The sequence below is a fragment of the Dreissena polymorpha genome, chromosome 6 (assembly GCF_020536995.1).
Source record: "Dreissena polymorpha isolate Duluth1 chromosome 6, UMN_Dpol_1.0, whole genome shotgun sequence".
Lineage (NCBI taxonomy): Eukaryota > Metazoa > Mollusca > Bivalvia > Myida > Dreissenidae > Dreissena > Dreissena polymorpha.
The window spans coordinates 57,190,889-57,335,067 of NC_068360.1; the positions used below are offsets into that span (position 1 = coordinate 57,190,889).

Here is a 144,179-nt window from a genome sequence, read left to right on the forward strand (position 1 = left end):
TATTCGAACTGAACAACAATAGGACCATTTGAAGTACTTGGGCGACATAGAAAACCATAACAATTCAATCATAAACACTTAAGTGATTTTCTTGTGTTTGTTGGTTAAGGCATTCTTTATGATTGAATCATGTTAATTTGAAAGAATATGTGGTTAATTCTCATCCGTAAGCATCTGCCTGTAGGTATACTCGTGTTAGCCATAAGAGCGAATTACGTTCGTCTCAATGGCTAGTCGAGTTGCACCACATATTTTACTATGAAATCTATAAAAGCAAACGAACGACTAAAATAGCACTCCATTATTAAAGATAAAGGTAATATTTGCAATATAAAGTCATCGGTGAATGCTATGAAGTGGATCATGTTATATGCTGATCAAACAATCTAAATTTAACGTCGCCGGAAGCTGTAAATACTAATAGATATACAATAGCATCATTAAACAATATTTGATAATAATTGATTGAGACAGAATATTAATTTTGAGCACCATGGGTTAAATGTCTGTTACAAAGTTTCAAATCATGTTAAACAACACTCATCTTTACTTTAATCATTTCATGTCTGGTATTGATTGCAAATCAAGAATATTTCAGACTTAATATCAGTTAAAAAGTGCGGCTATGTCACAGGTGGGTCTTGAGGAGGCTTACGATTCATTTGTACAGATTATACATAATGAGATGTTGGGCAAATTACCTCAAAAGCTAGTTGATATAAGATCTAGTAAAATAACAAGTAGGAAACATAAAGTACATAAGCCTTGGTGGTCTGATCATTTAACTGTTTTAAGGAAAAGTATGTGTTTAGCTGAAAAGCAATTGTTAAACTGTTAAAATGAAAATAGGCGGTTGTTGAAACATGTTTATGTCACAAAGCGTAAATAATTTTACCGTAGCGTCCATAGAGCTAAGAGGCGGTTTGTTTACCAGGCACAAGCAGAGCTAGAAGCTGCTGTCTCCAGGGATTCTAGAAATTTTTGGAAAAGTATTAGTAAGATTGGGATTGGTAATGAAAGATTGAAAAAGATTCCATTTGAAGTTAAAATGTGAGATGGTTTGTATGTTTTGTCCTTCAAAAATGGGGTTCCGATTTTGAACATTCTTAGCCCTCAGGTCGCTATGAGTGATTCAGACTATGTACTGATGTACTATGTATTGATGGTGCTGGTGGTGGTGCTTTTGATGGGTTAGACTTTAACAACTCATTCACCATAGAGGAAGTCCGAAAATGCATAATACAGGCAACATCTGGAAAGGCACCAGGCAATGACGACATACCGAATGAGTTGTTGAAGAATGACCTAGCATTGGCGATGCTGCAAAGCCTCTTTAACAGATGCTACGTTAGTGGAACTGTACCATCAGAATGATCTAAAGGCATAATAACACCTATTCCAAAGTCGCCAACGTCTGATGTTAGAGCTCCACTCTCTTATAGGGGTATTACATTAGCTCCTTGTATGTATAAGATTTATTGAAGTCTTTTGAATACTAGATAAACAAACTGGAGTACACAAGAAACTATTATATGTGATGAGCAAAATGGCTTTGTTAAAGGGAAAAGCACTATTGATCAAGTACAGTCATTAACAACAATTATAGAAAATCGATAACTAAAAAGGCTCCCCACCTTTGCCGCCTGTATCGACTTTAAGAAAGCGTATGATATGTTAGATAGAAGTAAGCTATGGAAAAAGTTGCAGCATTTGGGATTGCGGGGCAGACTGTTTCAAGCCATATTTTCAATTGTGTAAAGATGTTAAATGTTGCGTCCGTCTGAATGGCCTCGACACACATTGGTTCGATATAAAGTGCGGCTTGAAACAGGGCAGTCCCCTCTCCCCAATGCTGTTTAATTTGTATATATATATGTATGATTTGGCTTCTACAATAAATAGTTCAGATAAAGGAATCAAAATAGGAGATACAAGAATAAGCATTTCATTATATGCTGACGATGTCGTATTATTAGCTGAAAATCTTAAAGGGATCTTTTCACGGTTCGGTAAATTGAAAAAATAAAAAAAAGTTGTTACAGATTCGCAAATTTTCGGTTTAGTTATGATATTTGTGAGGAAACAGTATTACTGAACATTTGCCGTGGTCTAATATAGCCATTATATGCATCTTTTGACGATTTAAAAACCTAAAAATTATAAAGCGTTGCAACGCGAAACGATTGAATAATTTGGAGAGTTCTGTTGTTGTCGTTTAAATTTGTGAAACTACAAAGATTGCTTATATAACGTATAAAATACGCAACTGATGTATGCTTGGCAGGATAGCTCAGTTGGTTAATGCGTTTTTACTTCAGGATTCTGGGGGTCACTGGTTCGAGCCCTGCTGCGGACTACTTTTTTTTCCTTTTTTAAATTTTATTTTTGATTTTTTACTGGAGCTTTTAAAATTTAATGCTTACATAAATCTATATAAAGCATTTAATGACAAACTTCAAAACATGCCAAAATCTGTGAAAAGGCCCCTTTAAGGATTTGCAATCCATGTTGAATCAGCTATCAGTCTGGTGTACTCAAAATAGAATGACAGTAAACTGTTATAAGTCAAATATTATTCATTTTCGTACTAATGGGACACCTATGTCAGATCATGTTTTTAAACTTGGAACAGATGTATTAGAATATGCATATACATGTAGCTATAAGTACTTGGGTGTTGTGTTTAATTAATTTCTCGAATAGAGATTGACTTGAGATAGCTAAAACTGTTGCTATGTCAGCATCCAGTGCTCTTGGTCTGATTACTTTAAAGAGAAGAGCATTTGGTGGTTTCCATTACTCGACTTTAACAAAAGCTGTATGATAGTATGGTATGGCCAACCATTAGCTACAGCGCTCCCTTGTGGGGGGACAGGTCTTTGTCGTGTATAAATGCAGTCCACAACTGGTCTATGCGGTACTATCTTTGGGTAGGGAAATATACTCCAAATGCAGCTTTGATTGGGGAGATGGGTTGAAAACCGCTTAAAGTTAGGCTCTGGGGTACAGTTTTCAGGCAGTATTTTATAGTAATGAATATGCCAAATACAGAAGAGAATAAAGTGGTATTTTTTTGTGGTCAAAACATGCTAATGTTAGAAATTGTTATTTAAGATTGAAAAAGTGTCTTCAAAATATTAATTGTATTGCATTGTTGAATCATGCTAGTGGTCACTCTAAACTTGTAATTAACTACATTGAAGATAAATTGTTTGATGTTGAAAAGTTGAAATGGAAAGCATTGTTAGATAGAAATACCTCTATTAGAGGAAGTGGTGGTAACAAGGTATGAACTTGCAGAATGTTTAAGTCTGAGTAGTGTACAGAGAATTATTTGAAAACTAATAAACCTTTTAATTACCGATCGGCTTTTACAAACTTCAGATGCGGTATTGCATCGTTATGAGTTGAGACTGGAAGATGTGAGAATTTAGCACTAGAAAATAGATGTTGATTTTATTTCCAGAATGTTGTAGAAGATGAAAAGCACGCACTATATCATTGCCCATTGCACAATGAGTGTAGAACAGAACTTATTTATGAAATAAATAATATACCAAGTGTCAGTTATGAAAATTTTTCAGATGATGAAAAATTACTTGCGACTTTTAAAAATGATAATAACGCATATGTTGCTGCCAAAACCTGCTTTAAGATTGTATATGTTGTGTAAAACAAAAAACAAAACAAGAACACACGGAAATCAAGGGTCTACTGTTTCGGGTGATAAAACTATGAGTGGCTTTTTGCGCGCATTTATCCCTCTTATATTTAAATATCCCCTAACAATCTGTAAGCTTGTCATCTTTTAAATATGAATAACCGTATTAACGTACGAGCAATTTAAACGTTGATGAATAACACTACTTTTTTCAGAAGAAACGGTGACTGACCATTAACGCAAACATAGTTTTATACAAACGCGTATAATGTTCGTAAATTAGAAAAACCATTTATGTAAAATCATTATGCACTCTGTAAGGTATTTTCCCACTTTTATGTGCAGATGTGTATATGTTCATACGACACATAGCAAAACACATTTCTGCCTTTTGCGAATATTAAGCAACTTCATATATTGGATATATTTGCGAGCAAAACATGAATACCAAGATATAAATATAAAGTAATTATGTTTAGTGCGGCATAAAATTTACGTATCATTAACAGTTTGCGATAAAATTCATACCTTTTTAATCATGAACCATTCCAGATTTATGTTTATTATTTATTTCATAACACACGTACTTTCCCTATATTTGCTATTTAAGGATCATGTAAAGTCCCAAAATAAACCCACATCGTATTTCAAAATGAACATGTCAATGCCATGAATCGCTATTTATAGATTTTGGAAAAATACTAGCTTTCCACGCGCATAGTATGCGATCAATAAGAGTTATGATCTTATAAAATAAAATTAATGAAAATATATCATTTTCATAATATCTCCATAACAATGACACTTACTTGAAACGCGCTATTTGAAAAGAATTTTGATATAATTGACTCTCCTCCCGATTTAATTTCATCGGTCGTCCATCTTGGTCAGAAATGTGTATTGATTCGTATTTGCGAATTTGTTAAATATTGCTTATATTAAATATTCACTTTATAACATAACTTGAAATTACCTCATAAACAAATTATACAAATTTTAGAACAAACGGATCGTGAGTAATTTATAAATGATCGATTTTGAAACGAAATATTTTTCGAATATACTTCCGGCAAATAATGGCTACCTGAACAAGTAAACATGACAAGACAATAACAAATGCATTTTTTGATCGATGACAAGATTTTTATAGAAATGTAAGTGATCAGTTGGTTTAATATGTACATGTGCCCAACATTTGTATAATTCATTTTTCCGATCCCACAAATATTATGCCTAGATCGTTAATTGAAATATTGTTATGTCGACTTCCTTGAAACCGGATGTTTCATGCCCCACATGTTTAACTAACGTGTATGGAGTTCGAGATGTGACATAAACATGTTGTAATTTGTTTTAAGGTAGCCAATTAGTCGTCGTTTCGAGTCCTATACATTTCAAATGAACAATCAAAGTGTTTGCCTTTTGGTAATAAAGTTTATTTTTTTGTAATTGTGTCATTTTGTGACTATAATGAGTACTGTATTGCGAGTAAATAAGTAATTTTGAAAATGAAGGTTCATTGGTAAGCCCACCATACTTAAAGTTGTTCCCAATTATTGTGTTACCTTTTGACATTTGTTTATGTTTTTCTTTTGCATATTTTAGGATTGTTGGTGTGTGTTGTGTGGACTTTTCATTTGTACTACCTAACATTAAGTGTATACAATATTTTGACCAAAGGAATTTGTTCAATTTAACTCCGTTTGTTATTTTGAGAATTTCATGCATGCGCTGTATATTTCTTCAAAAGCAACATTTTGCATCATATTTTTTTTAATTAGCATTTTCTTATATGTTCTACAAGTGTTTACGAGGCTATTGACATATAAATTGAATTTATTGCCATAATATTTATTGAAGTATTCCTATGTGAAGAATACGCCTTTTTACACTTTACATGAACCTTAAATCAACACACATTTAGGTCAGACAAGTCACTCGCTGTGAACTACAGTACATTAATCGATAGTCACAGTTATGTATTTTGTAAAAAAAGATGCCCGGCGGGGAATGATATGTGGGTTAAACTCGTACACCGAAACATTCCTTTGCTTATTAAATAATGGTTTATAGTGCTAGCCGCTAGCTAGTTGTTTTATTACTGAAATATCTAAATTGCGTATAAAACTAAAAGTTAGTCGACCGTTGCTATAGAAATTCATCTCATGAATGTATGTTAGATCAACTTTATGATATATTTAGGATACGGTTTAATAACACGCAAACATTATTTTTTGTGAACTAATGTCGATCTCTGTAACACGATTTCCACATATATCTATACACATACGAATTACATCATCAAAGCGATACTATTTTCGTTCCGAAACCGATGTACTGTCTGAGAAGCACGTGCAATTAAAGGTATGTGCTGACTATTTCTTAACAAAACAACACACATACACAAGATAACATCCATTTAGTAAGACAAGTTTCTAATTAGAGTCTGCAACAATACATTACAACACGCTGCATGTATTTATTATTGTAATGTGTTTTTTTTTTATAAATATAAGCTATTAAAACGTCAATCATACAGAAATGACAAGTCGCTAATTTACCAATTAGAAGCAAAACGTCAAATATCGTTACGTTTTTTGGCAAAGAAATTTTATGCGCGTTCTATTCTGCCCGCAACACGCCTGGGCAAAACAATATTTAGCCGTGCTCTGTGAAAAGGGGTTTTAATGCATGTGCGTAAAGTGTCGTTCCAGATTAGCCTGTGCAGTCCGCACAGGCTAATCAGGGACGACACTTTCCGCCTCAACTAGATTTTGCTAAGAAGAGACTTTCTTTCAACGAAAAATATACAAGCGAAAAATGTCGTCCGTGATTAGCCTGTGCGAACTGCACAGGCTAATCTGGGATGACACTTTACGCATATACATTAAACCCCCTTTTCACAGAGCGAGGCTCAATATTGTTTTGTCGTATATAAAAGTCATGCCTTTAAGTACATAATGTGATGCGAACATAAATAAACCACAAAGAATCACAATTAAATAAGGCACACAACAAAACACTACTATGATTTGTTACTTTTACAAACCGTGCGGAGAATCAGAACTTAGCAAGGCAAGTTAAACTATAAAAACTATAAATATAAACTTCACAGTTATAAAGTTAAACTCTATTATCCACCATAAGATGTATAAAATATTTAATCTGTGTAAGAATTTATTTTACAATAAATATTAAATACAAATACAGATATTTTAACATATCTTAAAATCTGTCAAATAAATTGCAACTCTACAATATAACTTGTGAGTGTACAATACTCTTGCACAATGAAGTTATAAATTAACATAATTTATTATTTATGTTACAAAGTGGTATAATTATTATTGTATTTATATAAGATTAATTAAACTAATTAATTAAACAAAGTGAATTAATACATCGCTGGAAATATTGTTAAATTAAGTGATGAATGGATACCAAATTAAATGAAAGAAAATGTCGACTTAAATCGTATTTAATTGCCAACATATTTTTTTTGTATTAATAAAATCCATCGGGACCGAACATTTAACAGAAGTCATGGAAGTTTAAGAATGGTAAAACGTTAATGTTGTTAAAATTTGACATGTTGAGATATTTTTGCACGAACGTAATACCGAATCGAACTTGGCCTAGATATCATCCAGATAAACAGTCTGAACAAGTTTGATCAAGATCAGTTGAGAACAGACGTTGACGAATCACGACTGAAGACAGATTGAGACTTATTCCACACAAACTCTGACTACAATATCACACAATATTTGCATTTATTTAAATTTTAGAATGATGATGGGTCGCCTAGAGGTATCGATTCAAACGTGTTGGTAAACTTAAAAAAGGGAAAACGATTGTATGTAAGTCAACATATATTAAACTCTACGGAAAGTAGCATGAATAACGAACTAACACAACGCTAGTACGACGTGGAATGGCAAATATCGACTTGTTAGGTGATAATTAATAGTGATGGTTTAAATTAGAAAGACACTAAACAACAACAACACCAGATGTATAGACTTACTCTTTGAGTACCCGCTTAAACAGTCGTATGCTGCACATCGATCGTACCCATCCGCTTTGTATTTAACTCCATTTCGGAATGATACACATGTTTGAACCCATCCGCATCACATTGTGATCGCGTAATCTGAATAATTTATGTTGCTTTGCAACAGGTAGTTTTTTAATTCAACGCATTCGCTTATCGATCGCTCTGCCATTTGAATATGCGAAATCAATATAGACTATTCGTACGATGAATAGGCGCATTCGGCATAAGAGATTGGATATACTATTGTATGATTTAGAAAAAAAAATGTTTTCCGTTTTAATCACAAACTATTTAATTGTGTTTGATTTAATATATTTGCTATACTGTATTGATAGACGTAACGTATAACGACGATTTTAACACCGCCTTTAAGTTTTAATTTCGTGTTCGAATACGTTTCCCCGTGAATACACGAACGGTTGCAGTATAATTTAGTAAACATCTCTATATATATATATATATATATATAATAAAAGTAAAAATTATTACATTTTACTTATATAACTATATAACTATATAACTATATATATATATATATATATATATATATATATATATATATATATATATATATATATATATATATATATATATATATATATATATATATATATATATTACCAAAAAACTTAACGGTAAAGTACAAACAAGATGTACTATTTGTTATGAATATAACACGGCTTTTTAGCCTGTTCCACTCTATATGTAAAGCTGTTTATGTCAATTACAAAAAATGAAAACTAGTGATAAACGTTACATTTATTGTCGCTATCAAATACGTTTCTTGCTTAATAAGGCGTGACCGTTGTTTTCTCCAGTTTCTTAAATACGTGACCTGTTTCGTTATATAAGTGGTTTGATGGGCGTCGGGAATTTTGATGTATGGTATGAAACTTTTATACATAGGAAAGAGCTGTTTGTCATTTGGAAGTAAGGTTCCTAAGTGTGCTTTAAATGAATTTAGTTCCAAAAAGGGGAATTAAACCATTTGTTTGGCAATAAATTATTTATCAGAGATGAAACGGCGTCGGGATAATTAAATTATCGCGATTTTAGTTATATTTCATTGTACACGTGCGTAATACATTGTATTATAAGAGAAAATGATATTTGTACATCCAATATCTCGTACGTAACGTAAGTAGACAACGGATTTGTGGACGACTTTCCTTCAATACATTTTTTATCGCGACGTTTTAGATCTTGAAACAAACAAAAACCAGGGATCCACAGATTCCGCAGAGCCGAAATTCATTTTAAAGAAACGTACATATATAATGGGATACCGGGTGAAAATATTAGCTTCACAAAAGCACGAAAATGACACCATCTTGGGAGTAAGTTCCAACTAACCTCACCTAAACCCAGTAAGCTCCAGGCTGCGTATGACCCCTGATTCTTTTCTGATAAGAAAATAAATAATTATAATTGTGTAATTCGGGCGTACTGGCGGGAAATTGTCGCAGCATTGAATTGCAGTCCAGACAGCTACACAGGAAAAATCTAAATATCAAAAGTGGAAGGTGAATGCCATTAAGCATTTTAATACATTAATTAGTAATTATCAAAATGTATGATATCGATTTGATGGCACTATTGATGTCATATGCACAGGCTAATCTGGGACGACACTTAACGCACATACATTATGACCAGCTTTCACACAACAAGACACATTTGTGTTTATCATAACAATAAGCTTAAAATACACTGTCCAATACAATAAATCGCTTTTACATGGAGTTTAATACTTTTCTGTTATGGTTCGTCGCTAAAATGACTCTAACCTGTAAACGTGCATTGGGCACAATTACTGATCAATCGATTGCGCTTTAATAAAAATGTGTAACATGCTTAAAAAGATAATAATTGTATTGCTTTAGACAGAGCTACTTAATATCGACCATATACGAGTCGATACAATGCTTTTGTTTTACTGTAAATAACCAAAAGGCTATACAGGTGTATTTGTTTTACCTAATCAGCAGTGATTGGGTTTAAATCGTTTAAATACTTGTTTGTTTAGCACGCTAGATCAAATAACAGTCTGAATAGGTCTATCTTGCATTAAGCGTAACAGGGTATTAAAACATTAACCTGCATGGATACATAGTGTATTGAATTAAAGCGATGTTTGGATGCAAGTTAATTGCGATGTTGTAAATCTGAAAATGTAACCTGTGCTATGATTGTCTTAAAAAATACCAGCAGTCAATGCTTCAAAAGATAACAGTTTATGTATTATAAAATGTGCCATTTTTAATTGATTATATTTTGCAACGTAATGGCTGACGATACGTTATGTATTGGAGACGTAGTATGCCTATATTCTGTAGAAAGCAAAGGCTTTGTCTTGGCAGCTCACCACAGGTTTGTAAACATTAAAGTTCACTTAATAAACCAATTTAATAAAAAAATTCAATAAATACCATAAATGTAAAAAACATGAAATATTATAATAAAACTGTATTTCACATATGAACTTTCAAGTTTTGTTGAAAAGTCACTATTTGTATAAATACATTTTGAAAAACATTATTTAAAACTTTTATTATACAACGTTTAAAATATGTTATAACGTTTAAAGGACGCAGATAACATTTGTTGACTACTTAGAATATAAGCATTTTTATTTCAGTTCTGCTCACAATGTTATCAGTGTAGGCTCTAATCAGAACAAAGATAAACCCGACATCAACGACCAAAACAGTAAGTTTTAAAAATATATTATTGACTATATTGTCACACATTCAAAATGTTCTCTAGGAGTCAAAACAAATCTCATCTAAGCACGTTTTATGTAATACATGTATACTATTGTGTTTTCTGGTGTTGCATATATTGTAATCATGTAGCACAGTTTAAGTTAACATGAAACATAGTTGTGAGTGGAAATTATAAATAATAGTAACAAAATTATCAGTTCCATTGATGAACGATTTAGAAAACGAAAACCAATGAATTAACTATAGTCCTTTTAAACGATTAAGTGTTTAATATAAGGATTGTGAAAAATATGTTTTTATCAACACATAGTTGAATATTGCATATGTAGCTTTATTTTTGCCATATCAGAACAGAACATTAAGCTTTTTCATTTAACTTTAACAATTTCAGTCCAGGTTAATAAACTATAAGTCAGGAAATGCTTAATGCGCCACATACATTATAAACAGTTTTTTTTATAAAAAGTTAAACATATTAGCAGGATTAATCAAATGTAATTGTATTTGTTGAGTTTAGGGTTTCCATAACTATTGACATAAGCTTTTATCGTTTAGAAAAACACGGATTGCAAAATATGCATCCGCTAGGAACGCTTCTTTCTCAAACAAACAAGCCATGCGATATGGCAGACTGTTAATAATTCCAATCAGTTTAATCCATTCTGACATTCATGTGCAGATTAATTTAATCAAAGAGTGCGCTTATCAATGTTATGCAAATAACAAGCGTTAAAAGATAGTATAGAAAGAAGCGTTTACATGCAAATATTCTTTCAATTCCAGCGATATGTTTGTGTTCTTATCTTTATTTGTATATGCAATTACAGCAACACTGCGATAACTTTAATACACCCTTTTGGAATTCTACTTTGGTTTACAATACATGCATATTGAACATTTAATTGTTCAAATTATATTTTTAAATCTAGACCAACATTCAGTATTAGTCAATATTATTACTTAAACGTTCAAGACGTTCATTATTGTTTGATTAGTTAAAAACTAAAAACATTCGACTACTTGTGACATTGAATCCATCAGAAGCTTATTTAAAACAAATCAAAACCAAATGCAAACGTACCCAGCCTGGTTCTCTTTATGAAATGTGCAATGCCTGTCACACATTATGCAAATATTTTTTTTTTCGTTTTAAAATGAATCTTAAGAAGATATAGTTATGAATTTGCGGTAAATACATTCCACTGGTATAAAGTTTGCCATCATGATTCAGACAATGTTCTATTGTCATATATATTTTGACTGGAATCGTAATTATAAGATAAACAAATACATATTTAAAACAATACTATAAACAAACCCAAAATATGAGTATGTATTACACGTTAAGTTTTGGGTCATTTTTATATCAGGTCATTGTTCATTTGTCGTTTGTTCAATCATTCATTACGTATTGTATTGTCACCAACACAAACATAATTCCTGGTTCATATTTCGAATCATTGATACTACATAAACGCATTAACAAGAAAAACAATAACACCAATAACATAAACGGCAATAACAGGAAAAACATAACAACATCAAGTATAAACAACTACATGTCCTTTGATGCTTTTCAGGTTTTGCGTTTGAAATACTTGCGCCCAACAGATATAAATGGAATAAGAAATATCAAAAACTCTTATCCGAAATCAAACATGATCCGGACAACACTACTCTGCAAAGCTTGTTGCAAAATTACCAGGTAAAGATTCATTGATTTTAATTTGACAATCATACAAAGAGAGTGTATTGACAATGAAGCTAGTACTGACAATTAGAAGATCACAAATGGTCAAACTATCCAAAAGAGTTCTTTAATACGATATAATCCTAGTTTTTAGTGTTGATGTTGATACGCTTTCTCCAGAAAACTATTTCTTGTGGAGAAATTTGCGTTTTAAATAACCATGTTGGGAAAACATGGATACCATCTGGATAAGACCAGGAAATCATATGTGAGCAGTGACTTTATAATTGTTTTTGTTGACAAAAATCCTAATTTACAGCCATTTTGTTGCAATTTCTTTGCTTTGCAGATGCATTTTGTAAGTGTATGTGGGCACATATGCATACAAATGTACTTTTAAATGCCTTATGTATTATCAATAGTGCCTTTTCAACATTCTCGTGTTTTATTTTTTTGTACCAACACTTTTTTGTAAAATTTAAAGAAAGACTTGACTTCTTTGTCACATAAATTAATTGGTTAGGTACATAGAATAATGTCTTAATACATGTATATGGGGTTGTATATATAATATTTAATAAGTCACAGTTTTAAAGAAGGAGGTAGTGATGAACGCAATCCTTACTTCATTGATTCAATTTTTTAAGAATTATAAAGTCACTGCTCACATACGGTTTCATGGTCTTCTGCAGATGGTATCCATCTTTTCCCAACATGGTCCTTAAAAAGCAAATTTCTCCACAAGAAATAGTTTTCTGGAAAAACCCTGCTGAGAGGTTATGGCAGACATGTGTAAGTTTTTATAAATCCTTTAATGATTGTAGTGGCTTGCAAATCAAAGCAGTTATTCTCCCCTAAATGCCTGAACATGGCCCATTTTGCCCGACCTTCTACTTCAGGGAGCCACATTTCGCTCATTTTTTAAGCCAATACCTTTGTTATCAACGTTAATACACAGCTGTTTCAAATTGGACTTTGACTATTATAATTTTTCCAATTTACTTACCCTATGTTAATTCATGCTAAAATAACGAGCACTGCTCCAATGGTATAAGACTACTCACAAGGTATGGGGTTTCCTGGGGTGTATTATTTCCGACGAACGAAACCACGATTGCGTGAAAGGCTTTGAGTATCTTCCAGCGATGTATTGCATAAACAGTTCATTAATCCGATAAAACAGTCACTTGTACGATGGAAGGATACGCATCATATTACTGTCACTTATGATAGGGTTTCAGATTTCAATACAATAGTATAAATTCATGTCGAATCACTATTTTAATACATTTTGTGAAGCAAGTTGTTGAAGCCTCTGGATAAGGCGATGCTATTATCTCTATTCCTATCATGCAATAGTCGCCTTTTGCTGATTGGTACACATTTTTCGTTAGAAATCAGCTGAACCTGAAAATTTGGAAAATAAGCGGCACCAGCAACGACATCAAGGGAAGAAAATCGTATATGGAAATATCATACAGGTATATAACCTATAATACCGTAGTTTTGTTATGTATCTGACTGTTTTGGGGGTAAAGGCAAACACGGCAATATTATATTATACAGTCGGAGGAATTCACTATGGCTGGAAGCGACTGAAAGTGATAATAGCAAATCCGACTAACGTCAATATTTAAATTAATTTGCTTTTTTTCCAATAGATTATTTTTATTATGAGCGTATGCTTTATTTATTCCCATGCCATTGAGTATTCTGTGTTAAACAATATGGAAGCACATGCTATTAGTTCAAAGTAACCAGTACCATATATGTTCACAGATACCCTGATTTACTTTATACATGTTTATTAACGAATTTACACATTCGTACTTTTGTAGCTAAAACACAGGTTTACAAGGAAGTGGCTCCATGTCAACAGCATATTATCGTCGTTGCAGGAGAGTAAGACTTTAGCTGTGAGTGTCGTTATTGCAAATGTTTAAGAATTATATTTAATCAAATACCTTCCTCAGAGGCATCGACTTTAACTTTCCCATCAACAATCGAAAATAAATTATGCCTGTGTTCAGACGCTCCAATATTGTTGCATTTCCACAGAAAATTATCAGCTGTGATAAGTACACAGATACACTACAAACAGTGCAGTAAAATATAAATCCGTCAGCTGAGAATGTTTTTTTTGTAAGGATAAGACATTTTTGGTGGTAATTACACTGAGATAAATACTTCAATAACGAGTAAGGCATTTAACGAATGTTTACATACCTTTGTGGTATAACACATCGTTAATTTGTCTAACGCAATAAATTTAATGTATTTTTTTTCTGGACGAGCATAGTAAAATTACTCATTATCAAACCCGCTATGACGTTATATAAGGTTTAGCTCAATATGACCACATCTGGGTGTCAATACACAAACATTAAATCTTCAAGATTAAGATAAATAAAATTAAAAGGACTTAAACTTAGTGTATAATAATTAGTATTAAACTATTTTTTTCTAAGAATGCTTTCATACTAAGAAATTATGAAAAATGAATGCAGTGTGTACATATCCTAAATATCCTATAACGTACTTGTTTTACACATACATACAATGCTTGCTTGAACCGTGTCTTGAAGACAAATAATAGCTGTATTGATCATAGGTTGAACTGCACGACTACAACGACAAGACAGCTCAATTCAAAGTCAAACCTCGATTCAAGGTCAAGGTCGACGGGGACGAGGTAATCTAAAGTACTAGTTGTTTTTGTATATATGTATGGTGTTCATACACAGCAGGCATAGAAAATGATAATATATTTGTGTTTAAGTGTTGGAACAGTCCTCCTATGTTTTGTGTCGCAAAATTACATTTTACATTGACTTAATTTAAATTATATTTTATACAAAATGGCATTGCGATATCAAGAATTAGCAAGCACACACACAATGTACTTATCACATGGTTATATTTTGTAATATGCATGTACACATATTGTTGAAAACATTTGTTTTGACAACCTTATTTTGAATTGTAAATTGCAATTTGTTTACAGGTGCGGGCGGGGGATCAAATCGTTTTTGAAAGTGTCAAACATCCTAGAGAATTCTTACATGTATCGCCACAGTTTGTGGACACAATGTCTCTTGGAAAGAAGCAACGGTAAGGTTTTTAAAAACAAACAACAACATGTATCTAATACAATTGGTGATATACATCTGCTTTCAAATGTATGAAATACGTGTTATTTGTTCTGCATAGTTTTACAGGAGAATACTCATACATTCTCCAGATGTATCAATATACATGAAAGTACTATTTTTCAGTCATGAATTAAACCTTTCCTCGGAGTGCTCTGGTTTTCACGTATTAAGAAAATACCAACCGTCTATGGAAGATGGCAGTCATATAAAGGTAATCAATGTACTTTACAATTCTTTGTATACTATACTTTGAACTGCAGAACTTTTTGAAACAAGTTTGAATTTCATTCAATATAAACCTATTTTGGTTTCCTATGGCTATCCTGAACATAATTTAACCAATATAACTACATGATTGTAGAATACATTGAAGTTACAAAGAAACAAGTATTAGTTTAAACATATTTATTTAAGCTTGATTGCATCGAAAGCCTAAGGCTTATATAAACGCTCTCGAGTCCGTTTCCTGGGCCTAGAACCAGTACTTGGTGTCTTAGGGGGAGATCTAAAGAACGCTCCCACGATGGGGATCGAACCCTTGACCTCCCGGTCGCTTGGCGGATACCATATCCATTACACCACGGCGACCTAAGACATGTATTGACACTATTGTCTTAACTTGCGAACATGAATCTAAAACTTATGGTGGCTGATTGTAACCATATCGATATCGCAGAAATCGGCTACTATCGAAGCAAACTGTTAGACGGTAATATTGAAACACCGTTACCATGCATATATATCACTATGTAAAACTGTTAAGTTCTCTATCAAACTTAATATCCTCCCCTTCTAAAAACGCACATGGACATAACCGCCTACAATCACGGAAACAATTCAAGCGTTTGTTAATATATGATTAAAAGAAGTGGTGGCGAATTTAAGGCACATAACACGTGGGTCATCTACCATTCTACGACAGGTCGCGTTCCGTGTGTCGTTGTATTTTCTGAAGCAGTTATATCTTCTATATTATGTGCCATTGCATTGATGTCATTGTTAGTTTATTTCGTCTTCGTCAATATCAGTTATATCTTCTGCATCATGTATCAATCTAGGATAGGTGGGGCACATTTGTCGTTCTATTGTATCGTAAAAATATATATCTACTATGCCACGTACGATTGTTCGATTCGTTTTGGACAATGCGCTGTTTTGTCTGGTACAGTTATATCGTCAATATTAGGTACCACAGGACAGGTTTGGGACATTATACGGTTCTCTTGTCTTGAACAGTTATATCTTCGTTATCATGTACAATTCTACGACAGGTTGGGGACATTGTGCGGTTCTGCCACATGGAGATGGAGGCTTACATGGTGGCAGAGGGTCTCTTTGATGACTTCTTAACGGAAGATGGTAGCCAAGTTGTTCAGTTGTTCTCACATTAATTTACAGAAACATGTCTTGTGTTTGTTTTAAATAGTGAAACATTCACACATTTAAATATGAATTCGCGAGCAAAGGTTACCTTGTCGATATGAAGTTGCAAACAATCCAACAGTCTTCTTATTTGAAATAAAAGTATATTAGAAATAAACTTGTTACAATGAACGAATGCGAGTTATATAATATAAGGATATTTAAGTTAAAGCAATTTATAGTTCGCCTAATAAAATCTAACATGTATATTTTCCGTATGCCATGAAAATCAACGAGACTAGCAATGTTAATTTTAATATTTTTACTTGTTACCGTTTACTAATGCGAAATATATGGTATATTAATTTTTATGTTTAAAAGCCTCCTCACACATAGACGAATGCATATGATGAAGCCTGGCGAAAAGGGTAAATTTATGAATTCTAGCGAATTCTTACCGAACTTGTTTGAAAATTTGTTGCATTGTGTAATATTATAACGAATGGTGAACGTAGAGGAACTATTTGGTGCGAATGATTTACGAAGTTTGACGAACAGTTACTGCAATTCGCTAGAAAGCGTTAGGTCGCGCAATTAATATACGTTCTTTCGGTTAGCGATAAGGAGCTATTAAGAGCGTAAAGATACGAATGTAAGCGCAACCTTGCGCATAATTGCGCATACCGCCGAAGATTTCCGAAACGGTGTTTTTGCATCTCGGCGTTTTGATATAGACTAACTTTTTTCCGACTCGACTATGCATGTTGATTATGCATAAAGTCTTTTTCATTAAATATTTTGCGTAAAGTTCGTGTCTTACTTTTACTATTACTTCCCTTTATAAGGCCAATTCAAAAACAACAATGCTCCTTTTTAATTTATTCCACTAATATGTTACACTTTATTTCAATCTCTAATGTGGGACCATCCTGTCTTGCTATGGCACACATCCCGCTGGAGAGCTGACCCAGTGCTTCAGAGTGTTTCTCACAATCTTGCCTTTTTTGATTGCTGTGTTGTGGCCCCTGATATTGACATTCCTGGTATCCTCCAAGTTGCGACCTCTTCTCCATTCACCAGGAAACAGATCGCCTCTTCTATCATCATGGTCAACCAGTGCATTCTGCATGGTGGGGTACCTGATCCTCATCAAGTTGTGGCGAATGCAGCATGTCTTTACAATCAGCCTTACTGTGGATGGGCTGTGGTTAATCTTTGTGAGAAATATATGAAATTACAGATGACCAGTATTGTGATGTGTTAATAGTTAACGTGACCATTTCTTTTATAAATGAAATTATGTTTTGAAAAAGGGTATTGCAGTAAAGTTCCGCCATTAAGACCACTTCGAAGATTAAAACAATTATGCGTTTTTTGACAATATTCAAGCCCCAAATGGTTAATTTATGAAGGAAAATGGTCCGATATTAAGACCACTTCGCTATTGAGACCACTATTTTGCCTGGTCTTAATAGCGGAACTTTACTGTGCCTGAAATCAGTTGGCCAGAATCCCAAATGCATTTTCTGATACTCTAATAGCCCTGGATAACCGGTAGTTCAGGATGCTTTCGTCGCTTGTCAGGACTTTATGTCCATAGGGTTTCTGCATGTTATCGCTAAGGCTGAAAGCGTCATTTCCAACAAAGAAATAGGGCATGTCGACTGTGTCTGGAAATCCAATGGAACCATCCTGCACCATCTAAAGGAAATCTGATTCATTATAAATCTTGGCATCTCCACTTGAACCGTATCCTGAAATACAAAAGGATAAGAAATTGTCAGTATACAACTGTAAATTGAAAACAGCACTAAATATATATAATTTATGTAATTACAAAATAATGCAGTTAAATTTATGTAGACTAGTACTCACAACCCAGGTCACACCATACGAACTTGTAGTCCGAGTCGACAATGGCCAGAAAGATGACGCTGAAGAATCCCTTATAATTATAATATAAGGAACCAAATCTGGCAGGCTTTCTGATAGCTATGTGCGTGCCATCAATAGCAGCAACGCAATTCAGAATGTTCCATAGAGTCCTGACAAGAGACGAAAGCATCCTGAACTGCCGGTTATCCAGGACTAGGAGAGTATCAGAAAATGCATTTGGGATTCTGGCCAACCGATTCCAGGCACAGTAAAGTTCCGCTATTAAGACCAGGCAAAATAGTGGTCTCAATAGCGAAGTGGTCTTAAAATCGGACCACTTTCCTTCATAAATTAACCATTTGGGACTTGAATATTGTCAAAAAACGCATAATTGTTTTAATCTTCGAAGTGGTCTTAATAGCGGAACTTTACTGCAATACCCTTTTTCAAAACACAATTTCATTTATAAAAGAAATGGTCACGTTAACTTTTAACACATAACAATACTGGTCATCCGCAGTAAGGCTGATTGTAAAGACATGCTGCATTCTCCTCAACTTGATGAGGATCAGGTACCCCACCATGCATAATGCACTGGTTGACCATGATGATAGAAGAGGCGATCTGGTTCCTGGTGAATGGAGAAGAGGTCGCAATTTGGAGGATACCAGGAATGTAAATATCAGGGGCCACAACACAGCAATCAAAAAAGGCAAGATTTTGAGAAACACTCTGAATATAAAGAAGTGAAGCACTGGGTCAACTCTCCAGCGGGATGTGTGCCATAGCAAGACAGGATGGTGCAACATTAGAGATTGAAATAAAGTGTAACATATTAGTGGAATAAACTAATAAAGAGCATTGTTGTTTTTGTATTGGCCTTATAAAGGGAAGTAATAGTAAAAGTAAGACACGCACTTTACGCAAAATATTTAATGAAAAAGACTTTATGCATAATCAACATGCATAGTCGAGTCGGAAAAAGTTAGTCTATATCAAAACGCCCGGATGCAGAAACACCGTTTCGAAAATATTCGGCGGTATGCGCAATTATGCGCAAGGTTGCGCTTACATTCGTATCTTTACGCTCTTAATAGCTCCTAATCGCTAACCGAAAGAACGTATATTAATTGCGCGACCTAACGCTTTCTAGCGAATTGCAGTAACTGTTCGTCAAACTTCGTAAATCATTCGCGCCAAATAGTTCCTTTACGTTCACCTTTCGTTATAATATTACACAATGCAACAAATTTTCAAACAATTTCGGTAAGAATTCGCTAGAATTCATAAATTTACCCTTTTCGCCAGGCTTCGTCATATGCATTCGTCTATGTGTGAGGAGGCTTTAAGAGATGAACAGTTCGTCAATGTTGTCTCAATATATAGACGATTTGTATCTACTTATTCTAATGCGTTTAAATATAATGAGGATAGCAAAACCAATGCACACAACATATTAATGAACGTTCATTTATATTACATACACTTATTGTAAAATATATGTGAATAAACATTGCATTATAAAATATTTACTTTATGTACATGCACAATTGAATTCATCACGTTTATTATGAATGTGTGTTAAGTCCATTTGAGAGTGCGACCAGTCAGTCATTCGAACCATAAACCATTGAGTCCAAGCAGCTCCGCGATTACATTTTGGCAAATTGAGCTTCTGACGGGAGGAACAAAAGGTACCTAGTTTTTTTCCAACGATTTGATTTCATCGATCATTCTGCTAAGAGGTGCATGCCTAATTAATGTGTGGTTCAATATAAATGTATTTGGTCGCAAACACCCGGTTTTGTTTGTTTGGTAAACAACTGAAACTGAACACGTGCCATTGATTTACATACACTATGCCTTCAATATAGAACTGTAAAAGCATATTTTACTATTTTATTATACAAACACCGATCTGAAAATGAATTTGATATGCATACACATAATGACTTATTTATTCAGTAACCTGTTGCGAATTAATGATCTTTATCAATAGGAGGTGTCCTCAAGTGGCAACAACACTGTCGTCTGCTCCACATGTGCACCCGGATGTACCTTTGTGTACAGCAGGAAGGACAAGTGACATTGACCGCGGACCATTTTGATAGTAAAACACTCTTCAGATTTCACCCAGTCGGCAGGGTAAGCAAGACTAGTGGTCAAATAAAGACATGACATACAGCCATATAGTTAATTTAGATGAGACACGTGTTCGAACCATCGATTGATCAATATTGTGGAACATACATATAGGTATTTATCTATCGACGCCATGTTTATTTGGGTTTAAAGAAACTTTGCAGTTTTTAAATTGTAAAATGATAATTAAAAAAATAAGCATTACTTTTTATATTATTTAAAATATTATATTTTGCTACGAAAATACGTAGGTTTCACAATAATCTGTGAACATTGATGATCGCTGTAATTATGATAGGTCTTAAAAAGGGCAGATTTAATCATATGAAATAAGAGTAGTTTTTTAGATAGGCAAAGTATCAAACATAGAATAACTATAGATGCAGTATAAGAACACAAAGAACTCCCTTCAAAGTAAAGAATACTCAATAAACGGAAAACGAGTAGAAAACAAAATACAGTCGATAAAGATACAATTTTCATTCGTGCTGCACATTCTAAATATACTATTTGTCTATCTGCATCACAAAACCACAGAACGTGTGACACTATATTTAAATGTGTTATGTGTAAATAATGGCGTGATGTAGATAGGACTTGTTTACTTTGGTGGCTTTGTATATGACTTTGTTGGCCTTAAATCGGTTATGAGTGGCAATAACGACAAAAAGTATTTATCGACACAGAATAGATTATTATATTGTCGATACTTATTAAATCAACTCAGAAATTTGTGACCCTTAGTTTACGTGAAAAATGAGGCTTTGTACTAATTTCTAATTGTAATCCACCAAAATAACTTAAAGTAACTGCTTCAAGTCTAGTAGTACGATAATTAGGACTTATTTAAAATGCCGTTACCTTAACAAAGAATCGTTATCACTTAAATAAAGGATATACCTATACACGTTAAACCTACAATACATTTTCGAATGTATGTCTTGTGACAATAGATGTATAATAGTATCTATGTATTAAACGAACGTTTCAGGCGGGAGAAGATATTCCAGAAGGTGGCAAATGCAGGCTGGAACACGTAGCAACCGGCAGATGGTTGCATGCCTGTCAAGGTATTCGTATTTTAATTGGATTTTGAAAAATATAGGAATAATGAAACCTCAGAACCATTATTAGGGAAAATATTACTGTCATCCCGGCTAAGACAAGTGACAAAATGATAAAACACAATATTTACATGAACAATGATTAAACCTGAAGATCAACGTCGTGAAACGGTAAACGCAAAGTTTTAAATTATTGTCGTCCGCAGTGAATCTTTTTTGATGTAATGTATTTCACACAGACACGCTCGGTTGGTAAAGTCGTTTTTACCCAAACATAAAAGCATGATTAATTTCTCTGGGATTTCATGAGTAAATAATATGCTTGACAAGCGTTGATTTAAAAAAAAATTGTTGTTAACTTTCTGTATTGCGTGAAACACATACACCATGGAATTTACTACATCGAAGCAGAGTTTTCAAAACAACAAAATTTTATACTTGCATCATGTATGAAGGCGAATACAAAATGGTATAATATTCGCCACAATTAAAGTTTGCAGGTTGGAGTCACAATATTTAGCCCTCATAAATTCAACGTATTAATTTGATCTTGGTTTTAAACCATACCAGTTTATAAAACGACTTTCTTTGTGCATTCTTCTCAAACCGCTCGGCTATATAAACGAACGATTCATGTAACGATTTATCTCCATGACCAGGAGGCAGACTTCGACGTGTAAAATTTAAGGCAGTTTGGCAAAAACTTTGGCAGTTTAGATAGCATGGACTAAACTGCTCGATGCATACATGTATTATAAATGCGTAGCGTTTACTAAGAAGCTAATATTTATATTATAATTTTCCATTTATCTAGATTAGGCATGGTTCCTATATTTTTATTCCAGACGCGTACCAGAGAAAACAGGAACAAACAGGCGACAGCAAATCGATGGATTCTCTTAAATGGAGCAATGCTCAGTTGAAGAGGGTAATGAGTTTGCCGAGAATTATTCAGTAACACTTAAAAATAGTAACACATGTGCGGTTGGTTAAAATGAGGGGACCCATGTGTATTTTATAGGTGTTTTATCATTTATTATTGCATAAACTCTATCTATGATGCCCTCTGGCGGGGTGCAGAAACTTGGCAAAAGGAGGGCTTGAACGGGAGAAATCGTGTATTAACAAGGCGATTCACGTGCCGTTCAAGCCCTGTTATGTGTTTTTCATATCCATAATCTGGTCCACGCGCAGTTACTTCCCTTCTTCAGCCTTCGACGACTTTCCAAGCATAAATGGGGAAATGAATAAGCACCAGTTTCCTCATCGATGCAGGGATAATGGCAATGGCTATTTCAATCCACTTTTCAAATTATACCATCTGCACTCTTTTGACAACAGCTTTATTTTATTGGCAACGTCAATGAAGTTAAGGTTATTTACTCAACACTTTCAAAAGACTATGCTGTAAATGTAAGTGTTTATGTACCTTCAACGCTCCTGCTGTAAATTCCAACTTATTCCTCATTTCTTACTTTGCGCGGCTGCACTTCAACTTTGCATTAATTCACTGTTTAAACACATTTTAAATCGAAAACTGCCTATCCGAAGGTAAAGCCTCGTCATTTCGGATGATGACCGAATGAGGCATATGTAAAACACAACCTTGAACTGTATTGAAATAATCGAATTATTTTGTCGATGTCGAATGAACAAGACATATTGTTTTCAATATTATTTTAATCTATTTTGGTATGTGTGATTTGTTTATGCAATAATAGCAATATTACACATTTTCTCGGACATGATCATCTGCGGGCGCTCTCAAAATCCGTTCCTGCGCTCGTGCTGCGCACTCGGGCAGGAACGGATTTTTCGAGTGCCCGCTATATAAAATTATGACAAAATTTGTTTTATCTATGGTGGATTATAGATTTGTTCATCGATTACTGTTAAACACGAATAATTTCCATACCGGTGTGAACGAAGTTAACGTGTACATTTATTGATTTAATGTAGTCCACATCTTAGCAGTACACTATATCTAGGAATAAAATACAACTAAAGGTTCAATTATGAAACAAAACAACAACAGTTTGATGAACAAATGTAATTGTGGTTCAGGCTACGATTTTAACCTATATTCGCGAATAACATGAACGATTATCGGCTCTAATGAACTTGATGATTTGTTGTTTTAACGATGCCTTATATTTATATCCGCATTTGCTGTATCTCGTTTTTTCTAAAATATTTTTATTTCACTTGTTCATAGAGAGAGGTTTCGGTTTTGTTTCAATGAATTGCTCACCCTAATTATAATGCAAGTTTCTAAATACGGAAAACAAAGACAAGTCTCTCAAAGGTGTCGTCAGGAACATATCTGAAAAGAGGAGAGGAGAGAGAGAGGAGAGAGAGAGAGAAGAGAGAGAGAGAGGAGAGAGGAGGGGAGGGAGAGGGAGGGAGGGAGCTTTCTTTTCTTATCTTCTTTCTTGAGGAGGTCGGGGTTGCCTTTGGAGGCGAGTGGGGACTAGGTGAGTTGGCTGGTCGGGAGGCTCTCTATCTCTCTGAGATGCGAGAGAGAGTCTCTCTGGAATGATACTTCTAGCGAGTCGAATCTATCTAGCTCTCTCTCTACTTCTTCTCTATCTCTCTCGATCTCTCGACTCGATCCTCTCTCTCTTTCATCTCTAGGTCGTCGAGATATCTCTCTAGAGCTATAGAGAGAGAGAGATCTATAGAGAGAGAGAGAGAGGAGTCATTTCTACGTACATCACACGTGAACTTATATTTCATTTAAATAAAACAGGTATCGGCGATTGAAGAGGAGCGTATAGAAGACACATTCACGGTACAGTGTGTCGACCACGCACTCATTGATAGCTTAAACGTCGTGGCAGGCATCATACCAATCATACAGAAAGTTGTGGCGGATGTAAGTGAAAACTGGCATATGATGTGCACAATATGAACTATCTAAAGTCATTCTGACGCCAATTAATCCACAATGGCGATTCTGTAATTCTATATATGCATACAACACCATTAATCTATGTATAACGGTATGCGATGTTATCTATTCTTGTTCATTTTTAGTGTTCGATATAATGTGCTTATGTTGTTGTAATTTGCACAGTATGCTATTGGTATTTGCTAACATGCGGATCCATTGTTTTTCAGAGGAAAGATGGGCAAGTTGTAAATAAAGAAACTACGGGTAATGTCATTTGTGTAAGTATAAGCATAATTGTTGTCATTTCATTAAGGCGTTGGTGGTAAGCACAGTTATATTAATCCACCAAGACAAAATGTATTTGACTTGTATATCATTGAACTAGAAAATATAGCTAACCATAACGTATTGGCCAATCAAGGAGTTTACCAGTAAGTATTTTCTAATACGTTCGATGTTTTACTGCATAAGTCAAATAATTAACTCAGGTACACATAAGAAAGACAAACAGAGCTGGGTGGGAGTTGGTCTTTGTTTTTACTACTTATAACTACACACAACAAAAAAACAATCAAGCTTCTAAATTCAGGCCCTAAACGAACTCGCTGCTTTTATGGTCGTTGATGGGGAACCGGCGAAGACTCGTCAAAAGCTTTTGAGGAACCTTAATATTATTCAACTGATAATCAGGCTCCTGAAGTGTCCACTCAATGGCCAAGATCACTCGTAAGTTAAATAAATATATAAAACTTATAATATAAACCTTAATAAAAAGAGTTTATGGTTTGGATTATTTTATTTTCCTACTTATACTCAGTTGTTATTTCACAATGAAGTAATACGAATACATGAGGTAACATTCTTAATTTTCTCATATTTGTAGTTAGCCAACACTATTTATAAGTAGGACGATATGTTTCATCAGAATCTGTTTTAATAACTTACGACCGAGCAGGGTTTCATACATGGCTTATGAAATCAATTCCGCGAGAATACGTATTTATGTAAGCTCATCGAGAAAAAGAGAGATGCAAAGTTCTGTTGTCATGAATATTGATGTTATTATGCCTTGTTAAGTTTCTGATCCGATCCGCAAACTCCTAGTGATAATGTTTGCAATGCATATGATGGCAGGACACATTAACTCGTATTCAAACTTCTGCAACACTTATTTGCAGAGAAATGCTTCAGATCTTCCAAGCTGCATACGAGCTCTTGTATTGTTTCTTGCTTGGCGGCTCTCAGAAGAACAGACTATTCCTCGCAAGATACATAGACTTCTTTATGGGGCAATTCGACATAAGAGAGGTACATTGGTGGTTATGACCTCTTTTATAAGTTTCTAAAAACAGATGGCGACGTCCATGTCGTGACAGGTTTTGTTTTCGCCGTTTTATATACTTTATTACTTGTTTAGTTGCTTAAATGCCGCTAACTTCCCATCCATATAAGCAAGAAAGTTATTAATGTGTGTTAATAACATTCGATCTTTATCTCGACATTACTCGCTGCGAATTTTCATAGCGGGATCTGTAATTTGTGTGTAAAAGGCGAGATAAAGAGCGAATATTAATATACGATATAAACGCCTATCACTTTCTTCTAAATATGGCTCGAAAGTACGCGGCATTTTAGCAATTAATAATACTAATAAAGGGCTGTTTTAATCAAATGTTATTGTATTAATGATTAATTGTAAAACAATATTTTTTATACAAGCACATCATCTAATAACGATTTCCCGTATTTGTTCTTAAATTAATTTATATGTCAAATAACTAACATAAAATCCAATAAACATCAACAAACACACCTCAACTACAAATGTCACACAAAGGAAAAGGTTTTATCAGCCATGGTTCTAAAGACTTTCTGTACATAAGCGGCTAAACTGCTGTAACATGCACATGCACGTTAACACCATGTAACCTGTATTCATATTAATTATATTGGTTTGTTATTAATGGATATTTTAGAAGAAGACGGGAATAAATGCTGTTCGTGTGGTTATTGAAATTATCAGAGACAAAAAGGAGATCGTTGACCGGATCACACACGACCACATCGACAGGTTTGTGGACCTTTTGAAGCGAGAGAAGAACTGCAGGTACCTTGAACTGCTCGGTGTGCTTTGCGTGTGCAACGACACACCCATTGCGGACAATCAACACTACATCACTGAAGTATGGCTCCTGAAGGAAATGGTATACGTTCGAGACGTTTTTATTTCTTTAAAACAACTGTTTACCTTAGTTGAATCCGATGGGCACGTTAGTTTGTTTTTAGTGTTATCGAACAGTATAATATGCGCATATTCCTTTCACATATACAACTCCGAATTCCAAGTATTGTTAAGTGCAAATGGATCAAATAAACACTCAAGAGTATGACATCTTATATTCAACCACTGATAATGCCCTCAAGTTGAAATATGAATTGAGAATATGAATTTAAGCCTATAAACATCGTTTGCCGTATGTGACCAAAGCGAATATTACACTTATGTTTCTAGAACTGTGTCTTTTTGACGGATCTTGGTCAATATATTGACAAAGACGAAGGGAAGATGTACATATCTTCCAACAATGGCAAAGACTACATCCTACTTTCAGAGTTCGTAAAGGTAGTTCATGTATTTTATAATATACTACGAGTGTGAAGGGTTTTTATAATGTCTTGAAATAAAAGTGACAAGCGCTCCCCTTAGATTGTGGTTAGTCAATGCTGTAAATGATCATGAGTTCTTTATTATTTTTAATCCACGATTTAAAGACTATATAAATGCATGGTTCAGTCAGTTCAGTCATTTGATACGTTCGAAATAAGGTATACATGGATCCATTGTATTGTATCTTTGTTTTATGAGATTTACTATAAACTAGAAATATCTTCTAAACAGAAAAAGTGCGTTGATAATTAGTATTGAGATGATATTCCTAAATAAACAACACACATATCTAGACGATCGCTAACTATAAAGCTTAGACCCCATTTTATACTATAAACAAAACATGCTTGTCACAATATACACACAACACCTCTTTCCGAATATTTACAATCTTGATTAAAAAGCTATCCCTGTTTCATGGCTTTTTTTAGCGCAGGGCAATGGTTTCAAAGCATTTGGTAGGTGATCACTTCAAATTGTTGTATACCAAATACTTACTTATGTGTGAAATTTATTCGGATATACAAGTCTATATAAAGATATCCAAGTCTATATAAATCATGTGCTCCTCCTCCCCTAGTGTGTAACCATTTTTTAACCAAGGGCTTTATTTGAATATATATGTTCGGTGGACAAAGCATTTTAAACTCCTGGGCCCGGTAGGTTTTATGCCCCAAGTCCTAGACCAGAGTTTGCTGCAGATACATACTTTAAGTAAACCTTTGTACAGTGCAAATTTGCGATGTTACATATCAAATATAATAAATGGAAACATTGAGGTTTAAGGCAAGTTAGTTTGCTTATAGTGTATATTATTACTCACGTTATTATAAACTGAAACAGTTAAAAAGGGAATATTTCTGTAATTTCAGCGCAACGAAGATGCTATGGAGTACTTGTTTTTTATCAACCAGCTGAAGCTGTTTGGACAGCTATGCCATGTATGTAAACTAACATTTAATGAATAAATAATTAAATCTGGTACTTACAATTACTTGCCCCTGTTTCTCATATGTATGTATTAAAACCGTATTAAACACGTTCAGTGTGCTTGTTGATGCTATGCCTTGGATGCCGCCCGAACGATGCTTCAGTATGAATCATATATGCATGTTGTAACATAGTGATCGATAACACAGTTATTTCGAAAAAAAAGTTATTCATATTTTGTTATATATGGAATCACATAAATACGACAAGGAGACATCAACACTCATTACAAACTACCATTTTTAATAAGACTTAGTTTTTTTAAACAAATGAAACAAGTGTTATCATGCTCTTACTGTTTATGCATAGTGAATGAAAATAGTTGCGCGTTTAAAAAAAAGATATTTAAAATTGTCCATGTTAATTGCATGAGCGACAGTTTTAATATAATGATGGACAAAACTTAAAATGTCCCTATTTGTACAGGGACAAACCAGTTTCAATATTATGCTAGACAAAACTTAAAATGTCCCTATTGGTAGAGGGACAGAACAGTTTCAATATTATGCTAGACAATACTTAAATGTCGCTATTGGTAATGGGACAGAACAGTTTCAACATAACGCTAGACAATACTTCAAATGTCCTTATTGGTACAGTGACAGACCAGTTTCAATATTATGCTAGACAATACTTAAAATGTCCCTTATGGTACAGGGGCAGACCAGTTTCAATATTATGCTAAACAATACTTAAAATGTCCCTATTGGTAAAGAGATATAACAGTTTCAATATTGTGCTAAACAATACTTAAAATGTCCCTATTGGGACAGGAACAGAACAGTTTCAATATTATGCTAGACAATACTTAAAATGTCCCTAATGGTACAGGTACGGTTACATGTGCGACAGTTGCAATGTTATGCTAGACAATACTTGAAATGTCCCTATAGGTAAAGGGACAGAACAGTTTCAATATTATGCAAGACAATACTTAAAATGTCCCTAAAGGTACAGGGACAGTTGCAGGTGTGACAGTTTCAATCGTATGCTAGACACTAATTAAAATGTCCCAATTGGTACAGTGACAGAACAGTTTCAATATTATGCTAGACAGTACATGTACTTAAAATGTCCCTATTGGTACAGGGACAGAACAGTTTCAATATTATGCAAGACAATACTTAAAATGTTCCTATTGGTACAGGGACAGTTGGAGGTGTGACAGTTTCAATAGTATGCTAGACAATAATTGAAAAGTCCCAATTGGTACAGGGACAGAACAGTTTCAATATTATGCAAGACAATACATGTACTTTAAATGTCCCTATTGGTACAGGAACAGAACAGTTTTAATATTATGCTAGACAATACATGTACTTAAAATGTCTCTATTGGTACAGGGACAGTTGCAGGTGTGACAGTTTTAATAGTATGCTAGACAATACTTAAAATGTCCCAATTGGTACAGGGACAGTACAGTTTCAATATTATGCTAGACAATCAATATTTGCTAAACAAAAATTCTAATGTTCCTATTGGTACAGGGACAGAACAGTTTCAATATTATGATAAACAATACTTAAAATGTCCCAAATGGTACAGGGACAGAACAGTTTCTATGTTATGCTAGAAAATTCTTGAAATGTGCCTATTGGTACAGGGACAGAACAGTTTCTCGATACAAGTTCTCACCAAGCAGATGCATTACTTCACTTGGAAACAAGCTTTCAGCTGTGTACAGAATGTAGAGCTACCGGACAAGCTGAGGGTGTTATACTGTGAACTGATCATAAGTATGTATTACTTGTAGTTTGTCAATAAGAGTGTATCATTTGTTCGTGGATTGAAAGTGTGTTTGAAATGTGATTATGTTTGTAGGTCACATGCATTGTGCTAAGAAGTATGTATCATTTGTACGCTTATCATAAGAGGATATAACTATTATTAATTTAAAAAATATACTGTGATCATAAAAATGCTTTTTTTTGTAATATGTGATCATACATATTTTGTTACATTTACTGTTAACTGTTTTATTGTTACTTCGTACAGTGCTTATATGTATGTGTGACGTGTACATTGATGACAAGTATGAGTGTCTTGTACTATCATAAGTAGTTTGTCATTTTACTGTTGTAAATATATGTCACGTGTGTATTGTGGAAATACGAATTTGTTACTTTTTATCTCATTGTAATACATGTGTTATTTATATCGTCACCCCGTCATCTTTACATGTCCTTTATTATGTGACTTGAATAAAACTGCCTGTCATGTGTGCTCATACCTGATCATATGCAAATATTATAAGTAATTGGACTGATAATACCTTTCTCTGTAATGAATAATAATGCGAAATTAAATTCATACAAGAACCAGTGTCTTTCATCAGCGACTAAAGTGTGCATTATAAAAAAATTGCACATATAATACATGCATTTTCTTTTGCTATATTTACTAGAACCATGATTTTCAAGACGGCTCGTTTAGATTGCATTTGCATTGACAACACTCTTAGAAGCGCACGCAGACATCATTCCATCGCAAAATACTTGTTTGTTTTCTTATACCTAACATTGTTTTCTTGCAGCCATATTTGTTGATATTCCTGACAACCGTTCCGGAGGGGATATTGTGAAAAATATCTTCGTCGCTGTCGACGGAGACATGGTCAGTGGAAATATGTTTTTATATAGTTGTGTTTTCCCTTACAAAACGAAAACCGTTACACGGAAAGGCTCTAGTACTTTACTGCAATCATATTTAATTATGATCATACTTGATAAATTGTTTGGAGTACAAACGGACATTATCATGTCAATGTATAAAATAATACGTAAGTAGTCTTTCAGAATGCAAAATTGTATGCCTTAACGTTATATAAAGAGACTCCTTTTACAAACATTCCGCATCATATTTATCTTCTCTTTTGCACCAATGAGTGCGTTTGTATTGGTACTATGCTTTCTAGGACCAACTGGGGAAAATGCCATCGTTTCTCAACCAGTCTTCGTCTAACTTAGTTGCACTCAACAAATGGGCTACAAGCTTTCTAAGCCAACAGGAGGAAATGACTGCTTCATTGGTTGACAATAACATGCTGATATCACGAGTATGTTAAACCTTATATCTGTTTATGCCTCATCTGAGAGCCTGCTTCATTTGCCTGTTTAATGAATAAACGGGTTGAAAAATATTAAACAGTTTGACAATTAAACGTTTGATATAAAATACATGTAACACTTAATTATAAATCGACGCGCTATTGCATTTTGAAATTAACAATGGACACTATAAATGTAAACATGGAATATTTGTATATCAGTTAGAAACATACATACTTATGTAATGATTTGATTCAAATTGGTTTTATGTACTTTTTTTGTCTTGTTAACGTTATAAAATGTTTAAGTCAAAATAAATATTAACGTATCATTAATTTTCCAGATATTTCGAATCATGAATTACTTGGTGGCTTTTGGATTTTACGACAATCCAGACGAGAAACAAAGATTGCTTTCAAATGTGATGCGACTCATGGACGGACGAAACGACAAACCAAAGCCGACAAACGAAGGCTTGTTTTATCCAATTGTTATTAACATGCATTTAGAAAAACAAAGCCTGTGAGCATGACGGCATATAATGGGGAATCTTAATAAGTGAAAACACATTTTCGAGTGAAAGACACATTGCAATATAAATGAAGAAGTTTATTTTAACACAAAATAATGCTGATGAAGTTAAATAACGAAAAGTGATATATTTTGATGGAACTGTCTCCCGACCAAAGAGTTCAACATAACATATTTTTATAAATCTATTTGCTACCATTATAATCTTTATAAGTTTGTTACACTAAATATTATGTACAGATTTATTAAAATTAGGTTACCGGCAATACTAATTCAGGTTCATCGTTACTGAGATGTGACAGTTTAACTTTAAGTCAATATTGGCAAATCTCTTTAATCATGTGTTTATGCATATTAAATATAACATGTATGCTATAACAATTAAGTTTGCGAATACAAGTTTATGTCCTAATGTATTTCCCAAAATGCGAATGTTAACTAGTTGATGACCTGAACAAACGAAACGTCTCAATATTCCATTCATGCTGTCATGGTTTTAAGCATTGTTCTGTTGCCTTTAAATAATGTAGTTTGGCATTGCCCTTATGCAATAGATTTAAACGCTGTGAATAACGTTTTTGGCCTTTACATCAGGTTAGCTCGGTGTCCGATTTCCAACAGCGTTAAACAACGTCGCGTATGATCGTGTTGCTGTTGTTCGGACATTAATTTTTAGTCTTTAAATATAATTTTGTATGCTCTGTTCTCAGGTAACGATGGTCAAGAAATATTGAAGGCGTTCCGAGAGTCGGGGAGATTTGAACCGAGTACCGAAACCAATGCAATTATAGAGGCGAAATACCAGTAAACATAATTATTAAATCATCAATTAAAATTATATACACATATTTAAACAAAAGATCGCCTTTCTTGACTGAAGGTTTTAAGAAAGTTTTACGGTATAGTTTCGTTTAATTATTGTATGAAGACTCTTTCCATCAAACAAAATATGACCACAGCTAAAATAATTAATTGTATTCATTAAACACTCAAGTTTATATAGCTACACGTCATTTTGTAATATAATAATTAGAAAATTAATTTTGTAAATTTTGATTGAAATCTAATAAATTTACCTTACACTCGCATGCGCGTTTGTTTTGAGTTTTTGTTTATTTCAGAGCAATGAACGTGTTGGATCTTATTTTTGATTCCACCTTAAGCAAGCGCCGGGAGGTAATGTTTTATTCCTATGTACCAGAGTTGCTAGTTTAGATCAAATAATAAATTACATATCGAAAAAAACACCATAGTTATACATACCATTGAACACGCTTTTTCTGGTCTGTTTTAGGCATTTGTGGATATTTTTATGAGAATTCCGAATGTCAATCCAAGCCCTCATTTTCAAGCAAAACCAGGAATGTTGCCGGAGTTAGTTCCCATGATAAAAGATCATTATATATTGGAAGAAAGGTAAACTTGTCTAATCCGTAGGGCCGTTATACATATAATGTATCAAAGTTTCAGTACTAAAAACATTCAAATGGGTACTTCCTGGAAAATATGAAGATTGTTGGCTGTAATGAGCTTGTCATTATTATACTTATTTAACATATTGTAGTATTTAGGGTGTGCGTCATTTGAACGTCTCAAAGTGACATATAAAAATGTAATTATAATTATGATATGAAAATATACATTGCTATATTTTCTTTTTTCAGTTCAACACGTGTAGCATTACAGCAGCTAGCGAACATATTTGACAAAACCTCAAATCTGAAAGATTTTCAGATTGTAGAAATTCTGATGGTTTGTCTATTTGCTCATTTTCAAACACTTGTCTAAAGATCGCATGATTGGATTTGATAAGCGTTGAAAATCACTTATTAACATAAGTTATAACTATAAATTCACAAAATATACTTACATATACATTTGAACTGGATATACCATTTCAACTTATCAGTAAATGATCGGACTTTGTAAACGAATGTCACTATATTGATTGTATCATGCTGCATACTCTTCCTAACAGAAAGATGTATTGATAAGTCCTCGTGATTGCAAGCATGAAAACTTATTGTTTACAGAAGTTTCATATTTAAAAAAATAAACCATTAATTTAAAAAATGAAACATTAAATGATTTAGTTATTCACATTTTTTTAACTCTTCTGGCAAAAACAATTACTATATACATACAGGGAAAACACATTACTTAGTATAAACTTCTTTATATATCGTATCACCTTTGCGCTAGTGCCCTCTTACGATGTTAATGCTAGTCAAGTATTGATGTGCGTCGATTGGAGTTGAAGCATTTCTTTTTTATCATTACATTCATTTCTCGAATTTGCATTCTTTTTACCGAAGCAAGCATACCAAACAATTTGAATCTTATGCCTGATTGTGTCAAGTTGAAGAACACCGTTTACATTCCGAGCGTCGATTCACAAATGTATTATTGACAATTGAAATTGAATTCAGAAAGCATTACTATACAATCGCGGATTTAAAACCAAATAGTTGCATTTTTTTCAAGTTCGTTGTTGTAGTCAGAATTCGGGACATGTAACCATCCTTTTGATCGGTGATAAGGCATTAAATGCGTAAACTAACTTGATTTATATGTCGGTGCATTATGTTGTCATTTCATGTCGAAGGACCTGTCGGAGTACAAGTACGGCCATATGATTAGCAAGTCCATGCATCTTCTCAACCGCTATTTCTCCGCCCACCATAGTCTTTTTGGCAGCGCTTTGCATACTCGGGTAAGGCTTTGTGAGTTAGACCGATTTCAATTTGTTTTCTAGTTGATTTATATACTTAAAATAACTTGTAAATGTTTGTGAGGCTATCAGTAAATAATGTTTGTTAAGGATAATCTGACCAACTCACACAAAGTACGCTGAACCAAAAGTTATTGTTCGGCCTTGGTTAAATAAAATATTTGTTCATGCCAAATTTACAAGAAAAACATATGTACTCGCGTTTGAATGCACAATTATTCTTCACAGCAATATAATAGTCCATAGACGACTCCTTTGTTAGATGGTGCAGATTATATACTACATGCAACATTTCGTAAACACTTTTCTTTTTTTTATTGCAATGCCTAAGACTTTTGTGTTAAGCTTTCGTTCTGCGCAATCTTCGTGGAAAGCGTTTGTTTTTTAACCAAAGATGTTTAGCAAATGTATAATGTTAATTGTCGTTAATCTGTTTATTTACTTTAAATATCGTAAATATGTGAAAGCATAAAACAGGCGATGGAAGATGGATTAACACTCTTTAGCCCGGACTTTTTTTATTAATACTTAAATTTTGAAGCGACTGGATTATTTTTTCAAGTCAGCCTTTAGCATTTATTGATAAATAGTATACACAGATAAATATGCTTGTAAAACACGTTCATACAACAAAATTTGATATCCTACCTACTATCCCAACTGCCATATATTTGGATAGTCTAAACAAAATTAATATTTGTATGGATAGCCTGAAAAGTGATACATGTATAAATTCATTTTTAGGTGCTCATCAATAAGGACTCGGTTAAATTACACCGTTTTCTGGAAGGAAAGCTTCCAGAGCTGCACCGTCTGTCTACAAGCAAACTTGGTGAAATGGAAATCACACAGCTAACTTCAATTCTTGATGAGCTGATAAAGTGGGTTGTTCAAATGTTACGATCATATCAAAAGTGCTTATAATCTATCACATAGTATTTCCATTTTATGAGGATATCTCTCTCTCTATATATATATATATACGAGGGGTGTTCCAGAAGTTCGTGGATTTTTGCTATAACTTTCATTTGGTAACATAAATGGACAAACAAATAGCATGTTAAGAATATTTCGTCCTTTCCAAATCTACTCTCCAAATATCATGGAAATACATAAAACAATAAATATATATCAGAGATTTAAACATGTGCACAATGCGCACACCGACGAACGTGTAACGTTTCTGTTCAACGTCAATGACGTTATGAAGTAAACAACTGTCAAATCTTTTCCTCATAATCACCTCCAACGCGAATGCACTTTATGTGTCGGGAAATCCACTTGTCAAAAGTGTCTCTATACCAGTCAGCGTCAAATGACGACACGATTCGCTTTGCTGCAACTGTAAGTTCCTGTTTACTTGCAATGCGAATACCGCGCAACTGTGATGTAACTTCCGGGAAGACGCGGAAGTCCATAGGGGCCAAATCCGGACTGTAAGGAGGACTTAGGCGCTGTAACTCGAAATTTACCGTAAATTCTGTTTATCAACGACATTTAAACCAAATTTAAATTCGCGTAACGCTCATACTTATTATAAAATACACGCGTGCGCCGCATGTCGTTACTGAGGTTTTTATGGCAACGCGTTTCAAACGCGCTTTATGGAATTCATGCATTTTTAGCTTATATATAAAGTCCGTGATAATTGGTTTGTATAATATGTACATTTCATTGACTTTTACCAGCAAACTAATAAGTTATAGCGAAAATCCACGAACTTCTGGAACACCCCGTATATATATATATATATACATATATATATATATATATATATATATATATATATATATATATATATATATATATATATATATATATATATATATATATATATATATATATATATATATATATATTTAGAGAGAAAGTGGCCCACATTTGACAGATAGGCCCTGTTGCTCTTTTAACAATCCTTAACCATTCACCTTTACAATTTGATTGTATTGTTATTGACTTTGGTTTGAAGTAGTTTGTCGTTTTACGTTCCATATCAATTGTTATATTGCACGCCCAATATATATTGCTATATAATTTAATCATGTTTGTATTAGGGTATTGTATGCAGTTGTTTTACAGTCCCAGCTTAAACAGTATACACCGCTCGTTATAAGAACTGCATAATTTGTTTTCTTTATAAATGTATCCACTTTTTACATTTATTTAAACTTCTTACTGTATATGTCTTTTATAACGATATCAATATTTACTTACTATTGCATATAAACCATTGTTTGCGCTTTAATCTTTGCAACTTATTACGCGTTTACGAAACAATCTAAGCATACGTATTTCTTTCATATTTTCTTAAAACATGTATTAAGACTGGTGTAATGTCGTGTGTCTCGGTAGTTATATATATTTCCTTGTTTTGAATACATGTGTTTTCACCGACGGAGGTGTAATGGATATGGTGTCCGCCTAGCGACCGGGAGGTCATACGTTCGATTCCCACTGTGGGGGCGTGCTTTAGATCTCACCCAGACACCAAGTACTGGTTCTAGGACTCGAGAGAGTTTCAATTAGCCTGGGGCTTTCTATGCAATCGAGCTGAAATAAATAGGTTTAAACTAATACATGTGTTGAAGCAAGAAATAACTATTTCAGGAACAGTCACCTGAAAGGGGATAAGGAAGAACCTCATGGCATTAATCAAAATATTATGTTCAGTAATGGTAAGATTGTAATCAATACGTATATGTAATAACGCACTTAAGCTTACATAAACATGTTTGCCTATACTCACAATATGATTCTATAACTTATAAGTTTATCATCTTAACAAGATACATCACAATCGGCTGTTAATGTAAATAAATATTAAATTAAAGGTCTGCTATTGAATTGTATCTACCACTAGCTAATCGTTTATGTTAATAACAGGGTGAATACGCGTCATTGCAAATAAGACTTTTCATATTATCGACACAATTCATATTGAGATAATGTCGGCAAGTAATGAACCGTTACGTACGTGTTAAATTGACTGACAAACTGTAAACAATTAGTGGTAGTTTATTTAATGTGCCTTATTACATGTACACTGAGGCCGCTCATTTTCAATTCATTAAATAAAAATAAAACACAGCGGTTTTGAAGAAATAAGCACCAGCACATACCTCACTCTAGTGCCGGACCTAGTACACTTTATCGCTTTTTATTACTAGGGGTTATCGACGAGTGTCTGCAGATTGTTGAACAACCATGTGAAGCCAATCTTGAACAAGTAAGTGAAATAGGAAATATGAAATATTGCTGAAATATTTATATACTTCAACTTACTGCGGTTTATGCTGAGAATGTGTGGCCCTGATAAACAATAAAGAAAGGCAGATACATTAGTAACACATGGATTGGACCATTTAATCTAAGGTAACAGTCTCACACAATAATGGCACCTGATTTCAACTGTTAAATTGTATTTAACGCAACAGTTAAATGCAAACCCAACAGTTAAATATTTCTCCAAAAATATTTATGTTTTCAGACTTTTTGATACATTGTGTGATTTTCTTTAAAGGAGCAGAACAAAAGTTTGCGAAAAGCGTTTAAAAAGACATTCACAGTACTTCAACAGCTTGCTAGAGGACACCGTGGTATTCAAGAGTATCTATTCGACCGGCTAGATCGTCTGCTATCGATAGCAAAACTACCTCAAGAAATGGGGCAGACACTAATAGAGGTATAGTAAAACATTATATTTAATTGTACCTTTGTTTTAATGATATCTAAAAGCTGGTTGGTATGGAATTGATTGGGTTTTAATTAGTTGAAACACGCGGTACATGTACTAAGTCTTCAAATAAATATATGTTTTATTTCGTTAATTATGATGTTGCAATGGAACGCACATCTATACGCTCAGAGTGTATTGGACTAATGTTTTCAAGATTTTATTAATACACTTTAATAAATAAGGAGGGAAGACGTATTTGAGGATTTCGTCAATTATTATATAAATTCAGACTTATAACTCTTGTGACTATTGAATGTTTTAATACACACGTATTTTAGTGTGTGTATGATTTAAATTTGTATGCAATTCGTCCACACTTACTGTTGATACATTCCAAAGCCATTGCCGTTGTGTTTTCTTTGTTCCTTTGGTGTTTTGCTTTCAATTGATGTTCAAAAATGCAGAAAATGGTATTTAAAATCGCACAAACCAAAAGCTCTACATGACTTTCGGCTGACTTTGTGTGTACCTGTTGTTACATTATCTTATGTTATTTAATTATGTATCTTAACAAGTGGTGTATATTCATTTTTGATTTAAATACTTATGTCACGTAATTACGTATCGTTCGTGGATAACACACAGTAACAAACAAAGTTTATTTCTGTTTTCATCGAGATTTATTTCCGTTGAATATATTTTAACACAACGCTTCTAATGTTCATGAAGTACAATTTTACAGCGCGGCGGCCAATCGGCCGCCACGTCAAGAAAGCGTGACTGCTCTACTCGCTTGTCAAACTAGGACTCTCCAATTCTTTCTTACAACCAAACACAGCATTTTATTCCAAGGTACATGAACATAAAATTTAGATATTTCCTATCTCATTCTTGGTTGGTTAACCGTTCTCTTACCCCGATTTTCTAAACCCACCCCTTCGAATAACCCTTGTTCATTGGATGGATCGTTTATACACCTACCACATGTCACAGCAGAAGAGTGCAATATACAATTATCACTTTGGGAACAGGAGACCTCATTTCATTTGCATACTTGATCATACAAACAGATGCTCTCTATGGACAAACCACATTAGTAGTGTGAAACCTAACACTCCTACAATCGATTACGTAAACCCCGATACCCATAAGATACACACTCAATCCGAACTTACATTTGTTATGTACATTGGGAAACTGGATATTTCAATTATTTAAATTTCATTATATACCATATATCTGAATTGGGGCTTGTTATGTACGAGCCGAATGTTCCCGATAATTGAACTACATTGGAGAAATGAAACCATACTTCCATAATCAATTTTTCAAACTTCATGACATGTCCCTTCCGGACTGACATCTGTTATGTTAATTCCTAAATACCCGCAACATACAGCAACGTTAAATACTCAAAAATATTATTAAAATATTTCCCTATTATTAAATCTATCTGTACTTAAATTTATATACCGTTATGTTACACTTATGCATGAATGAACTATTAGTTCAAAAACATTTTGCGCGTATTTTCTTTCTTATCTAATATATATCTTTATTAGAAAAAGTCATAAAAACACACATTCTTTTTCAGGTTTTTATCGGAAACGCAAGGAATTGTAAGGCGATAGAACCACGCCATATAGAGAAAATAATAAAGCTGTTCATGACTAACAAATCCTCAGCAAACCTAGACCTATTGAGTGTCATTGTAAAGCCGGAAGTTTCAGATGTGCCATTGAAGCGTAACCAAGACGCATTTATGACATACTTCAGAAAGTTTAGAGCTGAATTTGCTTCAATCATTGAATTAGATGACAGCGCACGGTGTGTAACAAACTACCATGCGCTTGTATTTTTTTGCTAATTTTTTAGTATTCAAGCAGTGTCTATAATGGCATCTACTATGTATGTGTATTATTGCAAAAAGTTGAAAAGAGAACAACAAATGTAATTTAACGATTGCCATAAAAAAGTTAATGTGTATCTTTTGCCTATTTATGTCCATTCTCATGATTCTAATATGTTATTGTCATTTATTGCAGAGACGCCGTTCTTACGTCAGATAATGTAACCTCTGTGACTTCTCTTATTTCTTTGGTGGACCTGCTTGCGATATGTGCTCAGGTAAAATGTAAATGCTCAAGCATGTTTTTTACAGCTGACATTTGTAGGAAGATATGTGAAGATAAATAGAGCCCTTTGCATCCTCTGTACATTTTCAAGTATTTTCAGTACTATTAAAACAGATCTACAACATGTTAATTAAGGTCATTTGGAAACAATCGAAATATCAAAAGTTTTTTTCTAAACGGATATTCTTCTTACTCTGGTTATAGATTCTTTCACAATTGATTACTTTACCTTAACGTGAATGTCATGCTGTTTTATTATTTGTTGACCAAGACAAACACAATATAACTCATTTATATCTTTACAGCAATTTTGATTAAAGACGAATAACGTTTATGATGAAAACGTTTTATATGTTTTGTGACATTTTTAGGGTGGGAACAGTTTCACGACTTCGGTATGTAAGCCGATCTTTACCATTCTACAGCTGTTGAAGATTTTAAATAATAATAGCATCGTTGACTATCGAAAGAGACCTTTCCTCCGCTTCTTAGTGTGGGTATATGTGTACAAACCAAGCGGACAGGTTGAAAGTGGAACAAGAACCGTGTTGGATGATTCGTGAGTTGTCAAAAATTAACATACAAATTTGAAAATGATAACACTACATCTGACATATACTTTCTTGCTAGTTTCTTGAAACCCACCTCTGTCTATACGTCTTGATATATGTCTACCTTCGTTGAAACAAACTTAGTTAATACCAATAACAGTAATTCAATTATCCACAAAATGACCTAACATAATTTGGTAAGCTGCAACAGGCAGACATAATATCTAGCATCATAAGATCTTTTTGACTGTCTTTAAGACTTATTTGAAATCAAAGATCATTACATAGATATCCATATCCTTTTTTAAGTTTTTGTATCCTCGAACACATCATAAATGATGTCCTATTTCCAGTCTTCAGACGCTGTTAGCGTTATTGTAGCGTCTTCCTGTGTTTTCGGTTGATGTTTGTGCTTTTGTTATGAATGTTGTTTCTAGTCTAGCGCATCTAGCGCATTTGTTATGTGTCGCCTTTTTTAGCAATTGCTTCCTCGCTAGTAATTAAAGATAAGCCTTGAATGATATAAATTTTCTCTCTTGTTGGTGGAGGAGAAGTTTGACTGTATGTGTATGTTAATAATACAACAGTTTGATTTGGGATGTGTATGCAGGAGCTCGTTTTTCTGTACATCAATATTATCTTATGTCAAGCCTTTAGAGACTGACAGTGGTAGAGTAACGTCGTATTGTGTTATCGGTTCGTGTATGTTTGTTTGTTAAGTACGTGTGTTTTGTATAGTGCATTTGTTTTCTGTCTCACTATTTGTCAATTGGTTCCTTGCAATACATAAAAGACCGACTTCTATCATCAGGGCTTTCCCTTGTGCTGGTGAAGCTGAAGTTCCACTGTGTGTGTATTTGATAACTGCAACACGTTGATAAACTTGTGCTGTGTTGATGCAAACGTTAATATCAGCGGACCTATTAAATATGTTGTCCTATGTAAAGCCATCTGAAGCTTTCAGTGTTACAGTAACGGCGTATTGTGTTATCGCTATTTGTTTGAGCGTTGGTTGTGTGCGCGTCTGGTTTGTCTAGTTCATTTGTTTAATGTCTCTTCCTTTGATATTTGGTACAATTATCATACCCTGGGTTAGCTGACATTTCGCTGTGATTGTATAAGGTCGTAAAAATAATAAATATGAAGCCCGATCGGCGCTTTCCTTGTTAGATAAATTCAGGGGAAATTATCTAATTCTTTCAATAATATTCGTTCTTGCTATGAACCGACTTCGGAAGTGCCCATATTAACCGAACGCGTCCAATAGAATTTAGCAAATATTACAAGGTTGACTCAACCAACCTACAAAAAAGCGAATACCAAAGGCGAAAATTAAATGCAATATACAATACACTTAATTATTAATAAAAACTCGATATGGTTTGGTACCACTCACAACGAGAACCCCCCCCCTCCACTCCAAACGCTATAAATTACAGCACCATTTGGTCGTACATGGAAAATATACGTGGGACGTTAAAGACTATAACAGACTATGTCAAGAGCAACCCAGACTCAGTTCCACAACTTCTACGGAGGATATCATTATCTCAAAGGTAAACACATTTATATGTGACAGTATGATCTTTGAACCTTAAACACTCGTGGATTAACTTTCATGTTTTGGTTTAACAATCCTTATAGACTATGTTCAAACTTGATGTATACTTTAGCATTATTCACTCTGACATTTTTAGATAATTTCACAAACAATCACTTTGAGTCAAAGCGAATGCAGATGATAGTTGATTATATCGCAATTCGTTATACGTCCATTTCCCTGTATTAAATTGTTTTGTTTTTAATATTTAAGTTTGCCACTTTCTTGCGTTTTCTGTAGGGACATATCAGAAGATATAAAAGGCTCAGTCCGTTACCTGTTTGATGCTGTCATTCCATTCATTCAGGTAATTAATAATATTGACAACTATATATGGAAGTTGCTCATGTACACAACACTGCAATTTATGTTTGAATTAAAAATTGATATTGCTATGAATGTGCGAGTGTGTGTGTTGTCTCTTGACTTAAGTAAAATAGCTCCTATGGATAATCGGAATATTCTTCTTCTGATGCACCTGGAGTTAAAACATTTTTGTAAGAATTTCTGTTTTTACATAAAGTAATTAATGTTATAAAATTGTATATTGTTAAAGAAACTAATTGTATATTATATAGTACAGTATGCCATATGAGAAAATAAAATACGATGTAACAATTTGATAACCAAAATTCTGGACTTGCTTGAAAAAACTGGTTTTGAAGATGTTTGGATGCATCCAATGTTTTAATTCCTATTTTTCAAACTAGACTTATTGATATGTACATAGGTGTGTGGCGAAATGATTTTAGTGTTAACCATCATTGATATTATGCAAAATATTGATACATCGATTTGAAGTATCTGATTACCTTAACATAATCCAAAACTTTCATTTAAGAACAAATATATCAAAACTAAGACTTTCGACTCATATTAAAAAGATGAATCTGAGAGACGTATAAATATTCATAAATCTGAACGTAAATGTAGTATGTATACTCAAATGATATCAAAGACGAGTATCATTTTGTAATCGTATGTCCTCTTTATACCGATATTAGAAACAATTATATTGACACATTATATTATAGCCGACCTAATATGCATACATTTATACTATTGTGAAGAAATGCTTACACTTAAGTTTAACCTAATCTCGCGATATATTGTAAAAATTCTGTTAAAATGAGAACTGAGTCATTGAATGCAATTGTGGAGTAGTCGAGTCCGCATTACTATGCAGTTCTTCCTGCTAAAATATTGTTAGTTCGTATAATTATATGATAAACTGAATTAACTTTCTGTTCAGTTTTGTTCTGAGATTGTTTAACCGTTTTAGATATATTGTCAATGCCGTCTTCCGTCTGGAAAACTCAGCGATTCTACACAAACAACAACAATAACGAATCTCGCCAAAGACTTCCAGGTAGAAACTAATAACACGTTAAATGATCATAATATTACTTATGCCCTATTTAGAACATATTAACATATTTTTAAATAAAAAGAGTATGTGTAGTTAGATTTTGACAATTTTAGCTTTTGCTTAAGTCAGTATCCATTAAAATAGCATCGCAATATATAGACTGTGCCATGATAAGGGCCAAATTTTTAAGTGTCAACTATTTTGTTTTCAATTGCTTATACAAATAAATTGATAACTATGAGATTTATTCTTTATACATAAATTATTTTGTAAAATTATTTGTAATATGTACAAATGGAAGCATTATAGGAGTTTACAGTTTGTTTTAAAATGTGTAATCCGCTCTACGGACATGAATCATCCTGAAGTATGCAACAAAATATGAAATTTATAATTATTTTAGTATAACTTTTAGTATTTTCATTATTTGATCATGAATACATTATTCCATTATTGTGTACAGGAGTTCATAAAAATGATGTCGACGCACTGTAGTTCTCAGCACCAAATACATGACCTAGTGACGTGTACACGAGTACTTATATCACGTAGCGATTTCTCTACAGATGACGTAAAATTATTTGAAGGCAAATATGGTCAAGGGAAAGTCGTCGTTTCTGCAACAAGCGATGCACTCCAGGTGAATATATGTTCAAACACGCGTTGTGGATATATTTTTCCCGGTGTTACCAAATATTTACACAAAATATGTCTGCAAAAGCAATGGTAGCAAACACCACTATCGTTTTAACAATAAGTAACATTGAATATAATAATTCAAGTAAGGATTTAAATGATTCTAAATTAGAAATACACAATTACTTTCAAAATATACAAATGCGATGCAATATGTTAATATAACTTTCATTCGAAAGGTTAATGATAAAGAATGATCAGTGATTTAATTAGAAATGTAACGCATTCGAAAACAATTAAATGAGTAAATAATAAATTCTCGATGTCCTTTCAAAATTGTGGGCATATTGTCTGAATGCAGCTTGCCATTTAATTGCTTTGAAATAAACACTGAAATGACTATCGAAACAAAGGGACTTTTGTTTGAATACGCTACTCCTTTTCGTAGTGACTTTTATCACGTTTCAAACTGCTTACTATTTGCAGTCATACGAAGGGGAATTCAAGGATGAAGAAGCGATCAACCGTCAGTTAAAGGCGTTTGCGAGAAATGTGAAATCTGCGTATGAATGGGAAACTTCTTTGTCGAGCCAAAATGAGTTTTCAAGCGAATCAAGTAAGCATTATTTACAATCCCGTACTTATAGACAATCGACCGTAATTTGAAGTTGTACAATTTTGAAAATGTATATGGTTTATTATTATTGTAACGTGAATATATAAACACTGTAAACACTGTATTGTTATACGCTATGTACCATTATCCACCGGGATTTATTACTAGAATTAACGTTTAACGATACAGTTTTTTAATATTAGGACAATGGTTGATTCTGATATTATCACGTTATTGCATCTGTATATTTATCTGAATAACACGGAAATCGGTTATCGGTTCCATATAAGAAACAAATTAATTATGTTTTGATAGATTTTCTTAACGAAGTTTTGTTTATTATGTAAACGACAATCGTATATATTCATTCAAAGTGAACACTAAAATAAAACAACCGACCAATGATAACATTTCGTATCGGATGGTGTTTAGGAAATATAATGTTATATATTATAATTAATATTCATTCCTTTATGAATACGCAATTAAAAATGTATTTCTTATTCAACGCATGAAACGTGAAGATATCATGCCATCAAGCATTTTGAATGTATATGTTTCATGTATTCTGCATTTTAAAATTCCAGCGTATGGTAAAACTGTCCGAGACGCAGAACTACCTAAGGGACCGGGTTTCCAAGCACACATGCACTGCTTCATTGACGAGGCTGCCCACAGTCTACATGGACAATACAACATGTCAGAAAAACTCGTCAAACAGCTGATGTATGTGCTTTTGATGTGCAAGTTGTATAAAATATATGAAAATAATGAATCGTAATTTTATATGCTGCAATACATATACGGTTGCATATGATTGATTGTATAGACATTAAACAACCACAGTGAATGCCAAAATCAATACCAAAGCAACCATTCACAACATGAACCCCAAATATAATGAGTTTCAAGACGATTAAACACACGTTCAATTCGATATTAGCGATTTTAATATCAACAAGTTGTACTCTTAAAATCAATGTATTTCACAATGAAAAGTAGTTCAGGCGTTCGAATATAACGGACAATAATGAAACACAAATATAGTTATATGTTGTTAAAACAAATCCGCATAAAACAATTTATAACTGATGGAGAGTTCCGAAAAATGCAAATGTCTTGTGCTAATAACTGTGTGTTCGATTGGAACGATTTACATTTGAATATAACGAGTCTTTTCTAATCAATTGTTTAAAAAAAGTTAATTCTAGATTATTATTTGTCAACGCATACTCTGTTAAGAAAGTCTACATCGAGTTGTCTTCCATTTTGACGAGATCCTGCATTAAATTCAAAAAATTATATTATTTCAGACATTCCACAAAGCGCTCAAATCTGAGTGCAAAAGACCAACGAGATCAAACAGAGGTGGACATCAAATGTTTGCAGTTGTTGCGTGGAATCATTCTTAAAGAAATTGATGAATTACCAGTCGACTTCGAAAAATGTCCAAGATTGCATAAACATCAGTTAACTGTGATAAAAGAGATCCAGTCGGTGCTGAATAAATTTGGCCTGATATGTGAGGTCGTTAGGCTTGTATCAAGTGCAAATGATCTAGTCTTCCGAGAGGCATTGGCACTGTTGGAAACGATGCTGTTCAATGGGAACGAGGAAGTTCAAGTAAGCAGAATAGTTTAATGTATTACATTTGTGTCGATAGTATAATGTGTTTATTTCAATCACATCACTTTTTGATCTTTGCCGATTTCGCTTGTTCTGAACATTATCGAATACTATATACAATAAAAGCACATGTTATCGATTTCAGACCAGTTTGATCGAGTATTTTTCCGAAAGGAAGGATGACACGTTTTTTCTGGTCTTTCAAAGGCGAATATCTATGAGCAGCGGCGCGATAAAGTACAGGTTAGACAAACACATCTTGGAGTGTGTATTGTTCGATAAGATAAAAACTTTACATTTCAAGTCATCATTCAGATAAATATTTTTTTAGTTTTAAATCTAAAGCAATCGATTTACATCAACGGTATTAAGACACAATATTATTATATTTTGCTGTACACACACCTTTTTTAAATTCGTTTGCATAATGGTCTTCGAATAATTTTCAGCTTCGCGCAACGTTGCTTAGCACAGGTTAGTAATTTTACATACATATAATTTAAACAAGTTTAGAAATATAAACCGTTGGCACTGTTAACTGAAATGTACAATTACATGTATCTTTTTAGGAATAGAATCGTGCTAACTATAATTCGAAATAATTGTTAATTAAACGTTTCGTGAAACAAAACAATCATTCACATTAAAATTCAACGCGAACATTTTAACCGTGTGAATGATTGTGCTTTGATAAATGTAAAATCTACACAATACCATACTCATACAATGATAAGCGTCTGAATTTACATGTTCTCGCCATTCATCAAATCAATTTGCCCGAATTGTTTATTCAAATTATGATTATCTTACTTGTATATGTTGAAATTATGTTTGTTTAAGAATCTTGAACGAACAATGACGGTACCGGTGGAAATTCCGGAAAGTGACGGAATTTCATCCACGTTTTCTAATAATGTAAGCAGGAATAATAAAGTAGCCCCAACGTTTATCCCTACACAGGTAAGATATGTAGCACAGGTAGCTTACATCTTGAGTAGTATAAACAGAACTTCAGGTAATACATCTATTTGGAATATTTAAAACTACTTAGTATAAACGGATTATTTCATTAGTCCACCAATGTTCAAAACAGTGCTAATTTTGCCATTACAGGAAAATCAACGGAAAGAGGAAAGCAAACTGTCTTTCACCACAGATACAATACCACAAGATATCATGGACGATGGTTGTTTTGCAATGGTGCTTAATGTTCTACGGCTGATGTGCAGTAATCAAAACTCTAGACTGCAGGTAAGGACGTGTATATTACTTCAACCAAAGTAACGGTAATCATAATAATGGTATACGACTGTTAATAAACTAGATGAATAACGAAGCTGACTATCATTATTTTCTTGGTTAAAGTTGAAACAAGCGTGATTATGCAGCCATAATGTTGCCAGTCCTATTCCATTATAACTAAACGCTCGTAAGACTTTGAACTCAGTTTCTATGACCTGTACTCATGTCTTTGCAACTGCATTGGCTGGCTGCATTGACATTTCAATGTTCCAGAACCGGACACGTCTAAATGAATATGTTATAATAATGTTACTTTATATGCAGTTGGCTTATTTTATAAACGTTTATTATTTTAGAGCCTTTGACAGTTTGTAAAATGATAACCAACTGTTTAAAGATGCGTTATGTTTATTGCATTGTTTTATTATTATTTCGTAGGATCTTCTTCGTGAACAACCTGAGAGTAGCACATCCATAAACTTAGTTGCTGAGACCAGTGGTGTTGTTGGTTTCTTGTATGAAAATATTTCAACGGATTCCATTCATCTTCTTACTCGAGTTTTTGAAACTCTTGCAGACTTATCATCGGTAAGGGCACATATTACACTTACATTTTTTTAAGGAACGCTACGCGCTCACATACCACTTCGGAAAGGTTTTTGGTTTAACGACATATATCCGCTGAAGTAATCGAACTATATGTATGTATAAACTACGGTTCGCATCTTTAAGTAATGTTAGACAAAAACATCACTTGCAGACGAGATTTAAAATAAATTCGTTCAAACAATAATGTACGCATAGATTTGTGCACGTATTTAATGGTCGAATATTTGCTGAAGAACATCGCATTTGTGATTCTTTTCTTCATTAAAAAAATGCGCAATAGAGAAACAACCAAACATGGTCAAACAATAATTCTTTTGAAACGTCATGCTTTGTATGATTACAAATCGATGACGGATTCATATATTTTTCAGTGCAATCGTGGAAATCTCAAGGTGGTGTTCGAAAGTCATGTATGTGCCAATGCAAACCACATTTTACAAGTCGGTATGTACGGAGAATGCACTCATAGAGAGGTAAACAACTATGCCAACACACGTATTAACACAAGTAGGATTTTCTAACATGTGCATGTAAGAAATATGTTAAAATGACTTGTTGACAGATATTTGAATTTGACATCATTATTTTCAATGCCGAAAGTTTGATTTACAGTATTTAATACATTATGTCATATAGACAATGTTATTAAAAAAAAATAATAAGTTCCACATAGTTTAGGTCGAAACATTCGATTCAGAAGTTAAATGTAACCGTATCTTCTTAAATACTTCAGTTTCTTAACTAAATGTAACTATATACTCATATTAAGTTGCATTACATGATATTCTATTCTTCAAATGGTATGCTTGCACGCCTATTTGATCCATGGATTTGCACTACATTAAACAACACTCTTTGAAAATGTTAAACACTTACTAGTTATTATTGCATTGTCATTATATACATGTTATTTGCACAAGACATGGATATAGTGCGCATGATTTGTTTTAGAAATATTTGAATATATCAATGTGCAAACGTTTCTTTTCCATAACTTGCCGGATTGTTCCTGATGTTTCGTTCGGAAATTCGAAAATCAAAAAGCTTACATGTGCTGTTTTGTAAATGTTGTTGAGTTTATTTCGCATGACTTGTTTTGAAACCATTTACAGATTTTCCTATTGAAACAATCTATCGGGATGTTGTTGAGATGTTTAACTGAAGAAAATCGTCACGGAATTAAGGAACATGAGAATGAATCGGTGGTATGTATTTTAATTAAAAGATGCAAATGGCTTTATAATATATTACAATGTCCGTTTAAGTGTTTATCATGTGCATTTGATTTACATATATTGTCATTTTGCAGGAGGTTATGCAATGTCTGGATGTTGGTGACTTGATCAAGACAATGACTGAGGCATGGAAGGCTTTCAATGTAAGTTTGAAAATAAATCCGTTCGACGTTTTATTTATGCAGTCCGGTTAAGTATAAGGTGTAACAGGCGTCAACACACTTCAAATATTTTATTTGGCTTGAACAATTATGATTAAAATACATATGATTGATAAAACTCATAAATGTATGTCAATCCAAATATTAGACTTCATATTGTTACTGACGTGTCCGATATTCGCACGGTTTCTTTAATAGTGAATATCGTTATTGTTTAGACCCCAGCGGACGAATCCCTCGTGCCGTTAGTGCAGAGTGTGGGATTTCTGTTTTATCATCTAATCGCTCGAAAAATGGAACGTCATAATGACAGCACGGTTCTGGAAGGTTAGTCTACTACAACGTTAATTGCAGTACCCCGTTCCTCTTTAATATTATTACACTGATGTTACAAAAAAATAATTGTGTCATTTGTTCGTTTATATATGGATATTTTATATGTATATGGATATTGTATATTAATATGCATTTAAATGACATTGATTTCTTCAGATATAAAGGACGAAGAAGTGAAGAAAGCCTTAGAATACTATGAGAGTCACTCGATGTCAATCGAGATTGTTAAGAATGATGTTGTCCAGAAAATATATTTTAGAGTCAAGGACAAGGTAATGTGACATGGGTGAGATTCATCGTTGAAAGCATAATCGAAGTATGACCACGGAAAATTGAACCGGATAACAAGCAGAGTGAACGAACATTACAATAGAGAACATCTACTTAAGCATACTTTGTATTGAGTAGTTAATCAAACTTAGAAATAGACAATTATGAAACTCGTGTTTATTTATATCTTAAATTATTGCTTGTCCATTACCGTTCTGAATTTGCATTACATAATAGAGCGTTCTGCGTAAAGAGGTAAAAGACAAATTCAAGAACGAAATTGATCGCAGTTCCCAGACTTCCAAGATACAAGGTCTGGTCGAATGGTCCAACGACATTGCTAATGATATCATAAACCGACGCAGAATCAGCATCAATCCTTTTGGTCGACTTCTAATTAAATTGTGGTAAGAGAAGGGATTCATTTCGAAAAACCAACGCATTATCATTTCACAATTTGCTGTAGGCAAAGCAATTATTTTTGGTGTTTGTTTTTAATATAAATTTTATGGTTTGTTGTATTAAGCCTGGACGTAATTGCAATTAAAACGATGGAAGCGATGTATCTTTTTAAAGGGAGTAACAAATTATCCATTATTGCTATGTGACATTTTTAAGTATTTACTGAATGCTCGTATATATGGTAAGGCCGTCGAAAAAGGGTAAGCTGTTTTCAATTGCGTTAATATGAATAAACACTATTGTGTATATCAAGAAATTCATCATGACCGTAACGGATTTAATTAGTGTCGTACAATATACCCTTTAATGACGACGCATTTTTATGCCCCCCGGATCGAAAGATCGGGGGTAAATTGTTTTGGCTTGTCTGTCTGTCTGTCTGTCTGTCTGTCACTGTGTCAGTCAGTCAGTCATTCATTGTGTTTGTCCCAAAACTTTAACATTGGTTACAACTTTTGCAATATTGATGATAGCAACTTGATATTTGGCATGCATGTATATCTCATGGAGCTGCACATTTTGAGTGGGGAAAGATCAAGGTCATCGTTTAAGGTCAAAGGTAAAAAAAAAGAAATAAAAGCGGCGCATAAGGGGGCATTGTGTTTCTGACAAACACATCTCTATATTTAAGTGATACACAATTATGCATTATTTGTTGCAGGACTCCACTGAATTACCTGGTCATGTTGTTTACCCTTGCAATTGCCGTCGTCATTATGGTTACGTGGAAGGGTGATGCTAACCAACCAAGGTCGGAATTCGGCTTAAAAAATAGTTAACTTACCATATGTCGTCGCGTATACACATATCCGAATAATTTAATTTAGGATGTAGCGGTTATAGCAACGAACGTTTACGCAGACACCACATATGTTCTGACAAAGTTATTTTGCACTTGGTTTGACGTTCGGAAATAATTTTCTCTTGTATCAGTTTATATCGGCTTATCAATCAGTTTTTAAATGAAATCAAACACACCTGTTAATTTGTAAATCGAATTATTAAGTCCTGAAATCAATTATTTGTGTCGAGTAAGTATATGGTTTATTGACTCCATGACCCTACCGAACGTTACTCTATCACTATTGCCGTAAAAACAGCCTCTCAAATGCAATTGATACATATAAACCCTAAAGCATGTTCCTTATCTTTTAAATCTCATGAAGCTTATAAAACGGCATATACCCTTTACTTTATCATAGCAGAGTTGTAGCTCATCATTTTTCCCCAAACACAATTGATTAGGTAAATAAAATCGCTGTGCTGAAATACAGTATTCGAACAAACAACAACCGGAACAAAGTTTCTAATTATTTTTGTTTAAGAATTAACGCCGGGTATAGATGGCAGGGTGGAGAGATCGCCATTTACGCTCTAGGGGGCGTTCATAACTTCCTGTCATTAGCGATTTTGCTGAGCTACATTGTATCCAACAGACCAAGACTTCCGTATACTGGGAAAGTGTTCCGACTATTTAGGTAAATCGACAAATGCACATCATTTATACAAATCACATGTCTTATTCAACAAAGCATATACATCTGAATTTTCAAAAACGCTTCATACTGAGGGATTGTAAATATCTTCAAATGATCTATAAGTATGGTTATGGTAAATTGACGCATCCACATCATTTACATTAACCATACGTCATATGCAACAACAAAGATAAAATCTGCATTGTCGAAAATGGTTCATGCTTTGTGACTGTGAGTATCTTGATATGAGCCGCGTTCTGAGAAAACTGGGCATAATGCATGTGCGTAAAGTGTCGTCCCAGATTAGCCTGTGCAATTCGCATAGGCTCATCAGGGACGACACTTTCCGCCTAAAATGGTTTTTTGCTTAGAAGAGACTTCATTTAAACGAAAAATGTCATAAAAGTGGAAAGTGTCGTCCCTGATTAGCCTGTACGGACTGCACAGGCTAATCTGGGACGACACTTTACGCACATGCATTATGCTCTGTTTTCTCAGAACACGACTTATATTATTTAAAAATAATAATTGAGGCCATGTATATAAGACTATCGGTAAAAAAATCGAGTACTGCAGCATGAACACAATAACTGCATTTGTTCGTGCAACATCAAAACGTACGCAGCCATCGCTGAGTATGCTTGTATAAATATGGAATCTCAATATACATGTACAATGTAGCTGAATTAAATAATTTGTGTAATACACTTAACAGCAAGACAACAGCCATTTTTAACTAACAGTATTTTGAGGAAATCGAATGTTTGACAAATTCCGCAGATGTACTTGCACTATCGATCAGATGTCAGTTTGGCATCAGAGATTGGAGTTATCGTACAGCATTTTAAGTAAATCGGACGGGTAACTTATTTCCTAGATGTTTTGTAACTCGGTTCTCATTATTTAAAAGTGTTTTTGCATTTCGGACATTATCTAATCCTATAGTGATCAACTAAAATAAAACAGTGTTATATATTGTATCATTATTCCCATTTCTCTGTCAGTGAAGCGAACTATTTCCTCTGTTATATCGAACTTTAATTGAAACTTCATACATTTCATACCCAACGATACACGCATTTCTGAGATTGATGCCGCTTAACAGAGCTGACATAGCGATGCGTACAATTAGTCTCGTTTGTAACAACGCTCTTGGAAATCGCTTGATAAAAAATATAAAATATGTGGTCTACTTTTAGGAGGGTGCTTGAGTGTAAATGCAGATTCGACAATTTATCTCAAAGTTATTTTGTATTCCATTTAATTGAAAAAATATTTTTGAAGTCTGTCTTTTTTTCGTTCTAAATATTGCAAATGATTTGGGTTCATTTAACTGTTAGTTATAATGACTAACGAATAAATTACGTATATTTATATCGCTCAATATTGTTTAATTAAAATAATATCCATATGCCTGTCCTGCGACACGTCCCTTATGTATTTTGGGTGTAGCAATAGAGCAGGATTTATATGTTTTTGATTAGAAATGACGAGACATTAGAAGATCGACAATATCGATCACGTCTTGAGGTGAAAATCTACGACTGGAAGACAATATATTACGTGGTAAGTACTTTATTTCAAAATGAATAGGTGCTATAATGCATACATGATCTGATCATGTAGTATATTGATATGACATTTAATTAGCAGTGCTTTTCGTTTTTCTTTGTGTTGAGGTATTTTTCGAACGTCTGACAATAAAAAGGGGGTAAAAAATAATTATCTTGTGCAGGTATAATGCGGTATTTATTTATACAATTATTCCAAATATGTTTAAAAATGTATACTAAAATACGGTTACTAATGTTCATCCTTTGACAGTGTTGATCATTTAGATATTAATGGGGTGCTTTGCAGAAGGTGATATTACGTATGGTTAACTGTTAACGTTGCATTCCAATGTCTTCCTTTTCCCGATAATCGCGATTAGCTAACTAGCAAGAACAATAAATACTGGTAGCACTTGTATCGTACTGGACGATTCTATTTTAGATTGTAATTTTGTGACTTGTAGCCGGTAGAGCTACCGAGGATTACCTGCGTAGGTGTTATTCCATGGTATGTGCCTATTCCAGACTTGCGTTGCTCTATGGCGGGAAAAGTTACTGATGTTGACTCTCTTACGTTTCATTCCACTGTCCCTTTATATTGCAGACATGCATGGTCTGCTATGTAGCCGATACAGTTACTGATATTACCCGACGCATGTTTCATTTCACTTTCTGTGTCTTTTAAAGACGGTCTTTGGTCGCTCCGTAACCGGTAAAGAAACTGAAGTTTACCCTCGTAATTTTCATTCAAATGCTTAGTGTTATACCAGGTATTCATGACGAGCTGTAGTGCGGCCATACTCACTAACATTTGTTGTATGACTAATTTACAATTAAATACCTTATCATATTCCAGACAATTAAAGGTGGATATGTACCCGGTACCATCACATATGTTTACATGCGTACATTTCATTCCACTGTCTGTTCCTATTCAGACATATATTGTGTGATTTTTATAGCCGGTAGTTTACATACGCACGTTTCAATCATGTGTCCGCTCCTTTTTCAGACACAAATTGGTTACTCGGTAGTCGGTACAGGTGCTTGTTATTTAGCACACGTTTTGTCAATTTTTCCAGATTTTCCTGGGTTGCTCTGTAGCGGGTACAGTGACTGACGGCTACCTGTTTGCGGTACACTTTCTCCACATTGTAGAGATGAATGCACATCTCAAACGTATCTTGAAGTCAATTACAACGAATGGTGAGCCATTAACAAAGACATACAACAAGCTTTTATTTGTTAAACTGTATTGATCTATTTTTATCGGTTTGCTTTGAAACAGGTGTTTCGTATATGTACCTGCTTATGCACATATGTTCTGATCATTATCCGTGTTCGTTCTTTCTGATAGCAATTAACGAGATCAAACACAGCCATTTTTATATGCATGAACTATATGTTTCAGCGTATTATAGTAATACCTTTATTAAAACACGACTCCTATTTTATTAAATATTAGTTTTAATTGTATTACTACGCCTTTATAATAAAATTATAATATTGTATATGAGCCGTGATTCATGTGCGTAAAGTGTCGTCCTAGATTAGCCTTTGCAGTCCGCACAGGCTAATCAGGGACGAAAATTTCCGCCTTAACTGGTTTTTTGCTTAGAGGAGACTTGTTTTAAAGAAAAAATATCATAAAAGCGGAAAGTATCGTCCGTGATTAGCATCTGCGGACTGCACAGGCTAATCTGGGACAACACTTTACGCACATACATTAAAACCCCTTTTCACGAAGCACGGCTCATTGACATTGTTTTCTTATTTCGTTCACAGCGAAATCCCTGCTATTGGTCGCATTGCTCGGGCTGGCCATATTCTACATCTACGCCCTTATCCTGTACGCCTTTTACCGGGACTGGAAGTGGAGTGCAGACAATGGCCGACATTGCACTACGATTTACGAGTGCTTTGTATCTATCTTGCACCACGGTCTGGTCGAAAGTCCATATGCGGTAAAATAAAGTCGTCTTGCAATTAATTTGAGCAAGTTTTAATAACTAAAATGTATTCAGTGTTATATAAAAACATGATTTTAACGTTAGTGTCGAAGCGCTCAACATGTGCCTTTTTATTTAGTTACGTACATTACTTCGTTTATTAGAGTTATGCTAAATGTTTGTCTGTATCATCCCATTAAGAGTCACATTTAAAGGATTATATTAGTGAAAAATGTTTAAGGTTCAACAATAGTCTTGAAACAGCGTTCTATTTTCAGCAATTTGAAGGTAACATGACGGACAATTTCAAGGAGGCAATCGGGGTCATGTTTTTTGACGTGTCTTTCTTTATCATCATTACGCTGCTTGGCTTCTACATCATCCTCGGCATAATCGTGGACACTTTTATCCAGCTGAGAAACAGCCGGGTAAGACATAACATAATAGATTTTAATAGAGGAATTTAATCTAATTAACAACTTCCTGGAGATTCATCAGATGGTTACCGCGATTTCAACAAATACAGCAAAAACGCTAAACACATGATGGCAACCGGGTTTGGCATCTTGAAGCTGTAAATGCAAAGTATTTATTTTATTATTTTAAACGGGCTTGTAGGCGTGCTTTATCTCACATAGAGCGAAGGATAAGGACAAACCATACACGTGGTGTCATGCAACTCACAAATAAGCCGTTAACCCATTAATGCCTAGTAGACTCTCCCATCCCTCTAAATTGGATCACTTTATTTCCAAAATTAGGGATGTCTAGTATATTTATTTCTATATTTAGAATATTTCTTACAGAAATTCCTTTGAGCAAACAGCGTAAACCCTGATGAGACGCCGCATCATGCGGCGTCCCATCTGGGTCTACGCTGTTTGTCAAGGCCTTTTTTCTAGACGCTAGGCATAAATGGGTTAATAGTGTTGTTTATGCCATATTTCTTGCATTTAGTGTATGTGCTAATATGCAATGGAATGTATAAATAATGATACAAGTAAAACATGAAACACAGTTGTGTTTTGTTTAGGGGAGAATCGAAGACGATTTAAAGACGGTCTGTTTTATCTGCGGCAGAAAATGTACCGACTTTGGGCTACATGAAAAGGTAGTTTTAAAATGATTCGTTTGTGTTAACTTACGTTAAAACAATATATATTTAATGTTTTTGTGTTCACCACTATAATGAAATGACACTGTTTGTATTTCTAGTTTTATACATGTTGCAGTGTTTCATGATTATTATGCACCATTACATATCGTAACCTAATACTGTTTTTGCTGGCTTCAGTTTCGAACGCGCAACATTCTGAACAGCATTGTTATAAGAAAATCTTCGTGCATAGATCCAATCAAAGACATAGAGGCTTTTTGTTCATGTCGGTGAAAGATTGTTTGTTATTTCACAAGTGATCATAGAAAATATATTTTAAAGAGTGGCGCAGCCACGAGTGAAAATAATATTTTTCTATGATCACAAGTGAAATAACAAACGATCTTACACTGACAAGAACAGATTTTCTGTTTCTTTTATGCCCCTTTTTCTAGAAAATAATTAACAGCTGTTTCCCTTTAGCTGAAAAGTTACCCTTTCTCCCGTGGCGTGCCTCAATAGTGGCTGCGCCACTCGTGAAAATATATTTTCTATGATCACTCTTGAAATAACAAACAATCTTGCACTGACATGAACAAATTTTCTCTTTTTTTTTATGTTCCTTTTTTCAATAAAATATTTAACAGCTGTCTCCCTTTCGCTGAAAAATTACCGTTTCTCTCGTAGCGTGCCTCAATACATAAAATCAATACACAAAATGACGTCATTGATGTTTTTTATACCAGCGAAATTGTCCGGTTAAACTCTTTTACAATGTAAATAAACGGTGAAAATAAGCATAAAATAAAATGAAAATGTGTTGGATTCGGTTGAATGTCGATTTTCACAAACAAGTACTTGTTAAGTGGGTCAAACAAGGGAAGTAAATATTGATTTGATAATCTAAAAATAGAAAAAGTAGTTCCGAAAATTTATTATTTTCCCCGGTGAAAATAACAATTTGTTATTGTAACTGCTGTTATTTGAATGCATGCACTTGATGTTCTTGATGTTTTGCTGTTTTATGTAATCTGCTAAACTAAAATCATTTAGGTCAAAACAATGTGTAGAACCATAGATTCGAACTTGTGTTGTTAAAAAAAACAAGATTCTTTTATGGTATACAGTCAAAGGAAATAAAGAGGTGTATGAAAATATCATATGAGCCGTGCTCTATCAGAAGGTGGTGTAATACATGGGCGTAAAGTGTCGTCCCAGATAAGCCTGTGCAGTCCGAACAGGCTTATCAGGGACGACACTTTCCGCCTTAACTGGACTTGTGCTAAGAAAATACTTTCTGTAAATGAAAAACACCATAAAAGCGGAACGTGTCTTCCCGAATTTGCCTGTGCGGACTGCTCATGCTAATCTGGGACGACACTTTACGCACATGCATTAAACCCCTTTTTCCCAGAGCACGGCTCATATTGTATTTGTAAACTTTTAGGATTTCACCAAGCACATTAAGATCGAGCATAACCTATGGGCGTATATCCTGTTCTTTATCCATCTCGACGAGACCAATCGACAAGAGTATTCTCCCTTAGAGCGATATGTGTTTATGAAGGTACCCATTTAATATATTTATTGTAATGATAACACGATTTTACAAACAACTACACGGCGGACACGCTCAATGCTAAATGTATATTAGTAAATTGCTCAACGCATCATCTTCATTTTTATATTTTTAATAACGTTTAAGTCCATTAATCGAACATTCTTAGTATTTGTGTAAGTAAATTTTACTACTTTCATGAATTCTTGTAATCAGCAGCCATCTGGTAGTATTTTGGAGCGATTGACATGTTTTAGAAACCGTTATTTAGTCATAAATATGCATTTCAATCATGCTACCTTTCTCTCTCTCGAAAACCGATGAAGTCCGTTTTAATATATAAACATGCTTGTATATATATATATTACATTTCGGGGGTTTTACTTATCATACATTTATATCTTTTGTCGTATGTCTTATCACCAACAACAAACAATTGCTTGTTGCGTTGGTTATAATGTTAATTATTAAATTGAATACACTTATTATTGATAATCATGTACTCCTTGCAAAACTGACGCAAATCATCGTCTATCGATATTTTCATGTCCATATGGTTTGTACATGCACCTTTATGTAAGTATCTGTTGTCCCCACACAGCTGATTAAGAACGAGCTTGACTTCTTCCCCATCCACCGTGCCCCTAGCTTGGAGATGGCCGATGCTGGTAAAACGGTAGAGCGTCATAATGATCCGATTGATCACGTGATACCGACCGTAAAGCGTTTGGAGAAGCAGATGGAGTTCTTGGTGACCCGGATGAAAGACAAGGTAAAATCATACACAATGTAAAGTATAACGGGATAAACAAGTTTGGACTTTTTCTTTGTACAAAATACATACTGTTTGCAGGTATTTCGGATTTTCGGAAACATATTTTTTTACCATGATAAGATGATTGCATCATTTGTACATTTTTTATCAATGGTTCAAACTTTCCGATTCGAATCTAATAAGTTTCTGTCGCCATCTTTAAATGATTTGTTTATTTTTTTATATACTTTTCCGATTAACTTTATTTTACAACGTTAGTGTTTTGTGCTCTTTTGATAAAGAATTATTTGGTATACGACTGGGGATAAGATCTAGGTTATGTATTTAGTTATGCTTTCAGGAAGAAGAGTTGTCTAATAAGAAATCGAAAAAGCGACCGAAAACTGAAACAAAGCCTTGATTGAAGGACATAATTCAGAGTCGTACAATATGGGACAGTTATTGAAGTTGTGTTTGTGTTTAATGTCTGATGTAATCATTTAATAGTATGCATGTTTTATCGTAATAATTTATCGATCTCAAATATCACTGTCATTAGCCAGCTAGTACAGATTCCTCAAAACGGAGAAAGTCTCCCAATCCGGAGATGTCGCCCTTTCGAGTGACATTTCCTAACAAAACATAACCAATTTTGTGTCCCTCGTATCGGAGACATTCACCCGATAACGAGATTGGCTCCCGATCCAAGAATCTGTCCTAGCTGTGAGCGCCCGCATTGAAAAAGAGATTCTGTGAAAGGTGTTTTTGAAAATTTTCTAATAATATCTTAACTGGTAAAGTATATAACATTGACTTACTCTAAAAATTATTATCAACACAGGTTTATACAAATGGATTGCCGCTTATCAATAATAAAACGTTTAACTATCAATAAATATGAACACTGGTGCCAGTAAATTAAAATTATATATATTTTTTCGGAAAACAAAAAAATGCTTAATTTCCGAAATTTTTAAATGTGGTTGTGTGCTTGTTAATTTATTATTTGCATCTATCGGAAAGCAAACGGTTCTGTACAGTATAAACTCCAAAAATACATCTAGTATCTAAAAGGTAGCCGTGCGAGTGCATTGCATTCTTTTTGTTTGATCAAAGTCTATAAATTAGGTTGTCCATGTAACGGTCTTAAACGAAATGCGTTAGGTGTATTTAGTTCACGTTAGGAAATCGAAACATATAATATAACTGTATAATAGTATGGAAGTCCTTTTCTCCTACCTTTTAAATAGTTTTCGCATGTCTAGTGTATTATCTTCCTTGTATACATTTGATTTATTAGGAGCTTCACTTATATCTATATACATATCACTTCCATAATTCTCCTTTAATTCATATTACTTCTTTATTTAACCAAAGTACAGTTATACATAAAACTGTAAAGCTGCATTTTGGTTAAAGGATGCATAGAAAATGTTATGACAACTGGTCTTCACGTCAGTATCGTACTTACATTCAATTCGAGCAAATTCCATTATTGCTAGAGTAGAATGTTTAAAACGTGATTTTTCGGTTAAGTCCACACAGTAACATTTACAAATTTAGACAATTTACGTAATTAAAATAGTATGTGTTTTCTATATTCAGTTATGTTTCCGTTGGTATTTATCTGTTTGCTACATGTTAATGATATAGTTTATTTATGAGAACATTTTTGAAACACTGTGCGTTGCCGTGTGTATTGTGTTTATTTAGAATGAGTATAATAGGTTTAAGATTTGTTGATATGCATAGTGTGCGCTTTATTGGCAATGGGTTTTTATAATTGGATCAAGCCCTTATAGCAACACATGCATTCTACTTCGAGGTGTATTTGTAACTTCTTTACAATGAGTCGCGTTCCGAGAAAACTGGACATAATGCATATGCGTAAAGTGTCGTCCCAGGCTAATCTGGGACGACACTTTACGCACATGCATTATGCCCAGTTTTCTCAGAACACGACTTACATGACATAAATATGCCTTGTCGTAAAAGAATGAAATCTATTGATCGGGTTAACGTTCTTATTAAATATGCCCATGTCCGAGGTAAATGGAATTTCAAGTAATTGTAATAAAATCGTTGCCTTGCATTGTATTGTAGTGTTTTATGTTTAATTTTTCAGGTAATTATCCAAGTGGTGCATATGTTTTTTTGCATTAAGCATAATATATTATCAAATAATTATATGAAACAAATGCAAATAACATTGTCAGATATTTTCATGTTATGTACACGCCGTAAATGGAATACCAGATAAATTGTGTCGTGTTCTGATAAAACTGGGTATAATGCATGTGCGTAAAGTGTCATCCCAGATTAGCCTGTGCAGTCCGCACAGGCTAATCAGGGACTACACTTTTCGCCTAAACTATATTTTTGGTAAGGAGGGACTCCCTTGAAACTTAAAATACCATAAAAGCGGAAAGTGCGGAGTGCACATGCTAATCTGGGACGACATTTTACGCACATGCATTATACCCAGTTTGTCAGAACGCGACTAAATTATAAGAAACGTTGTTAAATGTGTTTCAGTTGCTATGTTCATCGTCTTTTTAACCAATTTATGCCTAGTGGACTCTCCCATCCTTCTAAATTGGATCAATTTATTTCCAAAATTAGGGATGTCTAGTTTATTGATTTCTATATTTAGAATATTTCTTACAGAAATTCCTTTAAGCAGATAGCACAGACCCTGATGAGACGCCGCATCATGCGGCGTCTTATCTGGATATACGCTGTTTGCCAAGGCCTTTTTTCTAGACGCTAGACATACATGGATTAATCATCAAATTCCGGAAATGCAATTATTGCAATTCATGCCTGAAATACTAATTTGGAACACACGTGCTTGTGAAGTTGTCACATGAATGTATAATATATTTCATTTTATACATGCATAAATACAAACAACCGAGTTTCGTTGGGAAAATGGTTAGGCCGTGGAACGTATAGGCATCTGACGATCGGTGGATATTATTGCAGAACATTTATTGATAATTTGTACAGTTCGTGTTTATTCCCCTGTTGAGTTGCAGAAATGTACTCATTCGCAACACTAGAAGAATGCTGGTTCCTAACGGTCTGAGCTTTATAATACAACTACAGTATTAACAAACAATCACATTTTGTCTAATAGGAATTTTAGAAGGCAGTCAGTTTGGAGTTGTTTTTTTACAATATATGGGAACTGCCATATGTTGATCCCGCCCCTATTGTCTGTCCATTCAATCTTAGATCTTAGAATGTTTCACTAAATGTATTATTTATGTATTTAATTTAATTATGTATAATTTATCTAAGCTTTAAATAACCACTTAATAAGTGACTTAAAACTTTTCGGTGTTTCGTGTGTTTCCCACAATGAATTACGCCACATTAACCCTGACCGAAAATGCCACAAAGGCATTTTAAAATAATATTATAATGAACACTACCTTACTTCGCCATTAAATGGTGTAAACTAGTCAAATTTCTTAACAACATATTGATCAATTAAAACAAGGCAATCGTTGTCATTTTATTTTCCTATGTCACTTGTTATTAAAGTCACTATCACGCTCACCAATACATACGGCTACTGTATTATGCTATATAAAAACATTCGACAACAAGTAGTACCATACGCTGGTTAATTACAATAGGAAGACCCTATAACAAGTAACATTGATGTTAAAACGTTATATTACAAGCATTCGGCAAGTTTTAAGCATCTAAATATCGTTCCACGATGTAATCTACTTTCGCTTTCGAGTCAGGATCGGATTCATTCGGGTTGCGTTTATTTGCATAATTTATACAAGCCATTTTCGCATTCGCTAAGTTCCAGTTACCCAGAATTCATTTTGATTTCACAGAATGATTATTCATGAGAGCTACGTCATGCTTCCGACGCTTACCGTATCCAATCTCGTGTTAGCCCGTAAATGTTCGGATATTTCACGGGAGATATAAATGGAATTATTTGTGGCCACAAAAAAATAAAAACGAGCATTTTGTATCTCGTTAAATCAATTCTACCAGACAACATCTAACGTTGAAATGTTGCATTTTGCTAAAAGGAACATTGATTTTTTCATGGGTTAGCTTCATTTAACGAAATATTCGATATTTTTGAGCGTGATTGTTACTTTAAAAGGACGGTAATTTTGTGTTTAGGAACATTGGTGTATCTTGTGCGGTGCTATTTGTTTCACAAGACAGTTTTATATCACATTCTTAGTCTTTAAATAAGTTTTAAGTTTTCATGAGTATATACATTTTCTCAAGAAATGTGCATAAAGCGTATATATTGAAAACGATATCAGGGCATTTTCTATGATAAGGGATTTTATTTATGGAAATAAAGTTACCGTTTTGCCTTTAAAATAAACCATCGAAACACTTACAAGTCGTTTCACGATTCAATGACTAACATTTCATTTTCTATCTGATGCAATTTTGTACATGTATTTTTTTACCCTTCGTTTTGGTGTAGTAAAACACATTTAACTTGCACACCAATAACACAAATAACTCGTGAGACAATGGTAAACTTTCATAACTGAGATCGCGTATGCATTGATATCGGAGAATGGACATATGGACAACGTGTAATGAAAACGAACGTTCTGTTTAGTTGTCCGCGACCCTTAAACAGAACGTTATATTCTTAGGTGAAATCGATAGAATTCTTCCTTTTCAAGATATTGTATTGTAATATGGTTGACGTTTTAGGTAACCAAGCAACCATGGCGCTGATATCTATTTCATACAAAACAACAACAAACTAATACTCATTTTTAATAAAAACAAGGTTGTGTCTTACTAGCCGTTTACAGTACAATTTAAATGATTGTCATTATAACACGTGTGAACAATATCCCGTAAAAACAATATTCAAAAGACACGGCGTTTACCAAGTAATTATCTGAATTGTTTGTTATACGTAGGAAACAGACTCAACAGGTACAAACTTATTTGTTGCTCAATGAAATAATACAATTATCAAAGGTAATACAAACTTCCATTAAAGATTTGCTTGATACTGCGGATAACACCAGATGTCCACGAATGAATTGGGAGTTCAATCTTTCCGGAGCGTACAGTGTTTAGAGAATGATTCCGGAACAAAAACATTCTCATTTTATGCAAATAGACAATGGAAAATAGCTATATATAATGCGACTTGAGTGGAAATACTTCTATACGTTTAACCGTTTCGTTGAAAACGAATACAGTAAAGAATATATTAATAAACTAAAGAACCTGAGCTCTTTCTTTAAAACTGGCTGCCAATACATGAACTATATCTAGTAGCAGACCTTTGTTTTGATTGCAACTTCATTACGGTCAATTCTTATAATGTCTTAATTCTCAGACAACCTTCGGCGCTGCTCATTACGATGTATTTCCAGAAATGTTTACACCATAATTCTGTATCAATTAAATATATTGCCTTGTTTAACAATAACGAATATAAAAACTCTTAAAAAATATTGGATACGATATCACGTTATCAGAAATTCAGGCTATTAGCGATGGTCTTTTTGAAGCTCTTACATTACAGGCATTTTACAGAATTAAATGCACCCATTGAATATCTTAGAGTAAGTTCATATATTAATAAGATTTCTAGTTAGCCAGTAATAAAACGCTTGAATGCATATAAGTAATAAAAATAATTAATATTTAATAAGAATGAAAACTTGGTGATTTTCATAGTATCAGGTAAAAACGTTGTATTCATGTATATATATATTAAGATCATGATATTGCATATTGCTTTTTTTCTTTCCTTTTGTTTTCTTTTTTTTCCGTTTCGTTTCGTTTCTTTTTGTTTCGTTTCTGTTCTGTTCTGTTCTGTTCTGTTCTTTCTTTCTTTCTTTCTTTCTTTCTTTCTTTCTTTCTTTCTTTCTTTCTTTCTTTCTTTCTCTTTCTTTCTTTCTTTCTTTCTTTCTTTCTTTCTTTCTTTCTTTCTTTCTTTCTTTCTTTCTTTCTTTCTTTCTTTCTTTCTTTCTTTCTTTCTTTCTTTCTTTCTTTCTTTCTTTCTTACTTTAAATGTAGGTGCAAATTTAACTGAAATGCACGCTTTTTCGCTCATGTAATAAGCTATACTGACCGCGACATAATCTTTGTTTATCATAACTAAAAACTAGCCATTTTCATTCATTACAAATTTTACCAATAAAGTCAATAAGATGTGATTACTACTTAATCAAATGGTCGACCATGTATTCGTTCATTATTTATAAATTATATTCAAAAACAAATAGTGTCAATGTCTAGACTGCACATCATTGTATGCATTATATATTGTAAATACCAAGGAAGTAAAGATCGGTAACCCAATGTTCACTTTCAAAAAAAACAATAATGAATACTTAATTAACCCACCACATACTGATGTTCAACAAGACGTCTAGAAAAAGACCAGATTTGTTGTATTCAAAATACAAGGCACGCCGTTTTTATATATTTATATAAAGTTTAATAATTATATAACATTGAAATAACTTTTTTTGTTGATAAATTATAGTCTCAATCATAACGTCAATATAATATATATATAAAATACATGCATGTGATATCAATGATTGTTATAATTCACGTAATAGTCTGACTACTTGTTCATTAAATATGTAACATATTTATAATGTTTTACAGAAATGCACCCCATATTTTTTCTAGAGCGTTAAACCGAACTTTATTGAGCATAACATGTAAAGGTTATAAATCTTGAAATCCATTAGCTTTCATTTAACAGTCACAATTTCATGCTGAACCAAACAAACCTTCTTGTACTGAAGTTTAATAGTTTTTCATTTTTAAATGCTGGTAATGGATTTCAAATTCAAGACTCAATAAATGACACCAAGAGACTCCCATCGAGTGTAATAAAATTGGCATTAAATGTGAATGCGCTATTGTATAGTATACGCCAACAAGTTTTGCATGAAGAATTTTCTTAACGACAAGTGCACAACTTCATATACAAATGAGCCGTGCTCTGTGAAAAGGGGGTTTAATGCATGTGAGTAAAGTGTCGTCCAAGATTAGCCAGGGACGACAGTTTCCGCCTAAATTTGATTTTTGTTAAGAAGAGAATTTCTTGAAACGAAAAATATCATAAAAGCGGAAAGTGTTGTCCCTGATTAGCCTGTGCGAACTGAAGTTTTAACACCTTTACACGAACTCTATGTAGCTTCGAGGGTTTGATTACCTTTAAACCATTTTTCTTCTACGTAATATTATTAAATATCAAGAAACTTAATACAATTATGATATAATTGAAGTCTCAACTGTATTGATTCGTTTCTAGATTTTGATATATATGTTCATGTGTTATTTTTACGTGCTAATCTGAACTGCCGAAATGTCATTTTTCATAAACATGAAATTGGCTTTCATTCTCTCAGTATAGCGTTTACATTTTAAGTTATTTTTGTATATTAAAGTAACTTAAGAATTCATTCATCAGCCAAGTTAATAATTACTTGCCTCAAATGCTTAATATGTGATTTCGGCGTGTTCCGTGTAATAATCATTTTTCTGACTCAAAGGTTAATGTCCTCATAAGGGGTCAGTATCCATAGTCGTTTATCACATGCGATACCTTGTTTCATGTGAAATATACTTTTTAAGCGTTTTCATGGGCTTAGTTTTCGTTTATTGACCAATCGCATTTTGTTATTTTGCTGAAATGACGTTGCAACGTCAAATGACGTCACGAAATGTAAACAACATTCGGGATTTGTCATGTAAATATTAATTTTATTTAATTTGCTCATTTAAAAGCATGTGATAAAAAAGATCTGACACTCGTTGTCATGTCATACCATATCTTATAAAACTCGTCCAGGAAATGCGTTAGTAAGCTCGCCAAAGGCTCGTGTAGCATGTGATAAAAAAGATCTGACACTCGTTGTCATGTCATACCATATCTTATAAAACTCGTCCAGGAAATTCGTTATTAAGCTCGCCAAAGGCTCGAGTAGCATGTGATAAAAAGATCTCACACTCGTTGTCATGTCATACCATAATTTATAAAACTCGTCCAGGAAATTCATTAGTAAGCTCGCCAAAGGCTCGAGTAGCATGTGATACAATAGATCTGACACTCGTTGTCATGTCATACCTTATTTTATAAAACTCGTCCAGGAAATTCGTAAGTAAGCTCGCCAAAGGCTCGTGTAGCACGTGATTAAAAAGATCTGACACTCGTTGTCATGTCATACCATATTTTATAAAATTCGTCCAGGAAATTCGTGAGTAAGCTCGCCAAAGGCACGCTGACTAACAAAATTCCTGAACTCGTTTAATAAAATATGGTATGATATAACATCTCGTGCCAGATCAAGGTCAAGGTCGCACTTTAAGGTCAATGTTCCGATTCGAACATCATACAGAGTGCAGATTTAATTTTAGTTTTATTTATTTACCGTTTATGGTAAACATCAAATATCATTCAAAGATATCAACTTAACTGACGTTTTGTAAAATGATTTGTGTGTGCGTTGATATAACCACATGTAGTATCAATGCATTAACCATTAAGAGCATAAGTGGTTTTCACATATAAATCACAGTATTTGAAACGTGAGTTGAGGGTTCATCAATAGTTTAAGTTCGAGTGAATTTTGACCTTTCTAAGACGATAGTTGGTAATTTAAACATGATAATTGCGACAAAACCAGACACTTGATCATTCCGCTAACTTCGGATACCACCTGCCAACGTTTGCAAGTTTGCACTTATTTTCTTAGGTTTAGTGAAGGAAATTAAAATACGCCTCACGCCATGTAATGTGAGTACACATTGTCGGTTGGCATTCAAGAACATAATTATGGCTTTGGAATATATATATATATATATATATATATATATATATATATATATATATATATATATATATATATATATATATATATATATATATATATATATATATATATTTATATATATATATATATATATAACAATTATCTTAGTGTACATGGAGGAAATCATAAATTGTCAAGTCTGCCAGATAATGTGCATCGAGGCCTTCGCAAGAATGTGTGTCATCTTTGATTAATAAACAAAATGTAATACATTTATTTAAAATTATCGAATACACTCTAATGAACGGTTAATGTTGGTTTCTGGATGAAATCATAATCATGTCCTAGTACAAATGTTATTCTTCCTTCTTCATGTAATATTTGGGCAATGGTTCCAGAAAGATAAAAAATCTGTTATAAAAGCTTATAAAAAATATTCTTAGAAACAAAGACGAGGATCACATACTATTATTAAATCAATAATTATCTGTTTGAATCATGTATGCAATTGCGAAGTTTTATTAATTATTTATTTTCTACCAATTGCAATAACTTCGGTTGCTTTGATTGTTATCGATACTAATTCTTGTGTTTTATAAGAAATTGTTTGTTTAAATATGAACATTTGAAACCATTACAGTGGACAAAATAAACTTTAGCAAAACAATATTATGTTGTACCTTTCAATTGCATTGAATATGGTATATGATAAACTATGTTATGTCATGATTTGCGTAGTTATAACATACATACACGCGTATAGTTTGGCTTCTTTTTCGACCATCAACTAATTGTAGGGCCTATGACCTAATTAACATATTCACCCTACAGCATCGTATACGCATTTGTTTTACCTATGAATTATCACGAACACGTTTCATTTTAGACATCATGTCCTTAAAACGGTTAACACTTATCAACATTCTGATTTATTATTGCATATTTATCAGAATCATAATCATTATTGCCTTAACCAGTCTGTCCGTTGGAGGGGGAGGGAATGAAAAACGACGACACAGAGATTTTCCGCCGGTCAGTTATGTTGTGGGCTGGGAGTAGCTCATATATGGGAAGATACGTCCACTCTGTGACATTGTCCATCCAGCTCTTCTTGTGACGGCCTCGACGGCGACCTACCAATAGCGTGTCCTGGATCTTGTTGTCAAAAACATCAGTCTGGCCATCGCTGTTGTAGCCATTGCAATTCTTATTCGGACCTCATCTGGGCTGGAACCGTCATTGGACAGGGTTGCTCTAAAGAACTTGAAACTGGAAACTCCGGAATGTCTGTGCTGACCTCCGTCCCGTAGCAAATTAATATGCATCAAACGACATTACATGCAAATCAAAACCTGTCTTATTTCGGAAAAACATGCACTGTAAATCCTTTTAATGTCGTTTATATTGCTGTGCATTTTATAGATTAAGAATCGAATGATATGACATTCTATACACATATGATATATTCTCCAGTATCTGGTATTCGTAACATGATGAACATTACTGGATATGCGGTGTAATGAAGGTATATGTGAAATTTGTATTATTTTACGATCTTTACAATTCTGTATTTCATTCGATGGGATGTTCATAGAATGGTAAACGTTTGCTGAAAATAAAATACTCTCGCCGTCAGTATATAGACACCTCTCGCCCGTGTGTTACACCTATTTGCTTACTCGACAATTGTTAGGTTATATAGCGTTTTTAAAATAAAACAAACAAGAAGAACGCCTTAAGGAAAAACTTGACCTAAAACGTGCCTCATTTTCTTTTACTCCTGAATATCAAATGTTCATGGCATTGATTAAAACATATTGTTGTTAGAAGCGAGAGCTTGCATAACACAGCGTACTCGATCGTTCTTCTAATGTAATAAATTTATGTATTTTTTTGTTTCTTTCAGTCATCTGAATAATGACCACAAAGACGTATTTGAAGCTAAATATACGTTGTATTTATAAGTGTCAACGTCCCAGATTGTTGGTTAAATGGACGTTTAAAAAAAGATGGCATAAGAAATGGCGAAATAAATTACGAGATAAATTGACCAACTTGATCTGCAATTAAAAATTTATGAAGGCACCTCGGATTCTGATATTTTTTATTTGATATTTGTTTCTGATAAGAAGACATTATGTTCACGCATGATTCTATCAAGGATATCAAAATAATATTTCAGCGCTTATTTTACCGGATAATTTATACACTAATATTGCTGACGATATATGTTCCAATGTCTGTTTGTAGTCTTACGTTCGTGTATGAACGTATATAAAAACGAATTTATTAACGTTTGTGATAATGTAGCAAAAGAAATTAAGCTGTTCGTATAGTAACGATTGTTTGGAAAGAAGTGCCAGCGAATGATGTAAATTGTCGGGCGAGATTCGAGGTACATTCATAAATATAATAATTGCTACAACTACTTTCATTACAGATTTATTCAAGCTGTTTTGATTTAGTTTAACTACCATATATGTTTTTACAGATTGTATAATTACCTGATAATGAAATCATTCATTTACATTCTAAAAGCATACTATGTTATTACCAATAAACAAACCGTATATCTATATGCATTGTCCATACTAACTGTAAAAATACGAATTCAATATTGTTATGTAGAATACGCTTTCTTTTCCACTAAAATATAGATGGATAAACAAACACCAAACCAACAAGATCAAACAAAAAGTCAACCAATATTGGAAAGTGCAAAAGGAAATGAGTTGGTCCAGTACCTCGTCTAGTAAATAACACCATTTGTTTATTGTTCGTTGTTTTTATATTACGTGCGTTCCGTATTTAGACATATAATGATCCTGTTATCGTGAGGAGGACATACAATCGCTCCAGAGGTCTAATGGAGAACAGCTGCTGGAGGCTACTAAAAGCAATATTTACTACCTATTATTAGTTATAGGTTGCAGTGTATTTCACTGAATATATTATCAGAATTGTCTACCAAAGTACTATTTGGCCTCCAGTATAAATCAATATCCAATTAAGTTTATTATCCTACTTTTTCAGACTCATAATTGCTTATCCTATTCCAGCTTCACAAAACGTGTTCGTCATTAGTAACAAACGTTTAACAAATCTGACAATAGTGAAAAAAGATCGATTTACATTTCCTGTTTACAATCATAAGTATTCAGTGGAAACTTTTTTTTAAGGGGCATTTTCATAGATTTTGGCATGTTTTGAAGTTTGTTATTAAATGCTTTATATTGATACATGTAACCATTGGATCTAAAAAGCTCCAGTAAGAAATCAAAAATAAATTTTAAAAAAAGAAAACAAATTAACCCTCAACAGGGCTCGGACCACTGATCCCTGGAGTCCTGGAGTGAAAAGACTCTCACTTAGACCACTCGACCATCCGTGCTTATACAATGAGTGATGTATTATATACTTTATATAAGCAATCCTCGTAGCATCACAAATTATAACGACAACAACATAACTTTCCAAAGTATTCAATCGTTTCGCGTTGGAACGCTTTATAATTTTCAGAATTTTAAATCGTCAAAAGATGCATAAATGTTTAGTATTACTGTTTCCTCACAAATACCATAACTAAAACAAAAATTTGCGAATCTGATACATTTTTTTTAATTTTCTCAATTTACCAAAACGTGGAAAGGCCCTTTTAAAGTAGCATATCTGAAAGGAACGTTTCTTGATTTTTCACAATGAGTATAGAGTTATGATTTATTCTCCATAATTAAAAGACTTCCAGAGCAGAAGCAATTGACATGCTTAATATTTGCCCTTTGTTAGTTTACACAATTGAATACTGCATATGCGTAAGACGTGTTCTTCAACATCAACAAGTAAAACCAGCACAAAGTGGTTATCATTTTTATCTTTATTTGCAATTTTACACGGTATTATTCGAGGTAGTAGCAAGAGAATAAATATGAAAATTAAACGATAATAAATACGACCATGCATTTGTTATTTTAATGAAATGTCTATTAGTACTTAATATAAATGGGTAAACAGGTTAGTGTATTGCTGGGTAGTTTCGTGTATTTTTATACTTTCCACAGTTATGTGTTTGTCGTATTGTATTCAGAATAAATTTTTTCGTTGAGTTCTCTCGAATGGGAAAAACGTGTTTTTTTTAAACGATCCAAAATAATGTATGTCCACTCTTTCAAATTATTATATTGACGACATAGAATATGATTTGAAAAAGTTAAATGATTTGAACATAATTGTAAGAATAAATTATTTTTTTCCCAAAATTTTACATGTTACCGTAAAGGTCTCCAAACAATTTAACAATTCGTTAAGGAATGTTGAGCCATGTTTTATGTGAAAAAAGTTCAAAGCGCTTTTGTAGATGACATTTAAATGCACAACCGTCACAATTTATAATTAATTCCCTTTATTAATTAATGTAATTGTATAGATGTTGCGTTTCAATATTGTTTAATGAAATATGTGTTTACGGTGATTGTTATTTCTTTTCATGTGTCCTTTTAATCTTAAAAGGACAGCTTAAATGTCCTAATATGAAATCATATTTTTGCGTTTGTTGTTTTGTGGTGGTGCGTTTTTTTGTATTGTTTTGACAATCTGTTATATGCTAGAAATATATGAACTAGATCAAATAATATGTTTAATTGAAGCTAGATTGTGGCATTTTTTATGTATGTAAACGGACTATTGTTGTTATTAAGACCTTGATAGAATCATATACCGTTGACACTCTGCCATATTGTTCAGTTCATAAAACCCACTATGAAGGCATATACGCTCATTAGTTATCTTAATGGCTTGACCACTAGCTGCATGATTATTCAAGACGTACGTAATTAGCACGAAATGTCGTATTGATATGGCTTCATTTATCACAAATAATTATAATTATCAGAGAAACCTTTATTACACGTTTTATATAATGGTTATTTTAAGCAGACAAATGTGTCAAAATAGAAGGTCAATATGTCGTAATTTGGAATTCTAAGAATTTCAGAATCGATATACGTGATCTACATAAAGTCCCGTCATACAAATGTGCACATTTCAGGACATTTTTTCATACCTTTTGTGTAACCCGAATAAACAATGATAAAAAAATTATATATATTGAACCATGTTTATAACGAACTTACTCTACTTTATTAAATGACCAAGTCATGAAAATTGTAAACATAATATATTACTTACATACACTTTAGTGGATGGTTTGCGTTCTTTTCCTGTGTAATCATAATCAAGCATAATTAAAAAAATTTTAAATTATAAACAAAGCAAAGCTACAATCACACAAAAACCAATACCTGTATATTTATCTATATCTTATGTTTATAACTAAAATCAAACAAGTGCAATTCATGACTGAAGCGCTGGAGCTATTTTTCGGACTAGACATAGAATTTATATTAGATGTGAAATATGCAAATAAGGGACTGAAAATAGTAGATTTATAACACACGTAGTAGTTTATATATGTTTGTAAAATATGTTTACATGTGTATATTCGTACTCAGCTGGCAGAATTACACAGGGTTCGCGTATTGGTTCGACAAATATTTTATGCACACTGCATTTATACAAATATATCACCGCATTGTACACTTCGCATAAAATAACCTAAATTATTACGTCTCAATTCTTTTTCCTATGGGTTTATACAAAAAATGAAACGATTAATACTTTTAACTATCTTACTTAAAATGCAAAATGTTGAGTACATGTATTCGTTTAATATTAATATTTTGGTTTCCATACGAAACACTAATTCCTACGTATAACAAACTGCACAATAACACTATTACACTCTTAAAGGTGCATATGGTTGACAATGACTTATAATTTGTCCGTGACCATTTTTCTAAAATAGCAACAAATCAATTGTATGTCTCTCTGCAGATCTTTTTATTCTACACATGAACAAATTCATGAACAGTTAAATACACCAATTCATAATTCTCAAATCTGCTCGTGATTTTAATCCTGAGCTTTTGCACTAAAATTAACAAGCTTTTAGTGCACTTTTCCTAATTTGACCCTGTAAAGAAAACAGCACACCTTTATTTTTGTTCGCCCGCTACTTCCGTAAGATGGCTTGTCTTTGTTCGCCCGCTACTTCCGTAAGATGGCTTGTCTTTGTTCGCCCGCTACTTCCGTAAGATGGCTTGTCTTTGTTCGTCGAAACTAACACTAATCGCAGAACTAATTCTTTATCAAATAAACGTTAAACACTTTTGGTTACCTGAAACCACATGGTCAGTACATGGATACGTAGGTCAAAGGTCACTGCTATTTTCAAAGGTAAACAATTCAAAATAATAATATTTCGTATGGGGACTTGCAAATTATTACTAGAGTGTAATACTTCTCTTAAAAGTTAGTCTCACCATGTAACTGTGTTTCTGTGTGCATTATGTTCTTATTGTAAGGTTAAATAAAAGCTCAATCTTACGGATTGATTTACTTTCAGGATAAACATACATTCAAACAAAGGTAGCACACACTGACACCACACTCCAGAAAGACTTGAGATTGTTTGATGAATCCCAAACGTTTTTAACGTTTACCAATTTTAAAGAATCGTCAGTACCCGATTATACACTACATGTAAATGATCCGCTTGTAAGGGACACGTTGCATCGTATGTATACTGTTTTACCAGTTGAATAACATTCAATCAAACCAGTCATTTATGTAAAATCAATGAAATTCACTATTGCAACGATATTGGTGTACCCTACAGAGTTTCTGTGCTACCTTCATAATGTTCTTGTCTGTATATGTTCAAGGTTAAATCATTTACTAACTGCAGTATGTAGGTCATGTTTCAAAGTGATGTGTTATATATGGATTGAAGAGAACACCTTTACTTGAAGGTTAAGTATGCGTTATTTTCAGATTACCAATGACCACTTATTCTTATAGTAAGTTATATGCTTGTATAGACAACCTCGGTTAGGATAATCCCGTCTGCGTCAGCTGAACACTTGCATTTGACCTACCTCGGCCTCTTTCATCTTCTTCCGCACCTCCCTGTTTGCTTTCTACCCATATAGTCCAAACTGATATTCTTCTCATGCATCAGCTGTTTTCCCTGGTAACATAGGTATAGTCTTTGATTTCGGTCGTCACCCATGGCTTGTTCTGTATTCTCTTTCCTAAGAACTTCTTCAGCAGATAATTGCAGGACCTTATTATTGCTGTTGGTGATTGTGTCGATGTTATTGTCTAAGATGTTCAGGGCTGCAAACTTGCCACCTATTTGTGCTAGAAAAATCTTTTCAATTTCCCCAAGTCAAATTAAATACGATGATTCTTGGTGTTGCAGTGGCTTTTTAACTTCAGCGTGATGCAGGTGAGCATCAATTCAGTGTCATTGCCTAGGTTTGCGCCCAGAAACGTTCTTGTGTTTGCTTTGTTCAGGCCTGACTTGAACCGTTTCGTAGAAAGTATCGGTCTTGTTGTGTACTTCTCCGTTTGGAACATTACAGGTCGCTGTTCTGATAGATGTGTATGGATGCAGCGTGTTCGCCAGAGTTAGCTGGTGGCGAACTTAAGAAGTCTGAAACTAGTGTCGTCGGTGTCTCCTAAGCTTTATCTACCTACTTTCTCTGACAAGGCTTGATATGTCGCTTCTCCCTACTTTGCATGCCAGTACTCATCAACAATTAGCACGTTTTTTCTTCGAGACCTTGACTATCATTCGCTCTCATTCTTAAAATATTAATTCAGTATTCTCGTGCGTGGACCAGGATGATGGTGATAGAGTGCGGTCTCGTTGAGATAAGGATGAAAATGCGTGTGCTGGACACTGGGATGCAACTGTTGACGATGTTGTCTACCACATTCCTAACGTTGACAGTAATTCCGTGTTGATGTCTAACATCATCACCGCTGAACCATATTTTGCGCCCTTCGTCTGTAGATGTTTCTCCGAAGCCTAGCAACCTGAATTCGCCTAGTCCGATGATGATCCAGCGGCAGCGCTTAAGTTTAGTTCATTGACCATGCTAAACGCATGTCGTTGTCTTTCATTCCATGTTTCTATGGCTGCTCCCTTAGTCGCCAACATGATCCATGTTTTAGCTCCAGTAGCTAACTTGTCGCATTGCAAAACAATGACCTTAACAGTTAATAATCACGTTCATGAATATAACTGCCGTTATTTTTCATTTCACTACCTTAATATAATAACAACGCACTTGTATTTACAAAAATGAATGTGACGTGTTTTATATGAATATTGTTCGTAAACAAATACATATATAATAATTACCCTTATTATAATACATAACCTTCATAGAAAATATTGTGTTTCATTAAGAATAGTCTGTAAAAAATTGCCTTTGAAGAAACCCTACCTTTCTTGGAAATTTATGCTTATACATGTAACAAGCCCATTTAAAGCAACTAGCTACGAATGAGTTAGGACCTTCGCCGATTGAGTTACGAATGTCCCCGACCTCAAAATATTGGAAATCGGGACAAATCGTGGGGAATCGGGTTGAAGTAGAATACCCCTATAAGGCGAAGGTCCTAACTCATTCGTAGCTAGTCGCGGGCGAGTCGTGAGCTCCCAAAAAATCGCGGCCAGTTTTTAAACGTGTTAAAAATTTGACCAAGACCTTCAAGACTGAATGTAATCGCAGTTGACTCGTAACAGTGTCGTTGTGCGTTCTTGGGTGTCGTAATGGAATCTTAGGTAATTCGTGACTCAATCGGGGAATCGGTGATCACGTGATCTGTCTACGAATCATTTACGACTTTGTCAAGACTCTCAAGAGTTCACCCCGATTGAGTTGCGAGCTCGCTAAGATTCTCGCGATTTAGTTACAAAACAGTTACGATTTTGTAAAGAATGATAAAGAAATAATATTTTTCCATCATGTTTTGTTCTCGAATAATCCACAGTAAGGAGTATAGATGCGTAGGAATTAAATCAAGAATGCGGAGCACGAGTGCTTTGATAACACGAATCTATATTCCTTACTGTGGGTTATTCGACAACAAGCCATCATAGGAAAATGTTATTTCTATTTTTACACGATTCTGATTGATTTGCTTCAAGCTTTTGGACGTGAACTATATTTTCAATACACTGCCCTTCTTAATACATAGTTCATTATTTAGTGACGTCATTGAATTGTACAAACATTTGACGTCGTTTTCATTCACAAATATTTTGCAAATTACGTCACTTTCATAGAGAACAACACTCATAGAAACTAAATGACGTCACATGTGTTAATTCTTCCGAAAAGCTGACATGCTATAAATGTTTTCTTAATTACGTTTCTTAACAAACAAATTCTTAGCAGGCGTGGTCATGCTACTTATCACCAAATATACAATTTGTTGTTTCATTACATTTGTATACGTGCTGAATTTTTTACATTTCTTTAAGAGCGGGATTTAAGCACGTGCATTTTACTGCAATATTTTCTTAATTTATTCGGAACAATTTTCGAAACATTAAGCTCCGCCCATAATTTATTGCAGAATAACCCACACTTTATTTCCTTCTTTGTCTATAGAAAACAAGTCGCGTGCCGTGTTAGAATCAATATCAGTAGATATTGGCGCCGAATTCATGGGTGCGTTTGGTAAGGTCCTAGCTTAGTCGTGACCGATCTGCATCGTTCGTAGTACAGTAGCAGTAGATTCTTACACATCGTAGTGAAGTCGCGGCCCTATTCGCAAGACTTCAACCGAACCCCACGATTCGTCGTAACTCAATCGTACCACTGTCGTAACTGAATCGCAGACTGTCACGAGTCTTCCCGATTCAATAAATGTGAGAAATCGTAGCGAATCGTGGGCTTGTTTTCGTAGTGGAATAGGGCCATTACAGAGTGCTATGTTTATAACGGCCTTAGTTTAACATCATTGAATCCTTACATGTATGTTTCATACGAATATCTTTTAAAAAACGTGCTTTCAGTTTGGCTTAATGACAAGTTTCTAAAACGATGGTTATCGCCTCTTATTGTGATGTTAACATTATATTATTACAACCTAATAAATTCAAGTCGGCAAGCTTTAGTTACAAGCTTGCATTATAGGTATTTTTGGTTAAAATACCTCAGTGATAGAGCTGAAATACGGATGGAATACTGGTTTGCGCCTTTTACACAATTAAGCAGAATTGCAAACCCCCGTGTGTTAAATGACAAGGTGTTAACCTAATTATCAATTGATTAATGTCACTCACACATCGAATCAAACAACAGAACGAGCACGTTGCTTGGTCTTTAAAGAAATTTAAATGGGATGCATGTTCACATACATTTTCATTATTTTATTGGCCGTGCAAGTGTGCATAATACGTCGTCGTGAAGGTGTCAAACTCTTCGAAACATCATTGTTGTACCCTTCAGTGCTTCACCGTCGTTATAGTCCCCGTAACACATCGCTTCGTATAAGAAGCTTTTTGACCCGGGCGTAACATATCTACCATTTAAGTTAGCCCATCCACAATTATTAAGCCACCCTCCTGCGTGATGGCTGTGGGCGCATGTGCTGCTGTGTTCGTTGTCATATGTGGATAATCTAGTTCCGGAGCTATACGATAGCCCATGTGAATCGCCTAAAAATAAAATGTTTGTGTTGTTATACAATAATCTAATTCTATAACATAATATCTATTAGCACCCTAATACATAAAAGTTGAACACACATATCATAGATAATTTTCGTTAGTTTATGGTAGACGTTTGCTTTTAATGTTATCATAGACCGACCGTGACCACCGGCAGTTAACACGAACATCAACTTATTATTAGAAACAATGCTGCGATGGATTTTTGCTTCGATATTGTTTTGCACTTGTAAAAGTGTTTTATTAAATATTATTAATTAGCCATGCCAGCATGATTAATATTTGCTAATAGTTTTGATAGAACAAACATAACATGGTGTGTCTGACAAGAAAAGCCTATTTGTCAAGTTTATTTTAAGGTAATAGGATCTGATTCTTTTCTGAAGTAGTAACAATATATATTAATGTCTTTTGTGGATAACACAAATATGTCAATGTTGTCAATTAGTTGAGATGTTATGTTGACACTGGGAAATCGTAGTATGTATGTATTGTTTAGAATTCAATATTTTGAGTGTTAGCGTACGCATACAACACATATAAATTAAAACAAGATGACACAAAATAATATCTGTTGTAATGTTGTATTCGCTTAAACAAAACGCCCGTATTATGTTAAAGTTAAGTTCTGTACGTAATGACCATTTCTTAAGTTATCCAAGTATATCGGGTGAAAACATTGCGTAGTATACGACAAGTTTATTAACAATAGAGCGTCTTAGTCGTGTACTTGGTATGTGGACCCGTTTGCAAAATGTTGTTCAGGTCGTTTCTCAGTGGAATTGAGTATATGGGTTTGTAGACATGCAAAAAAACCGAGGTGCTTGTCTGGAATCATGCCACGTTTTTGCTATTATCGATTCAAAGATGGCCGCCATTGACATAATACAATTTTTACTTTAATTTACCGTAACAACAATATACATTTATAATAAATATATATACTGACTAAATATAGTGTGTAGGATAAATTTATGTTATCAATGTATCTTTTTCAAAGTCAGAATGACCTTGAAACGGCATGTACAAGATCATTTTGTCATCAATACCGCTCAGACCTTTGATTCTTTTATTCATTTTCTTGCTGAATTGACAGCTTCAATTTTACTAAAATATAACGCTTATTTATGCAGTTTTAAATTGTCAAATGTTCATTTACATATGGTTTTTGTATTAAAATCTAAAAAAATATGCAATAGAACCATTCTTCTTTATATATAATCATTTAATTTTATGCTTATTAGTGCATTTTGAATGCAAACATTGATTCGATCATTTTATTTACAAAAGCGGGAAAGTCATGGTATTGCGAAATGCGAGTCTTTTTACCACAGCATGCTGGCTGCTATTTTGATAAATTTTGGTTTATTTATTTTGTTCCCAAGTTTGATTAAATGGCTTTGTTGCTTTGATTCTAGTGTTAAATGTTTACATTTCTACGATCTCTGATTATCAGAGAAAATGTCAATGCAGTATCTCTTTTTGAAATAATACAGACAATACAGACATCAGATTTTCTAGCAATTTTCAGTATTTAAGAACAGTTGATTTTAGACCATTAATACAGAAAGAACTGAGAATTATATGTTATATTAATAACAGTTTTGTTTGGATAATATTGTTAATCACGTGTGAAATAAGAACAAACAAATACTATTATAAACAAGGAAAAATTACGAACGAGAACATTTGGTAGAGTGAAAGCAGTCTATTCAAGGTTTTAAGAGCTAGTGTATTTTTGGACACTATTAACTAACTCAGCAGTTGGTTTACTATCTAAAATATCTTCTCTAAAAGACACAAGTTTGGTCCCCTTGGTTGCAGAGGACGACGGGCTGCATCCCAGTTTATGTATCATCTGACAGGAAGATAACAAATAACCTCTAACCAGTGAAGACACTGCGCTTGCGAGGGCAAAGAGAGCTTCTGCACTAAGGAATGATATTGTTACAAAGCTCGTCAAACTTTTGGACGACAAGACGGATGATCACAAGCTATGCTTTCTTACCACAATACCAATAAGTGTTATAAATCGTACACACATTTCGGGCGTCTACAAGTGTTTGTTTCAGGAAATCCTTTCGCCGTAGCATTTTACCATGTACACCCCCTAGCTGTCCGAAAGATCCCAGAACTTTGATTTGTGTAATATGTGGTAATGTAGAACACAAGCGGAACCGGGACAAATACATAATCTGCGAGTATGATAGGGCTGAGAAATTTGTCAACATTGCAAAACACTTCCAGGATGAAGTTTTCACAAGAGTGGCTGATCGTCGGAGCAACAACCAAGAAGAATGTATAAAGTCATTCATCTCTGCAGACCTATACTGCCACAACAAATGTTGTCAGAGCTACCTACGAAAATTTGACCGTAACTTTAAATCTACTGATCATGTCAAACCGGATATTAACAACTTCAAGCGCGTACTCTTAAATCGCAAGCTTACTTATATTGACAATCTTCGTTCAAACGGTGAATTTTGCACTATGAGTGATATTGTAGAGTTTGCATTAAGTTTGTGAAGAAGGTGAAGTGCTTACAAGTACATTCCTTAACCGTAATATGAAGCAGCTGATTATCAGTAATTATGGACATTCGGTCACAATATCGCCCAATAGTCGGGTCAACGAATCTGACATCATTTTTTGATATAAGCGCTGCTGACATAGTTATCAAACTGAAGAATCAGGACATTATGCAGAAAGCTGGTGTGCCCAGTTAAGACAAGTTCTCAAAGACGTTGATTTTGGCCTACAAGATAGTTTTTGCGACATTACTGACCTCAAGTCTTCATGGGCAAGAACAATAATGTCAGGATTGTTTCTCACGTTTTTGTCAGCTCTTTTTAAGGTCCCTAAGTACACGCTTTTTCAAAGCAGTGTGCAGGACATTTAAGAACTTCTACAGCCTCTTGAAGATGAGGTACATGAGGAGGCAGAGAAACAGTTATTACACGGTCATTTACCAACAGATCATCCTCCACAAGAACAAACAGAAACCTGGTTGAGAGATCATAAGAGTAAACAGTTACACTGTCTATTCCAGATGCTTGTGTACATCAGTCATAGTGGTTTGACGCGAACACCATTGCATATGATGCTTGGCCACGCAATTTATGAAAGAGATCGCAGCAGGAGCCTTTTCACTGCTTTCAACAGAAAGGGTGCATGTCCAAGTTTTCAAACCATCAGACTTAGCAGCTGGAGTTTCACTTCTTTATATTGCCCTCAGTTTTCTTGATAGCTATGCCGTGAAATGCTCAGAAGATGGAGAAACCCCAATACCCAGTACTTTCACCAAAGAGGACTATATTATTTCTGGAATGAAAAACTCAGACTATGCTGACAAATCATCAATATCTGGTACCGAAGGTCCACATTATGCTGCCCTAGTGGTATTTCAAGATGCCACAGTAAATATGCCTCTTTCCGAACCCACAGTGTCCAATACAGGAATAAGCAATGAACATCCAATTCTGAAGACAAAGCTACCATGTCAAGAGGTACCTCCCCATATCAAGCCAATAGTTATACCAGCCTTATCACGTGTTGCTGCATCCTGAAACGAAGCAGGCTACGTTGCTCGATGCACAAACTGTCCGGAATGTAGCCACAAAGCGTGAATTCACTATAAGTGTTCTGCGCAATGGTTCAGAAATAGAAAATCCTCATAAATGGGTCGTTCATATGCTTGTTTATTCTGCTGTGGTGTCGATGATGCGTGTTGGCTTCCTACCTGTTATACAAAGACCCATCACTAAGCGTTCTACATTCAGACATTGCATCACTTATTTTCAGAGTGTGCAAAGACAAAGTAAGATCAGGAATCGCTGGCAATATGGTGTGTTGAGGGTGTTTTTGCTCTTGCAGCAGACATTTATCTACAAGAGCCGAACAAGTTCAGCGACCTCTTTCTTTGTATGGGCCCTTTCCATTGGACCATTGTTCTGCTTAGATGTCAGGGCAAACTTCTGCGAGTCTCTGGCCTAGATACTCCTTCAAGCAGTGTAATCAAAGGACATATGTGTAGAAGAGCCTAATACATAAGGCATGTAAACTGCTTATAAATATTGATGGTTCTGAGACACGACTGGCACCAGTTACACATGGTGGATGGACGGAGCACCTTGGCATGCTGTTGCCCACAAAGTGCCTGAAGCCTTTACCACGGAGCTTGCTGATATTGTGCAAGTGTACAGGAAAGTGCGATACTCGATGGTGTATTCGCCGTGCTGCTGGGGTGCTTTGCATCACAGTTTGTCATGGTAAAGTGGACAATTTACCTTGTGGAAACCTCACATGAAATGACTAACTTTGGAACAGTATGTAATCTTTGTGAAACAAAGTATTTGGAAACCTATTAAAGTGAGAATGATTTCATGTTGATGAGTTGTGTGCATTTTTGCTATAAGTCCTTATGGAATAAGGTGTAAGCCCGTTGGCCTGTCCCTAGGACTGGGGATGACTCAGTGATTACCCAACCAACACCTGGCATTGGTTCAAAGTCTTCCCGACATCAAATAGATGTTTCGTCAGTTTGACTTTGAGCCAACGTTGAACAAATATCACTGTTTTGCTTGGTAAGGGGTTTGGTCGATTATCACATTATCAAACCATCTGCATTTGGGTTAGAGTCCCGCTCACTGTAGTATTTTTCCTCCAAATGTGAAAATTTTCAATATACTTGTATTTTGTCTGTGAGCACACCATGCGTTAATTATCAAAATGTACCAATATTACGTAAAACATGCTCAACAATATTGTAATTGAATTTATTACGTCGAAATTTGTCACATTAAAGTTTATACACTGACTTTAGCTGTCCAAGGTCAACTCAAGGTCGTTGATGTATCAACTGACCTCGTACTTGACCTTTCCGGATCAATTACCCTCCATATTTAACAAGACCTCTCATAACTGAGTTTTTACCAAAAAGACATTATTTAGAGGTAAAACATTTGATTTTTCTCCAAAAGGCAATATATTTTTCTTTTTTAACATGGCCGTCGGCGGCCATATTGGATTATGGTATTTTTAGGCCACTGCCAGTGTGACAGACAAGCACCTCGGTGATTTATCATGTATAAGGACTAATTAACTCACATCAAGGGAGAAAATCTCCCAACCCAATTTTGCAAACGGGACTTCAGACCTAGTCCTGCACTATCTATACTGCTAAGGTTTATCCCAAATCAAGTGTTGCCCTACAGGCTGTCTTATGGTGTCCTGTATGTGTTCGCATCTTAACATGCACGTTGTCGTAAGCAATTGTACAAAAACAGTTCACTCTAGAGCTTTTAAGTCATTCGTTATATGAAGAACTTGTAACATAGTTGACGGAGAACACAAAGTCACGATAAACGTAGATAATCTCAATTTTAGATATATTTACGTTTTATTTCTGCTTATTAACACAACACAACGTATTCAAAATGTTTGTCAAGTTCAAGGCAAAGCGCGAAAGCACACAACGGGCCTTGCCCGCGACAGCAACCAATAATGCGCCTTCTATGTTCGGCTGCTCTAGTAAGACTGCTTTATTAATATAGATATAAACAACGAAAGCTTTGATAATTGTTACGTGTGCAATTCTGATTGGCCGTGTAAAGTCATGTGTCTTCAACGTAAAGTTGATTTAACGTGTGCAATTTTGATTGGGCGTTTGTAAAGTTACGTGTCTGCAACATAAATATGACGTATGCAACGGACACATAACGAATACATACGGAATTGACCGAAGATTGACACATAAGGTAAGCAAATATTGGTGCCAGGTACGTATTGACGTTTTGATAACCCGAGGTTACTGAAATGTTGATCAAGGTGACTGCCTATTTAAGATTGTATGAAATTTGGTACAAATTTCGATTATTATAGTGTGTTATGTTACAAACTTATACTGCCGTGCTATAAGAGCTAGCTTTTATAGCGACGCGGTAGGGTGTCTGCTTGATTTGGAAGCAGGAGGTCCCGTGTTCAATCCCAATTGTGCTCGGATATTATTCAAGCTGAGCTACAATCAGAACTTGCAATTTCTCATCAATTGTGTGTTTATTCAATTATTGTAATTAGACCCTCTTAATGCTTATCTGGACCAACATGCATGTGATTTGTTCAAGGAATTTGATTTGTCAATGATTAGTTTGGTACATTTACATGTTATTTTTTTATACCGTTTGCTATTTCAATTTTGAGATTTCAGTGCGATGTGTGTGCCATACAATTGTCCTGTTCTGGCTGAACCTTTACTCTTACCACCATGCTTTCTTAATGTTACAAATTTTAACATCTATTTTCCAAATATTATAATTGGTTAAAAAAAGTTCAGAAATGATATACATGTATACCGCTATACCCGTAACACATCTGTATGATCGGCTTAAACAATATGTAACCAACATACAAAAATCATGCAGTTTGAATATCTATTATTAGGACCATACATCCGGTCCATAAATATGTTATTACACTGAAAATAACCAGGCGATCGCAACCAATGAATTTGGTCTTGTACACGTTTCACTCATATTAGCAACCCATACGTATATATTGATGAAAGCCCTTTGGTGTAGATTCCACGCAGCCTTGCGGTATGAAAGCGATGAGTGACAACAATACCACCTATGTATTGTTTATAAGAACAAAAACTGTATTACGATAAATATTACGCCAATCTGACAGTTCAGGAAGATTTTTTGACGAATGTTCAACTACGCATCGGCTCAGTCAATCTTGTTGTAACTTCAATTTCGACCCTACAAGAAGTTTTCAAATGGCCAATAGTTTCAGTTATCAGATTTGATAGTACATGATAGTACATATACTATAAAAACTATAGCATGCTTAATTTGTATTCATAACTTTCCTTACAATAGAAATTCTCAAACTATGATTTTCGTATCTTTGTAATACTCGAAAATACGAATATTTATTAGAAACACATTTGAAAAATATATAATTGTTAATAAAACTTTCATAAAAAAAGTTAATATCCGTAAATACACGTAGAAAAACATATGCAAATGGTTGAAATTAAATGTTAGTTATCCTTGTTCCACTGAGCATTATCCACTTAAGATTGTTTCTGTATAACTGTTCGCCACGAACAGACACGTGCATGCAAAATAGTCAGCTGAATCTATGTGAACTGACCCCGCTTAAAATACTATTTTGATTTAGATTTTCAAATGAGCGGGTTTCGTCTATATATGATTTGTGTTTAATTTGTAAACTATTTTAGTTCGTCAATTTAGTTCATGTTTATGTTTGTAAGACAATATACCATGCAACACAATCTATACTATGCTTCTTATCCGCGCATACATGTATATTCAAAACAAATTTACTGATAATGGCATCTTTCGTTTGTTCTGATAGCTGCGTAACGTTATGCATGTATTTATGTTAAACAACTAACGGGTATTCCATAACGGAAACAAAACCGATGCGTCTTAACTCTAAAAAACGTGTGTGGCAATTTGTTATCACACTTGTTTTCAAATTAAGGTTTTCAAGGAAATGCCTAAGCTCATGGGGTCTTTATTACAAATTGTTCATATCGTTTCTCAAGATTTTTGTGGAGTTGGTAGACGTACAAAAACTGTGTACCCTAACCCTGGGTGTATGTGCTGGTATATTATTGTCTGGACAACTAAATGTCGTGCGAAGAAAACGTGTTTTAGTTGTACAAACGCAAACATATACAAATATAACGTGGGCTTACCTGCAGTGCCATGACCCTTTTCAATATGCAGAGTGTATTCAGGTGCAGCCGACAGCCTGAAGTTCGGAAATACCTCATATAACAAGTGTCCGTCACCCGTCTCCAACTCGATACGGAGTTCAGACGTTACGTTGGCGGTCATTGCGTGTATATACTTCAATCCTAAGAAATAATTCATTTAGTAAGCTCATGCCAATACCACCTGTTAGAATACTTATATAAAAAACTATATAAAACACGAGCATATTTTGAAGTATATGTGCATCCATTATTTACAATATAATTTGTGAGCGTACATCAACACCTCACTGTAAAAAGTCAAACTAAATATGATAATTAATAATTAACAATCGAATCATAAAGAGAATTTGAAGAGTTTTTTAGGGTGTTGGGAAAAATGAAGCGATATACTTTACCAAGCCAGAATTCTCCATGAACGTCTCCGAAGCCATTTTCATAATTTAAGAAATTTTGGTAGAAATCCACAGATCCATTCACACGACGTTGAAACACCTGAAATAATGTTATTCCTTATCATAAAACTACTAGTACTGCTACTACTACTACTACTACTACTACTACTACTACTACTACTACTACTACTACTACTACTACTACTACTACTACTACTACTACTACTACTACTACTACTACTACTACTTCTACTACTACTACTACTACTACTACTACTACTACTACTACTACTACTACTACTACTACTACTACTACTACTACTACTACTACTACTACTACTACTACTACTACTACTACTACTACTACTACTACTACTACTACTACTACTACTACTACTACTACTACTACTACTACTACTACTACTACTACTACTACTACTACTACTACTACTACTACTACTACTACTACTACTACTACTACTACTACTACTACTACTACTACTACACTACTACTACTACTACTACTACTACTACTACTACTAACTACTAGACATACTAACTATTCTGACGACTAACTACTACTACTACTACTAACTACTACTACTACTACTACTCCTCCTCCTACTACTACTTCTACTACCACTACTACTACTATTACTACTACTACTACTACCACTACTACTACTACTACTACCACTACTACTACTAGTTGAGTTTCTGATTTCTCGGCAATCGCCAAAATTTATTTCGGAAATATATACTATTTATCTTACGATCCTTTGTATTGACGTTTTTACATATTAGAAAAAACAACAACACAATATTGCATTAGATTAAAGACAAAAGCATACACTTAATTCAAATAAGTGGTATAAAATTCCACTATGTAAAGTACAAATAAAAATATATAGTTTTATGCAAGGACACGTACAAGAAAAAATGATCAAACAATGAAGCTTTTGCAACACTTGTATCGCTAATTGGAAAATTCGTGTGAAGAGTTGATTTATAATAGCTTCTAAAGAATTAATATCACTACGGTTGCAAGTCGGATACTGTTTCAAATGGTCTTATTTTAAAGCACATTTTACTTAATATGTAATTATCTTTATTACTTACATATGTATCTTTATTTAATTCTATTTGAACTGTTTAATAATAAGAATAGCAATAGAAGTAATAGTATTAGTGCAATAATAATAATATTACTACTACTAATAATTTTATAAATAACAACACTTATACTACTACTAAGTTGCCAAAATATATTTAAATGTTTGTCACTAGTTATTTTCCTTCAACTATGTATATATGTGATATTAATGTATTTTTATGGCACTCATGTGTATAGTGTGCCTAGATTATGAAAGAATATTTATCGTAAAAACGAACAAGGACTTGAATATGACCTTTCAAACATAAAAGCCTCTATGGCCGCCATAAGGAAGCTATGACTGCTGTTACTCAGTAGTATGGTTAAACATGTATCTTACCACATCGTAATTTCGACTTAGTTAAATTGCAATTCCCCGATCGAATATCTACCAAATCAGTCTATGATGTGTTGATAAAACGGTTTACGGATTAAATAGCTAATGCAATTCATACCGCCAATCCCCCTCCGTCCGTTTGCATGTCACAGTACACCTCAATGTTCTGAAACATCCCCGCAGGAAGAACGCTGTACACGCCACTTACATGTGTCAGGTTTCTTTGATCCATGCAATCGTGTATCCTAAATTCTAAAGTAAAATTATAAGGTCATGATGCATGATTATTGCTTTAAATATTGTACACATGTATCATACCATTCTATGCAAATCTTTAATCATATTAGTATGATTGTATTTACGATAACGATCAGTGTTATTATACTTGTATGTATTATTACTCTTTTTGTTTTTTGATGAGAATAATAATTATAATAATAATGCTAAGAAGAAGATGCTAGAGAAGACGAAGGTAATTTATATAAATAAAAATAAAAATTATAGGTATAAGTTTTATTTTAATTATTATTAGTATTATAAGAAGTATTAGTAGTAGAAGTAATAGTTGTTGTAGTTGTAGTAGTAGTGGTCGTTAAAGTAGAAGTAGTAGTAGTAGTAGTAATAGCAGTATTATAAGAGGTAGTAGTAGTAGTAGTATATTTATCATTAGCATTATTATTGTTACTATTATTATATTTTTGTTGTTGTTTTTGCTTTGGCTGATGTTGCTACCGTTAGTGTTGAGCTTGATGATGATTTCTGAATATTGCTTTAATGAGCAATTATCGTAAATTTAAAGAGGAAAATATAACTGTTATAAAACGCCGTGTCATCTTAAATACACAGATAGCTACATTTAGGCACCAGGTACACTTTTATGTCAAACCGTGGACTTATATGACTAAAATACTTGTCATGCTTGTAATAACTTTTAGCTGGTAATGCAAAGAAGGATTTTGATAGCTTAAGTTCAAACTTATATGTGGATTTGTGTTTCGCTCTTTAAGATCGTGCTTCTTTTTGGGGCAAGGCAACACTTGACACGTCACATTTGGCCAAAATAGTCACACAACTGTATAGTGTATATACATATTTACTACATAACATGTAATGCAAAATATAATAGCAAATAAAGAACAAATGTAAGAATTAGACTATTAATTGGTTTTATGCAAACAAGAGCATTGTGTAACCTTTTTAATCACTATGCAATGTTACTGAAACAGGTATCAGATATATATCCCTTTTGATGAAAAAGCTGTAGAAAAATAACCTCATTTTATTCATATTCATATCATCACCATTCTTTTTCAAGACATTCGCTTATATTGATCTGTACAAACATTTGCTCAGAAACGGTGTAAATGAAGTAAAAACTGAGTTACATCATATATCGAAAACATGGAAAATGCGTCGTTATCGAATGTAAAACAATTAACCATCAATTAAATAGTTTTTTCAGCAAACGTTAAAATAATCCACCAATAGTAATCGAAATACTTACTTAATTTTTACATGTATACATAGTAAATGGATCACACCATATTGAGCTTCTGTCAAAAAGCAGAAACATAAAGAATAAATGAACAAAACTACCCAAGTGCATACTTTTACTTACTGGTAAATATGTTAATTATAATAAGTTACATAACTCTGGCGGATACGTTTTCATGCTTATGTGTTTTCATCAGTCAATTTGATAGAACTGAAGAGCGGGGAAATTTATACATGTCTATACATGAATATTTATGGTAAATGATAGATTTATATGATGCGAACACGTGCGCCTTAATATATTGTGTTTATCAACCATTTAACAGTTGTCGTGTAATGTAGAAGAAGGGCGATTGCCTACTTCTGTTCAATATTTGCATTTGAGAATACTCAATATCGTAACATTGTCTGTAAATGAATATATTAACATATTGATAAAGCTTTTAGTAAAAAACCGGAATGTGTTAAGTTATCAAATTGGCTTACATCTTTTGAAATAAATGAACGATGTGGTCAATAGAATGGTCGATGGCCAGAACTGTATACAACGTGATCAAATAGCATTAGTGACCGTTTCTACAAATAAACGTTATTAATTTTTGTGAGAATACACAGTCGGGTTGGGATGCGCAGTAGCTGAACTCTTCACAATACCGATGTTGGAAAGATAACACAGTTAGCCAATCAGTTATCACAAAACCCGGACGTGTGTCCTTTGGTCTTTGACCCAAATATTAATTAACATCGGATCGACCTTAATAACACCGAAGATGTTGTATAGGGATGATGCCACAAACAGTGTATGATTTACCTGCGCAATGGCGCCCAATGTGAGACGGGTCACACGCACACGTATAATTCGTCTTTCCATTGACACATATCCCATGTTCACAGGGGTTTGGGGAGCAATAGTTAAGATCTGTAAATATTTAAGAATCACACACTGAAAAACACATATAAAAAGTACCATTAAATTCACATAATACTTTTATTTTTGAATCGAATATCCTTGTTGATATTTGCTATTCAAATTTCAACATAATTGTAAATACAATTACTGATTACGATCAATGGTTTTCAAATCCTTTTAAATTAATAAACCATTCAATAATAACAAAAAACGCTCGTATGTTAATTGGACGTTGACCCATACATTCATTTACACCGTATCGACCTTATTAACACCGATGATGTTGTTTAAAGCTACAGGCTAAACTAGTTTAGGATTTACTAGTGCAATTGCGTCCAGTGTAAGACGGGTCACACACACACGTATAATTCGTCCTGCTATTGACACATGTCCCATGTCCGCATGGGTTTGAGGCGCAATAGTTAACCTCTGTAAATATTGAAGAATCACAAACAGAAAATGCAGATAAATAGAACCATTGAATTTACAAAAAATATTCATTCCTGAATTCAGTATCTGGGCTGACAAGGTTTCGATCGATGACCTACTATGTATATTTATCAACTTAAATAAAACCAGTTGTTTTGTTAAGATATGATGGCTAAAAAAGTCTCCGATTTACAAGTCCAATTGCGTACTTTGTGAAACGAGTCACACTCACACGTATAGTTCGTCCAGCAAATTACGCATGTCCGATATTCACATGGGTTTGGGACACAATATCTAACCTCTGTACAGATTCAAGAATCACCCAAGTTAAGCATGCACATACAGAGTACCCTTGGATATATATCTTTAAATACTTGCTAAATTAAGTAACCGTGTCAACAAGTTTTAATTGTTGAACTTAGTTAATTTACTGTTGCTGATTACCATGATTTCTTTTTAGATCATGTCAGATTTACCACTGTTATTACGAGTAAGCTCGTGTGTTAAATTACACTTTGACCAAAACATTGTGTATGTAACTTTATAAGGTAACAACCTCAATAACACCAATCATGTATAGTGATTATGGCTAAATAGAACAGGATTTACCAGAACATTTGCGTCCAATTTGAGACGGGTCACACATACACGTATACTTTGTCCTGCCTTTAATACATGTTCCATGTTCACAGGGGTTAGGGGCTCAATAATTAATCGCTGATATATATATATATATATATATATATATATATATATATATATATATATATATATATATATATATATATAATATTTCTTTACACCGTATCGACCTTTATAACACCGATCTTGTTATATTGCGATGAATACTCAATAAGTTTAGGATTTACGAGTGCAATTGCAGAGTGCGTGACGGGCCATACACACACGAATAGTTCGTTCTGCCATTAAGACATGTCCAATGTTTAGAGGGGTTTTGGGCGCAATAGTTAACCTCCTTAAATATTAAAGAATAATGCACTGAACACATGCTTATATAACTTTACTATTGGAATGTACATATAATAATAAATTATGAATTGTGAATCCTTTCTGGCAAGATTTAAATGTCGACCTAATTTGAATAACGTTTATGATTGCCATGACTGCCCTTCAAATCATGTTAGATGTGCACAATTAATCCAAACACGTACTTGTCGAGTTCTACATTGAGCAAAACTTTTGTTTGTTGTTTTGTTTTAAGATGATCCTGTCATTGTTGAATACGCTATATCGTTTGGCTTTAACATATGTGTATTGCGATTCGGAAACACGGAAAATACGCCTTAATGCTGCAAACAAACATCAGAAGCAAACTTCGAACATTAAGTTTTATTTATATCTCTTTTAAGTAACTTAGCTTATGTAAATATTTTATTCTGAAGCAATACATTATCAGAAAAGCGTGACAATGTACAACTCTGGGGCAGTATTTGAGCGATGATTGTACTCATAAAAGTTTCCATTTAAAAGTCTAATAAGACAAATTCTAAGCACATGTGGATCAATACTGCTCTTTTAAAGACATGTGAATGGTGAAATAAGCATTGTATGCTCAAAAAATGTTCAAGACATGCAAATAAGAACAACATATGCACAAATATTTTTTTTAAATAAGTGTTTGATTACCCGACTTAGAAAACAAACGTTAGATTCAGTAGACAGCGTTTTAAATCAAACCGCCATCACGGTTGGTTATAATGAAAACACTAAAAGGTTTTAGAAATACTCATATTACGAAACCATAAAGTAAATATCAAATGAGATCAACAATAAGGTGGTATTTTTTAACTTGACTGCTTGCATACTTCGTATACAAAGTGAGTGGGAAATGAGTGAGCAATATATTGCTTGAGCGAGTGTGTGAACGAGTGAGAGAGTAAGTGAAAGAGAGAGAGAGAGAGTGAGTGACTGATTGCGTGAACTTGAGTGGTGAGTTGGTAAGTGAATGAGTAAGTGAGTGAGCGAATGGTTAAATGAGTGAGTGAGTCGGCGGGTTGTCTGGTTAGATTTTGTTTGTGTCGCTTGGTGGATGGGTATGTGTTTGTTTGAGTGATTGAGTGAGTGAGTGATTAGGTGAGTGAGTGAGTGATACATGAGTGATTCGGGATTGATGAATTAACTAAGTGAGTGAGTATGTGAGTGAGTGAGCGAGTAAGAAAAATATTAATTGAGTAAGAGAGAGTGAATGAGTGATTCAATAATTGAGTGATTGAATGATTAAGTGATTGAATGATTGAGTGATTGAGTGTCTGTGTATGAGGGGTAATCGAGTGAATGAGTTAGAGAGGGTGTGCGGTTAAGAGATCGAGTGAGAGAGTTAGTGAGTGAATAAGTGATTAGTGAATAAGTGAATGAATGAATAAGCGAGTGAATGCATGAGTGAATGAGTGAGTGCGTGAAAATGTGAAAACAAATAATAAATTAAAAATTATACAAGCAATCAATTAGTGTATCTCAATCAATCAATCAACCAAAATATAAATAGGTTAACTAAACAATCAGTGTATCAGTCAATTAATAAGTCGATACATATATACAAAATAAATAAATAATGAATAATAGTAATAGAATATTTTATATTAAACAGTTTAACATTTTAACAACAGAGACTATCAGCAACTATTTGAATCTATTCATACCGCAGTTTGCGTTGCAAAGATCGTCATGACAACACTTGTGACAGACGGTTTCCGCCAACGATCTAGTATCATCATAGATCGACCTTCCAATTATTTGTAAACTGCCCATGGTTTGAGGTTGGCAGTGCTAAAATGTTTGTTATTGTCATTATATCAGAATGCAAAATGGTTTATTCATTACCGCTGATCGTAGGGTTACTTACTGCTCAATATGGTGTATGCTCGCACAATATTGAGTGCTATTCACGTGTTTGATATTCAAATTGACCTTGTTAATATTTTGGGTTGTAATATATTATAGACACACGTGACAATAATCATATATTATACGCCGAACGAGTCACTTTTTAAAATTATTAACAATTTGTTAACTCGAATAACATTATTTGACATACCGCTAATCCGACACACTGTGAAGTATACACTGTATCGCCAAACTCGCTCTGTTCGTTGATCAAGCACATCTGAAAAAGACGGTTCCGAGATTGGCCACGAATCGTTTTAACTCTAATCAGAATAATCTAGTTTAAATAATTAGCTATAATCAAAAGCATAAGATAATTTGTTTTCATTAATCATAAACAAAATGCCCGAGCAATTCGGTACACAATTTAACTGTTCAACATGTAATGTTTATTTGCGATTATTTGACAATATTGCATAATACTGACATATGCTAATTTGTCGTGTGCAGTATGTCTAAACAAATAAATACATGATTACGCAATCCCGATAATTTCGCATCCAACACAATTCTACGCAAGCTTATTGACCTGTTTATAAATAATCAATTAATACTAAAAAATGTTGTGTAATTTCGTATACCACTTGAGTACACTTTTTCAAGACACAGTTTTATGTCCAAATAATCATAACAACTCATGACAAATAGTGTAATGATTATGATGGGTTATGTAGAGAGTTATTAGTCCTCAAATAATGTTAAAAGCTAATCGAATAGGAATTGGAGAAAATATACATTTAAAAACATGTTCCAAAGTATTAAATGTTATTTTCTCACTTACTTTCGCGTATGATTTGTAACGCGCCAAGACATAATTGTTCCTGAAACATGCCAGTGTACGGTATTCCTTGGTAACTATAAATTGTTATTCCGGTCGGTTGATTTTTTTTATCAAAAGTTTACGTATGTTTTCTCAAGACAGAATATTAAAAATTAAACAATGCATGATATGACGGCAGTCCGAACACGTTGATAGGCCAGGTGCAATATATAAATTAAAACTGATATGATCAAGAAGTTGTTATTTATGGTGGAAAATAAAAACGTATGTGTTCATGTTTCAAACGATAAATAACATAATGAAAGGCTGGAGTAAACAATTTATACCAATTTTTATTTGGTGATAGATAATCAAAATCTAGCAGCCTATATTCTATAAATATCGATTTAATGAAATTGTTCGAAATAACACTAAATTGTAATATTGATTATATTAAAACTAACATACATTTTATATGAATACACATCCAAACTACGTTATTAAGCATTCTCATCTTATGTAACTGCTTCTTCAGTACATAAATTACGAGATATAATCCCAACAAGAAATGATTCGGTGATAACTGTTTTTATTACGTGAATGGACACTTGTGCATTTTTATGTTCGCGTAGGCATCAAACTATTGGTGTTTTGAATTTACAGTTTAAAGGCGGTAAATCGTTTTTATGATCAGAGTTTGAATTGTATATACTTTCCTGTATTGTATAGGCAAATGGTATATTGAATTAAATAACATCTACCGTATACACACGATAAAATAAGTCATGATACTGTTCCTTTAGTCTCATGTTTTTTTTCCATCAAATAAGTATTTAAAGTAAATAGGAAACTATATGAGCTGTAACATGTTTAAATGTAAAAGTTTAATACGAAACTAATTAGGTATATACTTTAACAACGCATATTTAGAGAAAACAGGCTTAAACAAGACTAGTTCAGGCATTTACACGTTTAAAGAACTAACTTCGTTAAGTCCGCAGACATCTATTCTGTGACATGTACCATCAGTGATTTGTGCAGGACAGTTGAAGCACACTGGGCCCCGTTTAGATGGGTATCCTGTCAGAAGAGATTTTCTTTGTATATACATTTGACTTATCATAAGAACACATGTATTATTTCACAAAAACGCTCCAAAAATTATATACTGCGTTATAATAATGTGGGAACGACTCAAATTTCAGCAAAAAAATACATATAATTGATTGTAAGAAGGAAGACCTCTTTTAGCTGTTCGGAAACCGTTTGATAGAGGTACGATAAGTGTGTAATTGTTTATCAAAATAAAAGATAAACATTTTAAATTAAATCTCTAGTTTCGTCATATGATATGCGGTCTTTGTCTTGAAAATACCCCAATTTTATCTAAATCTCAAAGCGATAACCTAAGCTAGTATAACTCTCTTTTCTGGTATCTTTGACACCAAGTTGGCTATCGGCAGATAAATAGCATATCAATCGCATTATCGTTCGTTCAAAACCAGCAAACGGCAGATAAGTGCGTGTGTTCGCATCATTTAAGTTACATAAATTGTTAAACTATTGGCAAATTAACCTATGCTTCTAAGACATAGTTTCAGTTTTGCTAAATTTCATTGTGTACCTGTCAAGCCACACCCGGCAGCGTTACAAAGGTCTGTACTACAGCACTCGTCACACGCCTGAAGGCCTTGGGAGCGGTTGGAACACGCCTTAACGACACCAAGCATTGCAGGTAACTCATTAAACGATCTATTAAATCGTTATTTAAATAATATGTACTGTCGAACAAATGTGAGGCATATGATTTGTAATTTTTACACAATCAAATTAACGAATTAAGATCATACCCAAGGATGTACACAGCTCACGTCAAACTCAACATCCCCATTTGGATTTGTGGTCCGGTGAATATTACAGACCTAAGAGACAACTCGAATTTTAAACGATACTGCAGGTATATTCTAATTTTGGATTAGAACATAGCATTGATTCAATTTAATGGAATCAATGGTTTTCGAAACAAACAATTACGATTTAAATGTTTGTATTTAAAAAAATATCAATAACAAAGACTAAAACTGATAAGCTAAGCTATTTTCACATGCGTTCACATGTCAACAAAGATCTACCTCGCCTGGCTGACATTCCCTCACATATTTGCAGTGTCTAGGACTTTGGATATCCGTACAATGAAGGCAAGTCAAACAGTCAACTGAAACAAAATATTAGTAATTACACGTTATATATAAGCTATGTATTATCGTCTTTGCGTAGATATGTATTAATATAAAAACTTTATAATTACATATTTTTATAACATACACATCAAAGAAATAAAAACATTTTTGATTGGAAAAATCATATACAGACACGTGTAACATACCGCTGAGAACGCTGATGCCAGCTAGAAGAACAATGAAGAAGCTGAAGAACATCTTGAGATGCCGGTGTACTATAAGCGCAATTGAAACATTACTAGTAACTCGTGAGATTGTACACCTGACGATGAACCATATCTGCGTTAAAGAATTGTAAGACTGATTCAATCTCATGCAAATGAATATAAAAATATTGGTGGCCTTATTGATCATACGTTTAACCTTTATAAAGAGTAACATGTTGAAAAGAACATGTGATCAAACAAGTCAATAGCCTGTAAATATATATAATAAAACTTACCTTAAGCATGCGTTTCCCTTCAGCACTGCCACGTATATCCTAACTATGCAATTTATATAGAGGACCGGGCTTATATATTAACATTTTACGGCGTATTTTGCAATGCGTTGTTCCATTTGAGTAGCAGAAACGTTGTGATGGTTTCTAAATATAAAAGCAAGAATCACGAACTTCTACGATAAAGAGCGGTACAAGGTTTACATTTGGTGTCATGATTTAAATAAAGTTTATATAACATCGTATATTCATGCATTATTCGTGTTGTTCAATGTTTATTTTTAATTGAATTTCCTTAAAACCCGTTTATACTCTTTTTAAATACTCTTTTAATCTACATGCCGATCGCTTACTTTTTATCTCGTAATTCTAAACGGCAATAATCGAATCATAACTCCGTACGAAACGTACTTTGAACCTTAGTTCTGATCAAGGACTATGAGGCACATACACATTTTATTTGATTATTCTTAATTGTATGCGTATGATTCTGTTAATGTGTGATTATGTTTTACATCTTGCATATTACATAGGAAATAGAAAATATGTTCCATATATGTGTAATTACTGCCAGTTGTGAGACATAGAGGATTCTTTGGAAAATGTACATCAAGGAACATTAACAACTTTAAATGGAAAGATAAATTTGTTAAAGTATAACGTAATATCAATACACAAGCATGCTGTTATTTTGATTAAAACGTGATATATCTTAGCGTCGATGTGCTTTGGTTAAATATCAAGATTGCAACACGTATGGTCTTCCGGGCGATATAAGTTACCGTAGGTCACCATATCTAATTTGTTTACTCGTTTTTTGCTTCATAAGCTTGGACATGGTGCAGAGTGCTTGGTGTTTCACTTCTAAAATTACAGAGGGTATCTAGTTACCCACTCTATCAGAACGGAACAGAATAAGTAACAGGTCATATAATACAATGGACATACATGTATTGTGACAACAGTTGATAAAATATCAATTAGATAATAGCACAATTTCATGAAACATTGGGAAATCTATCTGATACAAACTATATATAATATATTTGGAGGTGGGTGAAGGTGATCAATGGAGTTTAATCAGCAACTGAGCTGTAACAAGAATTATCTTGAAGGAAATCCTGATACAGTGAACGAATGCGAAGATTATATATAAGAAATTAGAAAGATAAGCTAGACGTTCCTAATAAGCAATAGTTCGATGAAACTTCTACACAATTTATTTGTGACACGAAGCAAAATAATCAATTTTAAGATTCAAAGACAACGACGACACCATGTATAAAAACTAATAATCAAGGTCAATAAAGGTCAGTATAACAATAAAGTACAGAAGTAGTATCCGCTTTCGACTTATTTAAATCGGTTACATATCAGGAATATTGTGGCGTTGTGGAGACACAACTATTAACAACAGACAAAGACAAAACTTCAACCAAACTCTTATTTTAGAAAACAGCACAATTAAATAACGTAAAATACGTGTGCCTTTAGTGTGGAGCAGTGTTCTGCACGGCATCATATGGAGCTTCACACATGACATTTACCGACTACTGGTACTATGCGAAGAATTTGAAGACAGGTAATTTCACTAATCAAGCGACAATAAATATATTATTTTTCAGTAACAAAATAAAGATTAACTAAATATTTACATATTAAAATATGTAATAAAGTCAAATTGAAGCAAGCCAAATAATATATAATTATGATAAATATGCATATGATCTGCTTTAAAAAAAGAGTGTCAATTTTGTGCACGGTATGGTTAACATGGGCTCGCAATATACCTGAGTTTTTTTCCATCGAACCTCCGCTACGATTACAGAAATGGACTGTAAACATAAAAATAGCCTTAAGGTAGCATTTAGATCAAGCCCCCAAAATGTGAATAGTTGAGATTTTTCTTTATGTTGGAATAGTGGCATTTTCAGTTGGTTCCTATCGCTAAGAAAGAAAGAAATTGTTATTATAAACACCATAATTTTGAAACAAAGAGGTTTAAACTTGTCTGCACCTAAAAGATTCATGTTCTTAGATCCAATATCGCTGGCAATACTCGTGCATTATTCAAAATAGAAAAAAAACACCATGCATATGCTCTTCTTTAAAAGCGATTATTTGTGATAACTGTACAATAATATTCATCACTAGCATATTAATAGTTCATTATTGGCGATTCATCGTTGTTCTTCGGCTATTTTTCTATAATTCTGCAAGCCTTAAACAACATATTATCAGCAAAATAAACTATTTGTCTGGCCTGCCACTCCGCGGGTCGCGAGTTCTAATCGCAGGACCACCGCATAACTTGTGTGGGAACTGGTGTAAATAGGCGCACTTGTCGCAGAACCACCGCATAACTTGTGTGGGAACTGGTGTAAATAGGCGCACTTGTCGCAGAACCACCGCATAACTTGTGTGGGAACTGGTGTAAATAGGCGCACTTGATTCTACTGGTCACCGCATAACTTGTGTGGGAACTGGTGTAAATAGGCGCACTTGATTCTACTGGTCACCGCATAACTTGTGTGGGAACTGGTGTAAATAGGCGCACTTGATTCTACTGGTCACCGCATAACTTGTGTGGGAACTGGTGTAAATAGGCGCACTTGATTCTACTGGTCACCGCATAACTTGTGTGGGAACTGGTGTAAATAGGCGCACTTGATTCTACTGGTCACCGCATAACTTGTGTGGGAACTGGTGTAAATAGGCGCACTTGATTCTACTGGTCACCGCATAACTTGTGTGGGAACTGGTGTAAATAGGCGCACTTGATTCTACTGGTCACCGCATAACTTGTGTGGGAACTGGTGTAAATAGGCGCACTTGATTCTACTGGTCACCGCATAACTTGTGTGGGAACTGGTGTAAATAGGCGCACTTGATTCTACTGGTCACCGCATAACTTGTGTGGGAACTGGTGTAAATAGGCGCACTTGATTCTACTGGTCACCGCATAACTTGTGTGGGAACTGGTGTAAATAGGCGCACTTGATTCTACTGGTCACCGCATAACTTGTGTGGGAACTGGTGTAAATAGGCGCACTTGATTCTACTGGTCACCGCATAACTTGTGTGGGAACTGGTGTAAATAGGCGCACTTGATTCTACTGGTCACCGCATAACTTGTGTGGGAACTGGTGTAAATAGGCGCACTTGATTCTACTGGTCACCGCATAACTTGTGTGGGAACTGGTGTAAATAGGCGCACTTGATTCTACTGGTCACCGCATAACTTGTGTGGGAACTGGTGTAAATAGGCGCACTTGATTCTACTGGTCACCGCATAACTTGTGTGGGAACTGGTGTAAATAGGCGCACTTGATTCTACTGGTCACCGCATAACTTGTGTGGGAACTGGTGTAAATAGGCGCACTTGATTCTACTGGTCACCGCATAACTTGTGTGGGAACTGGTGTAAATAGGCGCACTTGATTCTACTGGTCACCGCATAACTTGTGTGGGAACTGGTGTAAATAGGCGCACTTGATTCTACTGGTCACCGCATAACTTGTGTGGGAACTGGTGTAAATAGGCGCACTTGATTCTACTGGTCCGAAGCATAGATCTTTCAAGCGTGCACATAAAACGCTTGTTAATTTATAACTGACCGCCCCGATATGACTGATATATTGTACATTTTACAACATTTTTTATGTCAGTGACGTAATCAATCGGTGACACGACAACTTCTTTGTTTAATATGTGGATATTTTTGATGTTTTCAACTGTATTTGAGTCATATCACGGTCGGCGATAAGTAAATTGACAACTATTGAAACAATGGTCAGTAGAGGGGAAACTAGGCTTCTGGGACAGAACCGTTTCCCTTCCGTTTTCCTTCCGTGTCCTAGGAAATTCTATATATAAATGTATAGGTAAATAATATCTTTTTCAAGATATTATATATCCTTCCGTGTCCCAGGAAATTCTATATATAAATAATATCTTTTTCATATTTCCGAAAGGTCAAGCTCGGGGCAGCATCCCATTCGCAAACGCGGCGGCTCGAGGACTTTTGACCACTACCATTATTCGTGCATTTTACAAAAATAAAAATAAAATGAAAATGACTTAAGTATTTTTTTATACTATATAAAATGGATGACAAAACGGTACAAGAATTGATTCAACGGCGTATTCAGCAAATTGAAAATCCACCACCAAATGAGCATCTAAATAAATTTTTACAAGACTTAAAATTGACACAAAAATTATTTAATTGCAAAATATGCAAAAGCCATAAACCTGTTAAAAACAGTTGGATTTATGATGAACGTGTTATGGATTTAGTAGATTTTAAAAAGGATTAAGGTCCATTTCCAAACCCTCACTTGGGTATGAAAATGACTATTACAAGTCTATTAGGTTTTTATTGTCAACCCATGAATTAAACGATTTGGGATATCCAAGCCACTTGACTAACGACTTGTCCCCGCGTTTTCTAATAACTTTTTCTATTCTATATACTTCTTGACTTGTTTTTTGAAGTTCTTGTTCATAAAACGTACCCTGTATTTCCTCATCATTATAATCAGTGATTTTATACGTTGGCGGATCTGTATATTGAACTTGTGACACTGTAAACACCTCCTCAGTCCATCTCGGTGTATATCCTTTTTCAAATATTCCCTTTTTCTTAGTTATTCTTACTTTATCGCCGACTTCAAATATTGGCTTACCGTACTTTTGTGGGTGTTTGGAGTACAAATTTACCCAAACAACACTTTCATTTTTTTTATCACTAGCATCATCAGGTGTCATTTTGATTGATGAATGCTTTGTGTTGTTATAGTCATTGACCATTTCATCTAAGACATCAACATATTTTTTGGTAGAGTTGGCTGAAAAGTATTTGAACATTTTTTCCTTCATTGTTCTGTTCCATCGCTCTACCACGGAACTTTTCTCTTCGTTTTCTGTGGAATACAACTCGACTCCCAACGCCATAACGTTTTTATTGTAGAACTCCTTTCCTTTATCGACCCACAACTTTTGAGGTTGTCTGTTTTTAAATATTTTGTTAAATGCTTCAGCAACCTCAACTCCGGTTTTACTCTTTAATGGAACAATCCATCCATATTTTGAAAATACATCAATAACTGTTAGCAAGTATTTTACACCATTATTAAACTTAGCAAAAGCTTGCATGTCAACTAAATCCGCGGCCCATATGTTATCAATGCCATGGGCAACGACTATTCTTTTTCTAAAACGTTTTACAACGGGTCTATGCAGTTCGACTGCGAGCTGATCAGACCATTTTATTTCTTTAGCCACGACTTTTTTTTCCCATTATAACCCAACCCAAACTTTGCCTTGGTAGATATTATCGGCTTTATTATACTACGCTCAATTCTTTCACGGAGTGTTGGGTCTTTAATAGCATCCATTTGCTCAAGCATAATTTGATCAGCTACGTTTCTACCTGCTGTATCTGGAAAGTGTTGGTAAGCTAAATCATGAAGGTATGCGGCATTATCAACTCGATCAACTGGTTTACTCCAGTCTTTATATGCGCCAGTTGAAGTTAATCTCTCGTTTAAATTAGTTCCAGGTCCTGCAAAGTTCATTCCTGGAATATGCATTTCACCGGGAAATTTAGCCCACGGAAGCTTGACTTTACTCGTCACCTTATTCAACGTCGAAACCAAGTCTCCGCCAGTTTTAGTATGCATTTTTACAAACTGTGTTTTAACACAACCGCAAACGGAGCACTTTCCGCGAAGCATTGTTTTATTGTTCTTACTAACAACATTTTTTACATCAACTGTTTCAGTTTTGCTTTTGCACTTTACACAATACATTTTTTAATGAAAAAATAATTTATATTTAAAATGGAAGTTAAAGATCTTTCGTGGAATGAAGTAAATACAAAAAGATACAACAGTAGACTTTTACCGAGATCAATACGAGGTCTTATTATTGGTAAGAGCGGATGTGGAAAAACTATACTATTGTTGAACCTTTTACTTCAACCAGGCTGGTTAGACTACAACAACTTGCAAGTTTTTGGCAAGTCGCTTTTTCAGCCGGAGTACAGAATTATTAAGAAAGCATTTGAAGAAAAGCTACCTAAAGAAGAGATTATAAAATTGTTTAACGAGCAAGACTATATAATGGAGAATGACGTTTCACCAGCTCTTTTAGTTGAAGAAATGGCTAAAATTTTAGATAAACCAGCTGATATTGAATGTAATTTTTTTGAAACGTCTGATGATGTACCTGATCCTAGAGACTTGTGCAGCTCTAAAAAAATCTAATGATTTTTGACGACCTTCAGTTGGAAAAACAAAACAAATGTGAAACTTATTACATAAGAGGACGGCACAGCAATGTAGACTGCTTTTATCTTGCACAAAACTACTTTAAACTTCCGAGACAAACAATACGTGAAAATGCAAACTTTATTTGTTTATTTCCACAAGACATGAAAAATATTAATAACATCTACAACGATCACGTTTCAACTGATATGTCAAAAGAAGAATTTAGAAATTTTTGTAAAGTAGCCTGGGACCGTCCTCATGGATTTGCTGTAATAGATCTTACTAGTAAAAAAAATAATGGTAAGTATAGATCGGGATTTGACTGCTTTTATATGTCCGAATCAGTGTAAAAAAATAATACTAATATAAAAATGGAAACAACGCTATTAGAAAGAATTGCAAATAATACGGAAACAACTGCTAAAAATACGGAGCCAAAATCTTCGTTTTACATCTTGTTGAGTGAGAAAAGCACTTGCATTAAGACTAAATTTAGACCACTCATACAACTAGATAAAAACAAAAAGTATGAAATGGCGCTAGTTAATTTAGAAACATACTATTCATTTCCAAATATAGACTCTTCAAACAATAACTTTCGCTATAGCCCTAACAACGGAGATAATTGGTATGATATAGATATTCCCGAAGGCTCATACGAACTTGAGGACATAAACGAATACATACAACGAATAATGAGAGATAATGGCCACTACAACTCTAAATTTGATAAGTACGGCATAACACTAGAGCCAAACAACAGCACGCTCAGGTCTGTTCTAGAGATTAAAGCAAAGTATCAAATAGACTTTACAACGCCAAACTCTGTCAGAACGGTATTGGGGTTTAATGCAAAAGTATACTCATCAGGGAACAATGAATCAGAAAACATTGTTAATATAATAAGTGTCAATAGCTTGAAAGTAACTAGTGATATAATTGGTTCATCATATTCGAATGGCGTAACTGAAAACATTATATACAGTTTTTTTCCATCAGTTGGACCCGGCTATAAAATTATTGAAGTTCCAGTTAATTTAATTTATTTACCTATCACTATAAGCACGATTTCGTCAATGGAAACAAAACTTACTGATCAAACCGGTCAACTTATAAATTTGCGCGGTGAAGAACTTTCTATGAGGTTCCACATACGAGAAGTTTAAACTAAAAAGTTTTTTTTTAATCATATATAAAATGAGTCGTTTCGTAAATATAAAAGTAAATATTAGCGAAGGTCAGAGAGAAAAGATCAAAAAAGCTATTCAATCAGGAGCTCCCGTGTCTATTCGCCTATCACACGAGGATTTATCTGGAGAACACGTGCTAGCCCTCACTCAAGCACAGATTAACAAAATGACAAAAGCGTACCAAAGTGGTAAAGGAGTGACGATTAAAATGTCAAAAACACAAATAGAACACAACGCAAAAGTTGAAGGTGGATTTATTGGAGCTATTTTGCCGATGTTGGCTACCGCGGGTAAGTTTCTTATGTCAAGCGTTTTACCAGGACTTGCAACCGGTTTGCTAACCGGCGTAGGAGCCGCAGCCGGTAGTAAAGTTGTCGACAAAATTAGTGGATCGGGTGTTTTGTATTTAAAGAAAAACGGAAGCGGTTGTAAAGTAACACAAGCAGGTAAAGGATTGTATTTAGCTCCGTGGAGGAAAGGTAGTTCGTTAGGAGAGGGATTATACATGAAAACCGGAAAAGGGTTGTACATGAAAACCGGATCAGGATTGCTACTAGGACCTAATTCACCATTTAGCAGTATTCCAATACTAGGAATGCTGTTGTAAATATAAATATTTATATTTACATATATAAAAATGCAAAGATCTAGTATGCCAATTCACAAGTTTATCCACAAGTATAAACAACCACCACCAGCGTCAGTTAAATGGTTGCCACACGAGAATATTGCGCATCCTGCAGAACAACTGTATGGTAAATGGTGTATTTTAACGCAGCAATCGCTTACTATTAAACCGAAAGCAGCACTTACTATTGAATTAAAAATAGGTTTACGGTTATTTCAAGGTGTTTGTTCGGTATCGCTCAAACAAAGTTTAAAGGAAAAGAAATGTAGTTTACAAGATGGAATTATTGCTGAATCTGTTGACGACATAATTGTTACAATTCAAAACAACTCAGACGTTGCAGTTAATATTGTTGAAGGCGAATCTTTATGCTTTGTCACACATCAGTCGTTTTAAAAATATATTTTTGTCAATATAAAAATGGAGTATAAAGATTCTAAATGTAACGCATACGGTACGTATGCTAGTGACGCTAAACTATATCCAGCTCTACCTGCTGTTCCATCGGCTCCTGAACTGATAAGAGTTGAAGGAACTGCTCAGTCATACAGACTTCAAAAGATTAACGAAATTCAAAAAGAAATTGCCACAGAAAGAGACAAGCGTGCTAACTTGTCTAAAAAGTATCACAGAGCAGTGAGAGTTATAGCAGGAGTGGACAACGTTTTTGTTGTTTTTTCAATGGTGTTAGGTGCTACAGGGATAGGGGTATTGAGTACAATCATTGCAGCGCCAATTGCAATAGCAATGGAAGGTGCTGCCTTAGGTATAGGACTATTGTCTATCGTTGGAAGTCAAACCAATAAAAAGCTATCAATGAAAGCTGAAAAACACGAAAAAAATAAAACTCTTGCGGATGCAAAGTTGAACACAATAAGTGATCTTATATCAAAGGCGTTAGCAGACGATCGAATTTCTGATGAAGAATACTCATTGATTCTAAGTGAACTAGACAAATTTAATCAAATGAAAGAAGAAATAAGATCTAAAATAAGAGTAGGTTTAGACGAGGAAACAAAACAGTCTCTTATTGCGAAAGGACGTGACGATGCAATTTTATCGTTTCAAAACATGTTTAGTAAATCGAAAGAGACGTTTATAAAAAAAGACGAACACCGCTCAAACAACGTATGACGTACGACGTAAGACGTGAGACGTACGACGTAAGACGTTACGAATCACGTTTTAAATCACGTTGAAATCACGTTTAAAATCACGTTTAAAATCACGTTTTAAATCACGTTGAAAATCACGTTTAAAATCACGTTTAAAATCACGTTTTAAATCACGTTGAAAATCACGTTGAAAATCACGTCTAAAAACATTATTATTTCTATTTAAAAATGTCGTTTTTAAAGATAACAGATCCGCAAAAAAGAGACTTTCTTGTGAAGGAGTTTCTAAAGTCAAAGCATAACATTCGTCAAAACTCTTTATCTGAAAAGATAGGAGATATAAGTTTACAAAGAGAACTAACAAAACTCTACAAACCTATCACCGACTCTCAAAAAGAGTTAACAGAAGCCACGTCAAGTGCTATCCAAGCGCTACCTGCAGCATTAACAGCTACAGCACCTTATGCAGTTAGGTTCCCTCATTATCCGAGCATACAAGCAGAAGAGGATAAAGGACCGAAAGAAAGCTTAATAAAACTTGGTCCAATAGCAACGGAATTTTTGAAATCAATGGCAAGCAAAACACAAACCGATAAAACATTTGGTTTGTATGATAAAAACGGGTCCTTTTATATAGGTGATTCTAAGGTAACACTATCAGGGGATGATATTATTTTAGGAAACACCAAATATGAGGGAACTCATGGACTGTGGGAACTAATCACCTCCAAAACTCCCGATTCCAATATATATTCCTCTCAGGATATTGACTCCTACGAAACAATTTTACTATCCACCAATGCAATCATAAATCCTGATACGGGAAAGGTTAAATCTAGTTCAGGAGAGAAGTATAAAAACATCATAAAACCTGTATACGAAAAGTATGTCAAGCCTAAAAAGACAACAAAAATTCCTTTAAGGACTCCGGAGAAGAAAGGAGAAGGAATAGCGTTAATGCCTTCTGATCCGAATACACTGGTTAACATGCTTTCATTACGAGTTGCAAGTTATAAAGCGGGCAATACTGGAGTAAAAAATGAAATCATAGACCTAGCAGATGATTTGTTGTGACAAGGGGTAATAGATAAAGAATATTATAAAACTTTAATGTTGCTTATTTAAAAAAAATGATTGTTACAACTAAACGAAGATACATAAAAAAACACGTTATTGGTGGTGCTGGAATATTTGACACTGCTGCAAATTTCGTTAAGCGAATAGTAGGATCAACGGCTGCAAAAACTGCTGCAAATGTCGCAAAAACGGTGGCATCGAAAGTGAGTAGCGCATCAAAAACAGAACTAGGTAAAAAGGCTATCACAGCCGGAAAATCGGTTGTAAAAGAAGTTGGTTTAAAAGCTATCGATGTTGGAAAAGATGTAGCCATAGCTAAAGCTAAGGCTTTGATTGATGGATATAAAACACCTACCAATCAAGAATTAACGCAAGAATCGAGGGACGCGTTAGCTTCTCTAATTAATATGGGTTCCAATGAAGTGGACATTTACAATAGGTTTGTGGGTTCCGGCGTCGGGGTGAAGAGAGCCGCCGCAATCTCAATTCAAGATCTTGTAAAAAGTTTGAACACAGGCTCCGGTCTTCGTCTTGCTTAAAACTTTTTCTTCGTTAATAAAAAAGTAACAATGTCAAGCGAAATATTAAATTTTACAGAACCTGCAACAGTTGACGAATCGATAGAAAAATATGAGTGTCACGAGTATGAGCCTGTATCTCGTACGAATTTAAACTCAGCTGGTGAAATACGTATCAACATTGAGTTGCAAGACCTCTTTACTCATCCTGCGGAATCATACTTACAATTTGAAGGTCGATTGACTAAAGCCAACGGTGATCTATACACAAACGCAGACGCAGTAGTGATAACACACAACGGACTTATGCATTTGTTTTCACAAATAACGTATTCGCTTTCAAACCAAGAAGTAGAATCCTTGTATCATCCGGGACAGGCCACAACCATGATTGGATTGCTAAAGTATCCTGATGAGTTTTGTAAAGCACAAGGGCTCAATCAGCTTTGGGCTAAAGATAGCAGTGCAACAGCTGTTATTGCAAACAACCTAGGATTTGCTGCTCGACATTTACACCTAATTCAAAAGCCAACCGTTAAGGGAACATTCTCATTCATTGTCCCGCTGAAGCACATTTTTGGATTTTGTGATGACTATGACAAGATTGTGTATGGCTTTAAACATACGCTAACCCTCGTTAGAAAATCAGACGATGACGCAATCTTTAGAGCACATACAGCGGATGGAGTTCATGCTGCTGGTAAAGTAAACATTGACAGAATTTCATGGTTTATGCCTCATATCATACCTGCAGATATGGAGCGAATGCAGCTGTACAAAACAATTGAGGCGAAGGCAACATTACCCGTTAGTTTCAGAGCGAGACAATGCGACACTATTACAGTTCCAGAGTCTACTACGTTCAGCTGGAGACTAAGTGTTAAGACATCACCCGAAAAACCGAGGTACATTTTAGTAGGATTTCAAACTGATCGTGATGGTAAACAAGAAGCAAATCCATCACTTTTTGATCATTGCGATCTCAAAAACATGTACATTATGATGAATCAAGAACGTTATCCAGCTGTAGATTACAACTTGTCATTCCCAAATCAACAGTTTGCGAGAGCGTATTATGAAGCATCTAGATTTGGTGAAAAGTTTTATGGAATGGATCCGTTGATAACGCAGTGTAACATTACACCTATGGATTTCAAAGATCTGTATCCAATTATGGTGTTTGATGTTAGTAAACAAAGCGAAAGACTAAAGTCGGGAGTTGTAGACATTCAAATAAAAGCAATATTCAATAATGCAGCGCCAGCAGGGACGGAAGCGTTTGCAGTTGTGATTTCAGATAAAATGCTAAACTTTCACTCTGACGGAACTAAAATGACTGTAGTGTATTAAGGAAAATAAAATAAAAATGGCTTAAGTATTTTTTTACTATATAAAAAATGAAGTACACAAAGAAAGTATTAATTAAAATGCTAGAAAGTATTGACGTTCCTGCTACGACTGATTAAAGTATAATGGAGTTAATGTTGATTGCAAAGGAAAACGGACTAGATTGGAAACGAGAAGATGTTGTTATACCAGAACCTAATGAAAAAAGACCGCGAGGCAGACCTATACAGTTTTCACCTAAAGTAATTGTTAAATTAACGAATATTGAAACTGGAGAGGAAACAACCTATTACTCAAAATACCAAGCAATAAAAGCGCTTGGTTCTAATATAAAAAAGAGAAACAACGGACAAGTGGTAAATGGAATGAGGTATGAGGTCATGTTTTTATAAGCAAAACACATGCTTATAAAAAAAATTGAATTGACCTAAATATTTTTTAATATATATAAAATGAATAACAAAACTGTAAAAGAGTTGAAGAAAGCCGCAAAAGATCAGGGTATGTGCGGATATTCGAAGCTCACAAAAGCTGAGTTAATAGCGAGGCTGAGCAGACGCAACGATGAGGATTCGGATGATGATGTTTGGGAAAATGCAAGGGAGGATGCAAGGGATAATGATGTATGGGAAAATGCGAGGGAGGATACAAGGGCTGAACCAGCTAAAAAACCTACTATGATAAATAGGTTATTTAATTGGGCTGTTAAACCTGTAAAGACTGCTGTAAAAAATAGCTATGATTGGGCTGTTAAACCTGTAAAGACAGCTGCAAAAAATAGCTATGATTGGATTATTAAACATACACCAGAGCCTTTAAGGAAAGCGATAAGCAAAAAGGCTGATGCGTTTAAAGCAGAAGTCGAATCTATTTATAATAATTACTATAAGAAGCAGCAAAGAAGTGAACGTGATATTAAAATTAGTGAAAGTGCCATAGTAATTAAAGAAAGTAAAACTGCACTTAAACGTTTTGCAAGGCAATATGTTATTGATGGGGTTGAAAAAACTGATGCTCCAACATTTTTAGATATTGTTAAACCTGAAGTTGTAAAGTTTATGAGCAAACATCGTCAAATAAAAATGAATCTAGTGCTAGTGTGTGAAATGGAGCGGCATTCCATGGAACATGAAACTGGTGTAATCGAAAAAATACCCTTTGTTTCGAGAACTGAAATAGTATTGGAGGGAACTGATGTTGCTGAATTATTTACCCAAATGGTAGATAGGATTTTGGAATCGTTTGCAAATTTTCAAATGAAGGGAAGCAATTGGAGACTAAAGTCCGTCATTAGACTGGAAATTAACACCGGTACGTATAAGCCATTAAAAGGTAAATCATACATTCCATTGCCGAAAGAGTTGGCTGCTAAAAAGGCAATTATTAACATAAAGAATGAAGATGACGAATGTTTCAAGTGGTGCGTCACGAGAGCATTAAATCCTATTGTAAAACATTCCGAAAGAATAACCGAACAATTAAAGGAACACGCAAAGTCGTTAAATTGGAATGGTATTAAATTTCCAGTTGCAGTGGATGAAAATGTAATAAGTAAATTTGAAAGAAACAACAACTTGAGCATCAATATATTCGGTTATGATTCTAAAGAAAAGGATATTTACCCACTAATAATAAGTAAAAACAAAAGTGAAAAGGCTATTGATTTATTGCTGATTTCAAATGGAAAAACAAAACATTATTGCTTGATTAAAAATTTTAACAAATTAGCTTCGGGACGAACTGAAACCAGTCACAATAAAATGTATTATTGTAAAAGGTGCTTAACAGGTCATCGAACAGTTGAGGGTCTTCAAAGACACAATGAATATTGTTCATTACACAGCACACAAAAAATAGTGATGCCAGCAGAGGGAACCACAGAGTATTTCAAGCATTACTGTAGATCATTGAGGGTTCCGTTTGTAATATATGCAGACTTCGAATCGTTTATCGAGCCTATTAGTTCTTGTAATCCGAATCCTGCGACGTCGTTTACACACAAGTTCCAGAAGCATACGCCTTGCGCGTTTTGCTATCACGTGGTATGCTCTGATGGCTCATTGTATAGTCGAGAGCCTGTTGTGTATTCAGCTAAGAATCAAACAGATGATGTCGCGCAATTATTTGTTAACTCTGTTGAACAAACCACTAAGGATATTTACAACACATTTAAATTTTCCAAGGAAATAATATTCACAAAAGATGATCAAGCTAAATACGATGCTGCGACCACATGTCATATATGCGAAGGTAAAGAAGGCGAGTTTAGGTTAGAAGGCAACACTGATAGCTATACAAAGGTTCGCGATCATTGTCACTTGACAAGAAAGTTTAGAGGAGCGGCACATTCAAAGTGTAATTTAGGGTGTAAAATCCCTAAATTTATTCCTGTATTACTACACAATCTTTCTGGATATGACTGTCATCTATTTATTAAAAAGTTAAGTATTGGAGGACGAATTAGCTGCATTCCAAATAACGAGGAAAAGTATATTTCGTTCTGTAAAAAGGTTGTTGTTGACACGTATACAAACAAAAAAGGACAGAAAAAGCCTATTTATCGTGATATTAGGTTTATCGATACCTATAGGTTTATGCGATCGAGTTTGGATGATTTATCAGGAAATCTTACCGATGATCAGTTTCATGAATTGGCTAAGGTCTATAGCGGTAATGAGTTTACACTCTTGAAACAAAAGGGCATCTTTCCATATGATTATGTGAGCTCTGTTGAAAAACTCGCAGAAACGTCATTGCCCCCAAAGGAAGCATTCTACTCAAAGCTCTCGGGTAAGGCTATTAGTAATGATGATTATGAATTTGCAAACAAAGTATGGAAGGCTTTTGGCTGTAAATCAATAAGAGACTACCTTGAACTCTACATAAAGAGTGATGTCTTGCTGCTAGCCGACGTTTTCGAAAACTTCAGAGATGCTAGCAATAAATACTATAAACTAGATCCGGCATGGTATTATACAGCGCCAGGACTATCTATGGATGCGTGTCTTAAGTTGACAAAGGTAAAACTTGAGCTTATAAACGATTATGACGTGTTGCTAATGTTAAAGCAAGGTATTCGAGGTGGGGTTAGTACAATTTCAACGCGTCTTGGTATTGGAAACAATAAGTATATGGGCAATGATTATGATGAAAGCAAAGACTCATCGTTTATCATTTATCTGGATGCTAACAATCTCTACGGGTGCGCGATGAGTAAGCCACTTCCAACCGGGGGGTTTAAGTGGATGAATGAAAATGAGCTTAACGATTGGAAAAACATTTCATGCACAGAAGGACAGGGGTGTATTTTAGAAGTTGACTTGGAATATCCTGATGAATTACATAATCTTCATAATGACTATTCATTAGCCCCTGAAAACATTATACCTAAGGGATCAAAAGTTAAAAAGCTTATTCCAAACTTGAACAACAAAACCAAGTATGTAGTACATTATGAAAACTTGCAGCAGTATGAAAAGCTAGGGCTCAGAGTTACCAACATTCACAGAGGAATTAAGTTTGATGAAAGCCCTTGGTTAAAAACATATATCGACTTGAACACTGAATTGCGAACAGCTGCAGCTAACAACTTTGAAAAAGACTTCTTCAAGTTGATGAACAACAGTGTGTTTGGAAAAACAATGGAGAACATCGAAAATCGTGTTGATATCCGATTGGTTAATAATATTACACAGGCGGAAAAGCTCCTTGCAAAGGTTAATTTCGACCGCTTGACTATATTTGATGAAAATTTAATAGCTGTACATATGAAAAAAACCAAGTTATGTTATAACAAACCCATTTATCTTGGAATGTCTATTCTAGACTTGAGCAAGACAATCATGTATGAGTTTCACTATAATTACATCAAGGCTAAATATGGACAACTGGCTAAGCTATTGTTTACAGACACAGACAGTCTTGTCTACGAAATTAAAACTAAAGATTTTTATGCAGACATTTCAAACGATGTTGAAAGACTGTTTGATACAAGCGAGTATCCAAAAGATCACCCCTCCGGAATTAAAACGGGTGTAAACAAAAAGGTTATCGGAATGTTCAAAGATGAGGCAGCTGGAAAACAAATAGAGGAATTTGTAGGACTCCGAGCTAAACTGTATTCTTGTAAAATGTATGAAGGAAAGGAAAACAAAAAGTGTAAGGGGGTAAAAAAGAGCGTTATCGAAAACACCATTACACACAACGATTATAAAAACACGCTGTTTTCTCGTCAAGAAGTGCTAAGGTCAATGAACGTTTTCAGATCATACGCGCATGAAATATATACTGAAACGGTCAACAAGGTAGCTCTTAGCGCAAATGATGATAAGCGTATTATACTAAAAGACGGTATTCATACAATGGCTTATGGACATTACAGTCTTAATAAAAAATAATGACAAACGTTAATAAATTAATCAAAAAGTTTAAAAGCGTGGGAGGACGTGTTGTACCCAACGTACCCATTTACAGTACGTTCTCTTCCACATCACAGCTTATAGATGCTGCTAAGCAAATAAAACAAGCAAATGTTAGAGTAAGGTATGTACGTGACAACTATCCACGTCATACAAATATGCCGGGTACACACTGGACTGCGTGGATAAAAAACGGTCATGAAAAAATATACTTTGACACTTTTTCTTTAGAGCCACCTCTTGAACTTGTAACCTATCTAAACGAGCGAATGAACGCAAAACAATAATATATAAAATGAGTTTTAATACCGTTAAATATATTAGTGTTGAATGGGTTGTATTACCAAACGAACCTCTATCCAATTTTCAGTTGATAGATGCTGCTAAAAAATTAAAGATTACAAACTTTAGGGGTGTCTACCTACGTGATGAACTTCCTAAACAACCTAAAAGGGTAGAATGCGGAATTTTAAATTTGGGGAACTCACAAGGAAATGGCACACATTGGACTGCGTGGATCAAAAACAATCAGCGTAAATATTATTTTGATAGTTATGGTTTAACCCCTCCCCAAGAACTAGTTAGCTATTTAAACAAACCTGTGTATTATAATAGCGAAAGAGTACAAACGGATGGTGAGGTATTTTGTGGTCACCTTTGTCTTTACATTCTTAAACAATGTGAGAGCGTAAGCTTACAACATGTGATAAACTCATTGTATTAAAAAAAATGTGTATATAAAAATGTCTGTAAACATATTTGGTAAAACAAACGTCGGATCGTCGCAAAGAGTGATTTCAGGAGGGGTTACATTATCACAAGCCATTAATACGTTCTTAAGACGAGATGGTAAAAATGCAGCTGCTGAAAATATTAATATGGATTCTCATAATCTAATCAATGTATTGAATCCTATTAATGCTCAGGATGCTGCAACTAAAAGTTATGTTGATAAGCATCTTCCATTAGCAGGTGGTACTTTAACTGGTATACTAGAAATGAGTTCTAACAAAATAAGCGGTGTTGGTGATCCTTCTACTGATCAAGATGCTTCAACTAAACATTATGTTGATACGCATATTAGCGAAGCTAAAGAAAACATAAGTGTTCCATGTTTAAGTGGATATATTCCTATTTTGGAAGGAAATGTTAGTGTAACTGGGTTTCGTGTTTCTTCAAGTGCTATACTAGGGGATACATTTCAACCATACCACGCTTTTAACAATCTTACTGATAATGGGTGGGCTACTCAGGGTTCGGGAAGTCTTGAAATTGAATGTCCTGAGTCCGTAAAAATTTGGAAAGTGGCGTTAATGGCTTTAAAGGGTAAAACTATTACAAAATGGAAATTTGAAGGTAGCAAAAATGCTAGAGAATGGCGTACTCTTCTTCACTCTAAGGATAAGCTGTATGGTACTAGTTCTGCTGTTACGTATTTTTCTATTCCACCTTCTACAACTATTGATGATTATACATTTTACAGACTTACTATAAGCTCAAGTATATCTACTGAGGAAATTGGTATTCAATATATGCAAATGTATGCTTTATCAAACTAATTTAATTAAATCACCCTTAATATAAAAATGAGATTTTATCCGTTTTTTCTAGAATGTAGTAAGCGTGAAACTGATAAGGAAAATAAGAGGTATTTGGAGCTTCTAGGGTTTGGAAAATGTGGTATGATTATTGACAATGACGATGGAACGTCAACACTCGTTAAAGAAAAGGGAAAATTCAAAATTCCAATAACATACAGCGTCCAAATGCATGATGAACTTAATCAAATGCTCTGGACTAAAAACAATGAGTTTGAAAAGCTGGAAGCAACCATTAAAGAGTCAATGAAACAGTGGGTGAACGTTAAAAAACGGGATCAACTTAGGTTGATTGATAAATACGTGTTAAAATTAGAGTGTGATATGAAGGAGAAAAAATATCGCAAAGGTGCTATTACCACGGCCTTCTTACTCGGAATGATCAAACCAAACGACATTGTTTACCAAGACTTTGAAATTAAACATATAAACACAATATTTTCAAAGGCCTTCACGAATAATGGTAGTGGTCAAAAGTCCTCGAGCCGCCGCGTTTGCGAATGGGATGCTGCCCCGAGCTTGACCTTTCGGAAATATGAAAAAGATATTATTTATATATAGAATTTCCTGGGACACGGAAGGATATATAATATCTTGAAAAATATATTATTTACCTATACATTTATATATAGAATTTCCTAGGACACGGAAGGAAAACGGAAGGGAAACGGTTCTGTCCCAGAAGCCTAGTTTCCCCTCTACTATGGTCTACGACTTGTAATCTTTATGTAATGAATGCACACATACTTGGAACAAAAACATGCACGGAACCTAATCGTAGTTCCGGAAAATCCAATAAATAGTTTTGTAATTTATTATAGCACCAAAACGGGTTGCAACATAGCACACGATCACCGATTTATATTTTATACAGCTCATTTGCCACGACAAGGTATGTAAACATGTTAGGGTTCATTATAATTGGCTTACATTTGCATTAGTTACCATAAATATTCACTGAAGTTTAGAAGACATATGACCTAGCATCGATTACTCATGTATTGATAAATCTTGCGACATTTTGATTTGTTTCTTCGAATTTCATCTATCAAACGCGTGTGTATGCTATTTACCGGAAACGGGCGGATAATATATTTAATTAGATATTGTGTCATGTTGTTAAATAACAGATATTCGTGAAAGAAGTCCGACTAGGTGTTTGTCATTTTGTTAACAACAAATTGTCTGTCGTTCCGAAACTTGATATCGAACTATTCGGGCTATCGCCCTCGTGAATTAATTAACATTTATCGGAACTTCAAGCCGTAGCTGATACAAAATATAACCAACACTCAACCAAAAATCAACTGTTGGCCATAATGCAATCAAAATGACAGGAGCCTAATGTTTTTAAATAAGTTTTGAATAATCCTTGTTTAATTGAACAGAGAACACTACCGGTTTAAGAGGGTCCTATCATATGATTCCATTCTTCTTGTCTTAATATGTATACTTAGCCGAATAAAGCATCGCACATGTTTGAAATTAAACCACAATATTAAATACGTTCTGCGTTTTTAAACAATTGCTGGTTCCTTAACTCCGGGTGGTGTAGACATCACATCTTCGAACCCCGGGCAATTAGTCCGCCCATTTAAGAACTGTCATATTGATTACGTCCGTTATGATTAATCGCGGAAATCGAAAATAGTTCTTTATAGTTTCAATAACGGTTGGAAAATTTAATGGACAAGTCATATACACATAGTGATTTTAACGAATGAATAGAGGGTAATTCGCTCAAATGTTACTAATAAAATTGAGCCCCTATTATTTTGTTGAAGTAAGATGACGTCATTCATAAGATAGGCGGTGTTAAGAACATTAAACTTCTCTTGTTAAAACTTTAATATGCAGATCAAGAAAGAGATCGTATAAAATATACTTCTTTATAAACTTATTGCTTCAAGCACATTAATCAGTTATTGCTTGAATCATCACTAGTTCGCATTGATTAGTGCAAAAACTCGAACGGTGTCAAGTTTATGCAATAAAAACACTATATTTTCAGCAAGTATTGTGTTTCTTTAATAACTAATTTCATATATTTGTTCGATTCTCTACATTTATTTTCAAATCGGTTTGTTTTACAGATTGCTAAAGTAGATTCAAATTAACTGTATGGTTGATGTATGTTTGCATGATAAATACAAAAAAGTTGTTAAAAACTTGAATGACAGACACATGTTTATTCTCAGTAAAAGATATAATGAAACAAAATGCATACACGTTGTGTACAGAACGTTCAACATAGTCACACAGTTGATTTAGTAAAAACCTATTAAAACACAAATAAACTAGTTTATTTCATTTATGTCTCCATGGTTTTTTCTTTATTTATACGTTTGTAAGTATAGGATGCAAATTAATATGATGTCTGTACTTGTTTATGGAACGCCAATGCTGCCTTCTGATGGCACTGGTCTTTATGTTCTGTGCATTCACTAAGTTGTTGTGTGTAAACTACATTTTGTCCAGTAGAAACATCATTTTGTTATGTACATTTTTCATTATGGTTTGTGCATTTGCAATATCGTTTTGTACTAACGACATGTTGTTAGGTGCATACATCATTTCGTTCGGTGCATTTGTCATTATGTTGTGTGCATTTAATAACTCGTTTTCTACTAACGACATTTTGTTAGGTGCATACATCATTTCGTTGTGTGCATTTGTCATTATGTTGTGTGCATTTACTAAATCGTTCTGTACTTACGACATTTCATTTTGTGCATACATCATTTAGTTCTGTGAATTTGTCAATATGTTATTTGCATTTACTAACTCGTTCAGTATTAACGACATTTCGTTGTGTGCATACATCAATTCGTTCGCTGCATTTGTCATTATGTTATGTGTATTTCTAATGTGTTCTATTCTAAAGACATTATGCTGTGTGCATACGTCATTACGTTCTGTGCATTTTCCATTATGTTATGTGCATTTACTAACTTGTTCTGTACTAACGACATTTCATTATGTGCATGTGTCATTATGTTATGTGCATGTATTATGGATCTTTAACACCTAATAATACGGCTTCTTTCTATATCGCACGACGATGATCTGATAAATTAACAACATGATGTTGTATCCTTAAATCTTCTTGTAAAAAGAAGATATGTAGTTGATACTTGTTAGTTTTTTTCATTTCATCGTTCCTCAGAAAGTTGTAAGTCTGCTGCTCTGGTTTTCTTCCTACCATTTAGTAATAAAATGGTAATTAAATTGACTACTTTTTATTCTCTTTTATTGCTGTTTAATTTGAGTAACAATGCTATGAGGTTAATATTTATTTACAATTAAGTGTATAGGAATACTGCTGGACCAAGTGTGGGGTTGAGCGCTCCAAAACCGGTTAAACCCCCAATACTTAGAATTGACCATTCCAAGGCGGTGAATTCAGCTTTATTCTATTATGTTTGTATGTTGTTTTGTATCGTGCAATGTTGTTTTGTTTCGTATCGTGCATTGTTGTTTTGGCAATTGGTCACTTGCCATAAATAAAGGACCACGTGCGTGTGTATAATGAGAGAGCAGTTCTGCTGGAGCAACTGAAGTTTTACTCTTTTATAATTAATATAGGAAATATCGGTTGAAAACAAGGGCTGAATGGTTCAAGTTCCCAACGGGTACTACTTCCTCGTACCCCAGGTACTTTGAAGTATACTTCACCATACAACGATTTTCATATGATACTTTGGGTACCCCGGTATACTCACAGGTACCCAATCTTTCCTATTTAAAAAATTCACACCAAACATTTTTCGTACCTAATTTCATTCGTACCAATTTTTTTTTCGTACCCTAATTTTTCTTCGTACCCACATTTTTTATCGAACCCAAATTTTGTTCGTACCCAATTTTTTATTCGTACCCAAATTTTTTGTGTACCCATTTTTTTGCGTATCCATTTTTTTCCCTACTAAAAATGTTCGTACCAACATTTTTTTTCGTACCCAAAATTTGCGTACCCACATGTTTTTCGTACCCAGATTTTTTTTGCGTTCGAAAAATATTTGGGAACGAAAACAATTGGGTACCAAAAACATTTTGTCTTTCTGTCTGTATGCATGTCTGTCTACATGTCTGTGTCTGTCTGTCTGTCTGCCTGCCGGTCTGTTAACAATAGCTATGTGCATGTATCACCAACTTTTATTAATTTTATTTTATAAGTATATCATATTATGGAAACATAATACTTATATGCCTTTATTGCCTTTTCATAAAGAATCTGTCGAATAATTGTTTCGCCTACTCTTGGGAACTCTTCTATCACATGCCTAACTTCTGTCTCAAGGTATGAATCATCTTTGTCAGTGAAATCATAACAGGTGATGTTGAATTTGTTCATCCGCCTGTAATTGCTCTCTCAGATACAGACAGCAGTTTCCAAATTGTTGTAATTTTAAATACTGATTCTATAAAGGTAACGAGTATCTCTTTAGGAATATCGTATTTTGGCTCACCCAAATCCCTAGAAATAGTTCTTTACCCTTGACCATATTTCATGCATTCGAAGTCGCATCATATCGCTGCTATTATTAATCCTAAAATATTTAAATTTATGCACTGATAATTTGCACAAAATATCTGGAGTCACTTCTCTTGTTCAAATGATGAAATATTTGAGCCAAGACCCAATATATTAAGAATGTTTTCCATTTCTGTGGCTATTATAGATATGAGAGTTTACACCACTTTAACACGACAGCTGCTTGTGATCACATTTATGTTGCAATCAGTTTCTTGCATTCAAATCAGATTCTGAAACAAATAGAACAATATTTTCAAAAAGATATTCGGCGTATATGGAAAGTTTGAAAGAAATGAAAGTCAATAGGCTTTGCTAAATAAATATTCAAAACTGAAATACATTAGAACATCGTTATTTGGAACTCAGTTCATTCGAAGTCAGCGTTATTTCGAATTATATTCAAGTTTTCTCGCCGGGACCGATGACTTGTAATTGTAGATTTTCACTTATAATGTACTCATTTATCACATGTAAGACTAGATCTGTAAAGAACACACTACACACATACTAAATAAGACTAAACCCTTTATTATCGTTATATTATTTTATGTTACTTTTATGTTACTTTTGTGTGTGCTTCAGATTCTTAATGATTCTTAAATCAGGACTTTTCAAGATTGGTTGACACAGGTATGTGTATTAACACACGTACCTGGTTGACATTAAAACAGTGCAGTAAATTTTAATTTGATAAAATTCTCCCGCGCAAAAAAATAATAATGGTATTGTATTGTACCGCTGCATAATTAACTATTCGCGCCATTTCATAGGTCCACATTTGCAAGAAATCTAGGTCAAAAGTGTCTAGCTTGGACGATTATACCCCGAATAAAAAAGCTTTACTGTAAACATTGACAATATTTAGAACCGCTGGACGGAGTAGTACACGTCTGAAAGGTTGTTTAGGCCAGAGTTGTTTGATTTTAGCATTTTGGACGTTCTTACCCTAAATTTTGCCAAAATAAAACAAATGTTTTTATATTCGCTTCCTAAAATATTAAATTGGATTTCTTCAACCTTGTTGTTGTGACAAAAAATGAAGATACCTCGCTTACATATTTGTTCATGCGTACAAGCATTTTCGACGTATTTGGTTTGTGATTAATTTTGTGTTTAGTGTACGGTGTGGCTAGCAACCCCGATGCTTTCCATTGGTAATTCTTAGGTGGTGATCAAAGTTTTAATTACTTTTCTTATATGTTATAGTTTTTGTCCTGTTATGGTATTAGTTCATAAAAACACTATTTTTCTCCTCATACAAGTTCTGGAGTTGAATTGTTTACTATATGAACTACACGAGATAAAACGGTTACTGGTGTTTATGTCGACGGCGTGGTTTGCTCGTTCAGAAGCATTACATGTAGACTGCTTAAGCAATTAACATGAACCTGCAAACATAGCTCGATCTATGTGTAGCTGATGCAAAAATCGCAATCAAAGTTACTCTGAGCCGCATGCGTTTGGAGGTATAAGCCCGTGTTGGTGTATAAATGTACTTTCAAGTAGAACGAGTCAAAGGCAATGGACTCTATCAACATAATCTTTACAGTTGCAATTTTACGAGATTTACTGTGCATTTTCAAATTATAATATTTTCTTTAAATTCTCTTGTAATTGTACTGGAATGTTGCAATTGTTTGTTTATCTGTCTGCCAGTTACAGATAATAAATCTTATTGACACAATGTAACGAACATGAAATATTGTTCAAGTCTAGACATGTTTGATAAATGACAACATTCAGATGTTATTTACTGTATGACACTTAACAGTTTAGTTATCATTTACACACAACAAAGACAATTAAAAGTGTTTTACTGTAACTTGTCCAGTCTAAAATGATATTACCATACATATAAACTTATTGCACAAGCACTTAACGATATTAATCGCGCATTTGGTTGTCTATTTGGAATCATGCAACAATATCAATAACTCGAATTCCGTGTTTTCCGCATATAAAGTATTACCAAGATGCGTCGCACATGCGTTTATAACCGCTATTTTCGGTAACATGCTTATTATCCTTTTTGAAAATCGGATGATTTAAGAAAAGTGAGTGATTTATTTAAGTAAACAAACCTTTTTTATTGCAAAATATATAGAATAAACCATGTCAATCTGTATTTAAGATGATTGTCAAATATCAACCATGCACTATTGGAATTAAACGTCATGCCAATATGTGTGTATTTAGGAAGATGAGATAAGAATTATTAGCTATTGTCTCTGTCTTGCAAAGTCGTGATGAATAGCGGACTTCAGACGCCATTTCAGGAAAATGAAATATATTAGATTATACGCGTTTGAATGCACACTTGCACAATTTGTATGATCACAATTCTCTTCAAGTTATTTTGTATGCTTAGAATAATGGAAAAAAACATGAAGTTAGTACAAAATAAAAGCCGTTCAGTTCATTTGTTTACTTAAACAGAACCTAATTATAGCTTAAATATATTTAATTGATAACTGTGTTCACGGTAAATGGTATAACGCATGCGATATAAACCATAAAAGAGTGTTTCATTTTCTATTTTATTACGGAAGAGATCATAAATTCAACGCGAACAGATCTTAAATGGCTATTTCAACATGTACATGTTCGATACATTGTTATTTTTAGTTCCTTACTTGGATTTGCTACTATTCCGAGAAGGAACGGTTGTGGAAAAATGATTTGTTAAACACTAGTGGACTAGCCTAATTGTAACAGCAAACTGGGTATAATTGGTGAGGCCATAGATTGCAGGAAATATTTCTTTTTTTGTGGGGGGGGGGGCAAGGTGTCATAATGCTAGTATCCTTATAAAACAATTAAATTATTGTCTTAAATAAGATACCTCAGCGAAAAAAGTGTAGTTGTTTAATAAATTTCACTACGATATAGAGTATAATGTAGTGAATTTGTCTCTCCTGGATATTACTGTTTTCAAAACCAGACATGTTTTTAAACTATTTATCCAATGCAAACCCGAAAATATGCAGTTTTTATGATAGCTGTAGCCTACATGCATAAAAAAGTCACCAATAAAACTCTTAATATTATAAAATAAACTGACTGGAAAAGCTTTTGTGCAAGATTCCTGTCTTAATTTAAATTGAAATGATTGAAAGCATAGAATGATGGTAAATTCGTGAAATATACTTTCAGTGTTAAAGGTTTATGTAGTATTTTATTAAAGTCAAAGGTCTGAATAACGCAGTGGTATTCTGGGTAGTGACGGTATTGAAACTTAATATTTTTTCCTAAAATCTGAGCCCAATGGACATTGAACTTTGGTTTTGTTGAATAAAAATCAATAGGCATCTCCGCATTTCTATCCGTTGTATTTCATAATATCTATTCGCATGGTTGTATATCAAACCTTCTTTGAATATCTTGCAGAAACGGATTGTTTCTAGCAAATGTTCAATTAACGAAAGCAAACGCACTCTTCTACCTATGAACAACGATAACAGTCTTCAGAAGCTAAATACATGTATAACACAGGAAGAAGTCATTGACTTAATCAAATGCCTAAAGCTAGAAAAACACCCGGCCCTGATGGAATTGATAATCGAATCATTAAAGAGTCAATGTATCGATCAAGCCACCAATTGTGCATTGAACTCTTGTCTTAATGCTAAAAAATGCCTTATTGTTGGAAAATTGCTAATGTGTGTCCTATTTTCAAAAAGGGTGATCCATCCGTAGCGCCTAAGTATCGACCTTCATCATCTTTGCATACTTTTTGGGATATATGAGAAGTAGCACAATATTAGCTTTACCATGCTATCAAAAAGAAAAAAAAGGTTATTTAATACGGAAGTTTTCAAAAGTCGTTTTTTAACTGAATTGAAAATATTGCTTGTTTGGCTTAGTTTATCGTGCGATGCGTTCCACGATAATTTGGGTGTAAACAATAATCACATATATGTATACGCCGAAGGGTTATTTATTTTCGTTCCACGCTATGTTCAGCGCAAGTGAGTTTGTAAAGGTCCGCCATTTCTAAAATAAATTATTGCAGTTTTATTAAAGTTAATTTCCATTCCCGTATGAATGCAAAATTGATCGAATATGTTTAACTGTTGTTGAAGTTTGAAGGCCGTTTTAGCACAGCTAGCAATATTGTCCGCACAAATGAGGCCTACAATATCATGTCTTATATTTAAAACAAATTTCCAGGCCCACAAGCTTCACGTAGCATTAATGGTAATTCTTCTATAAATAGAACAAGTATGGTTGTGCTGGTCTTGTCTCCTTGACAAGTACACATATATCATTGAAAAATCTCTGATATATTAATTAGACAATTGTTTTTATATTTCGCAGCAGAATAAGTGACAGCTGTATTATGTATTTTAACACAGGAATAGAGTGAGCTGTACATATTTAAGTACGTTAATACATGTATATTTAATTTACTAATGCTTTGAACATTATACCGTGGTTTATTGTATCAAATGCCTTTCTAAAGGCAATAACAAAGCAATAGAATCTACCCCCCTTATTTGACAAATATGTTTGAGCCATTGCTTGAAGGCAAAACACATTATACATTGCAGAATAGACGGCCCAAGATCCCTTCTTTCACCAATTCAAATAATCGTTTATTAAATCAACCGGAAAATATTGTGTACATCATATTGGTTAAAGAGTTTCCACGGCAATTTCCAAGAATATATGAAGGTCCATATTTGTGTATTGGTCATGTCGGCGATCGTATAATGATTGTAGTTCTGTTGTGAAAAAAGTCAAGAAGCGCAATCCCGGTTCGACCTTTTACTACCGTTTTGAATGTATATGATAATAATAATAAACAATAACAATAATGATGACGTCTTCAGAACGTGGACGTTCGCGCCGTCGGTGACGTTGTACGACGTCGCGTCAAAATCACAACATATATATTATACTCTGACCCAATGTTTTAGGAAAATAACAAAAAAAACAAATCATGCGCCCATATAAACCACCCATAACATCGATTTGACATAATCAGAACGGACAAGTACTCAACCAGAGCGAGTTCATTCTGGCGCTTGAACGGTTTAAGTCCAGCATCAACAATGCAAACACAACAACGTTTTCTTGCTCAGAAACTGGTAGTTGCTATATATAAATGCCTTCTACAATTGATCTATTAAATAAGGTAAAGAAGTATCGCATCACCAAGAACCTTCGCATTTGCTTTTCATTAGGAAAACTGACAGCTCAAGATGTAACAGAAGTATTTCAAGCACAGATAGGTGGCACATTTTTAGTCGTGAACATCGTTGACAATGAACTCGACACCATCACCAACAAAATAAATGTAGTCATGCTGTCATCGGCCGAAGACGGTTTTGGGACAAAGAGGATGAATAACAAACCATGGATGACGACCGAGATCCTAAACTGCTAAGGCAAAGAAGAGAGATGCAGCTTGAAATGCATACCACCCTAAACTATAGGAAAGAATACAAGAACATCAAAACAGAGAGGTAAGGGGCAATAGAAAAGATGCCAAGGAGGCATTTTTGAGGAGCAATATAATAACATAAAATGACAAAAGGAAGCAGGAAAAGGCATGCAGTACTCACAAAACCCACTCGAAGACGAGTCAGGCAAAGGCCAGCAGTCACATGCCTGAACAGTAGGACTATGATGTTCTATTTAACAACGCGCTTAAACCAGACCCCGACTCTTTCACACCGATCTTTGACCAGAATCCGATGACGAAAGACCTTCCATTATATAGACAGAGTTGGAGGGGGAATGTGCAGTATGAATGCAGGAAAATATCCGAAAGTGAACAATTTTCCATTCAAGTTGTTAGTTTTACCAGAGATTGCAGCAATAACGGATTATACCAGAAGATCTGGTAGTAAAATAAATGGCCCAAGGAGTTTACCGAATCTATGGTCACCATCTATTGGAAAAGGGCAGCCTTCAGCAGTTTGATTATGTTTTCCGCATCATCATCTACCAAATTTAATAAAAGGCCGATGAAATACTGTCAAAAGAGCATACTGTATTCAGAGCTGAACGGGTCACAGTAACAAAAATCTGCACATTTAGAGTCATCATTGAAAACACCAACAACAACAACGTCTGATCATCCACAATTCAAACGACTGACAATTTCAGAATTAGTTGAGCGTTATTGACTAAGACAGGTTCTGAGAGGATTCAACATTGACGAAGTGCTCATGCGAGTCATCAACGATTTATACGGAGACGCCAGCAGCGCAATACTTCTCAATGGATATATGGGTGACTTCTTCCGGACATCGATATGAGTCCGTAAGAGATATTTCTCTCATTTAGGAGACCGACCCACCAAGATTAATTCACATCTATCTCTATCGGTTTATTACACTGGCGTCATGTTGGGTAACGTCAGCGAACTCCAAGGCCTAACATACCCAATGAAAGAGACGGAGCATACGGGAGGAGGTCAGCACGGAGCTGTCAAATAACATGACAAACAGCACAAACAATACCATTGAAGATATCCCCAAGGACGACGATAAACTGGCGGAAGTGAACAGCTTCAAGTTCTTTGGAGCAACCCTGGCTAAGGATGGCTCTAGCATTGCTAAGGTCCGAATAAAAATCGCCAAAACGATTTCGGCAATTGCCCGTCTTAGAAACTGTATGCATACGCTTTACGCAGGTTAAATGCTTTTGGACACAAATGCCTACGTGGACTCTCCTACATAGCGAACAAGACTTCGACGAGACTATTACAGCAGCACCTGGTTGCCCACAAGGGCCCTTCCAGCAACGATCTAACCACAAGACATCTGCATGGCTCTCTGTCTTAGACTGTGCCCTGGGCACGCCAGATTGAGGTCGCCGTCGAGGAAACAGAATAAGTGCTTCATTGACGAAGTGAGAGAGTTGACATCCTCTCATATGCATGAGATTCTACCATCAGCCGACAATAGACCTGCCTTTTGGAAGATGTCCGTGTCGTCGTCCCTTACTTGCCGTAAACGGCAGGATCAGTCTAAACTTTAATGATGATGCTACAAAAAGAAAGCATATGCCGGTACATCTGCTTATACGTAACGAAATATAGTCAACACCGTGCCTACCAAACAGTAGTGAATTGCTCAAATACTATAAACATCGCGTCTCTGATTTATTTGTGACAAAAAACTATATTATGATCATAAATGTTAAGAAAAAAAAATCAACAAATGTATATCGACACAAATCTTCACATCGTTCCATACGTTTCAGTTATTGAGACAAATGGAAAGGTATCTGATGAAACAATATGATAAACTAATTCGTATCAAGAATAATTTTGCTCTGTTTTATATTATGAACAGTGTTCTTGTCTTTACGTGTCCATGACATTAATTTCTTGAATAGTCTCAATGAAAGTCACAATTTATTGGCATGAACAATTAATGGGTTAATCTTAACGCTTCAATAGGCGAACAATGTCCTTGTTTTATTATCTTCATGTTGCATGCAATGACATTGATAGCACGTGCATGTTATCACTTACATGATAAATGATACTAGTAGATGTAACAATATAAAGAAGTGAAACTCCAGTTGCTGGAGCAGTATTGAATTCGTATTATAAACAATTAGTTGGTCATTTATTTTAGGCAAATGACCGATTGCCCAAACAGTACAAAACTGCACAAAACAGCACAATCCAAAACAACATAAACACATTAAAAAAAGCTGAGGTCACCGCTTTGGAACGGTCAATGCAAAGCATTGGGGTTTAAACCGGTTTTAGAGCGCTCAACTTCACACTTGGCACAGCAATATTCATGATACGTTTAAGTGTAAATAAAAAAATTAACCTCATTACTTGGTCATAAAATTCAAATATGCTGTCCTTGATTTCCATGCATTTACAACACAACTTTTTCCTTACATGGCATATTTTGTTTTTCAAAATGAAAGCAAATATGAGCCTGATTATGTGGTAAAAATCACTGACAGGGTGCACTTTTCCTACAAAATCTACTTTACTCCAATTATGATTAATGAAACTGTTATGCTTGAAAAAAAATTAAGATAATAACATTGTTCAACTGTTGTTATTGCATAAAAGATTTCCGTTTAATCATTTGCATTCTGGAATATTATAATAATTCTTTGTGTTCGTTGACTTGTTCTTAAAAATACCTACGTACCTTAAAGGCATACTGTTCTTATAATATATTTTCTACTTTGCTGCATGAACGAAATCAGTAACATGTCTTAAAATAGCCTAAAATAAGCTCATTTACGAAACTTTTATTTAAACAAAAACCCATGAGATATATCAGCATAATATAATAACATTGAAAACAATGTAGTTTAATATGATCATATGATTAATATGATTAGTGTTGTAGCAAGAAATGTCAAACAGACGAAAACATTGGGCAATGTATTGAACAATGTCAGTTTTTAACTTTTTTCCCATCGAACTACAAGTGCAATGTAATTATCGTCTAGAAGCAGATGTTTCGTGCCAACCATACACAATAACCAATTTCATCCGAGAACAGCGTCCATAAATCGGGTCAACCGGTAATTGGATGGCAATAGATGTCATTATGCCAGGGAACCGAATTGCACCAAATGAGATTTATGTATTCCAATATACAGACAAGTAAAATATACAGTATGTAAAGTTTGCGGTTAAATACTCAAAATAACTACACGCGACACATGACTGTGTTATGTTGTTTATCGAACAATACAACTTTGGTCGTAAGTAAGTTTGTTCGCATGACTAGCCCAATTTATCGAACATGTTTAAACATCAAATGGTGTTATTATCAACGTACTTCCTTACGTTTTACAAGACGGTATTATATTTTTTATCGCAAATAAAAAATCGTGTGCGAACAGTTTAATAAAACATATGAATTATGTGAAAGGAACAATCTGTTTATAAAATCAATATGAATCGTCTTCACTGCGCAATTGCTATGATGTATTCATTAACCAGAACTCAAGTATGGGTCATACATCGAGGCATTTACATGAAAATGAAATTATAAAGAGTATAGGCGCAGATAACGAAACTGCTGAAATATTACGTGACATATCTATGAAACTCATATGGCACTAACCGTGTGTCTCCACACTATATTACTTCTGTAATAATCTTTTCCACAGGTTGTATGATACTCAACAATTTAAACCCTCTGTCTCTTTGTTGAAAAAGATGATATCTTATAACATCCTGCACATTGTTGAAAACATGACACCTACAACACTTTTACAAAATGATTATCTCAAATGCTACAGCGCATATTGCCTAATATTTCGCGATTGATACTTTTTCGGAAGTTATTCAAACATTATCTATAAAAGCTAGCTTGCGAACCAACAGTTATACAACATTTTGCATGCCAGTTTTGTCCAACGTTTACTCAGTAATACACATAATGAGTTACCGTGCATGCGTCAATTGTTCACGATTACATTATTGTTTAGGAGTTATAGCCCGTTGTTAAAATTTATTTAATGCTTATGTCTTGCAATTGCATTCTTGTTTCTTTTTGTTTAACAAAATTCAATTGCATGTTTATGAAATAACCATGTCAAAATCAATGAACCCTTTTGGGAAACTACATTATTTGTAACGGCTGTTTGTAACTAATGACTAATCAACGGGTGTGTATTTATGAATTCAATATATATCATTTAAGAATCAGAACAAATATAAGACTAGATGACGTCACATTGTGTACAGTTGTTTGACATACTCTCAATCCTGAGACGTTCTTCACATTAATCGTTTATTTAATTAAAAAAATAGTTCTTTTGGAAGTATTGATTAACAGGTAACAAAACGGTTATAGTTTGTCAATACGGCAGACGGTTTGCAAATAAGGGTTCATGTCACATCATAGCCGTGAAATAACCTAAAATTATTGCAGTGTTCAAACTTGCAAATATAAACAATATTAGTATTATTATTATTATTATTATTATTATGATTATTATTAGTTGTAGTAGTTTTGTATAAAATGTATATATATTAAAAAATATTATTCGTGATATAATGTTGTTATAATTTGGATAATATGTAATTGTTTTATTAACAGATCGTTAAACATGGAAGTAAATTTATGGTGTTTCATATTCGTTAACATTTGCAAAAAACGGACAACACAACAAAAAAGGAATAGATCATTAAACAAGTCCGCTTTAATGAAATGAGCAAACTAAAAATGAAAGGCGTGTTTTAGGGGTTGACATTTCGTTAAATGCGACTTCATTATAGTACAACCCGTACTACTGTAAAGTTCAGACAACATTTGGAGTTGATCATTATAAAACATTTCTGGATATAGTAACAAGAGAAAGGTTTGACATTAAGCAAAATTGGACTTTTAAATACATACGAGGGTTATATAAAAGTTACAATTAAATTATAATTAGAACATGTGCACTCTTCCTAATTTGTTTCGTTTGCATAGCACATTCCGTTCAATACGGCATTTTAAATGAATTTGTTGTATTTAATTCTTCTTTAAACGCAATGCGGACCGTAAAAGCATATTGTTCTAAACACATATTTCATAATTCTAAATAATAACCAACGAACTCAGTAACATGTCTATACATAGTTTAAATATGCGCCTTTTCCCAAAAGTGTATTTAAAAAAATTCAATCACTGAGAGATATAAGCAGACTGTAATACAATTAAAAATAATGAAATTTAATATGAGTGTTATAGGAAGTGTGTATATATGGCGCAATATATTTAAAACTGTCAATTTTGCTCGTATGTTCTAAAATATAACAAGTGCAATGAAGCCCTCGTCTGAAATCAGATGTGCCAAGCATACGCAATAACTGATTTCATCCGAGAACAGTGTCTAGTAATCGAGTCAACCGGTAATTGCCTGGTTATAGAGTCCGTTTGGCATGAAACCAAATAACATCAAATGAGACTGTAGGTATTCAATTTACATTTTAGTTAAGTTTACATTATGTCTAGAGTGCGTTTTTATATTATAAATAACCCTAATAAACACACAAATGATACCTTGAAATAAACAATGCACACAAGTTCGTCATTAAGTTTTTTTATTAAGTACTTTAATGTAGGGTACACGTTAACAAATCTAGTACAAGTAACTATAAACGTGTACATGCTCTCTTCAAACTTTTTATATAATATGTTCAGTATGGCGATTAGAACTTGAATCGTTTCCTGTATGAGCTTTTGAATATAGCATATTTATATTTGTAAGGAACCTAAGCTTAATCCAATTCATGTGTTTTGTCATCACTTCGCAATGCATATGAGGTAGTTATTAACTGGAACTCAAGCATGGGCCATATATCTAATATGCGCAAATTGCGAAACTGCTGAAACTAAAAATTAAATTGCTATCGTTAGACGCGTCGTGTTATAAACATTGAGTCGTAGAAGACTTGTTTATTTAGACTTGATATATTAATGACATAACTAGATTTCCAAATAGTGTATCTTTAATTGTATTTATGCTAATATGGGCTATATTTAAACTCATATCTCATACGTGTTTGAAACATAATGAAAGGTTCATCTTTAAAATTCTGATATAAAACATACAATAACATTGTTAAGTAGAAATGATATAACCCTAACAATAGTTTTTGTTGTACATTTATAACTAAATCTCTTATTAATAAAAATTGTTAAATAGTTCTAATTTCTAGATGCTGAATTTATACAATCATGTATTTAGAAACGAGGACTGAGTCACATTATTATATAAAAGCTAATTAGTATGAACAATCGTCTTTCTAAATATACATTTGCGTACTGACATACAGAACGAGGAACCTTGTTTTGTAAAGGAGCATTTGTACGTAACATTAATAACCAATTATCAATTGCAAGTACCACAATTAGACTTCGTCTCCCATAAATTAGAATGACATAATCATTACTCCGACTCTAAGTCCTTCTAATTACCTTTGTTTTTGGTTGAACATACCAACGGCCTCATCCGTCGCCTTGCTCAAAAGTAAGTTAGAGAAATCTGTATCTACAGGGTCAAATAATGTCGATCTATACCAACATTCATCGACTCGGTTTTGATAACAAAGTAAAGAACTAATTCGTCGATATGCCACGGACTTGATGAGGGCTTGACTATCTCAATGCACGTGGTTCAATATTTGATCGAACATTTAAATTAATTGTTGTGATTGTGAAATGTCTGAAAAGCGGATTATATTAGCCTAACAAAAACAGCTATGCTTATATTCTAATTAATACAAGTGCACTTCTCTTAACTAGGACTTCACTTTGCATTTATTAGAAAACTTTATTCAACATGACACAGCTGAAATAATTCCTATTAGGTTCATGTCTGGCGTCGTACAACTACACATATCATTATTCGTTATTTGTTTACTGAATATTAACAACTTATGTTTAAAAGAATATATCAGTTGCAGTCTTTGAATTTAATTACTTCATATCGTTTTATGTATGAATGTTTGAATATATATGATATGTAATCTATAATATTACACAAAAGTTTATACAGATACATCACGGTTGTATTAAGTCAGTAATCGTTATTAACATGTGATAAACATTTCAACCTTCACTTTCATGTTGGGTTTACCCGTCTTTTGCTACATAATAAAATACCGACACAAGTGTGTCATTTTTCCAACAAGAAGTAAACCCATTAAATTATATTACATGTTATTTTTGGTTATTTCAGGACACATGTAAGCTTTTATTTATTGAATAATTGCGAATTATTTTACCATTTAACCATGGATCATGTACTTTTGTCTGCAAGTATTATTTGACATGTGTATTGAATACAATTTGTGAATATAATGTTTATTGACGAACTTAAAGTTTAGTGCATAAATGAGTTAATATTAACATGTTTTAGCTTTTTCATATTGTGTAGGTATTTATATTGCAAATCTCAAATAAGTGCTTACAAGGTTTACCACTTGGTGCACCATGGTTGAGAGAGTCATTAAATGTAAAAGCTTCAATATGAAAGCATATTTGCAATACATGTTATTTTTATACGAATGAAAATTCATACACAATCTTTGACGTTCGCATTTTGTTTCGCTCAAATGTCAAAAGGTATACACGAACAATGAGGTTTGTATTTCCTATCCTTTCTTACAACAAAAATAGACTTGTAATTATGACGGGTTAAGTGAACGGTCATAATGGGACTTTCACTTGGAACACAATACTTAGACATATTTTACTTCTCTATTCTCTCCAGCGACCTTGTTGCATAACGCCGCTTGATTTTCTGTCTTTAAGGCGGTTCAGGTACAGATGATGACATAAAACATTTTAGAGAGAATTCCTTGACGATGGACAGTAATTGTTAAAGGAGCATTTCATTCGTAAGCGATTTAAACGACTTAATGTTCTCGAACCGCATTGAAACGACATGTGAGCATAAGCCTCAACGTCAATAAATATTATTAAATAACGACATAAACGCCCAGACATGACGGTTTGCACATACTGGCTATCAACCAAATGATTTGGGAGAGGTGAAATCACATGAACATTACAACGAAATGTTCATCCCTGCTTCGAAATCAAACACCAGGCATAAATGCACACTAGGAAATCAAATTGTGTAAGGTCATATATGACGCAAACAGTAATTTGAGAAGGGCGATTTTGAACGAAGCGGACATTTAAATTTAGAAATATATTGAAGTAACTTTTCGAAGCAAATGTAAAGCGTGTTATCTATGTCTCGTATTAACGATTTCATCAAATGCAAATAATTGTGATGTTAAATGAAAATCAAGTGTGTTTTAAATGTCTCATACGTGTTCGTATATGCATATTAGATATATGCACATTTCTTTTAACACAACGCTACTATTTGTTGTGTAACTGGTGTATCGAATCTAAAATTATGTCTGCGTTTAAGGACATGTCATATAACCCTGGTAAAAAATTAAATACTTAAATGAAAGTAAATAGTTTAACCTAAATATTAACTTGAAACGATATTCTACTATTCGAATTGCAACGATCGGAAAACAAATGTATTCAAACGGCCTTTAACATGAGTAATTATAATTTATATTTTGATATAATTATACATCGATATTTTGATAGCTATATCACGGAGATAAAATAATCGAATTATCGCTTCAGTCGCTGATGACAACGTAAGCCATCTTCCAGGCTTATATGATCAACAATTAACAGTATAAGGAAGGACATTCTAGGCGCCATCAGCTGGTACTTTATTTAAGGGAAGTGATTGATGGTCAATCAAATGCAGAAACATACATACTACTAAACATGTATGATCCAAAAACAAACATATGCAGCCAGTTTTAGGAAATTGTTGTTTTAAAAACCTGTGCTCATGTCCTCTTAAAGGCAAATGACTTTAATTGATGTGTTAAAATGTTTTGTTAACGCAAGTCGATACAAAACCAAAGTTCCTCGTTCAAGTAGTATCAGAAAATGTCAGTCCCATTGGGAAACTAGTTATGTTGTAACGCTGCCACTAAAAAGTAGCGTTTTTCTATTCAGTTTCTTCAACTTGTTTGTCATGGTAACTTCTCGACGACCATAACGTATCGAATATAATTGCCTAATTCATATACGTCTTTTACATGTAGTATAACGCTTTATTTCCCCGTGTCACTATTTGCAGGCAAATCGTCGGAGTTATATTTCAAACTGTTGTTTGGTACGATAAACTCGACGTAAGTTGACGTGTGAGGCGATCAATCTACAATTTTATTAGGTGTTCAAATGTCTACGAAAATTCCACGTATAGTGCAATTTGATATGTCTGTGTAAACTTTGTCAATAAGGGCGAGTAATATTCCACACGTTTGCTCACGTATGGAGTTGAGCAAAGTGTGACGTATTTGATAAATATATAAATCATTTATATGTATTCATATTTTAACTATAATTTCTTATAAAGGAATAGAATACTTGTAAGCATATCTATTGCCAGCGCCATCACATTGGGCTCTCAAAATCGGCGTTGATTACATCCCATAATTTTTGTTGAATACCCCCATGTACTTATTTTCACTTTGTATTGTATGGATACTTCCGTGTATATGGTATTGTTAGCAGAGTTCAGAAAACACTGTGCGTCATTAAATATGAGTTATTTAAGACTTCGCGTCTTATACCCCACACTCAAGAAAAGAGCAGTATTATATTTTAAAGAATGGTAAAGCGTCTGCAAAATATTTGGAATCTGAGAGGCGCGAATTAAATTGTGTTTACCTCGAATGACCACAAATGCAAGTGAGCGATGAACGGTTTGTATTTATTGACTTACATAGAGAAAGCGCAGTTCGAAAATCGGCCGGCAAATTAATTATGATTGAACTGAGCTCATCTGATTGAGATATTAATTCCTTGGTACATACATGCAACTTAAATTTAAGGGTATATGAAAAGTCTTAATCAAAGCCGACTAAATATTGTCGAATCATGGTCGTCCATCCTGTGCTTTAAAAAGGAATTGCCTTATGCTTGTTTGTTTTTCAAATCAGTGCCTTTCCGTGCACTTGACGGCTACATGAAGATCTCCACACGGTTGCGTTCACTATTTGACATTTTATAATTGGGCCGTGCTCTGTGAAAATGGGGTTTATGCAAGTGCGTTAAGTGTCGTCCCAGATAAGCCTGCGCAGAACGCACAGGCAAATCAGGGACGTTACTTTCCGCTTTTAAGGTACTTTTCGTTTACAGAAAGTCTTTGCTTAGCAAAATTCCGTTTTAGGCGGAAAGTGTCGTTCCTGATTAGCCTGTGCAGTCCATAGTCTGAGACGACACGTTAGACACATGCATTATACCCATTTTCACAGAGAACGGCTTTATTATTAAAATAGTTAAGCAGGCAAAAACAAAACGCCACAAACCGTACGACTGTGAGCTTTTAAGGTGTTTTCAAACTCAATGCCTCATGAAATTCAACATCCTTTCGAATTAGGATAAAAAATTTAGCTCCGTTTAAAAATCAACCATTTGAACTGGCATGCATCGTTCGATTATGCTTACTTCAATTTTTTATTTGAGATTCATACCGATGATTTTGGTGAACTCATGCAGGTTTTAAAGTATCTCCAAATTACGGATAACTTTACAAGCTTACACATACATTTGTTAATGTAAACAAGCAACACAACTTTTAAAACTAATTGATCGTCTTATTTATTTGAGAAATAGTTACTGTAAAAAATGGTACATGTGTCCAGCTTTCGTGTGAACGTTAGTTTACGTGTACATCGTATTAACTGCCATAAACAGAACAATAATATAACGAATATCAACTGAACTTATACGTGTTTAATACATTATATAAATGAGGCTTCGTTTATTAGCAGCATGATAATATGCTATTTAAACGATATAGTTGAATGAAAAAAATGAGACTGACGGGCGATTAGCAGAATGTGCAGTATATAACTGCAAAACATAATTACAATCATACACAAACTAGAAGGTGAATTTATATAGAACGTGTGCGTCCAACATGACCTTAATTTGTATCATTGAGTACATAAGCTTAAAGTGTAACACGCAAGTAAGAGCCCCCATTGCTTGCTTCATAATTCGTGGACCCTGGATTTGGTAATGATTAAACTATACTATATAGTGAAAGCGTAACACTATACAGCTACGTCTGGTTAAAAATGGATTTTAAGCGGTTTACTGCATGGAAGAAAACCGCGATAGAATGACAATGTACACATGCATTAAGCATTGGCTGGAACTTGGTTCATAAAAGTACAACCGGATCGATAACTTTCGTACATGTATTAAAATGCACACGAGAAGGGTTATTATTTCTGACTCTGAATGTGACGACACGAGCCTTAAACAAGCTTCATATTAAAAGCAATACTTTAATTGTTTAATGGTCATTTAGGAAGGAACGCTTAAATATAAAAACCAACTACCGCCCAGTCATAGACATGTTCAGATATAGATGATGCACCAACTTAGGCCAAACATATTCGTTCTAAAACGAGTCCACACATTGAGATTAACATTAATCGACGCATTAAGGGTTAAATGTTTTACCACATATACCATTAATACCGCAATCGTATGGGATGTATTTACTTACATGCAGTGGAATTTGTTGAAGGCCGCACAACACTGTGCACTATTGGAACGATGACATAAACATAATTTAATATTCAGTACCGATGTAACAGTGGGTTGACATTACTAAAAGATACGATACATAATAGCCCATTGCTAAGGAAATGCGATATCATATTACGAAAATAATTAGAGTCATCATGCTCAGACTCGGTGGATGGTTAAAGAAATATCACTTTCGTCGGTGATTACAGCAATTTATCCCATTTTCATCGCGACATTGACGGTATAACACGTTGTGGAATATACTTGCTTGTATTCAACACTGTGGAATATACCTGTCGCGTGCACGGACTACTTTTTTAATGACGTCATGCGATATGCGCTAAAATTAGGTCGATATTGTTTGGTTCATTGATCGAATTGTAAGGTCACCCATTAAAAGAAAATGTGCATATTTTGCAGAAAAATATATATATGACATATTCACCAAAAGAAATGTTGAAATAAAATATTAAATTACACGATTTTTGTTTTGTATTTTTTAAATTTATATTTACTTTACCACTGAATGATTTTTCATAAGAAACACAGTCGACAAAACTTAAGCTTCAAAATTATACGACTTTCAACCTTTTAATCTAGTCATATGACATAATTTTTCGCCATCCGTATAATGAATCAGCTGATTGATGGCGTCATAAAATGACATACTTATTGCGTCATTTTCCCCATTCTTGTTGACGATTTATTATAAACGCGACTTATTTCACATGTTTTCTACATGTACTGTATGTCGACATATCTGAATTGTCAATTGATCACATTTTCCTTATTTCGTGTAATGTGCATTGTTTATAACCAAAGCATATACTTTTGACATTTAACTTAAATATTAAGAATGTACAACAAGCCATACACATATCGCACAGTTCATGAATAATCTGCTATGTTTGCTTTCCTATTTAATTCACGTTAGGCATAGAGCTGTGTAAAGTATAAGATGGTAAAAATAGCACCACACTGGAATTGGGAACGTCCCATTTTGTACACGGGTATTTTGTACTCATTTAGCTGTTGTGTACTGGAATGTTTTCCATTCTTTGTGTATTTATATATTAAATTATTTTCTCGTACAATAAGGGTACTTACCATAGATAAATAAAACATTGTGCAAGTTTAAACATAATTATGTTTGTATGCAGAAATCTGCAAATGCAACCGAGTTTACCAACGGCTATTATTAGATAAACTGCTCCGGTTCATTGGAACAGCAGAAATGTAGAGTACATGACGTAGCGTGTGACAAAGAAGAAAGTTTATCGCGTTCATAAACTCATTTGAATAAAGTGATAGAATGGCATAAGGGTCTTTATTTAACTATGCTTAAATAATTATTAAAGACCCTAGATGCAAAATCGTCAATTATTGAGTTAAATGAATTATTAGATGGATTTTAAAGGATAATTAAAGGTAAGATACTAGTTCTTACGTGTTTTGATTTTTGTTTGTACTTTTGTCGTTTTCTGTTCTCGGGGAAATGATTTTAACATGGGCGCCATTGATGCATCGGATCACACACGGCATACCCACAACATTCTATAAAAACACGTTCTGCGCGTCCTTAAATTCGTCGTTCGAAGTCGGAAAACGTATTGCCCTGTATATTTTGTCAAATAAAGTGTCAGTCGCTGCAATTGTCTGTTTACTCGTCAAAATTGTCAAGGTCTTCGATAGCTAAAGAAACTTCAGCGTACAGTTTATTTAGTATTGACAGACCTGTACAAAGTCGCGCCAGTCAAAAATCATAAAAAGCGACATTTAAAGTTATGGTAGCCAGAACTAGGTCGTCGATGGTGTACATGTATGATGACATCGACAGCATTTTGTCAGGAGCAATCGCCGCCATATTGGATTTTGTTCATTTTCTTTCGAAAATAAAATGAATTATAGTAAAGTAAAATCTTCTTTTCGCGGTCGTAATGTGTTAAAATTCGCATACTGCGTAAAATTGAATGTAGGCATATGGTGATATTTTAACTTGTTTTACAGTTTGTGTGTGAATTTTTTAAAGACTATTTTGCGTACCAGAATAAATACATGTATATCACTACGCATGGTTACATTTGTTAGATTTTAAGCGCTTTTATGACTGAATTAAAATTATTGTTAAGGTTATTAGATCTTTTTATGTTAAATGTCACGTTGAAAAAATCAAATGGCATAAATAGAATACTAGGATTAGCGTTGAATACAGAGAAGTTTATGTTGCTCGGCTCGAACACCGAAAGCGCTCGCCAAGGCTCGCGCTTCCGGCGTTCTAAGCCTCGCAACATAAACTTCTCTGTATTCAACGCTAACCTAGTATTCTCTATATATTTCTTCTTTAATAATAATAATTATGTCCATGGTGTGTATGTTGCTGGAAAATATTAACCCTACGTTACTACATGTCACTTCGTTAAAAAAAGGTGTCTTCTTAGGAAAAATAAAGTTTAGGCGGAAAGTGTCGTCCCTGATTTGCCTGTGCGGACTTCACAGGCTAATCTGGCACGACACTTTACGCATATGCATTAAACCCCTTTTTCACAGAGCACGATCCATATACATTATAAACTGTCAATGCAATATAAATGTGTTGTTAAAGGTTAAAGGTGCGGTTTATAATCTGCTCGATATAGATCTTCAGCCGACTTCGACATTAACCCCCCGATCACTGGGATCTAAGTCGTCCGTTTACATATGGCGCACAAGGCAGCCACGGCACATTGGCTTATGTCCCTCACAGGTTTATACACCTGGGTGGAGAGGAGCAAGCGTGGGATTAATTTGTTTTTAACAGAAAAATCCAGTGGCCTGGTCGGGATTCGAATTAGGGACCTTACGATCCCTTGACCAGCATCTTACCACTAGACCATTGTCACAACTAATAAAATGTTGTCTAATAAAACCATGCAATTGTAGAAAAAAAGGACACATAAGTGGACGTTATAAATTATTATAATATTATTTTGTGTTACACAAGCACTTTTAAAGAACGAATTCTTCTGAAGGCTCTGTGGCACATGCATTGCATTTGTTAGCTTATTAAGTACAACATGGACCTGGATATGACCCGTGCTGAAAACAATAATTATACAATATTGCCCGATGCGAGATGTACTTTGGAAATCTTAATGCGATTATTGCTGCATGTATTACAAATATAACACAAAACATTATGTATACGGTGAAGTCTCGATCATATTATTGTCAATACGATAAATGACTCTATTTTTAGAAACTGTTATTGCTCTTACAATAAACCATGAATCGCATTATTACGCGATGTATGTGTACACAGGATGTTAGCGTGTGGCTATGCTATTAATTAGTAAAAACATCGTTTTGAATGAAAACTAATATAATTATAACGAAAATGAACTTCTCTGAAAAAAGTACTATCAAATATATGTATATAACAAGGTAGTCAACTATACACGAACCGAAAACAGAGTGCATCGCTCGAACGGCCATAACTTCATCAAGTTTGCAGCGATTTCAATAAACGTGGTCTTATTCAACGCAAAAATGAATTTTCTTTCTGGAAATGTACATATCGTGTAATATTTTACAAATCTTGGGTCCGATTTTAAGAAATAACACGATACACAACTTGTTAGACCTACTCGTCATCGATCTGACCCGATCAAATACTGAAAACTTCACGGTGTAAAGGGCATTTTTCCTGCAAAGTCCACAGACCTCGGAACAATAATTCGATAAAACGTATTAAAAACCCGTCTTACCGTTATTGCCGTTACATTTTGCATCAAACTTACTGGCCAGCGCCGTTTGAAACATTTGTTGACACACATTTCAACTGACCGACATTTTAAACACACGAGTGATTTCATTGCTCCAACGCGAAGGTGTGTCTTTACTCTTGAGGATTTCATGCTTGAATCGGGTCTGATCGATGACAAGTAGGTCACGCGAGTTGTGTATCGTGTTATTTCTGAACATAAGAAAATAACCGACAAAGGAAATTGCGTATTTTGCAAGTGCATTTTACCTCGTCACCGTCTATCCGAATCAATACTCACAAACATAATACAGAATAACTTAAAACCTTTCAACTTTTGCAAAATTACTCGCTATTGTGTCTGAAAACGGCTGTTTTGTGTAAACAAAATTTACCGCAAAAACAGTACAAAATAATACACATGTAAGGTGTGTTTATGCACGTGCTATTGACTGTTATACGCGTTCCCTTCACAATGTTAATCACGGTTATACACATTATCTTGTTCAGGCCTATGTGTCGTTACCAATGATAAAGATCATTTATTTACCATTTATGTATTGGTATTTATAAACACGTTGTTCCATTTGGATTCATGCGAACATAACTATGTTCTAACTGCTTGCTTGTGCCTTTTACACTTAGTGTCAAAATGACTTGCACATTTGGTAACATAGTTACTGTTCTACGCTGCAACTTATTTTGTGTATTAGTTTTAAAAGAATTTAAATTAGTTGTCACGGCAATGCGCCCGCAATTTCAACAAATCACTTGATGTAAAAATGTGACAGATGCAAAAACACCGTATTTCCTGCTTCGGATATAAACAAGACGGCAGTTGATGTAGTGTATTGAATTTTTCTTTGGAAATAAGAGCACTTGAACAGCTTCTTTCCAATACTCTGCACATATAACCGGTTGTGGAACAGTTAAAACACTATAAAGTGCAGTATCATGTTTGATTGCCTCGCCATTACTGGCCTTGGGATATATAAATAGGTATTCTGTCATTGCGAGTGTATTATTTACCACATGTTTTTTATGGCCATAAGCTTTTATTATTTATGTTTGTTTTAATTCGTTTTGTATTCATAAAAAGTGTATGTTCGGGACGTTACAACTCTTCTAAGCAACCTTTTTTGAATTTATTTTCGGCCACAATGAAGCCATAAAGGCGTATATGTTGTGCGTTGGAAGCTGTGCTAATGATACTGCTTTGCGTCCTTAATTATATTGTCAACAAAATTTAGTTTGTGTTTGACAAAAGTCTGGCGGTTAATGTCTCTCAATGGCATACGTTAGTGTGTGTGTGTTGTTTAAATACCATGCATGTCAGAATGTAAATTGTATTCGTTGGTCACAGATATACTGGATGCAATCTGATTTGTTTAAGAAAGGTATAATATGGAAGATTGTTAGGAATCTTTTAGGTGCCTTGCTTTTGAAATATAGTGTGCCTCTCGTAGTAACAAACCTAACAGCGTGCTGGAGAGTTAAAGCTGATTGTTATTGGGCAGCAACAGTTTGAAAATAAGCGAGCGAATAACCAATGATAGGGCAGCGCTCCTGCAACTGTTATTTAGTTGGATGGTGGCCGCGTAGATTTATCATACTTATAAATAGAATACGTTTAAACACGCGTTTATCATTTTTCCGTCGCGAATAGTGACATAACATAGCATTTACCGTATAAAATGGAAATGGTTGAAATCCGACAGAAAATCACGTGAGCGTGATATACCACCAGTACGTATTCTTACGTGCCGATTAACATGATCAAGTATTTGACCTCTTACAAAATGTACATGCGGAGTTTGTGAAAAAGGTTTTGTCAAAACAAAAGAACACTAAAAATAATAAATATGTATCAACTTTTAGCAACCATTTGGCAATAAAGTATCAATTTTGCCTTTACATTTATTTACTAATACCGCTTTATATACGGCGTTTGTTTATATAAAGAGAAAGATTACACTAATGCACAATAATTCTTCTTCGTCTTAAATCGACCATTTAATCGAACATAATAACACAATATTTGAATGAAAATTGTCGGCCTGTATCAATTCAATTATTTTTTATGAAATTTTAGATGATATAATGGCTGAAAGTGAAGAACAAAGATGTAACAAAATGTCGAAAAAAGCAGGAATAATGAAAACACACAGGAAAATATGCAGACATGGTGAACATTGAAAATGTAGGCCTATAACCTGTTGCAAACATGAAAACAAGTATCACTAAAATTATTCAATCCGATGTATCGCTTTGATTTTAATGACTTGGACTGTCATGAGACCTCTGATATTGAGTAACTTAGTTTTTTCTCCAGAAACAGAGCCATTGTTCTGCAATGCAAATGACCATTTTAAACAACTTACAAATGGAGAAGTAAAAGAACACATCTGTCAAGCTGAAAACAAGAGTACACAAAAAAGAAAGAAAAGAATTGCTGTTGTTAACAAATTCAACAGATTCTTATTGACAAAACAAGACAAAAGGGAAATTAAATTGGCCCAGATATGTTGGATGAATACTTGGCAAAGTATGTGCATTCAGTTTAAAAAAGATTATTCTGAATATGAACAGAGTACAATCAGGAATATGATTTCAAGCATCGACAGTAAACTAAAACGCAGCAAATATGATGTACAAATTAGTCAAGAAAACAATACAAATCACGTTCAGGAATGCTTTTAAAGCAAAACAAAGAAATCTAAAAAAAGAGAAATGCCAACAAACCATACCCCATAAGTAACAAACGTATCCCATAAGTGACGAGGTAATTGATATTCTGTATGCCGTGGACTACTTGGGGTGCATCGCCGAAGGCCTTGTTGAACACATTGTGGTTTAACATGTTAGTGCCACTTGGGTTAAAGGGATCTTTTCACGGTTTGATAAATTGACAAAATTGAAAAAAGTTGTTTCAGATTCGCAGATTTTTGTTTT

The 144,179-nt window shown here is 34.2% G+C and overlaps 3 protein-coding genes across 5 annotated transcripts; 2 read left to right on the forward strand and 1 right to left on the reverse strand.

The window, feature by feature from the left end:
* The first annotated feature begins 9,803 nt into the window (after positions 1–9,803).
* LOC127835707 (inositol 1,4,5-trisphosphate receptor-like) lies at positions 9,804–33,646 on the forward strand. The gene is made up of 28 exons (XM_052362145.1): positions 9,804–10,088; positions 10,357–10,427; positions 12,025–12,149; positions 13,529–13,615; positions 13,973–14,050; positions 14,746–14,826; positions 15,139–15,245; positions 15,410–15,497; positions 16,558–16,645; positions 20,110–20,217; positions 20,523–20,668; positions 21,657–21,735; positions 22,575–22,657; positions 24,479–24,604; positions 24,850–24,900; positions 25,212–25,348; positions 25,801–25,930; positions 26,599–26,826; positions 27,135–27,245; positions 28,163–28,231; positions 29,884–30,016; positions 30,814–30,893; positions 31,195–31,335; positions 31,671–31,800; positions 32,569–32,662; positions 32,980–33,034; positions 33,153–33,274; positions 33,523–33,646. The coding sequence occupies exons 1-28, from the start codon at positions 10,003–10,005 to the stop codon at positions 33,644–33,646; spliced, it is 2,958 nt and encodes a 985-aa protein (XP_052218105.1). The 5' UTR covers positions 9,804–10,002.
* An 800-nt stretch (positions 33,647–34,446) lies between these two features.
* On the forward strand, positions 34,447–62,016 carry LOC127836452 (inositol 1,4,5-trisphosphate receptor type 2-like). Its single transcript, XM_052363096.1, has 36 exons — positions 34,447–34,571; positions 35,334–35,470; positions 37,197–37,264; positions 37,757–37,815; positions 38,110–38,271; positions 39,860–40,092; positions 40,311–40,392; positions 40,772–40,959; positions 42,391–42,507; positions 42,792–42,858; positions 43,834–43,920; positions 44,384–44,560; positions 45,043–45,172; positions 45,760–45,898; positions 46,486–46,795; positions 46,944–47,041; positions 47,248–47,272; positions 47,639–47,758; positions 47,912–48,049; positions 48,479–48,628; positions 49,021–49,122; positions 49,762–49,854; positions 49,959–50,027; positions 50,264–50,372; positions 50,538–50,653; positions 50,889–51,058; positions 51,775–51,864; positions 52,439–52,591; positions 54,076–54,157; positions 55,227–55,350; positions 55,930–56,108; positions 56,372–56,521; positions 57,127–57,204; positions 58,637–58,756; positions 59,349–59,519; positions 59,863–62,016. The coding sequence occupies exons 1-36, from the start codon at positions 34,455–34,457 to the stop codon at positions 59,920–59,922; spliced, it is 4,470 nt and encodes a 1,489-aa protein (XP_052219056.1). The 5' UTR covers positions 34,447–34,454; the 3' UTR covers positions 59,923–62,016.
* A 16,547-nt stretch (positions 62,017–78,563) lies between these two features.
* LOC127836460 (neurogenic locus notch homolog protein 2-like) lies at positions 78,564–97,833 on the reverse strand. 3 transcript variants are annotated; one of them, XM_052363107.1, is made up of 14 exons: positions 97,699–97,833; positions 97,403–97,471; positions 97,149–97,231; positions 96,867–96,938; positions 96,641–96,728; positions 96,002–96,096; positions 94,408–94,476; positions 94,013–94,139; positions 91,245–91,352; positions 90,825–90,932; positions 88,638–88,771; positions 87,033–87,129; positions 86,617–86,778; positions 78,564–78,878 (listed from the first exon to the last, which is right to left on the reverse strand). In XM_052363107.1, the coding sequence occupies exons 2-14, from the start codon at positions 97,452–97,454 to the stop codon at positions 78,634–78,636; spliced, it is 1,440 nt and encodes a 479-aa protein (XP_052219067.1). In that variant the 5' UTR covers positions 97,455–97,471; positions 97,699–97,833; the 3' UTR covers positions 78,564–78,633. The 3 variants fall into 3 exon arrangements, with proteins under 3 accessions (XP_052219067.1, XP_052219068.1, XP_052219069.1); XM_052363108.1 differs by lacking the exon at positions 96,867–96,938; XM_052363109.1 differs by lacking the exon at positions 91,245–91,352.
* Between the last annotated feature and the right edge of the window lie 46,346 nt (positions 97,834–144,179).

Coding starts and splice junctions, on each gene's coding strand:
- LOC127835707 (XM_052362145.1), top strand. CDS start 10,003: ATGGCTGACGATACGTTATGTATTGGAGACGTAGTATGCCTATATTCT. Junction 20,669..21,656: donor GATTTCACCCAGTCGGCAGG/GTAAGCAAGACT, acceptor CGAACGTTTCAG/GCGGGAGAAGATATTCCAGA. Junction 28,232..29,883: donor TGTTTGGACAGCTATGCCAT/GTATGTAAACTA, acceptor CTATTGGTACAG/GGACAGAACAGTTTCTCGAT.
- LOC127836452 (XM_052363096.1), top strand. CDS start 34,455: ATGTCGAAGGACCTGTCGGAGTACAAGTACGGCCATATGATTAGCAAG. Junction 45,899..46,485: donor AAACTCGTCAAACAGCTGAT/GTATGTGCTTTT, acceptor ATATTATTTCAG/ACATTCCACAAAGCGCTCAA. Junction 51,865..52,438: donor GGTGATGCTAACCAACCAAG/GTCGGAATTCGG, acceptor TTTTTGTTTAAG/AATTAACGCCGGGTATAGAT.
- LOC127836460 (XM_052363107.1), bottom strand. CDS start 97,454: ATGTTCTTCAGCTTCTTCATTGTTCTTCTAGCTGGCATCAGCGTTCTC. Junction 96,097..96,640: donor TGCCGGGTGTGGCTTGACAG/GTACACAATGAA, acceptor CTCTTCTGACAG/GATACCCATCTAAACGGGGC. Junction 78,879..86,616: donor AAAGGGTCATGGCACTGCAG/GTAAGCCCACGT, acceptor TTTTATTTTTAG/GCGATTCACATGGGCTATCG.